At 32.5% G+C, this 136,770-nt stretch overlaps 1 protein-coding gene across 1 annotated transcript; it reads right to left on the bottom strand.

Annotated features, from left to right (window-relative positions):
* Window positions 1–16,734: 16,734 nt before the first annotated feature.
* Window positions 16,735–109,166, bottom strand: LOC140437741 (voltage-dependent calcium channel subunit alpha-2/delta-3-like). The gene is made up of 23 exons (XM_072527435.1): window positions 108,815–109,166; window positions 103,947–104,028; window positions 103,785–103,895; window positions 79,323–79,475; window positions 68,673–68,934; window positions 65,352–65,483; window positions 64,934–65,196; window positions 61,129–61,258; window positions 55,708–55,887; window positions 54,961–55,244; window positions 54,794–54,889; window positions 52,039–52,110; window positions 51,912–51,986; window positions 51,597–51,701; window positions 51,196–51,270; window positions 48,245–48,426; window positions 48,109–48,182; window positions 45,895–46,203; window positions 42,075–42,214; window positions 41,096–41,422; window positions 39,368–39,618; window positions 33,567–33,774; window positions 16,735–16,974 (listed from the first exon to the last, which is right to left on the bottom strand). The coding sequence occupies exons 1-23, from the start codon at window positions 108,925–108,927 to the stop codon at window positions 16,921–16,923; spliced, it is 3,678 nt and encodes a 1,225-aa protein (XP_072383536.1). The 5' UTR covers window positions 108,928–109,166; the 3' UTR covers window positions 16,735–16,920.
* Between the last annotated feature and the right edge of the window lie 27,604 nt (window positions 109,167–136,770).

Below are 136,770 nucleotides of genomic sequence, written 5' to 3'. Positions count from 1 at the left end.
TTAATCACTCTGATTCATCGTCAATGTGGGACTCTATTCTTCATACTACTATTACAACAATTTCTGATCATACAACCGAACGGCAGCTATACAGAAATCGACTAAAACCTTGGACTAACCTCTCAGCTACCCATTTAAGTCGACATAAGTGAAAGCTTTGGCGAATATATAAACTCACTGGTTCCTCTGATGATTTTCTCGCCCACCGTAATTTTTCTAATCGAGTCAAACAATCTTGTCTAAAGTTAGGAACATAATTTGAAGAATCTATCATTGCAAGTGGTAAGAGTAAAAAAGTTTATCGGTACATTCGTACATCTTTATCTTCTAAAGTCTCCATACCATTACTTCAAAAAGCTAACGGGTCTTTATGTTCTTCGAATAGCGAATCTTCGGAATGTTTATCGTTATTCTTTTCTCAGGTTTTTACAGATGAACCTAATGATCCCAATCCTCAAATAATGTGCCCACTTGTCTAAAACTCTTGACAATATATCTTTTACACCGGATAAAATTAAACATCATTTAAAGAAATTACGAAATAATTCATCACCTGGATTAGACGGACTCACTTATTTTTCCTCAAATAATGTGCAGAATCTGTAGCCATCCCTATATCTCTCATAATTAATGGTTCTCTCCCTCGTCCTGAAAATTGGCTTCGGTCACTCCTATATTCAAGAAAGGAAATAAACTTGATTGCAATAATTATCGTCCAATCAGAGTGGTTCCTATTGTCGGCAAGGTCATGGAATTCATTATTTCGGAAGCTATGTCTGAGTTTCTTCTTTAAGAAAATGTCATCACTCACCAACAACAGCATGGCTTTATCAAAGGTCGTTCAACGATCACAAACTTACTTTACTACAAAACGTCGATTACTAGCTAAATTGGATCACTATGGTATCCGCAGAAAGTTAAACATTTGGATTCAAGATTTTCTATTCGACAGATACTTCAGGGTTCGTGTTGGGGAAGACCACTCACTAGATAAGCCAGTCAAGAGTGGAGTCCCACAAGGATCAGTACTTGGACCGCTACTTTTTTGTGTCTACACTAGTGATCTTCCGCTCATTGTATCCAGTAAGGTTTTCATTTACTCTGATGACACAAAATTATATGTGAATCCAACTATTAACCAACATGTTCTTCAACAAGATCTTGACGCAATTTTGAAATGGTCCTCAGAATGGTTACTTCCGCTTAACATTGAAAAATGCGTTGTTTTACATATCGGCAAAAATAACCCATCACTGCCGTACTTTATTAATGGACGTTCCTTAAACTAGGTAACCTCCCACAACGATCTCGGACTGATAATTAATAGTGAGTTAAATTGGTCTAATCACAAAGTGTCGGTGTGTAAACGTGCAAACTCGAAACTGTTTTTGATACGTAAATGTTTTACACGTATATCTCTAACCTCTGTTACTAAACTTTACTCAATATATGTTAGACGTATTCTTGAGTTTGCCGGACCAGTGTGGTATCCAGATCCCAGTCGCGATAAAATCCTTCTTAAAAATGTTCAGCGTAAAGCCAGAAGACTGGCATACGGCCGTGTAAGACCTAACTATGAAGATATACTTCATGGCTCATCTAACGATATTCGTGCAGCGACGTCTTCGAGGTGATCTAATTATGTCCTTTCGTATTTTAAAACATAATTTTAAGAACCTAAACACTATATTCACTTTGAATCAAGACGAAAGTTAAAGAGGCCATCGATACAAATTAAAGAGGGAACAAACTACTTCGAGGACCAGGGTGAACTTCTTTAATGGAATCTTTAATATCTGGAACAATTTGGATCAAGACGCCATATCGGCAACCAGTGTTAACATCTTTAAAAATAAACTTGATTGCGCTTTATTTTATTTATGGGATGGTGTTATTTTCGGACAGCATTATCTATTTATTTATTGTCTCACAATTAAATTTTTGTAGGATATATTTTGTTTCACTCTACTTAACTTTATAATTGGTATTAGTTTTATAAGGATATTTTTTATTTTTTTGTTTTTTGGGCATAATAGGAGATCGCTTATCTGCCCTTATTTGTTATATAATAATAATATTAATAATAATAAAATACACTGCTCAAAATGATCAAATCTTACTAAGCGTCGTATCATTTTTTTCAGGAATCAGCAGTACATATACAGACAAATAATGTCGAAGTTATATGTTGACAAGTGAACGATATGACTTACTTCTAATCATATTAAAAGGTTAAGTACTGGACAAAAGATCAGCAGGAAGACGATAAAACTCATTTTAAATGGTTTGGATGATCATCCATAGAAATCTTTCAAGCAGCAGTTTCGAAAGCTACAATTGCCATTTGGATCGCCAACGTTTAATTTTTTTTATAACGAAGTAAATATTTATTAATATAGACTATTACCAAAAGGTTTAGTAGAATTGCAAACTGGCACACCGGCAGAAAAGCTATCAATAATAATGCAAATTATTGTCGTTCCTAGTCTACTAATTTTACAATTCAAATAAAGTTACCTATAAACCTTTTAATTTAAAAGTTGCATTACACCTATCAACATAATCTAATTCTTAAAAATAATTCATTCAGACACAATATACACAAACAATAGACATTCTTCTTAACGTGCCCCTTGACGTTGCCGATTAAAACAGCAATACTTTCTGTCTTTAGCTATTATAAACAGTTGGTTGACTCTATTCTCTAATCTTTTTCAACCACTAGGCTTGTTTTCTACTGATTCCTTGCATTCTTCGATTTTCTCTTTTCTTAAGTACCGTATCCCAATCGGAGGCTGGATATAATCATCACTATATTTACTCTATCTACCGCTGCTTTGAAGAGTTCTATTGAACTGCATCTAAACCAGCCTGCATCAATCTTAGCATTTCATATCGCTCTCCCCTTATTACGTGTCTCAGCTATTGTGACTGTCTAATTTTCATTGTACTTATTATTTCGTATTCTTTGCCCATTTCTCGCAATACTTCTGTGTTCAATTTACTATTGTGTCCGTGCTATTATAAGAATCCTTCCATAATACCACATTTTAAAAGACTGTAGCTTATTTATGTGTTCTTGCTTCAGTGTCCAGCCTTCAAGTCCATATTGTAGCATCGAAAACACATAACATCCCAGAGTTCTTATTCTCAGTTCTTATCTCAGATCTTTATTACAGATAATTGTTTTCATTTTTAAAAAACGCTATTTTTGCTATTTCTATCCTGGCTCTTATTTCTGTTGTTTGACCATAATTTATGAAATTCAGGTTCTCAGGTAATTGTATTTTTCAACCCTTTCAAGTCCTAGGAAGGACTAATAGGTGGGCAAATATGAATAAATTATAAAGATAGTATAAATAGTAAAAACATCGGTTTTATTTTTTCATACAAACAGTTACATTATACCCTTATACAAAATGTTTTATTAAGATTCTACCTCTTCTACAATGGTATTTTATTTAAACATAAAGTGACGTTTAACAAACGTCATGTCTACTTACTTTTTTCGTTTCGTATAAACTCGAGAAAAAGTGATAAAATTGTAAGGAAAATAGTAAAAGCAGTTTTATTTTCTCATACACACAGTTATAATATACTGATTTTCACCATATACCATCAGATATCAACTTTTATTAGTTGTATATTATGAAGTGTTTTCAAAATATGATTTTTACTCTTAAGTAATATATATTTTTATTTTTGACAGAATTATGTATAATTAGATTAAAATGTTCAACATGGTTTATTTACAATCAAAAACGATTTTTCAACATTTTCTCTACAATAAAATTAAAAACATAAGTTTGTGCATTAATTCAATACATTTTAATAATTATAAATTTAATAAAGGAATTTTAAATAAAATACTACTACTACTAAGGATTTCCACAGTTTTCACAGTCTTAGTTCACTCAACCGTTTTCTCCAATTTTCCCTGTCATTCCAGTCTCCATCTCGCAGGGTTCTTTTCTCCATAGCCTCGTCGATTTCATCTCTGAATGACCTTCGGGGTCTTCCTCTCTTTCTTCTTCCAATCGGGCTCCATTCTGTGATTTTGTTTATCCAGCGTCCTCTGTCCGCTCTTCTGACGTGGCCGTACCAGGATAGTCTCTTCTCCTCTATATAGTCGATTATGTCTGATTGCACTCCCATTCTCCGCTTAATCTCTGCGTTTTCAATTCTGTCTCTATTTGTAAGTCTACAGCTTCTCCTCAGGAACTCCATTTCTACTGCTCTTATTCTACCTCTATTTCTCTTGTTTATTGTCCAGTTTTCGGACCCATATGTCAGGATACTTCTTGTCAGGGTGTTATATATTCTCTTTTTTGCCTTTATCGTAATGTTCTTATCCCACAACACTGAGTTTAGTTGTCTTATACAGTTTCTTGTTTGTCTCAGTCTGTTGTTTATAATAAAATAAAATTTTAAATTCTACTGGGAATGTTAAAACATGTTAAAATCTAATTGAGTATACTAAATTCATACAATTTTCCATATTAATTCTTATTGTAATTGTAATATATTTTATTCGTAATTTATGATAAAATTTGGTATTATTAAATTTAAAAATTAAAAAAAATTGTAATATTAAAAAATTGGTTGCAGTGATGCAAACGAGTTCAGTTATTATCTGAGATAAATGTACTATAGCTCATAAAGATTCACTCGAAGTATTACATAGAAGAAGACGAGAAAGTAAAGGAATCAGTTCAACGACATCTAAACGAAAATTTAATTTGAGAAAATATTGGCGAAAATGTCGATAATGGCTTAAATATAATCGTAACAACAGTAAAAGAAATCTCTGTGAGAAATTTACAAGGCAGGTCAAAGCTAAAAAAGCAGGCTTGGATGACAGATGACAGATTTGATTTGATGGAATAACGGCGACTAGCGAAAAACAACGAAACACTTTATAACAGCATACAAAAAAAAAATTCGACGTAAAATACGAGAAGCAAAGGGTCAACATCTAGCCAAACAGTGTCATGACATTGAAGAACTTGAAAACAGATACGAAACAGGTATAAAAAAGTGAAAGGAGCGACTGGTATCTTCAATAAGAAACAAACTGCATTGCTACAGGATGAACATGGTAAAGTAATATTTGAAGTAGAGGACAAACTTAAAGAATGGGAAAATTACGTCAGGAACCTATTCGAAGACGATATGAGTAGTTCACCTCCCGATATTACTAACTGCGACGGACCCCTAATAACACGCTCTGAGGTTATAAAAGCCATACAATCATCAAAAGATGGCAAAGCTACTGGTCCTGATGAAATTCCATTTGAAATATACAAACTTATAAATGATAGCAATGTTTTAGATGCTATAACTTCGTTTTTCAATACCATTTATACCAGCGGACAACTACGGTTGTCTACAACCGGTACAATGGTTGGTCTAATTCACTGGTTATAGCTCTACCTAAGAAGACAACAGCAAAAACCTGGGCTGATTATAGAACCATCAGTTTGTTAAACAACTTATTGAACATTTTTCTGAAGGTAATACATGGTCGTATCTACAATAAATGCGAGGAATACCAGGATGACACACAGTTTGGTTTCCGTAACGGGTTTGGAACGAGAGAGACACTGTTTGGAGTGAACGTACTTGCTCAAAGATGTCGAGATATATCTGTAGACATATACCGTTGTTTTATTGACTTCCAAAAGACATTTGATCCTGTTAAGCACTCTCATGTTGATCGAAGCTCTAAAAGACATTGGCTTGGACGGCAGAGATGTTCGAATAATTGCAAATTTATATTGGAATCAAACAGCATCAGTTCTAGTAGGAGGTGTGGAATCCCAGGTTCTTACTATTAAAAGAGAAGTACGACAGGGATGCCTCTTGTCACCCCTGTTTTTCAACGTTTACTTCGAAAGAATTTTCAGAACAGCACTTTCTAAAAAACAAGACATAATACTTGTGAACGGTGAAGTCACCAATAATTTGCGATATGCGGACGATACAGTACTCCTAGCTTCTAGTCAAGAAGATCTGCAAACACTACTTGATAGTGTCGTTGAGAGTTGTAGGGAGGCAGGTCTGGATCTGAACATACGTAAAACCAAAATACTCGTAATAAGTAAACAACAGCACATAAAACCGTCTATATATGTAAATAATACCAAACTTGAGCAAGTTGATAAAATCGTTTACCTTGGACAGCAATTAAATTGTATTGCAGAAAGTCACGGCGAAATTAGATCTAGGGTAGAGCAGGCTAGAGCGGCTTTTAGAAGGATGTCCAAGGTGTTATGTAACAGAGACCTAAAATTGGCATTGAGGATCCGGCTACTTCGCTGCTACGTGTTCTCGGTCTTACTTTATGGTGTCGAGTCCTGGACTGTGAATAAAATCAATCTAAATCGCCTTGAGGCTTTCGAAATGTGGTGCTATAGAAGAATTTTAAAAGTTTCCTGGGTGGAGAAGATACGAAAGTCCACAATACTAGAACGTCTCAGCAAGACTACTGAGATCATAAAAAGTATCAAGCAGAGAAAGCTGGAGTATTTCGGATATGTAATGAGAGGTCCCAAATATAGGTTGCTACAAAATATCATGCAAGGAAAAATAGCAGGCAAACGCAGTCCAGGACGAAGAAGAACCTCATGGTTGAAGAACTTGCGAGGTTGGTATGGTGTTGATACAAGCATGCTATTTAGGGTGGCAGTGCATAAAATTAAGATAGCTATGATGGTTACCAACGTTCTGAAACGACATGGTACATGAAGAAGAAGATTACATAGAAATATGCAAGATTTAAACGGCAATTACAAACTATTCGGTGATGCTATATTACTACTGTCTGGTAACTTACGACAGACATTACCGGTTATTCCTCTCTTTAGATATGCGGATGAGATTAATGCATGTTTATCACAATCGTTTTTATGGCAAAATATCGAAACAGTTCGACAAGGGTACAAATATTCTTTTTTTTTGAGAGGGCTTTAGTGACTAGGTGCATATCAATACATATAGATATTTTGGGTTTGTAGTCATCTATTGGCCTTTAAGTGAAACTCTTTAAGGTTTGCTGAGCTATAGAATGCTACTATAAAATTAACAGAATATCTTAACATGACGACATTTTATTTAATTTGCTTTTCTTTTTCCTTCATTCTAAACTTATCACTATGGTTTCAATGTCCCTTCTATTTTTTATATACATTTTAGGTTAGTTTGACAAGATCGCAGCAACGAGGACAGTGCGCTATCTAGTTCTTACGTCCCGTATCTAAGAACAGCAAATGGCCGTCGTTTGAGGTGTCGGTATTGGGTATGGGGGCTACTAGAAGCGAGACGACTCCATAAGTCGCCCTGATCAACGGGTTGCGTTCCTAGTATCCCAGACGAACTCACGTGGGACCCCCTGCTTTCGTTCCATATAACTTCTGCAGAAGATTTTGCAGGTTCTATATGATCAGTCCTAATCTGAGCATGCGCCTGTGAGACGTGCCTGTAGAAGGAAATGAGTGGTAGAAGTAGACTCCTCAGCTTCAACGTATCAAACATGGTTGGTGGTCCCTTATCACACCAGCGTGGGACTGTTTGCCCTCACACGGATCACGGGTAGCGATACGCACGGCAACACAGATACTGCAGGGAGGAAGAAGCCCCACGATATGGCTATCGTGCCACCCTCACTAGAGATTGACTTACAGGTGCATTATTTCTGCTAGAATAGGATAGACTTCCTCTCGGAGGGAATCTTCGTTATCCATTTGTGTTGACACGGATTTATTGATAGGTACGGAGTCCAAGTTTTATTGGTTTACCTGGGCTTCGAATCCCGCCCGCCGCGCAGATATGTCCTGTTACCGTGACAGCGTTTTCTTAGCAAGCTGAAATAAAAGTACTGGAGATAACCAAACACAAATTAAAAACAAATGGATTTGATTTGAACTTGGAATAACCTCTCTAATCTATGTAATTTTTATGAGACTTTTATATAGCTGTTGTTTCTTTCCTTGACAGTAGATTACTGTATATAGCACTTAGATTCTCAATGTTTTAATAAAACACATTTCTAGAAACAGTCTTTTGTTATTTTTTCCCTTTTTAATATATCCACTTGATCATAGTTAGGCATGTGACGCATCGTGACAGAATGTTCAGTTGATGCACAGGCTTGCACTTTATTCACATTAATGGCACTCTTGTGCAATGTTAATCTAAGCCAAAAAATTGTTTATAAGTTTTGAAAAATTTCCTAGGCTCCCTAGTCATTCGATTTCAATTATGTAAAATGTGTTTGAAAGCTCAAGCCTTTCTTTATACGTAAAAAAGGTGTACCTTTATATAAATATAAAGGGTGTAAGGTATATCCAAGAGGTCGACAAAAATTTAAAGGAAAAACCAAAGAACGAAAATTTAATCTTGTATAATTTTTTGTAGGAATAATATGTTGTGAGTTATAGGTGAAAATATAGACGTAAAAAGCAAAAATTTTCGATTTTTTTCAGATTTTGGTAAATAAAAAATTAAGCATGGTTAGATCAATAATAACGATATGCGACTATTATTAATACAAGGTACATCGTGAAGTGAATCTAGCAAAAAAAATAGACTCCTATAAAAATTTGCTATTTGATAAGACAAATAAAGGTATTTATATCAATTAAAATTTACTTGAAATTAAATAAATCAAATATCTGGGCTATAGCATAGATACTTAATAACAATAATTAATGTTTGCATACCATTAAATAATTTTTTTTATTGCAAAACGCAGACAATAGTCAAACAAATTATCAATTCACCCATAATAATTGCAGTAGATTTCAATTCAAACAATGCGATTTAGGGATCGAAAAATGCAGATAAAGCAGAAAAGAAATGGAACACTTTATTAATGAAAATTGAATTCACAATAACATACAATACTAACCTAATTGCAGAAAAACTGTCATATAAAGACTTAATATTTCTATTTTTCTCTGGTGCGATACGCTATGCAACGTGCTGGTTAAATTGTGCGTAACGATCCTTCTACTTTTTTTCATATTATTGTATTGATATCAAGTATGTCGCACTTACTAGTTTCTTATGTCTGAACCATGAGTGTGGTTTGTGACCTGGTTCTCTTTGACTGAATTTTGTCCATTAAAATGATTTTTAAAAGATTTTAATTTTCCCTCTTGAAATATGGCCTAGATATGAAAACTTTCGCTGTTTAATGATCTTTGAAAGCTCTATTTGGGTATTAGCTCTTCTTAAGACCTCTTCATTTGTAATATGGTCGACCCATGGCAATTTAAGCAACCTTCTGAGCAACGTCGGAAACAAAGTTGTATCTATAGGGCAGTAAATACCTGTTCATTACTGTAAATTATGGGGGACATGAAAGGAGCCTCCGGGTAGATTGCGATCACATGTATAAGCAATCGGGCGTCCCTTGGAAACGAGTAATGTCGGCTAATCCTTTTACCACCGATGCACCAACACAGATGCAAACGCAACCAAAACGGTCTTTGTCAAGACCATTTTTGATGACTATTTGAATTAATATTGAAGGACTATCCGCAAATAAAGAAGATCTACTGTCTAATATGTGCAGAGAATACGTTGTCGATAATATCCTACTGGTTCAAGAAACCCATCGAGATACTGCAAGCCGCAGACCAAGGATTGAGGTATGAGACTTGCACTGGAAAGACCACACGACCAGTATGGTAGGTCTTCGTCAGACCAGATACCGACATGGTTTCCACATCTTTAACATATCAAGATGACAACGAGATCCTCACAGTGGAACTAAAGTCTTGTACGGTAACATCCATCTACACACCGCCAAACGCTGACTTTGTTTTTAAAGAACCGGATAACTTTCAATCACAGCAAATAAAATTCATACTAGGTGACTTCAACTGTCACAGTATCGCGTGCGGGTATAACGAAACAGACTTTAATGGCAAAGAACTAGAAAATTGGGCTGAAAACATGAACCTCAAACTTATTCATGATCCAAAACAACGGAAGATGGTGCAGAGGTTACAACCCAGAAAATCAATTTGTCAGCGACAGGATTGGAGACTAGGTGACAAAAATTGTTGGAAGCGCTCTTCCAAAACACACAGCACAGACCAATAACTTGCTTTTTGAACACGGCAATCAGATACGAAATTGATCCCTTCAAGAGAAGGTTCAATTTTACTAAAGCAAAATGGAAAAAAATTGCTGAAGCATTAGATCAAGAAGTTTCCCAGCTAGAAACATGCTCTGATTCATACGATAAATTTTACAAATCGTAAAACAAAAATCACGAAAATACATCCCTAGAGGTTGCCGAACCGAATATATACCGGGGCTAAATAAAGAATCTAAACCCCTACTTAAAAGATAAGAGCAGCTATATAAAGATGATCCCTTTTCGGAAGCAACAATACAGGTCGGAGAGAAAGTGCTACATGCGATATCCGCTAACAGAACGGACAGGTGGTACAAGCTGGTCACGAGTCTAGACATGAAACAAAACAGCAGACGCGCTTGGAAATTAATTCGGAATCTTGGCAACAATCCTGCCGACCCAATTTGACAAAAGTCACATCCGATCAGATAGCCCATCGTCTCCTGACAAATGGTAAGACGACATCAACGAAGAACAAAGTAAGAGTACAACGGAATATCGACGAAAAAGAGGATGTTCTAGGTACCTTCTTTTGTCTGGAGAAGATGAGAGGTGCGATCCACCAAATGAAAGATAATAAAGCGGCTGGCCTAGACGATATACGAACAGAACAAATAAAGCACTTTGGACAAAAACCCTAGAGTGGCTCGTAAAAATGATGAACTGTTGCGTCCGTACACTCCTAATCCCCAAAATTTGGAGGAAAGCTAGAGTGGTGGCCCTTTTAAAACCAGGAAAGGATCCGGCGAGAGTTTTAGACCTGTCTCTCTTTTGTGTCACCTTTTCAAGGCGTCCGAAAGAATGATATGTCACCATCTACTATCATGCACAGAGATGAGAGAGACCTGCACAGAAGAAGACCTATTCTTAGCGAATGACAGGGCCATTTATGTGGCCAACCATTGGAAACATAAAATTTAAAGCTGTTGGTGTTCCGGACACGGAAAGTAAGTATTGTAAATTATTTTCATAAAAATCTACAATCAGCAAAATTTAACAAACAGATAAAACTAATAAGAGAATAAAGATAAAAAGTTACTTTCTTTTTTTGTAGTGCATTATTTAGGCTTAGTGCATTACTGACTAGCCTACCCATTGCGCACACTGGGCAATGCTAAATTAGCAGCAAATAACTGATAGAAGGGGACTTGGCGAGAAGAAATGATATAAAGAGTATTGCAGATTTATTAAAAGTAGGAAAATACCATGGATTTTGTTCATAAACATATAGGTCAAGGTAAAATTTACAATTCATGACATGAAAATGCATAGAATTGAAATTTCCATAATAAAGACTGATAAACATAAAACTAAATTTGCTGTACTTCCTCATTTTTGTCCCAAATACCTGCAAGTATTACTCGTTAACAACTCCAATACTATGGTTTTGAATTATAAATATACAAGGTACATCAAAAAGTATCAGACTTTCGTTTAACTGTTACAAAGCGCCAATAAATAAACATCTACAGGTTAACGTAATTTCTTGATTTATAAAAAAACATGGCCACTGAAGATAAAAGCCTTCAGTGCTGATGTACTATGTGGCATATATTGATCCGTTATTAGTAAAACGTTTTCATATTTTATACAGTCACAACGGAAGAGTCCATTTGTGACCTAAAGAGGGAGAAGCCGCTAGGTATACAAAATGTCAAAACTGACCATAATTTGTTTTGAAATGTTTTTGTACAGAAAACGTAAAAAGAGATCTTACTGACGCATGCGATAGAGCATAAAAAAATATTAAAAAATATACTCCTACAAAAGCTGCTTCTGAATAGAAATTTGATCGAAAATATTATGAAATTGTAAAGAGAATAGTAAAAACAGCAAAAATATAAAGCTTCTCCCTAGTCTACAATGTATGTATGTATGTACAGCGTTAACAGGCCTTTTAGGCCCATTGCTGGATGGATAATTTCCATCGTTTTCTATTCTTAGCTAACAGCTTCCAATCTCTGATTCCCATCTCTCTGACATCTTCCATTACTGCATCTCTCCATTTCTTTCTTGGTCTTCCTCTCTTTTTTTTGCCCTCAGGTACTCTCCAAGTAATATTCTTGACTAGTCTATTACCTTGCATTCTTTCTAGATGGCCGAGCCATTCTAGTCTACGTTTTTTCACCACATTTGTTATTGTAGGGTTAGCATACAACTGATACACTTCTGCATTAGTTCGTCTTCTCCATTCTCCTTCTACTACTTTTCCATCAAATATTCTGCGAAGTATCTTTCTTTCCCATGCTTCCAATGTGTTCTGTACGGTTTTGTTCATAGTCCATGTCTCGGCAGCGTATAGCATTGTGGGTCTAATTATAGTTTTGTATACTCTTATTTTTGTATTACGAGATATATCTTTGGCCTTAATTATTTTGCTCATGGCTCCAGCACACCTGTTGCTCTTGGTCAGTCTCAGGTTGATTTCAGTTTCTTCTTTACATGTCTGATCAATAAGAGTACCTAAGTACATATATTCATCCACCTTCTCGAATTCTACAACTGATCCATTCTCCACCTCCAATTTAAAGGATCCCCTGGTGCTTATTCCTTTTTTGCTCGAGATCTCCATGTACTTCGATTTATTAATATTAACTTTCAGTCCCATTTTAGAGCTTTCCCGAATCAGTCTTTTTGTTATATTTGATAGTTCTTTTCCATTTCTTGCAATGAGAACCACATCATCAGCGTATGCTAAGCATTGGTGCTCCTTGTATAAAATAGTACCGGACCTATTTATCCCACTAATCCTTACAATTTTTTCTAGAACTATATTGAATAGCAATGTAGATAACGGGTCTCCTTGGCGAACACCTTTTTTCACTTCGAATTCTTCTGAGACTGTACCGTTGCATCTCACAGCACAAATGGTTTGTCTAATTGTCATTTTTACCAATCTTATTATTTTTTCTGGCACTTGGAATTCTTTTAGTGTTTCTATTAACTTGTTTCTGTTTATTGTATCGTAGGCAGCTTTGTAATCAATAAAAAGTACTTGTGCTGAAATGTTGTAGTCATAGCAATTGGTCAGGATTTGTTTTAGCATAAAAATTTGATCGGTTGTTGATCTTCCTTTCCGAAATCCTCCCTGGTATTCTTCTAGATTCTTCTCTATATATATTTCTAATCGTTTTTTAATTAGTATGGCGAGTACTTTATACATTACTTCTAATAAGGATATTCCTCTATAGTTTGTGCATTCAGTTCTATCTCCCTTTTTGTGTATAGGAATTATAATCGACTTATTCCATTCTTGAGGCATTTCTTCGGCATCCCATACTTCTAGTATTAGCTCACCAAGTTTGTTTATTAAGACCTCTCCTCCATATTTTATGTTCTCTGCCACAATGCCGCTCTCCCCGGGACTTTTTTGGTTTTTCATATCTTTTATTATTTCTTCAATTTCTTCTCTTGTGGGCTTTGGTATTTCTTCTATTACTATTTGAGGTCTAGGAACATAACAATTTTCTTCAGTAGTCACTTCGTCATTTAATATCTCTTCGAAATATTCTTTCCACCTTTCACATATTTGGTCTTCATCCACTATCAGGTTTCCTTGCTTATCTTTTACATTCATCGTTCTTCCCTGGTACCCAGTTTTAATGTATTTTACTTCTTTATAAAAAAATTTTATTTCATTTTTCTTGTAATTTTCTTCAATGCGCTTAATTTTATTCTCCATATGCTTTCGTTTCCGCTCCCTTAGGATTCTCTTTACTTTTTTTCGTTGTACGGCATACCTTTCTAGGTCGTCTTGTTTTTGCGAACGTAAACTTTTTAATCTCAAATCTGATCTTTTTTTTAACTCTGTTCTGCATTCGTCATTGAACCAGTGGTTTTTTCTAAATCTTTTTGCTCTTGGTATGTTCTTCGACGTAGCTTCCTTTATAGTGTTTGTCATTTTCAAGAACTTTTGTTGTATGTTACTCACAGTAGTACTATCTTGTTTAGCGTAGGTTTCTTGTATATCCTTTTGATAGTCCTGCTTTACCTCAAATTTTCGCAGTTTTTCAATATCTACAATACCACCTACTAAACCCCCTTTTTTTACTTTTTATCCTGAACTAGTAACTTTGCCCGTCGCATGCGACGCGGGATTCAATCAATTGTCGTATATCGCTATACGTTCATTATTAATGAAGATACTGTGTAGTATACTTCATTCGCTTAGCTCGGGCATATTTTGACAGATTCATTGTCGGAAACCTACAACACAACAATTCCTACTTCTCAGTATTAATAGCTCAAGTATCCCACTATTTCAGACTTCTTTCTTTCAAAAAAGAAGAATTATTCTAAATAGTGGAAGTGTATATTAAACCCATAAAATTTTGGGTAGTATATATTTAAAAAATATATTTTAGTTGTTATAATTTAACATAACTATTTATTATATGGTGCAGATAAATAAATATTGATTATCGGTAATTCACAAAGTTCTATTTTATTTCCTATTTAGTTTGTTTACTATTAATATTGGCTTTAAATACGTGTGCTTGGTTGTATAGTAATTTCCAGCCACTTTTAGTCTATCAAAAAGTAACTAACTTCGCAAAAAAATAATTACTAAATTCACTAGACAATTCGGACTGGGAATAATTTGTTTTTTCTTACTTAATTTCGTTATTTCCTCCCCTTTCATTTGCTATGTCGCATGTTAGGATTCGTTCAGTTGTTTATTTTGTATTTAGCTAGAGGCCTTCTTTAAGTCAATAAATCAAAATTTGTCTTTTAGTTAAACTATTTTTATCCATAGTGCCCTATGACATCTCGTATGTAACTATACTTTCATCAATAATGAAGACACTGTGTAGTGCTCTTTTGGTAGTCGCCTTGTTTGTTTCTTTTATCTTAATATCTTCGTGATATCGTTTCCTTTCATTTAACGTATCACACGCTCCAATCGGGCCAATAACAGAGGAGATGTGGGTTAATGAAATTTCATATCTGCTTATTACTGAATTGGTCAAAATTGATCAAAATATTACTGAATTGTTAATATTTTTTTTATAATAATACCACACATTTAAGTTCTTTAAAGTTTGAAAAATCTTAATTTTTCCTTTGAAAATTTTGATTAATGATTTTAGTAATTTTTAAAATTTGTTAAATATAAAATAGAATTTATTCATTATTTACTAATATAATAATAATTTTATTATTATTTTGTATTTATGTCTTCTCGTCTAGGCTTCCAGCGATTTCGTGGACTATTCTATAAAATTGCTTCTTCTTCTCCTTTATAAGCAATTCTGCTTGTTCATTGGCGGGTAAATACCTTTTTGGAAGGTTGTAACTCCATCTTTTGCGTGGTCGTCCGATACTTCTTCGGCTGATTGGTGACTTATCGCTTGTTATTTTGACGCGGTCGTATGCCGCGAGGTAGGAAGACCAGGACCACGATTGGTTTGTACTCTCCTCGGAGTGGACAAACGAATCGGAGGCGCGAATAGCTCTCTTCATGTTATTTTGACGCCTCCGTTCGGCTCGCGGAGATAAGAATACGGCCGAGGTCAGAAGGCCCTGTCTGTCGTAAGAGGCGACTAATGGGTAGGAATTGAGAGGTGGAGAGCCGTCGCTTGAGGTGTCGGGTTTGTAGAAACGCACACGGGCGCTTAGGCGTCACGATCACCGGTCTACACTCCTAGTATCCGAGACCAGACTCTCGTGGGACCAATCTACTCTCATTCCAAGAGAACCAGGCGAGGTTGAACGAGCTGGGCACGTACACACCTCTCTTGGCCTTGAGTCAAGCGTGGTGTTGGTGTCCCGGCACGTACCCGTCAGGAGATTTAAGAGTGGTAGAGGAGAGATCCTCGGCGGCGACCTGTCTACGTGCGAGGTGGAAATTCCTCTGCCTGCGTCACCTATTCGCCTGTGGGAGAGGATAACGGGTAGGTAAGGTAATCGCAACACAGGTACTACGGGGAAGGTGGAGCCCCACGAAACGTGCCTGGCGTACGTGGCGTGGCACCTTCGTAGGGGCAGTGGATTCGTTAACGGTCGTATAGCCGAAAGGCCAGGTAGACCAGGGTCCTGCCAGTTTTTAAAATTAGCTTAGCAATGTTATTTTGATGACACAGGTCTCCCTATTTCTGCTTATGTGGTTATTCCATTCTTTTTTTATATTTAAAGTCTATTCGTTTATACACTGTACGTTACATTTTCTTCTAATGTCTTCACTTCTCTTTCGATCGCTCAGCGTATTTCCTGTAATTCTTCTCAGTACTCTCATCTCTGCCGTTTCCAGTAGCCTTTGTATTGTGGCTGTGTCGGTTCTTATTTCTGAGGCATATGTCACTATTCGTCTTAGACTCGCTTCATAAATTCTTGACTTCATCTGTGTTAATATGTCTATTTCGCCAAATTGTTGCCTAGTAGAATCTTGTATACTTATATTATTATTTTTTGACAGTCCACATATCTGGAACAGTTCAGATTAAATCTACAAAGCATTTGCAATATTTATTTTGTGTTAGCTTTATTAACACACTCTGTTTTTTATTAAAAGGGAAGTAAGGTCTTTAGTTTTAATTTTTTGTATCAAACAAAACAACTTTATAAGAATTAATTTTTGTATTTTTTCCAACTATTATCTTGGAAGCACATATAAATTGATAGTAAAAAAAGTAAATAGATAACATCCTTGTAATTGTAAAAGCAGTATGAAAAACAAAGTAAAGTACATACTTCTTTTAATATATTAAATACAATGTAACATAATATATTAAATATAATACATTAAATAACTAGGTCATTAGTATATCGCAATTTTAAGTCCATGTATGTCCGCAGTAATATCGATCTTCTTGATTTAGATGGTCTTCCTAAAATATTAATAACAATGATTAATAAATATCTGACAGTATATTACAGTATTGTGTGAATTAATGTAAATATTCGTAATTTCTTGTATTACTGTAGCTTCGTAACAGTGGTGCGGCAATTCTGGTAGATATTTCTTGACTTATATAATAGTCTAAGGACCTAGTTATACGAGCGCTGATGCCGCTGCGTTGATGCACAGAAAACAGTTAGACGCGACTGTAATTGCACCGGGTTGAGATCACTTTGACAGCGTGATTTATGGAACGTTCTGATGGATTTGATTCAAGGCATTAACTGGGCGTTGCCAACGTGACCAGCCGTACTGGTAACACTTGCAGCCGGAATAGACAATACCGGAATAATTAAATACGTTTGTATAATTTATGTACTGCCATTGCCCGTTTGAGCCAACGTTGACGCGCCACGGCTGACGCAACGGCATTAGCGCTCGTATAATAGGCTCTAAAAACCGCCACTCACGTTCTAACGGCGCAGTACGATTTTGTCGAATGCAATTGCAGTACAATAATGGTAAAAATTGGATGGGAACACACACGTACAGATTTTGCAGTATGAGTTTTACTTTCAAAACAGAAACATGTCAGATAACGATATACTTTTAGCGGCTCTTGCTCTTTGTATAAACGAACAAAATATAAGAAATGTAGGCGGTGGTGCAAAGATTGGTTGCTGAAAGACATATATACTGTCACGTCCATTTTTTAGAAGAATTGCGATTATATCCAGATAATTTTAATTCCCATTTGTAACATGTTTTTTAACAACTCTTTATTACTATCCGCCTTCACTTCTTGAAATTTAGCAACCAAAATATTCACAGCTTTTTTTTCTAGCGGTTTTATCATAATATTATGTCGATTTTATTTTCCAAAGACACTCTATTCTTTATACATGTCAAAGAAATATCTTAAAAACCTCTAGCTATAAGTCGTTTTCGAAATTTACCAGCAAATGATTTTTTTGCAGTCGTACGATTTTGTCGTTGTCAATCAATACTGTCGTACTGCTGCAGACTGACTTGTTTGTCTGCCGTCAAATCGCGCCGATTTGGTCGAATGGTGCAAATACACCAACAAATTACATTCAATTTTGTAGCATTCGACAAAATCGTGCTGTGGTGTGGGCTTAAGAAATAGAGTCGAAATTTTTGAGAAATATGATTATATTTCATTGCACTCTATTTATCAGATACGGTGTTATAAATTACCTTCCAGGCGGATATGCTAGTGAATACAGGAGGTGGCTATAATGGGATAAAGTGGACAGTTTATCAGAAAAATAAAACGATCAGTAATTCAAAATTTGTATAAGTAAAAGAAATTCTAAGAACCGACGCTTTAAAAAAATAAAGTATTCAAGAAATATTGCAAAAATTATTTAGTTATATGCTAAAACAAGTAAAATCTTAAATAAAACCATATTAGAGACGTTTATTATACAGTATATACCTATTTAAAAAATATTTATTATCTGTATTCACATCAATTGGCACAATAATGTAGAGTTACAATTATAAAAAAGTAAACAAAAACAAATTATTATTCTGAAGTCACAATTTCACTTAAAAATATTTTTATTTGGACGTTTCGATTTCAACTTCGAACTGAAAATCGTTTTTAGATATTTTGAGAACGATTTCGGAAGTGGAAACTTAAACGTTTCCCTTTAGGTTCCATATTAAGTCCTCCTTACATTGGAAATTACTTTTGCCAGTTGTTTACGTCTTCAGCTAAACGGATAGTTCTTCGGCACTGGATATTCCTATACAATCGCGAATGTTTTTAAGCCATGGCATCCGCTTTCTTTCAATTCTTCTTCGGGCCTCGATTTTACCTTTCATGATATGCTGAAGGATTCTGTGCCGGTCTCCTTTAAGAACATGCCCTGGGTATGCAATTTTTCTTTTTTGAATAGTTTTCAATAATTCACGAATGGAATTTGCTCTATTTAACACAGCTTCGTTGGCCAGCATCGCTTCTATGCAACCACATCTTAAGAGCCTCTTAATCGTATCAGCCTTCAGCCCTCGGTAATAATACCTACTAATTTCGTATGGAATTTTTTCTCTGCGGAAATCCTTTCGGACAGGTTCCGGCGTCATTTGCATTTTTAACTTTATTTGAAGTAGCTAGTGTCGATGAACACACTACCCCAGGGGGACCGTTTAACGTACCCTCCGCAGCACGGTGGACGGCTGCACTTGTTAGTCTCTGCGCACTGGCTTATGATGGCAGTATCTTACCGCTGAGCTAAGGCCATTTACAGGTACCATGTAACAACAGTGACCAAATATAGCATTTCATTTTTCTTTGATGTAATTTTAGGTTTAAGATATGATTACAGAAGAATAAATTTATTTTTAGAAAAGTTAAGCGAGCTGCTCAATTTTGCATTTGATGTCTTTACTTGGGTCTGGTTGGTCTATAATCTAGCATTCCAAATATTTAAAAAAGAAACAAGACGATGAATACTCCCTGAATGTAGTCTAGTCATTCCAAAAATGCTTCAAAATATTGTAATTACGTACAGCAACTTTATAATTATATGTACATTGATGGTATCATTTTGAGCATTTAAATAAATAATTATAGCTGATAAGTAAACAGTTTAGAATTATAAATTTATTAATTCTAGAATCTAGAATCAACCTAAAATTAAAGACAATCAAAAAGCCTTCCATTACAAAGAAATACGATAGACAAAAACTAAAAGAAGAAGAATTTAAACATCACTTTGAACAGACAATGAACGAAAAAATTCGAGACAACATCACACAAGTATACAATGTACCAACAGTCGAAGAAAGATGGGATAACATAAAGAATGGTATCATCGATACAGCAACGCAAAGTGGAACTGTCGCCCATTATAAAAAGCAAGCATGGATGACAGATGAAATAATCGAAATGATGGACGAAAGAAGACAGCTTAAAAATAGAAATAACTCAGAGTATAAACGAAAGCATAATCTGATTCGAAGAAAAATCAGGGAAGCCAAAGAGTTATGGATGCAAGCAAAATGTGAGGAACTAGAAGAATTGCAACGAAAACATGACAAATTTAACACACATAATAAAATAAAAGAAGTTACAGTACACAAAAGAAATACACCCATAACATTAACGAATAATGAAGGTCATACACTATCCCTAGAAGACGAAGTAATGGAGGAATGGGAAAACTACATTAAAGCATTATTTAAGGATGATCGAGGATCACTACCTAACTTAAGTGCAAATACAGGACCATCAATCTTAAAAGCTGAAGTGGAAAAAGCCATACACCAAGCCAAAAACAACAAAGCCAGTGGACCAGATCAAATATACAGCGAATGGCTAAAATTACTCTCAAATGACAATATAAAAGAACCCACTGTACTTTTCAATCAAATATATGATACCAGTGAAATTCCATTGGACTGGTTAAAATCGATCTTTATTCCTCTACCTAAGAAACCAAACGTTAAGAAATGTAGCGACTGTAGACTCATTAGTTTAATGAGCCATGCCGTTAAAATACTGTTGCATATTCTTCTAAATCGAATTAACAACAAGTGCGAAGAAATAATTAGTCAAGAGCAGTTCGGGTTCCGGAACTCCTTGACTCCTTCAACGATGTTGAGAGGTAAGAAAACCCGTATATATGTGCTTCATTGATTTTGAAAAGGCATTTGATCGCGTTCAGCATACCAGACTAATTAGCGCCTTGCAGAGCATCCAACTAGATGAGAAAGATATCAAACTTATTGCCAAACTTTACTGGAACCAAACAGCCATTATTAATACCAACAACAGAGAATCAAAGCCAATCAGTATTGAACGAGGCGTAAGACAAGGCTGTATACTATCTCCCACCCTCTTTAACGTGTATTCTGAGAATCTATTTAGGGAAGCTTTAAAAGATCAAAAAGGAATTATCATAGGAGGAGAAATAATTAACAATATACGGTACGCCGACGATACTGTGATTCTAGCTGAAAACATCGACGATCTGCAGGAGCTAATCAATAGAGTTGACATGGAATGCACAAATTGGGGACTGTCGATAAATATCGATAAAACTAAATACATGGTGACCAGTAAAGTGGATATCGGCGCAACCCAACTGATATTAAACCAACAACCGCTGCAGAAAGTTCAGAGATTCAAATAACTTGGATGTTGGATTACCCAAAATCTAGATCCATCCTTCGAAATTCGATGTAGAATTGAACAGGCAAGAAACTCATTTCAAAAATTCAAGCCTCTATTATCCAATAACTCATTAAATTTGGAAATCTGTGAAAAGTTTACAAGATGTTACGTGTGGTCTGTACTTTTGTATGGATGTGAAACTTGGACTTTAAACGCCGATATCATGAATAAAATCGAGGCGTTTGAGATGTGGTTGTATCGAAGGATACTAAAAATTCCATGGACTAGCAGAACCAGAAACGAAGAAGTTCTTCGAAGAATGGGACATCAACGAACTCTATTAAATATTATTAAGAGGCGTAAACTAGAATATCTTGGACATATAATCAGAGGACCAAGATATAAGTTCCTTCGGCTAATTCTCAACGGTAAAATCGAAGGAAAGAAATGGATAAGACGGAAGAAACTCTCTTGGTTGAGGAATTTGCGGCAGTGGACAGGTTTGACAGCGGACCAATTGCTACACGTAGAGCAAGACCGAGATCAGTATAAAAATATTATAAGCATGGTAGTCGCCGACGTTCCGTAGGGATATGGCACTCTAAGAAGAAGAATTTAAAAATTGAGTTCATTTTATTTACGTTACATTTAATAAAGTTTCCTATTAATGTTGCAAATTTCGTTTTAATGACGTAGTTTTTGACGTGACGGGATAAATTTATATTGACACTGGCATCACATGGGCGCTATGGTTGGTTTTTAAAAGGTATAACACTTTTAATAAACTGGTACTTTTTAATAAGAATATGGAACATATAAGAGTTAATATGGAACAAAAAATTTGGATGCCTAAATTCTCCAGAGAAATACCTGTCTAATGTTGTGACACATATGGTTTATGCCCTATTTAAAATTAAAAGTTTGTTCTACTGGAAAGGGAAGGGTTGACAATTGAAGAATATCTATATTGTTAAAATATGTTCCATTTGAAATAAATATCAATCTGGTTTACCGTTTTTACGAAATCCAAAAAATATTTCCTAATATCGAGTGGATTCTTCTAAGTATCCAACCCTGTATATTTGGAAATGGGATTTCAAGGTTCCTGCTACAATTCTATCATTGTATTTCTACGATATTAAATTGTTTCTCTGGTTGTTTGCTGTTACATCATCAATACTATCACAAAATATCTTGAAATTTCTCTTTGATATTGAATATTTCTTAGCTGTACGTGTGGACCATTGTTCAGTTAAAAATTTTTTAACCAGTGCTGTCTATATATCGGAAGTTCCATATACAATTTATCTCTTCTCTAATCAGAAAAATTATATAGAAATGATCTGCTTACATCCAATCTGCATCCTACTTATTAAGAAACTGATTCATACTGTTCCTCTAGAGAATGACACATTCTGGAAATGATCTGAATTTATTATTAAATCATTTTTAACTTTTTGCTGCATAAGATATTATTTAAATGAATTTTATTAAAAAAACTATATGCCTATAACCAAATTTTATGTTGACAATGTCAAAACTCATAAACGTCACGACAGATCAGTTACTAAATTGGAGGTGATAAAACTACCCACGTCGTTTAATTTATAAATTATTTCGCAGCCTCCCCTAATCGTTACATGGACTTGGAAACATGGATTAAGAAAGAAAAAGTTAATGGTATAATTAGTCAATGAAAGTTGTACCCTCTTGATGATCGATTGAAGGTTACACAAAGAACGGTACTAGGCTCGGGCTTCAGTCTGGTAGAGGTATCTTGGTCGGGGTTCTTGTTACAGCTCAAATATCACGGATCAATTAAGGAAGTACTTACGACACAAAGACAAGAAGTTAGAAGAGAAGATAAGAGATAAGAGAAGAAAAGTTATTTGGGCACCACCCTATTTTTAGAGGAACAGGGAAACCTTAAGGCATAGAGAATACGATAATGAGAAAGATAAGATACAGTTAAGATACGCGAGAATAAAATAAACCGTGAGAGAAAAGGTATCTTGATCGTGCGGTACACACTCAATATTTCGACACAGATACACTAATTATACGATAAAACAAATAACATAAATCAGTAAAAATGCCTGAAAGAGATACACCATGCACAATAATATATATTCATATCATAACAATAAAAATAAAAAGCAAAAGGTTCGTCAACAAAATTATATTGAGGTATATAAAAAAAATACACTATAACAATCTTTACGGCACAGTTAGATGACACGAGATAAGTGATTGATTAATTTATAATCGAATAAAAACAAAAAATATTTTTTTGGGGAAAATAATTCTGCATAACGTAGTATTCTCAAGAATAGAAGAAAGCAAGGGACATTATAATAGTCAATATTCGTCAAACAAATTATTATTATGCCTTGAGAACACTTAAACGTTTACCAAAAATTTTTTTATTGAATGTGATCACCTCAAATCTATATATGAAATTTAACATAAATATACCCTACATTAATATAAAAGAAATGGTCCGTAATTTATACATATATTATATCGTAGGTTCAAACTCATAATAGTTCGTTCCGTTTAACCATAAACAGCAAGGTCACTAAACTAAACGTTATAAATCAAATTCTTACGGTTTAGGTATCAAAGTTGAGCTTTAGTCAATAAAATTTACTACTCACAATTAATATGCCACAGGTGGATACAGATAGTGGCGTTAGGCCTTCAATAAAGTCACTTGACACTTGGTCCTCGGCAACAGGTAGCTACAGCAACGAATTACGGTTTTCAATCAGTAATTCCTCGGGTTGATTTCGGCAGACGAGAAGATAAACAGCCAAACAGGAATAGCACAGGTAATAATCGGTAGTAGAGATGAATGATGAATAATGCACAATGAATAGTGAATATTAAATAATGGCTAATGGCTAATGGCTAATCGTTAATGGCTAATGGTTAATCGGCAAACAGAAGTGACCTCGTTCCTTCGAAGTGGAACACGTCTGTTGGACAAAAGAGAAAATATTTAATATAGGACTCACTGTGTAAAGATAAATAAGGGTGAATTGAAAATCCACTTACCGCCGATTGTCGAAGATAAGACCGCTTGCCACAGGAACCAACTTGGAAATGAATATCGGATTGTGAATTTAGAAGGGCTTAGACAAGCGAAGGTTGAAAATAGGGAAGGGATATTGGCTGAAGGATGCCACGCGAAATTGACATTAAATAACCGGGATATTGGGGTTCATTTTCGTAGCGTTTACCAATAGAAAGTAAAGTTTCTACGAAAAACAACTCTTCTGATTTTCTGAGAAGGTAGCTCGGAGATTTCACAATAGGTCCTTTTTCCTTTGTTATTAGGAAAGATTTTTATGTAGCAAAACAAGATAAAAAGAAGAAGAAACATTTGGCGAAGTTATTTCTTTGTTAAAAAAAGGCGTAACAAAACGAAGGTATGCAGGCATGGGCGGCGTGAAAATAGTTTATTAAAGGGAATAATTTAAAGAAATTATGAACATGCTTCACAGCCCTTTCCACGATGTAAACTGGGTGTACTGAGTTTGCATCGGAACTGTGAAACAAGGAAGCATGGGAGAACTATCGTAAAGACAAGTTGAGAAAAACAAGGAAAGTTTACGTTACTACGATAACACATACGTACAATATGACCAAGTAACATTATAACATAACATAAACGATACACTAAATAGTATCTATCTAACACAATAGACAAAACATAAAAGTAATTCTACAAGTTTTACAAAAGTTATAAAGGTATATGCTTAATAATTATAATTTTTACAAAAGGTATGAAAGTACAAGCTTAATGAATTTATTTAACCTATATAATATTTTTATACAACTATGTTAATATATACACTTATGTGTCAAAAGGTATAAGAGGGTATCCGCTCGATATTGTTACAGCAAAATAGGACACGTAAGGCAAACAAGGCAATATGGAGATCGTTAAACAATGAGCGAGAGAGTGAGTTCGTCGCGAGATTGTTAACGTGAGGCACCTTGGTTTAAATAACACTGTATCAATAGATAGTCCGAGTATTTTGCTTAGATATCATCACTAGAAAGATAGACTTAACCTAGTTTCAGTGGTGTAAGAAGATAGCTAAAAATCCATATAACGGTACTTATTGAAATATAAGCGGTAATAATAGACGATTAATATGCCAACGTTTTTCGTAACCCGGCATAAAGGTAATAAGACTAATGTTAAGTTTTGGTTAGGTAGGTAGGGAGTTTGTAACTAACAAGGAGAATTGTAATGAGGATTTGCGTACTTAGTATCTCTTAATGATTATCAAAAGTCTATGCAGTATTAACAAGAGATTGAGATTTAATAGAGTTAAAAATTATATTTCAGTAATGTGGTTGCAAAAACCCGAGGTTTAGGAGCAGGGGGTACATATGGTACATAATTTTTCAGGTGCACATAGGGTATTTATTCTGGTATTGATGGGACTAACCTCTTAGGCACCAAAATTAACACTAAGAGAGTCATTTAATTGGCCTCATTCCGGTTGAAGAACGACTGAATTCTTACCACCGATGGTCAATAGAAACTAGGATCCAGATACTATTTTCGGCGAGTCAACTGGCGAACGTCCGCTAACATCAGTCCTAGCCTTCCTCAGTGCCTAGTATCTCTGGCAGATGCTGATCTCTATGACGAAAAGGGGTAGAGAAGATGTTATTTCTATGTTGGGTCTCACATCAAAAGTTAAACCAAGTAGGAAAGAGAGTACTACACGATTTGGGAATTCTAAACACGACAGAGATGTCACAGCCGGACAGTGTGTTTAGGGATTTAGGGGAAGTCTTGTTAGAAACACTGTATCAGTAAAGATAAGGTATAAGGCAATGGTACTTTTTAGAAGGTAAAGGCAAGAAAATCTTAGGTTTTCTTAAATAAGGTAGTCCTTAATTATTCCATTTGGAGTCAAGGTAGTTTTATTCAAGATACGATATGTTTCCAATTTTCTTTGGAAGGTAAGGTGTGTTTCTAACAGATAAGGTACCCTTCAATTTTCATTTGAAGGTAAGGTAAATCTTTTCCAATTTTTGTTGGAAGATAAGGTATATTTTCAACAGATAAGGTACCCTTCAATTTTCATTTGAAGGTAAGGTAAATTTTTCGTTGGAAGGTAAGGTATATTTCCAACAGGTAAGATATCCTTACATTTTTATTTGAAGATAAGGTAAAAATTTTTAAATAAAGGTAACACGATAAGATTTCTTCGCTTGTAAGGACTACAGCACAGCCTATATAACGATTATTTTATCAACGCAATGAGGTAAGGTGTGTTATAAGATAGGACGAAAAATTTAAGGTAAATCGCATGACGTCGAAAGTAAAAATAAAGACATAGATAGGTAGAAATCAAAGCAATTAAGACTAACCATGAATTATAGGGGTCTCAACAAACATCAATTTACATGGACAGGTAAGATACATCGGTAGAAAGACATGAGAGGTGTTTTCACGAATCTTGTTACAACAATGTATGTATGAGTGTCAGATAAGAAATAGTACGAAATAGTAAAATAACCGTTTTTACTACAGACGTATTATAACATATATAGATATGGGAGGTAAAAGTTCCTAGTCAATAAAGTTAGATGTGGGCGTTAGACGACAGTTACAAAAGGTATAATATATATATTTCTAGCATGGTAAATAGTTATTCTTGCTCATTTTCTGAGACTTCGGAATCAAAAGAGTCACTATAACACGGCTTTAAATCTTTTATATGCCAGCGTCCAGCATTAGTACCATCTTCGTTTTTTATTTGATACACCAGACGAGAGAATTTTTTAGATATTGTACCCTTGACATACTTGGGAGCAAGCTTAGACATGAAACGTTTTGGAGCACTACTAAGAACAATATTTTTGCGCCACACGGTATCACCAACAGAAAATTGAACATCTCGTTTGCGGAGATTATAGTATTTGGCATTTCTTTCATAGGCTTTAGATAGGTGGGTTTGGACTTCCTTGAAGACAGTTGACAATCCAGTTATTTCAGAGGCATATTCGTCTCTGTTACCGGGAGAGAATTCGATATTTTGGAGCTGGTCATAGGGACGATTATAATAATCTCCTAATAAGGGAACGTTGCGGGCAAAATTCAGAAAAGCTGGGGAGTGTTGAGTAACTTCATGGCGGGCGGTATTAATAGCTTGTTGAATTTTAAAAATTTCTCTATCCCATTCGGAATGTTCGGTAATATAGCTGCGAATAGCGGTACAAATGGTACGATTACTTCTTTCTACGAAGTTGCATTGGGGGGAATAAACGGCAGTGAACCAGATTTTTTGAACTCTGTATTCATGACAAAGATTCTTAAGAATTTTGCTATTAAAATTAGAGGCATTGTCGCATATGATGTGTTGGGGAACACCGAAAGTTAAGAAAACATTATTTTCTAGGAAGTTAGCGACATTCTGGGCGGTAGCTTTGCGTAGGGGTTGTATTAACGTATATTTAGAGAACCAGTCAGTCACGACGAGTAACCAAGAGAAACCTTTTTTACTGCGCGTGAGGGGACCGATAAAATCAATAGCAATTATTTGCCACGGGAACTCGGCTTTCTTCTGATTTCCCATTAAACCCATTTGAGGAACATTTGGAGCTTTCTGTGCTCCACAGACTTGGCAAGAACGAACGTATTTGAGGACGTCTCTCCTCATCTTCGGCCAGTAAAATCTCTCTTTGACCCGGGATAAAGTTTTAAAATAGCCTAAATGGCTACAAGTAGGAGGTTCATGACAGGATTTGAGAACGTCGTGTTTCTGGGGAGAAGGTACTAAAATTTTCCATTCTATTTCGTTAGATTTAAAAGGTAGACAGGTAGGTACATACTTATAAACATATTCATTTTCTACTTTCCATTGGGGGAAGTTATCTGGATTAGCGATAATTTTTGACCGTAAGTTATCATACCAGGGCTCGATTCTATTTAGATCAACATCGAGAGAAGCTAATTCGGGACTTACAGGAGTTTCGTCCAGAGGGACTTGTTCGTGCATTCTACTGAGTGCATCCGGTACTTTATGGCAGGATCCCTTTCGGTGAACAAGAGTAAAGTTATGTTGTTTGAGGCGCATGGCCCAACGACAAAGACGACCAGAGGGATTTTTGAGGGTAGTCAACCAGAGAAGGGAATAGTGGTCAGTGATGACGGTGAACTTGGTTCCTTCAACGTACGGACGAAATTTTTCAATGGCGAAAAGGACGGCAAGGCACTCACGTTCTGTGACAGAGAAATTTCGCTCGGCTTTAGTCAGAGATCGACTAGCGTAACATATAACTTGTTCGCTATCATCTAATTTTTGCGTCAAAACAGCTCCAACTCCAGTATCACTGGCGTCGGCTTGAACGACGAAGGGTTTCGAAAAATCTGGTTGAACCAGTACGGGGGCAGATACTAAGGCTTGCTTGATTAAGATAAAAGACTTTTCAGCTTCAGGATTCCAAGTAATGGTTTGTTTCTTTTCTTTTCCTTTACCCTTTAGGAGATCGTTTATTGGAGAGACAAGGGTAGAGAAATTTTTAATAAAACGGCGGTACCAAGAGCAAAGTCCAATGAAGCGTTTAATTTCGGTAGTGTTTGTAGGTCTGGGATAGGTTATCATAGCAGATATTTTTTCGGGGTCCGACCGAAGAGAATTATCACCAACGATATAACCGAGAAACTTAAGGGAAGTTTTGAAGAACTCGCATTTATCTACGTTAATGGTAAGATTTGCGTCCTTTAGCTTTTCTTTAACTTTAGAAAGAAGAGAGATATGTTCTTCAAAGGTAGGGGAACATACTATTATATCGTCAAGATAACAAAAAATAAAGGGTTCGAATTCAGGTCCGAAAATTGCATCTACTAGACGTTGTTGTGTTTGTGCTGAATTACACAAACCGAAAGGCATAACGGTAAATTGGAATAACCCTCGACCTACAACGGCGAAAGCAGTTTTTTCACGAGATGATTTTTCCAAGGGGATTTGCCAGAAAGCTTTCTTAAGATCAATAGACGAGATAAATTTTGCACCTCGTAAAAGAGAGAGGATCCTATCGATATTTGGAAGCGGGTAGGTGTCATGTTTAGTGACATCGTTTAAAGTACGACCATCAAAACAAAAACGAAATTCGTCATTTTTCTTCCTAACCAACAAAACGGGTGAACACCAAGAACTACAACTGGGTTCTATCACACCTAGCTGGAGCATTGAATCTAGTTCCTTATTTAAGATATTCGACATATATGGAGACATAGGGAAAGGACGTCGCTTGAATGGTTTTGAGTCGCCTGTATCTATTGTCATTTGAATTTTATTTGTGCGGCCTATACCTTCAGCGCTACTAACTTCGTTAAAGTTATTAATAATTTTGTTCGCTAAGGTACGGTCGGTTGGACTAAGAGATTCTAACGAACAAAGATGCGGGAAGATAGCTTCTGGATTGGCCATAGGAAAAGGATGATTTGGTTTGTCGGACTTAGTATTCCATTGGTTGGTATTAAAATCAATTGAGAGACAAAATTGTTCAGCAAAATTACTTCCAAGGATAAAAGAACACGGTAAAGAAGGCACTACAAGGCATTGAATTACTCTAAAGACATTATCGGCAAGAATAGGTAAATCTATGAGACCAGTTACTTTTTTATTGGAACCGTCTGCTAGAGAAACTGTCGAGTTAACGGATTTATTTATTGGAATTTTATTTTGATTAAGAAAAGCGAGACCTTGTTGTCCGGCACACGTAATGGAACAACCGGTATCCAATAGTACAGTAAAATCTTGATTGTAGATATTTACAGATATGTAGGGTCTTTTATCAGTCTTTTTAGAGATTACAAGGGGACAGACTTTATTATGAGAAGGAAGACGATAGAAGTTTCTAACTTCCGTAAGGTAATTTTTCCACTCATTTTCGGTAAAGCGGTAGGAGTTTCTATTCTGAATTCTATTTGAAGAATAACTGGAGGATCGGGAGATATCGGACTTTTTGGGATGTCTGGGAATAGAATAGCCGATAGTATTTATTCCGTACGTTAGTTTTTTGGAGGATTACAATTTGTACATTGTGGGAAGGTAACTTGAGATTTTCCACATCGATAACAAAATATTTTCCTCGGACGACGACATTCACGGTGACTGTGTCCTTTGCCTTGGCAATTCCAACACGCAGTGGAAGAGTTTGGCTTAGAAGTTAAGGGAGGTACGTAATTCTTGCCTGAAGAACGGTTCGTGGGAAAGGTATTACTAGAAGAATTGTTTCTAGACTGAAAATGTCTCGGAGGGTTTCTTTGGGCATCCCTTTGGTTTTCTACGCTAGAAATAGAAGGAGGGTCACGTTTGAAAACTGAGGCAGCATTTATTTCGACGGTATTAATGAGAGAAGATAATTGGTCTACGGTATCCACCGTACTAGTGGCTATCATAGTAGAATATTCCGGTAGGAGATTTGAACGAATATAAGAGATTATGGTTTTTTCGGAGGGCTGTCTCGGTAATCTCTTTATTAAATTAAGTATGTCTGCTTGATACAGAACGAAAGGTTCATTTTTTCTTTGCTTACGGCTTTTGATCTGATCCCACAGTTCGTCTTCATAGCCATGCGGAAGGAATGTGAATTTAAGTAATTCGACCAGTTGTGGCCAAGAGGTAAGTTTAGATTTAACGCTGCTAAACCATTTAGCTGCGTTACCTGAGAAAAATTCCACGGCAGATCGGAAAAGTATCGCATCGGGAATATCACGCGATTCAGTAAGATTTTGAATTTTTTCCAAGACACTAAATAGATGCTTAGGATCACCGGAAAATTTAATATTCCAATCACCTACATTGACAGGAGTATTAACATGGACGATAGGGTTAATGGCTGGCATAGGAGCTTGTGAAGTTAAAGGTATATATGCAGGATTCGAGTCGGTAGTGATTATTTTATCATCTAGGTTTGCTTCTAACAGAAGGCAGGTAGAGATAGCTTCGTCTTTAAAATTCGATTCCACAGGTTTCTGTGGATCTGGGGTTAGACGTTGTAGTCTTAGGGAAAGATGCAATAAATGGGCCTTTGTTCTTTTGTAGACAGAATCACTAGGGTTTCCTTCAAATTCAGAAATAAGATTTTCGACTTCGGAAAAGATAGTTTCGATCTGGCTTGATTCATCTTCAAAGATAAGGGGATTTTCCGTTAGATCGATAATCGGAGTGGCTTTCTGAAGGGCTTTCTTAAGGATAGATTTTTTTTCGGAAAGAGTTCTATTTGACTTAATACCTCTGATTTTCAGTTCGTAATCGATCTGATTTACCTTGAGATAAGAGATAACAGAAGAATCCATTTTTAAACTCGTTTAGATAAAAAATAGTCGAGAGAAGAGAAGATACTTATATTTGAAGACTGCGTTGCGGTGCTATTTTTTACCATTTAGCTACCACATTGGACGATATTTTCTTGCTGTTAGCTACCACATTGGGCGCCATTCTTTTCTGTGTACCCTCTTGATGATCGATTGAAGGTTACACAAAGAACGGTACTAGGCTCGGGCTTCAGTCTGGTAGAGGTATCTTGGTCGGGGTTCTTGTTACAGCTCAAATATCACGGATCAATTAAGGAAGTACTTACGACACAAAGACAAGAAGTTAGAAGAGAAGATAAGAGATAAGAGAAGAAAAGTTATTTGGGCACCACCCTATTTTTAGAGGAACAGGGAAACCTTAAGGCATAGAGAATACGATAATGAGAAAGATAAGATACAGTTAAGATACGCGAGAATAAAATAAACCGTGAGAGAAAAGGTATCTTGATCGTGCGGTACACACTCAATATTTCGACACAGATACACTAATTATACGATAAAACAAATAACATAAATCAGTAAAAATGCCTGAAAGAGATACACCATGCACAATAATATATATTCATATCATAACAATAAAAATAAAAAGCAAAAGGTTCGTCAACAAAATTATATTGAGGTATATAAAAAAAATACACTATAACAATCTTTACGGCACAGTTAGATGACACGAGATAAGTGATTGATTAATTTATAATCGAATAAAAACAAAAAATATTTTTTTGGGGAAAATAATTCTGCATAACGTAGTATTCTCAAGAATAGAAGAAAGCAAGGGACATTATAATAGTCAATATTCGTCAAACAAATTATTATTATGCCTTGAGAACACTTAAACGTTTACCAAAAATTTTTTTATTGAATGTGATCACCTCAAATCTATATATGAAATTTAACATAAATATACCCTACATTAATATAAAAGAAATGGTCCGTAATTTATACATATATTATATCGTAGGTTCAAACTCATAATAGTTCGTTCCGTTTAACCATAAACAGCAAGGTCACTAAACTAAACGTTATAAATCAAATTCTTACGGTTTAGGTATCAAAGTTGAGCTTTAGTCAATAAAATTTACTACTCACAATTAATATGCCACAGGTGGATACAGATAGTGGCGTTAGGCCTTCAATAAAGTCACTTGACACTTGGTCCTCGGCAACAGGTAGCTACAGCAACGAATTACGGTTTTCAATCAGTAATTCCTCGGGTTGATTTCGGCAGACGAGAAGATAAACAGCCAAACAGGAATAGCACAGGTAATAATCGGTAGTAGAGATGAATGATGAATAATGCACAATGAATAGTGAATATTAAATAATGGCTAATGGCTAATGGCTAATCGTTAATGGCTAATGGTTAATCGGCAAACAGAAGTGACCTCGTTCCTTCGAAGTGGAACACGTCTGTTGGACAAAAGAGAAAATATTTAATATAGGACTCACTGTGTAAAGATAAATAAGGGTGAATTGAAAATCCACTTACCGCCGATTGTCGAAGATAAGACCGCTTGCCACAGGAACCAACTTGGAAATGAATATCGGATTGTGAATTTAGAAGGGCTTAGACAAGCGAAGGTTGAAAATAGGGAAGGGATATTGGCTGAAGGATGCCACGCGAAATTGACATTAAATAACCGGGATATTGGGGTTCATTTTCGTAGCGTTTACCAATAGAAAGTAAAGTTTCTACGAAAAACAACTCTTCTGATTTTCTGAGAAGGTAGCTCGGAGATTTCACAATAGGTCCTTTTTCCTTTGTTATTAGGAAAGATTTTTATGTAGCAAAACAAGATAAAAAGAAGAAGAAACATTTGGCGAAGTTATTTCTTTGTTAAAAAAAGGCGTAACAAAACGAAGGTATGCAGGCATGGGCGGCGTGAAAATAGTTTATTAAAGGGAATAATTTAAAGAAATTATGAACATGCTTCAAAGTAATAAGTTACTTTTTTAAAGTGACTGGAAAAATGTGTCATTGCAGTAATAAACAGTACACAGATAATAAATCTGTCAATTAATAATAAATAAAAATATTGTTTCTTAAAATTAAAAACTAAACCAGTTCGGATTTTCTAATTACCTTCTTATTTCTGTTGTGACAATCCATATACATTCGTCTCGTATAATTGTTCATTGTCGCTATATAACATGGCAGAGACGTGTTATAAATAATTTCTTTGGGTTCATTGGAGTATATATTACTAAATCTGCCTTTGCAAGCTTCTTCTCCATCGTTTGTCGCTAGGAAGAGTAAATTTGTGTTTGGAATTTTATCAATAACGTAAGGCCTAAAATTTGAAATAAATTTAATAACCAGATGTCAATAAGTACTTGTTATAAATCATTATAAATATTTTTTTGTTGTTCGCATATTATAAATTTTGTCTACCTTCGGCTATTAGCGGCATGACTGTAATAAACAATTAACTTTTATAGCGTATTAATAAATTTTAAGTAATCAATTAAGTTGGTATTCTAAGATAATTAGTGGCGTTACCGTAATTAACAACAACAACTAAATTTTCTATAGAATTTGAATAAAATCGAAGCGATCAATTAAAATTTTGTTTAGCAAATTTTAAGTAATCAATTAAGTTGTTGCTTTAAGACAGTTAGCAATGTTATTGTAATTAAAAACCATATTTTTTGTAGCGTATTAATAAAGTTTAAGTAATAAATTAAGTAGGTTAAGTTGTAAGTTGTTAAGATAATTAGAGACGTTACTGTCATTAAAGACTAAATTTTTTGTAGCGTATTAATATATATTAAGTTATCAATTAAGTTAATTTTATAATATAATTAGTGATTTTATAATATAATTAATAACCAATTAAATTTTGTGTAGCGAATTAATAAATTTTAAGTAATTAATTGTCCTCTTTCTAGGATAGGGTGATGGGGGACAACTGGACCCAAGGGGTGTCTGGGTCATACCTTTTTTATTCTTAAACTGTAAATAGATTAAGTTTTTTGCTGTTGGCTGTACTGCAAGAACGTGCCTTCCCCTCAAAACAACATTAATTCTAACCTTCATAGTACTTTTGGTTCATGTGAGAAGTTCAATTTAAATTCGTAATTAATTTTTATGAAATCAACGTGGCGTGCTTGTGATTTACATTATTGTTTTGATTATCAAGGTAAGTGTTTTTACCAGGTATTTTAGTGTAAAAGTGTTGATTAATATTCTATTAACACTGTTTAAATTAGTTTTGCGTGCTATTTTATTAGTTTTGAGGTTAAAACTTTTGCTCTTTCGGGGTAACTGTGACCCATATCGGGAGTAACTGGGACAGGACCTAACTTGTTTAGATCATTTAAAACTAGGCACCATCTGTCAATTAAAAAACCTAGAAGTATTGAACATGTTAGATGCTATCAGGTGAACCCTTGGGTCATCTATAATTTTTTTGAAGTATGAACAAAAACGGAAGAACTAAATCTTAGGGGAAACCAGAACATATATTTAATTAGATTGTTAGAAATTGGTTAGAAATTGGAAAATTGGACAATATAACAGGATCCTACCAAAGAGGCTTCTTGAAAAATAAATCTACCATTGATCACATATCATCCATCAGACAAATATTAGAAAAAACGACGGAGTACGACATAGACTGCCATTACATCTTCGTAGACTTTAAGGCAGCGTACAATACTATTGACAGGTCCCAATTATATTCGGCGATGATCGAATTAGGAATACCAAAAGGATTGGTAGAATTAATTAAAATGACAATGATGAAAGTCGAATGTAAAGTGCGCGTACAAGGGGATGTTTCAAAACCATTTAAAACAAACAGAGGACTGCGCCAGGGAGATGCGCTATCATGCGCGCTGTTCAACCTAGCATTAGAAAAAGTTATGAGAGATTCGGGAATAAACTTAAAAGGTACGATATATACCCGTAGTATACAAATAATGGCATACGCTGATGATATCGTCATAATTGGAAGAACCCAAAATGAAGCAGTGGAGGCTTTCACACGTATCAAAAATGCCTCAGAAAACATCGGACTTCTGATTAACATCCAGAAAACTAAATATATGCCGGCCATATCAAGAATTCAACAAAATAACTTGGAGGTGCAACACGAAACGATAGAAATGGTAGAAGAATTCTGCTACTTAGGATCACTGGTAGACTACAAAAATAACACATCCAACGAGATAAAAAAAAGAATATGCGTGGCTAACCGCTGTTATTTTGGCCTGGGCCCTCAACTAAGAGCGAGAAGTATGTCAATAGCAACAAAGTGCAAACTTTATAAAACAATAATACGCCCAGTGCTCACATACGGATCGGAAACATGGGCAATGACGACCCGAGATGAAGAGTTACGCGAGTCTTTGAAAGAAAAGTATTGAGGACCATATATGGCGGAGTAAACGAACAGGCCCTGTGGAGAAGGCGATATAACTTTGAACTCTATAGACTTTTTGGTGATGCAGATATTGTGAAAACCATCAAAATAAACCGCTTAAGGTGGGTGGGCCACGTTATGCGGATGGATGAGAGTGATCCCACTAAAATAACTATGCTAAACAGGCCGGTCGGAAGAAGAAGAAGGGAGCGACCTAAACTCAGATATCTGGACGATGTACAGGAAGATCTGAGGGAGATTGGAGTGAGGGGCTGGAGAAGACAGACACTCGATAGGGAAGGATGGAAGAATGTTTTGAAGCAGGCCAAGGCTCACGAAGGGCTGTAGCGCCAACTGATGATGATGATGATGATGAAATTGGTAGAAAAAGCATACGGAAGACCAGTTCGTCTGGCCGAGAAAACACATCTGTTTTGTTGTGTTTTTCTGCTGATAGTCAAATGATACCTCTCCTCTGTGTATTTAAAGGTAAATACGTAATGGATTATTGGATTGATGAGAATATAACATCCCAAACTGCAGTTTTTACAACGTCTCGAGGTCGGATGGAAACTACTTTGTTTTTAATTGGTTTGGAGATTGTTTTATCTAATAGTATAAAGGAGAGACCAGTTTTATTAATTTATGATGGCCACGCTACCCATGTGTAAACAGGTTTAATTAAGTTATACAAAAAAATAAAAATACTATTATGAAGATACCTCTACACATGACACATTTATTACAACCACTAGATGTGTCAGTCTTTAGAGCTCTGAAAAATAGTTGAGATAAGGCACTAGTAAGTGGCAGAGGGAAAATCCTGGAAAAAAAATTCCTAAAGAAATATTTGTACAAATGATAACCAAGCTAGCACATGAAATAACTAGTATTAATATTATTAACGGATTTAAAGCCACATGAATTTATGATGTTGATAAACAAAGTCCTCACAGAGATGCAATTCCTACATCAATATTCAAAAAATATGATTTGATTAGGTATAAAAATAATCTTCCCAATCCTACTACAGTACACTTAACAGCTACTGCTTCTTTGAATGTCCAACACTCGGTAACTATCCTTTCCACAGCCACAGTACAATCAGAAGACAGTAGACCTACATCTTGAGTAGCACTATAACTATATGCGAGTCCTGTTATAGCCAGTGGAAATCAAGAAGACTACAATTATTCAAATATAGGACAACAAGTACTAACAGAACAGCCAGAAACCTCTGTCTCTACCTTTGCAATGGTTGAAAGGATAGAAGCTAGTTGTGCAAACGAAGTTCAAGTAGAAAAAGAAAGCCCTGTCTCTTAAATTATTGTTTAAGGTTTCTTTGAAAAGTGTAAAGATATGCAATCAGGCCCAGATAGCCCACAATTACTTCTACCAGCTCTTATGAGATTTTAGGCTGGCTGCTCCAGTTACCCCTGTTAATTTTATTGTTTATTTTAATATTACTGTAATACTTTTAATCAAATAAGGGTTCCATACATTTAAATAGTATTAAATAAAGGACATGTTTTTATACAAATAGTTTAAAATTTACTTATACTTTCATCATTAGGTAACTAAAAATCTGAACCGAACGCAGATTTGTTGTAAAATCATGATCAAATTACCCCCACCCTACTAATAAGTAAAGTTAATGTAATTAACAACTAAATATTTTGTATCGTATTAATAAATTTTAAGTAATTAAGTTGCTTTTTAATATTAATTGATAAACACCTATAACTACCAACTAAATTTTCTGTGCAACTTTAATAAATTTTAATCAATTAATTACATTTTTGTGTAGCAAAAAGTAATGAATTAAGTTGTTGTTCTAAGATAATTTGCGACGTTACTGTAATTAACAACTAAATTTTATCTATATTAATAAATTTAAGTAATTATTTGAGTTGTATTTTTAGGGTAATAAGCGAAGTTAATATAAATAACCACTAAAATAAATTTTGTTTAGCGCTATAATAAATTTTAAGTAATCAAGTAATTTGTTGATATTGGTTTATAGCAATATTATTGTAATTAACAACTATTTTTTTGTAATAATAAATTTCGTAAATATAAATTTTCAGTAATTAGTTAAGGTGTTTTTCTATGGTAAAAAGTGAAGTAACTGCAACTAGCAACAAAATTTTTTGTAATGTATTAATAAATTTTAAGTAAACAGGTGAGTTGTTTTTCTAACATAATTGGCGAAGTTACTGTAATTAACATCTTAATTTTATGTAAACTATTAATATATTTTAAATTATCAACTAAGTTGTTGGTGATAGTAATTTATCGGTTATTATTTTCAAATTTCGTACATTTTATTTAAAGGTAAACTAGTCCGATATAATGAAGAGACGCGAAGTGTGTTACGCTTGAACCTCTCTTAATTCAATGAGCAGTTAGTTGCATATAATTTGGTATGAAATGCCATAGCTTTTGAGTATGTGTTGTCTTGTTTTTTCACTGGTCGTCTTCACAAAAGTGCCATTTTTTTCTGCAGTAGAGTTTAAGTATTGAGAGTGATATTTATGCCCTCTGCGACATTTTTAAAATTAAATCTTTTACGAGAGGTAAATTTTATTATCTTTATTGCTAGTGCATAGTGCATATGTGACTCTCTTCTCTCTTTGTCAACAATTTTCCATCCACTCCTGAATGTAGGTCTCTCCCAATTGCTTCCATCTTTCTCTATCTTGCGCCAATCTAATCCACTGTTTGCCTGCCACTGCTCTTATGTCATCTACCCATCTTTTTTGAGGTCTTCCCATGCTTCTTGTTGTCATCCTTGGTCTCTATTCTAGAATTCTCCGTGTCCACCTGTTGTCATTATATCGGGCTACATGACCTGCCCAGCACCATTTCATTTTTATAATTTCTTCCACAATATCTCTAATCTTCGTTCTACGACTTATCTCGGTGTTTCTAATCTTGTCTCTCAGTAATATTCCAAGCATGATTCGTTCCATTGCTCTTTGCGTTGTTTCTAATTTTTTAGCAGATTTTTTGGTAAGGGCTACTGTCTCCAAGCCGTAGGTACAAACTGGTAGTATGCATGTGTTATACACCTTTTTCAAGTTTACAGGAATGGAGGTGTCTTTCAAGATATATGCTAGTTTGCCGAAAGCGCCCCATGCCAGTTGTGTCCTTCTTTTAATTCCAGAATCTTAATTTGGTTTACCTAGTTTGATGAGATGACCTAGATATACATAATGTTTAACATTTTCTATGGTATGATTTTGTATTGTTATATTTGTATGGTATCGGCTCAGTATTTTTGTTTTATTGTAGGTCATTTTTAAGCCTACTGCTCCTGAAACTGCATTTAATTGTTGTAGGATATGCATTAAACGCATATGTGACTAGTTTAGTTGTAAGAGTAAGCGTGTACAGTCGAATTGATTCAGAAAAGTTTTCTAAATTAATCACTCTATTAAATTACTACACTAAGTCACTGGCTGTATGAGAATTATGCTAAAAAAGACTGTAGAAATGTTTAAAAAGATTTAGGACTTACCAACTGCATTGAAATTTTGTTCCTTCTACAAAATGACTAAATGGAAATTTGGCACTAGTATTTAAGTTGAACAACCATCTTTCTTGATCGCAGGGCGTTGGTACTGTTTTTTCTATTATTAGTTTAGCAAAGTTAATATACTCCTCTTTAGTACTGTTATAAATTTCATCTTCTTGACCTGTCACTACATTAACAAGAAGGTAAAATGTAGTCACAATCCAATCTTTTAAAGCGAAGAAATGATTGATTATCTAAAAAAGTAGAAATGATATGTGTTATTTTCATTAATTTAGTTAATCTAAACAATTAAAAATTTAATGTATATGTATATATTATACGAGGAAAATAAACAAAAATATCAACGAGCCTTTCGTGAGTTCTAACTCTATTGTGATGATTGCAATCTTGATATTCCAGTTCTGTGTTTTCGTAAAGTGGACTCCCAAGTAGATAATTGTTGATTGAAAATCAGCCTTTCTCCATAGAACATCAGGCAGCGATCATTTGAAATCATTTAATAAAGGCCTTTGAATATTATGACCTGAATTTTACTGGAAGTGACTGAAAATCTTCATTTAGAACACCATTTTATCAATTTGGAGTTGAATATGATTTAATAACGCTGGATCTCTGGCTATGACGAGGAGTGCTGTATTGTTCGCTACATGTTCGTGTTCTATGGCTAGGCAGGTGAGGGAGCCACAGGTTGAAATATTCGGGTTTATCAGCTTCTGGGGGGAAGGGCACACTGCCATTGATTCGTACAGTTCTACTGTTAACGTAAGAGTACATTAGCTTTATATAAGGCCTCGGTCTGTATTGTCTTCGTCTGATTTGATAAATATTTTTAAGCGGGCCTCTACACGATTAAACGTTATTTATGCAGTTATATCTTAGGTAATGTGTGTAACGGCTCCCTTTAATGTGTTTTGAGCAATACGTCTATAGGATTTAGGATTGGTTCTGTGTTATTCTTTTTTTGGGTATCACAATTATGTATGCAATATGCAGGAATGACTTACGGTTCAAAAAAGATGGTAAATCGCAAAAGAAGTAGTAGGTCAAGACAACAATAAATTAATAATAAACTGATTGAAGGTAATTAAATCACCAAATCCGGACGAAATTTATCCAATACTTCTACATAAGAAAATATCCTGTACAAAAAATTATGCATGATACTACAGGCTAGCTTAGGAATAAAGTATATACAAAAGTATGGAGGCTCATAAGCATTGCATTTATACCCAAACCTGGTAGTTGTAATAAATGTCAACAGCGATGCCGTATGGCTGATGACTTCTGATCTTACATATAAAATCTGTCATCTGCCCGAGACACCATGAGACTGTGTGGCTAGTTATTAATTTGTAATGTAAAGAAATAATAGGGCGACGTCAGATCTACAAAAGTGTCCAGAGTACTTGAAGCTCATGGTCTGCTTTGAATAGATGAGTCACCGACTGTGGAGAAGATTCGAGGTTTTACCAGAAGTCTAAGCGGTGTGGTAAAATTATGTTTTGAAGATATTTCGACTAAATTATTTCGAATGTTTTCACATATATGTTTTAAAAGGCCGGTTTTTGTTTTGGAGAATTAGCTACTAACAAAAGTTGTGAATCAATATTAAAATAAATCTAGCTGATTATGCTACTACATATCTATTTAAAAGTTGTTTATGCAAAAAACTGTCACAAATCAACATTCTTATTAAATATTTTCACTTACTTTTACAACAGTAGGCGGAGCAGAACTCTTCACAGGTGTGGCTTTAGGTTTTTTTGCCGCCATTCTCTCTTTTCTTTTCCGAATGCGCACAGCTTCCGGTTCTTTTTTCGGAGGAATTTTTTGACAAATTGCTTGATAATCAAACATTCTTGTTGGTATGAAAATTTGATCATCGATGAGATCGGAGAGAATATCTGGTCGGATATCTCCGATATATCTTCCTATATATTCTGGTTCATCGCTTAAAACGATGTAGGCGTTATTGTCTAGAATATAGCAGTTGAGATCTTTATGCTTGCAGGTTATTTTACATCGAGATTCTTTACACTAAAATGGGAAATACAAACATAAATTATATTATTACCTTAAGGATTCATCAGACGAACAGATTATCCATATGACAGATATTGAAATTAAATTATACTTTCGACAGAAGATTAAACCCAATATGGATATTTTACACTTCAGATTATTTTTCTTGTGCGAACCGGATTGTAGAAGAGCGATGTTGAAGGTTATTATACGATAATTCACTTTTTTTTTCAAATTAATACAATAATTAAAGATGCATAAATACAGTTTATGCATCATAAAAATGAACTATTAGATTTAAAGAAAAACCCTTAGACATAAGTCGATATTGGTTTGTAGCAGCATTAAATTCGGATTAAACCTCATTTATGCATTTTATGTAACGTCGCTCGTGACTCACACGTGACCCACGCGTAAATCATGTGTCCGTGAGCGGAACTCCATTTAGAAACTCATTATGGTATGTATGTAAAATGAAGACCTAAAAACTTAGCTACTAGTAAACAATCAACAATATGTCTAGTGTTTTAACATTTGATAATCTAAAATGCGGTAATTGCTATAGGTGGGTAGATGTGCGGTATAATTTAGATACAATGAAGCAACTACCACAATTCTCTATATTACTTAAGATTTTATTGAGTGGATTTTTTATTATATTTCATACCTGAGTTGTAATATCATTGTACCATTCATACATTTCTCTGTGATTAAACTGAAGTCCTACAACCGCCACCGGGCTCTTAAGATCGCCATTCTCAACAAATATAGCTTTGGTACTCGTGATCATCGTATTATTTTCATAACCTTAAACATAAAAATAAAATGGGTAGAAATAGTCGGGTACACGTAAACTCATCACCAATTACCATAAATACCCTCGTACATAGTACCAACTCATCACCGCCATAAAAGTAGGGTTTTCAAAATAGACCCTAAGAGATTGGTAAACTGATCACTGGCCTACCTGCACCCCGGATCAGGTAAAGACCATAAAATCCCAGCAAACGGCTAGTTTTTGGTAATTTCACAGAATAATCCAAATCCAAATGTCTTAAATGCAATTGCAATTTATTGGTTTTTATTTGGGAATTCCACAAAATTCTATTGATAGCTACCTAAAATCATGCGAAAAGAAAAAATTCTCTTCATTTGCCCTTGTTTTTTCAACATGGATAGTGAACTGCTAATTGATTACGTCCTGAGCCAACGTGGACAAAGAATAATGGTTATCAATAATTTCAAATTACAATTGCGAAAGACTCTAAAAAAATCGAATTGCCTTTTGTGGACTTGTGCGACGAAAGGGTGTAAGGCTAAATGTCATACAACTGGTGAGTAGAAATTTTATAATGTTTTTATTTAGTTGTTTCGCACTGGTTTTTGCGAATCATCCTGATCAAACAGAAAAAAATCAGCGAAATTAAGTTCTTTAAGTTAACTGTATAAGATGTTTCTTGTAGGCAAGGCATAATATTACTTTGTTGCTGTAGATTACCTTTTCTGCTATTACATTTTAAGATTTCTAATTAAATTGTTAGTCACATTGTTATATATATATATATATATATATATATATATATATATATATATACATATATATATATATATATATATATATATATATATATATATATACATATATATACAGGCTATCCAATTAAATACGAAACCTTTTTATTTTTAGTTTTATAAATTTTGTTATATAAAATAATTATGTTACATAAAAAGTTTTGAATGATCTAAAACCTAGAATACAATGATCAGATATTTTTTAGTTGTATACGCGGTTTGTCAAAAAAATGAATTGTGGATATTCTCAAGTCTTAATAAAATTCATGTTGTTTAACGAACCGCGTAAATGACTGAAGAATACTAATATCTGATTCTGATGAATTGAAGTTCTAGATCATTCAGAACTAGAGAATAAATTTTTTTTCATAAAACTAAAAATAAAAAAATTTTCCATATGATACCGACTTAATTGGACTCTATACTAGACTATACATATATACATATATATATATATATATATATATATATATATATATATATATATATATATATATATATATATATATATATATATATATATATATATATATACTAAAAAAGCCGATAAACGCTTGTAGTCAACGCTGATCAGTTAGACTATTTGGGTGTGCAGCTGAAGATAGGACAAAGAAGTACTCTTTTTAGTCTACCAAGCTTTCGCAAATCTTTATCTGCATCATCAGGGTGCTACAATAAACAAAATTAGTACAAATTACAGAATAAAAATTATTTTGTATCTTACACTAATTGAGGTTAGTTGTCATGATGTTTATAAAATTAAATGAACAACTCATCTGACTCCTACAAATAATGGCGAAAACTAACCAAAAAATGTAAAAAAATTGCTTTTAAAAGCACTCTATTTGTGGGATTTTTGTACAAGTCATTGAAAGATAAAGTACAGGAAACTGTACTCTGTCACAATAAATACATTGCTGATTACTTCAAATTTAAAAATTTTCCGCCAATGATGCCATAAAATGTAAAGCTTTGCACGTGTAAAAAATTAAGTTTCCTTCGACTTCAATGCAATAATAGCACACTCAAGCTTTTAGCTTTTCCTATTTTTTAGGAATTTTATATTTACTTCCTGTCCAAAATCGTCTATTATTTTTAAGATAGTCAAATAACGCCAAAACAGTAAGACTTAGACCAAATGTATGCTTAACAAATTATCTCGAGAATTCAATGAGAAATATAAAAATGCAATGAAAATCAAATAATGAAGTTGGGACTACTTCCGATATAAACAAAAATAGCACATGTTAACAAATATTTTCATTTTAAAGTTCACTATCGAAATCCTATGTAACTAAATTTTTAGATCTCAAAACCATTTAGATTGGCAGATACGTCTAATAGGCCACACCGTGAGAGATATTAATATCTCAGTTAAATTTTAAAGCAACTTGCTTAAAATAATTTCTGAATTTATTAAATCACATAAACGAGAAGTATAACAGGTAAGAGGCAATCTTCCGCATTAGAAACCAGGCAAAAATCCCGGTGATGAGTTTACCTATCTGCGGTGATGAGTTTACCAATCTCTAAAGGATGCCGGTGATCAGTTTACTATATCTCCGAGGATCTAATAATTTTATGAAGGGCTATATAGTGATGAGTTCGTACACGTCCAAATAGTCAATGACACAATATAATTGATTACTTACAAATTGTTAATTGAAAAATTGATCTTGAAATATAACAAAACATTCTTATTTTCTTTTATTTTTTTTATTTAGTGTATGGCAATTTATTACACAGCATATTACAATTTATTATCTAAATCAATTAATTATTCAATCGAAGCTGGTGTCACGTAGATACGAAGTCCAATAGATCTCCATTATATTTTCCCAAAAGTCATTCGTATGCTAGTTAGTATGACTCTCAACGTCACAGTCGTATTTAGCAGAGATTCTGATCTTTCATTTGTAAAATTTCTGTGATACATGGAACGCATCTTATTATTGGGTTAGGTCTGTCGCGTTGTATGCTCCTCCAATGCGGGATCATTTGGATATTTGGAAGTAAAATTTATTGCATGAATAGTTGGTGATATTCTGGAGGGAAAGCTATGTGAGTTGGCGTTTGCGATATCTCCGTGTAATTGGTAATTGCGGATTGTTAAGTATTATTTGGAACTTTCTGAACAAAGCTTGTTGGCGACTAAGATCAGGAGAAGGCATGTAGCTTAGCAGTGTGCAGAAGAATTCTACACATGCCCCCTTTGTTAAGACTAAATGAGCTACAACGAACAGGCAGCCAAACTATCTAACGATCTCTTGGCCAATACACAACCGCAAACATGAAATAATATTTGTGACAGGCGTCAAACAAGGATGTACATTGTCACCCCTATTATTATTAATACTTAAATTCGTTGATATATAAACATATCGAATGATTTCGAAGATTTCATAGATATATACAAACGATGAAGTGTTGAAATTAAGAAGAAAGAAACATAAGTTAAAAGAAAAATATCAGGAAGAAAACTGCAATATCTCTCTAATAATAAATAATACTTAGAGAAAATTACAGCATTCTGTAGATCATATTCTAAGCCAAATTAGGGAAAAGCCGAAGGCAACTATTAGCGGTATATACTGGTAAATAAATCAATTCAAAGTAATAATGTGACGAGCTCACTAAGGATGATTCTGTATGTATTATTGCTCCTTAATGTGCAAAATATAGGTTAGAATTTCTAGTATTAAATTTTAAATGTCACCCGTGAAGTTGGGGAGAACCTGGACTTTCCAAACTCTCACACACGGAGCGGCTGTAGACTGTCCAGAGTATCTCCAATCTATTTTTAGACAATCCATTGCAATGCACATTTTTTAAAAAGATCTTTCTCCATTAGAAATAACAACGCCAATGAGTAAAATTCTGAACGATAATGACTTGCGTAATATATTGTTACTTACCAGATGTTTCCCATGGAACTGAATATATAAACATACTTTCGTCCCCGAAATTCAATTCCACAGCTCTCCGATACCAATCCTCATCTATGGCTCTATTATTCCTCTTCTCAAAACTATCTTCATCTTCTTCCCTTATATTATTGATATCTTCAAAGTTTCTCCATCTAGTTAATCCTGAATATGTGGCTAAAAATACTTTGTGAACTTGATAATCTATAACGAATTGTTCTTCTACGGGATCGGACCCGCCATATTCGTCAAACCATTTGGTGGCTTCCATATCGTACAGAAGTGAAGTCAAAAGAGATGCTAAAAATAAAAAAGAAATCTTGCTATTGAAAAAGAGTGTTTTATTTTTTCAGATTTGTACAATTTAAATTTCTTCTGCAACTACTGAAGTTACAAGCTTCAAGAATAAAGGCTATTTATCACAAAATTTAAATTGTATTGTTTAAAAAGCTTAGCTACGTCAATTTCATTTTAGTCAATTTATTAAGTGAAAATTATTTAGAAGTTTTTAGTACCTACATAAATAGAATAGAATTAGAATAGTTTACACAGTTGGCATAGTTGGAAAATACCAGAACTTATTTACTCTAGAAAAATCAACAGTCGACCAGATCTATTTAATAAGACAGATCCTCGAGATAACATTAGAATTAAACATTGAAACCCATCACCTATTCGTTGACTTCAAGGCCGCATACGACAGTGTTAAGAGAACAGTACTATACCAATTAATGCGTGAGTTTGATATACCAGAAAAACTTATCTGATTAACGAGAATGACAATATCTAACTTAAAAGCCAGCGTTAAGATCCAGAGAAAAAATTCTTGATCCTTTGAAATATAGGATGGACTCAGACAAGGGGATGCCATGGGTTGCTTTCTATTTAACATTGCCTTAGAAAAGGCAGTCAGACACTCGAATTAGAGACATCGGTACTATTTAGAACAGATCGATAAAAATCTTAGCATACGCTCATAACATTGACATAGTAGGGCGTAGAAAGCGATATGTTGAGCAATATTTTCTAGAATTGGAAACAGTGGCGAAACAGGTAGGTCTAGTCATCAACGAAGATAAAACCAAGTACATGTTGGTTACTTAGGATCCTATAGAAAATGAGGAACGGGAAATAGCCTGTAAAAGTGATATCTTTGAACGTGTTGACAGCTTCACATACCTTAGCTTGCTAGTGACTACTACTAACAAAACAATCGAAGAAATTAAAAGACGAATAAACGTTACAAATGGGGCCTAGTATGAGGACGATCCTCATATATGTGGCGGAAACATGGACTCTAACGCAAAAGGATGACAGACTTTGTGGAATATTCCGATACTCCGCAAAATATTTAGAGCAAGAGCAGCGGCGCAAAAGATATTATACTGGCAATATGATTGCTAAAAAGCTAATGACAGGAATACCTATAGAAAAAAAGCAGAGGCCGACCGTGAATTAGGTGGTTAAATGGAGTTAAGCCCGACTGAGATCAGAAACCGAACAGAATGGCGACGAATCTTAGAGCAGGCCAGGATCCACAGAGGATTATCGAGTCAAAGATGATGATGATGACTGTTGATTTTATAAACACTTTCTTTACAACAATTTGCCATGCAATAACTGAGTTCAGAAAATACTTTGCTATGTCTACGTGAATATGTAGAGAGCGGAGAGATGTTTATTCCTTAGAAAGCGACGAGTTACGATAACTGAGGAGTGCGATATGATTCTATTATGTGCACTGAGAAGCACGACATAATTGTCTTTTATTGCGAGCTCAGAACCAGCTTTTATAGAGATTTTCAAGTGAGGGAAAATTGTACCATCTTTTTATGGCTTCAACACAATGAAATGTTAGCGACTTAGATATTATGTAAACAGTATTTCTTAAAATGTATGAAAGGGTTGATTTATGAGGTAATAAAAATTTACATTTAAGACATTTAATAAATCTCGATTTTTTTTTTTCGATAATGAAATATATTACACTGCCGTATTAATAAAGGAATACTATAGGGCTGTAACATAGTTAAATAATCATCAGCTAAGTCAAACTGAGATGCCCTTAATGACGACTCCTTTACATATTACAAAATAATAATTAATGCAATAATAGTTGAATAAACACGCATGTACATAAACAATTATAAAATAAAATGTAGATTGAATTAAATATAAATATATACTAAAATGACCTCTACTTACAGTTTTCATTCAAGCTGAACGCGGACCTTACTTTGTCTTCTGGGGTATCACCTACACATTTTTTACAGTATATCCTAAAATACATTTAAAATACTAAGTTTAGAATTGCACATTCATGACATAATTTATACGTTACCAATCTGGATGTACTTTCCAGTAGGATGAAGCTAAAGAAGAAGCACTACTTTTCACATTGGGCCGCTCTAACAGAGTTTTATTTACAATATCAAATCCATATTTATGTGGTAATACAACGCAGAGTGTAAAAGGTCCAATGGCAGCAAAATAATAATGTCTGTGTGCAAACATCAATCGTTTCTGCCAAATAAAAAAAAATACAAATTATCGGCAAAATTAAAATATAATAATTTATAGAGTATAGAAATATTGAATAAAATTTATTATATGGGAGAATTTAAAAACACGAAGAAAAATAACATTGTAATATTATTTTATCTATACGTACAAGTAAATATAATAATAGCTTTATATTTACACAATTCTTTTACAATAATGTTGTGGCAAAATCAGACTCGTAACGGCTTTTGTAGAACTGTGGACGAATTAACTAAATTAACTCGAATACTCCAAGTTCTCTTAACTATGCTAAAACACTAAGAAATGTCCGCATATATTTGAACAGAATGTCCGAACAAATCCTGCCCCTACCACATTCGTGACCTCTGTTCAATGCATAGCATACAATTAGTGTACGTTATGTAGCTAACGGGAAGGGGAAGTGGGTTTACACCACAAAACTAAAACATCGGATAAGGTTGGCAACCCTAACAGAAGAACTGGTCTTCTAGGTTGGCAGTTGTGACCTAGTCTGCTAAGATTGCTAAATCTTATAAGAATGGAACGTTTGACTTATTTAGATCAGTACTGCCAAAATTCTCAGGCACGTATTGCTATTGGACTGCCGATTTACGAGACATTCTAATCAGAGCCGTATTCAGCACTGTGTAGATGTAGTTAACTTAATTTCACTAATGAGCAAATACGCATAGTTGAATACAGAATAATGAATTATAAACACTTTATTCTTTAATAAACAGATATAGGTATGTTATCATTATAGTTTTAATAAAAATAGTTAAATTTTACTATTGTTTAACATTGCATGTTTATTAACGCTTTGAATAAGATTTAACTAATAGATAACAAACAAGTGCAACTTTTATTTCCTTTGCCTGTAAATAATAACAACAATTACTTATATAAAAATGTTTCCTTGTATATATTATGCATTCCCTTTAAAAAGAATGTTATATTATTTTATCACCTACATAATTTTTGAATTTGACACTTTGTGCCCGCCGATTTTTACACTATCACATAATTTACTCACTACATATTAATATCATGCTTATATTCTCGATCATCGCTATTACTATTAACGTTGTTACTGTTATCGCTATTATTGTCATCGCTTTGTCTGTAAACCGTCAAACTTATTACCACAGGATCAATATCATCTATCAGCCCGTCAATAATCCAAAATTTTTGCTCTTCCTTAATAGCAAGTTTACAACCGTTTATCCAGTTGTCCACTGTTACTAAACCAAATGTATTTCTTATTAATTGTTCCATTGCGGCGATCTTTTTTTCATCATTTTCACATTTTTCTCTTGCATATCTCGTCAATTTTTTTTCGAATCTCTTCGAATTTTATATTTGATGAACTTTTCCTTGAAGTGTATCTACGACTTCCATAAGCTCTGATTTTAAATACTATTCTTCAAAAAAGATATCTTCCTCTAGCAACCATGTCCTTATTTGATCTTTATTAAACGCTTGTGTTGTAATCACTTCTTCCCTACTTGAATGGTACGAGGCGTTGTCCATCACCACAAAATCTTTCTCTGGACGATTAGAAAGCAGCTTTTCCTTAAATTATTGTTCAAATATAGGATCATCCATCTCATCATGATAGTCCGCTTTTTAAGCTGAAAACCAAAAAGCAGCTCATTCCAGAAAGGCCAATTCACTACCCGCATGCACTATAACAAATCGGGGATTTTGTCGTATCGGCTGTTTTGGGCATATTGACAACCCCTTAATAAACGTATTCCTGGCTGAAGTCACTGAGAGATCCTTTCATTCTTTGAAAAGACTATGTCCCACCTTTACAAGTTTTATCCAAATAATCGACGGTGTAGCAATACTGTGGTGTGGCAATCTGGTAGCCACCCATTCAGACAAGGGGCTGCCAGACTTTGGTCGAAACGGATTATTTCAAAGAAAGCCATGAATCTGTAGGAAATATTTTTGACCAAGAACTAGCTAGCAAACTGGGACTTCTTCAAAACATATTATCAATTTGTCTCGAAAAGAATGCTTGTAGAAGACAACTATAAATTTTACTAGGACCGGACTGTGCTCACAGACCAACTAGTGGTACATAATGGACCAAATCCCATACTATTTATTAAACTTTACACAGATAACATTAATAGATGTGACGATACCTAACAATAATAGTCTTCGTGTTAAATACAACGAAAAAATCGCTAAGTACAAAGATCTGGATATACAAATAAGGAGATGATGGAGAATGGAAAGTACCCAGACGATACCAAATATTCTCTCTACTACTGGAGTTATTTCGAAGAGCCTTTTAGAGAACATAAAACAGCTGGATCTTAATGAACACTATACGATCATGCAGGGAGCAGTCATGCTCTCAAGATCTAGATGCGTAAGAAAATTTTTAGGAGATACCTACTTCGGCGTACCAAGTCCTCTAGGACTCGATAGCAAGAGAAAAATCTTACTAGAGCTCAATTCTTTTGATACCGTAGGGTAAATTTTCCGCTTAGAGGGAGTGAGAACGTATGGCTAAATCTGGATAATTCATACGTGACATGTGTTTTTCATAGGATAAAATAATTTTTGGTAATACGTATGCTAGCAAACCTTAAAAACAAATTAAAAAATAGTTAATTGTAAACTGATGTTCATTTTATATAGTCTTTTTTTTTAATTTGCTTGTTATAGGCCGTTCTAAAGTAATACCAAAAAATGATTGAATTACGAGAGAAGTAAAAAAAATATTAATAGATTGTAACTAATTTGTTCACTTACATTTTCATTTAAAGCATACTTGACTTTTAGAGTTACGTTTACACTGCTTTCCTGGTTAACTAGTTTTTGTCGAAACTGAAAATAACAAAAAAATTATTAGTTTTTAAGAAGTTGACGTTTATGGAGTGAACAGCGATGCATCGGTGGATAGCCAAAAAGAGGGAAAGAAATGAGGGGATGGGTAAAAAATATTTAAAACTATTAAAAAAATGGAAATGAGAGTGTCTCGCGAAGAAAATAAGTTAACAAGAAATAAAATTACAAGAAGGGAAGAAATTATGAATATGGGAAAAATATTTAAAAAGAATAAAAAAGAATTTTGAGTTAAGCCAATACAGAAATTTTATAAAGTGATTTATATCATTTTTGATAGTTCATATTTAACTGTGATGGTAGCTCACCTTAACTACGGAGTCCCCAAATGATCTCGGTTCCTTATCGTCGTTTAGAATCTCTACTTCCAGAATATCCACTCGGTTAAATGTAGGTTTTAAAATATACTGAAACTAAAATAACAATGCTATTTATATAATCATCTAAACATAAACTTCATTTATAAATAATGTAATAGGTTAGAATAATTTAACAAATATAAAATATTTCATAAGGTATGATTACATGAAATCTGAAATCACAAAAAAAACGACAGTCGTTCAAATGTAATAGTTCTCTTTCCCACATTTCTTTCCATATAAAATAAACAATATAATACATACCTCTGTATGATGATCCGGATGTGTAAGAATATATCCGTTATTAGTAACAATAAAAGCGTAACCATTTACCCCTAACTAAAATAAAATTTGTTAACACAAGAAAAAAGTATGTATGTTAAGTTCTTACCCTTTCGTAAGGGATTAGCTGTTTAAATAAACTTAAAGGAACATCTATACCTGCTACGCCCAACAGTTCATACTAAAAGATCGAAATAATATGTTATTCAATTGTTTTAGAAAAATCTTAAAATCTTTTTAAAAATCTAAGGTGTACAGAAGTACAAATGTGCCCACATGTGCTTCTGTATATCTTAGTTAGCCCAGTTCCTACAAAATCACACAACTTATATAATCAAAACTTGTAGCATTTTCGTTTTACCCCGTATATCATCAAAAAACTAAAAAGAATCTTAATCTTTTTACGTCTCTAAGATTGGTAATGTAATAGTTATTTACGTAAAAAGTTGTCAAAGTGATATTTTACGAGACGAGTAGGAAGTTCTACGGCGAGCCGTAGGCGAGTCCTGGAATCCTGCGAATCTCGTAAAATTACTTTTGGATCGTGTTACGTACAATATTTTTTTACAGCCGTTTTGTATGTTAAAAAGAATATATGGATAAACTTTACTTATAAACTTTTATTAAACATTTTAAAGTTCACTCTCCTGAATTGAACATTAGAAAAATCTTCTTATGAATATTAATAACACAATTATAACAATTATTTACATTGATTGAAGTATTGAAATTAGTGTTAGACGTGTCAGTACTTTTACTATTTTTTGAGATATTAACTTGGTTGCGGCCATTTTCAATCTGTGAAGCATTAGTATCGAATAATTGCTAAAAGGCTTGATGGCTTCAAGATATTAGATTTTAAAATGTACAAAATAGTTGTAAAGTAAACAAACGCTATTTAAGGTAACCTGTTACTAACATTTAAATGTTTAAATAGATTTAAATCTTTTCCATAAAATTGTTGAACACTGTAGTCTTTAATAGAATGCGCAAACTCTTTTGCAATCGTGATATCAATATAAAGTTACGAATACGAATGCTGCGGTGTTATGTCTTTTCTACCCTGTTGTATGGAGTAGAGGCTTCGACACTAAAACAGTTGACCACAAAAAACATCGAAGCTTTCGAGATGTGGTGCTATAGGCGCATTCTCAGAATATCATAGATGGACCGCGTCACTAACACGCAAGTACTCCAAACTTTAGACAAAAGATCTAAATGAGATAAAAACTAGAAAGATGGAATACTTGGGGCACATTGTGAGAGGTGAAAAGTACGAACTTTTAAGAAATATCATGCAGGGCAAAATTAAGGGCAAAAGAAGTGTGGGAAGAAGAAAAATATCGTGGCTTCGTAATCTACGTGAATGGTTCGGGTGTAGTTCGATTGAACTTTTTAGGCGCGCTGCTAACAAAGTCGCAGTGGCCATGATGATTTCCAATCTCCGCTAGGAGTGGCAGGAGAAGAAGAAGTAGTTGCAGAAAAAAAAATAACCAAAAATTACGCCGCAAAAATTTATTAAACAAAGACGAGAGAAAAAACAATATAACAGCCTTATAATCATCTTTTTCCTTGACTTTATTTCATAGCCCCTCCCCTAAACGAGGTGGCCTAGATGCCTGGTTTCAACTACGTAACCAGGATGATTTCCTAAGGGGTGGTTACAACTACTGGAGGGTTTCTGGTAACCCCCCTCCCCACCGGTTACAACACTGCCTGATTTAGTGCTGAGTGTCCGGACCGCGAAAGTGTAGTAGGTTTTTGAAACGGACCTCATGGAATATAATTGGTGACCCCTCGTCTAGGGCGCCAATAATTTATTTCATCGATGACATACCATGACGTCACTTGTACTAAAAGTATTTTGTCTCCTTAGTGAAAAAAAGAACGACTTTGCTCCCTACAATGAGGCTAGAAAATGTATACTTTGGATAGAGGTAGGTGGAAAAATAATTATTTTCAAAAGACGTAAATAGAAAGTTGGTAAATATTAGAAATACATTACGGGCGTTTTTAGATATTTTAGAGAAAATGCCAAGCGCATCATTTCGATGGTTCCGGGTTTGACTCCGGGATTGACGCATTGAATATCCGTTAGTCGGTTTCAACTCCATCTAACCACCTAATTCGCGGTCGGCCTTTGCTTCTTCTTCCTACAGGTGTTCCTGTGGTTAGCTTTTTAGCAATCGTACTTTCTGGCATCAGAAGATGGCAACATGTTGCCAGAAACCGAATAGAATGGCGACGAATCTTAGAGCAGGCCAAGATCCACAGAGGATTGTCGAGCCAAAGATGATGATGATGATTGACGCATTGAATAGCTTTGTTTCTTAGAATTGTTTTGCCATTGTCAGGTTAGATTAGTTCCGGTTCATATAGATATTTAAAGAGAACTTATCTCGTCAGTTCTTCTTCGAAAATAATATTTTATCACATGTTGTTGTCAACTAGATGCTTACAAATGTCGAAAGCTCCACAAGAAAAAGTTAACTGAGTAATCGAAGTTTTGGGTAAAAGAAAAGTAACGTTACAAGTAGGTATTAATGCCGTATTACGCCACTAAGAACTCAACAGAGACAAACAACTCTGTGTGTTTAACATTATATTTCGTTTTAGAAGGTAAATATCTAATTTATTTCATATATATCACTATTATTAAGTGTGTAGAACGGTAGAATGGTAGAACATTTTAGTTGATCGTTCCATTTTCTTTTACGTTGAAATACATCGCTCTGGCAAAGGTAGATATCCCCTTAAAGATATAAAACAACTACAGTTCACTGAGAATTCTACCAATGTCTCCAAAATAAATATTTAAACAAAAAACTTAATACCCAAGACAGTATTCTAAACACCATACTTACTTCATGTGGTCTCCTTGCAAACACTGGTAAAGAAACTGTAGTCATATAATCGTATGCAGCTTGATCTCTTTGGTAGGAAAGGTACGTTTGATAAGTCTACAAACGACAGAAAATTATAGGTTATCGGAGCTGTATAAAACAATACATTCGTCATATTTATTACTTACGTATGCCTCTTTTAAAAGCATATGTTTTTCGCTGGTTAACATCAAATTCTGTCTAAAAATACCCCTTTTTATGTAATCTAAGAAAACATCTCTTTGTCGTATGCCTTCAAATTTTTTCCACAGCCAGTTTGACAGTCTTCTATCTGCAAGGTCCACGTGAAGGTAACTCCATATAAACGTTCGATTCTTATCAGCTTTTAAATTTATGGGACGGGACATAACATTTAGATATTGCAGCATTTTCTCACGTATGTCCCCCATGTCTGTCATATTGCCCCAATAACCTAAAAAGAAAAAAGCAAGCATTATCCTTCTTTTCCATTTTTTCTTTATTTTATTGTAGCGCTTACGATACCACTGATGCTACTTAAAAAGTTTTTCTGGTTCTGGGTATTTCGTATGCGTGGGAAGTATGCACGCGCTTCTCTCTTATCCATTAAAAATATCCTTTATAAAATGTATATTTATTTAAAAGAACCCTTTCGGGCTAAATCACAAAATGTTTTCGAAATAAATATTCCATCATCAAGATATAAAAACTATGTACTTGGTAATACTGTGAACATTGGAATAATATTAATCATATAAAACTTAACATAACACAGATATCTCACTTCAACTGGCGAGTCTTCGGAGGAGGAAATTGACGAATTCTACTTAGAAGAATAAAATTGAAGACTTTAAGTCAAAGTAGGTCTATTCATATGATAAAGATTAAAATAAACTTAATCAAAATAAAAGTCTTACCCATATTTGAGCATGCAATCCATTCTAATTCTCTAGCATCAGTTGTATCTAGACCTAATTGATACGTAAAAATTCGTACAGGAAAATTTTTCTTCCAATTTCTTTTAGCATATATTTCTTTATCGTAGTCATAATCAAGCCCTTCATGAATTACCATTATAGCCTGGTTGCAATTAGCACCTAAAGTAAAGTACAATTTATTATTTTAAAATAACAATAAAAACATATAAAGGATTCACTTTATGAATAAGTAGATAAGGTAGGGATGGCGGTTTTTGACAAAACACCGGTTTTCGGATATACCGTTTTTTTTGCCTACGGTTTAACCTGGCGGTTATAACCAGCCAAAAAAAAAACCGGTTTTTCCGAAAACCGGTTTTCGGTTTTTTTAATCCAATAGTTACAAAGTTACATTTACAATGCACTTTAGTTTGCGATACTTCATTCGACTCGATATCAATATGATCAAAATTAGAAGGTACTATCGAAAGAACATCAATATCAATATAAATAAAACACAATTTTTAATAAAACCATTTTATTCTATTAATTATTATATTTATTTATTAGTTTATTATTAATATATATTTAGTGATTATTATTAAATATAATATAGCGTAAGATTAATATATACATATTGAAATAATATACAATAAAAGAATATGAAGTAATATTTTAAGTAAAAAAGTATAGGTTAGAAGGTTACAAATAGGTTATATTATATGAAATGGATTTAGCATTGTGTTGGCCAGTATTTTTCATGAAGCCTATTAAGAAAAACTCGTTCATATATATGTTGGTCGGTTAAGCGGCTTTTCTCATCTGACACAATATCATTCAATGATGACAATAGTCTCTCTGATGCCACCGAACTTCCGACCAACGACATATATTTTTTTAGCTATAAAAGCCAAGCCTGGTATACAGGTTCTGTTCTGATCCCAGAATGAAAACGGATCACTTGGCAGCAAAGGCCGCTGCAGATATAGAGTCAGTTCATTTGAAAAAGAACTTTGAATCTGTGTGTCCTAAGAACTTGAACTGAAACCACTGTTCACCAACTCCAGATCGTGTAAAGACCAAAGAGGGTTTGATTTTAAACTCACTTTGGCTTCTTCATTCTGGAAGGAGCCGGAAGGAGAAAGATTTCCGATTTCGGTAAGGGACGTCCTAACTTCCGAGCCTAAATTGGATGTGACTGTCTCCGCTATATACGGATTCAGATATAGTTTTTTTAACCTCGGGTCCGTGATTGTAGCAAGGCAAAGCAGGGGATTTCGTAAAAGCTTAGTGCTCCTCTCTTGAAGGCTAGTTATAAGCTTTTGGCATGACTTTTGAGCTGTACTAAGTTTTTGCTTGAGGTTTTTTAAAAATCTTTCGATAATAGACACAAGGGGGATAACAAGGCTAGCAGTAATGTACTGGGAACCCTAGATCTCCTTTGTGGCCTCATCGAAAGGCGATAAAATGCTTACAATTTCAGTGATTAGTTTTATATCTGAACCAGAAATCATCCTTGGTGTTTTTCTAATCGTGAATCTTTTAAGCATATGGTAGACAGAATTCCATCTGATTGTAGTCAGATGCAGAGAGCAGTAAACCAAAATTATTACACTACTGCTCAACAGATAGCGCTAAAATAATTCAGGTTCTATTGTCAATGAATATAATGAGAGTAGAATATAATATGCAATTATTTTATTCAATTAATTATGCAAATTTAATTTACCATTTAAAAATATAATCCTCTAAAATACCCACCAATTTTCCTGTCCTCCCAAACCCAAAAAATTCCCCACCCCAACCATTTCAACTTATAAAAAATTTCCCAGACTCTTTCAAATGGGATTAAAAAAAAATAATATCAACATAAATATTTTACTTAAAAATAAATTGAATAACGCAATTCATCTTTTATTTTTACTACCATCAAAAAAAATTATCATGTAGGTATTACTTTTAACACGTTTGTATATTTGTATAATAGGTACATTTAAACTCATTTAATACTTCCTGTATGGGTGTATCGTTTTGAAAATGTAGGGAAATCCTTGGAGATTCGTATTCGTAATCGGTAATTCGATATTTATAGTCAGAACATTATTTTTGGTAATCAGAAACAGCCATTCACCCACTTTCAATGTCAAGAGTCAAGTGTGAAAAATAGATGATGTACCAGATTACTTCTTATGTAAATATTATGATTACAAATACCTTTTCAACGAAATATTATAATAAAACTTAATTGTTTCTGGCTGATGAGAGTTTGCACTTTCAGTTTGCTTCTGAAATAATACCAAAATAATACCTAAACTAATCCTAATCACCGTAAAAACCTAATAACCGGTTTTTACCTTAAAAATAAAAAACCGGTTATAACCGGGACAAAAAAACAACCGATAAAACCGGTTATTGCGAAGTAAAAAAACCGGTTTTCGGTTAAAACCGGTAGGTTTTTCCCATCCCTAAGATAAGGCGAAAAGCTCAGGTTTGTTTGAGAAATTTTCCAATGAAATTTCTTGTATAATCACATTCGTGAATTTTTAACAACCTTCTAAAAGAAAAGATCTCTTGCAATTTCTTAATAAAACTAAAAGAGAAAAACGAAAAATGAAGATTTTCAATGCTGAAAAATATTATTTGTCTGTGAAATTAACACGTGTCTTAATTAAAGTTTAACAAAACTTTTTTTTTCCAGGTCCCTATGGTTATTTTGGAATTATTTGATTTTAAAACATTGTTTTTAATTGTTAATGAAGCGCTTATTATTAGTCAGTGGGAAATGTATCTACCAAGCTACCAAGCGCAAGTCCTATTATTTTGTTTTAAAACTCTTAGGGAGCTGATTGAAGGACGTTTGAACTTGAATTTTGGCAGTTGATGCTATCAAAAATACCATTTTTGAAATTAACAGCTTCAGAACAACAATTCCTACTTGTGTTTCTGAGCTTTGAAAATCATCATTTTTCGTTTTATTTTTTTCAGTTTTAAATTATTTATAACTCGAAAATATTTAAGATTACAAAAAAATGAAACAAAATTTTGTTCAGAACGAACCAAGAAATATAAAAAAAACGGGTGTGGCAGTCCAGTGGGACTGCCGGTAGAAGTTGCACTTCTATACACGCATTCGCCGTTACAAATTTATTTGGGAGTCAATCTGCACAATCATTACATATGTAATGCTATAGGTAAGACATAGCAGAAAGAGAAACAGAATTAATAACAACTTACTAACAATTAATAAACAACATTTGACCTGTAATAGGTGTATAGTAAATGAAGGATTGAATCAATATTTTGATGAAAATGTATATTTTTATTTTCATATATGTATGAAAGGAGTTAAAAACAAAAATTTTTTTACACATACTCTGCAGTAAAATTCATTGTTTATTTTGTTATAAATTTAAAAATACAATACAATACACTGCAACATAATTCAATATAATAATACAATAGAAATTAAAATGCAATATTCATAAGTATTTAAAAATGACAATAATATACATAAAAAAATACACTACAATAGAGTGCAACATAATTCAATATAACAATACAATACAAATTAAAATGCAATATTTATAAGTATTTAAAAATGACAATAATATACATAACTTTTCGACCTACGCATATGTTTAATTTACCATGTAATAATATTAATAAAAAAGTCCTCCCCGACTGGGAATCGAACCCCGGTCTCCCGCGTGACAGGCGGGGATACTGACTACTATACTACCGAGGACATGACACAAACGTATTTCAAAATTGACAGTTCTGGATCATACAGTGATTTATTGAGATTATTATTTTGATACAAAAGACTAATATAATTATGAACATTTAATAAATAATACAAAACATATCACATAAATAATAATATTAATAAATATTTTATTATATATATAATATTATATGCATATATAAATATATATATATATATATATATATATATATATATATATATAATACATATATTATTAAATATATATACAAAAGGAACTTTTTTATATTCGAGAGAGGAAGAGAGAAAATATATCTTCTGTCTCTCTCTTACTCATTATCTTACATATGTAATGATTTCACAGATTCTTCTTCTTCTTAGAGTGCCATATCCCTACGGAACGTCGGCGACTACCATGCTTATAATATTTTTATACTGATCTCGGTCTTGCGCTACGTGTAGCAATTGGTCCGCTGTCAAACCTGTCCACTGCCGCAAATTCCTCAACCAAGAGAGTTTCTTCCGTCCTATCCATTTCTTTCCTTCGATTTTACCGTTGAGAATTAGCCGAAGGAACTCATATCTTGGTCCTCTGATTATATGTCCAAGATATTCTAGTTTACGCCTCTTAATAATATTTAATAGAGTTCGTTGATGTCCCATTCTTCGAAGGACTTCTTCGTTTCTGGTTCTGCTAGTCCATGGAATTTTTAGTATCCTTCGATACAACCACATCTCAAACGCCTCGATTTTATTCACGATATCGGCGTTTAACGTCCAAGTTTCACATCCATACAAAAGTACAGACCACACGTAACATCTTGTAAACTTTTCACGGATTTCCAAATTTAATGAGTTATTGGATAATAGAGGCTTGAATTTTTGAAATGAGTTTCTTGCCTGTTCAATTCTACATCTAATTTCGAAGGATGGATCTAGATTTTGGGTAATCCAATATCCAAGGTATTTGAACCTCTGAAGTCTCTGCAGCGGTTGTTGGTTTAATATCAGTTGGGTTGCGCCGATATCCACTTTACTGGTCACCATGTATTTAGTTTTATCGATATTTATCGACAGTCCCCAATTTGTGCATTCCATGTCAACTCTATTGATTAGCTCCTGCAGATCGTCGATGTTTTCAGCTAGAATCACAGTATCGTCGGCGTACCGTATATTGTTAATTATTCAGAATCACTCCCATGCAAATTTCCAACGTGGAGCGCGTGTATAGAAGTATAACGTCAAAAAGCCACAAAAAAATTGACTGAGCCAAAAAATATGATTTTTACAATTTGAAAAAAAAATTGTTAAGTAAAAGACTTTTCGCATGGTCTCAGTTGGCCTGTGTCGTTTTAACCGACAAGAACCACGTGTTCAAGTCGAGCAAAGAATCATGTTGCTCTTTAAGTATTAAAAAATTTTTATCCAATGTCGTCGACCTAGAGTCACATTAGAATTTAAATTTATAACAACGTAAAATCTATTAGCTTCAATAGTAATCAATTAGCTTCAATTACAAAAGAAGGCACTGAAGATGATCTGATCTAGATCGAAAACGATGTGTCGCGAAATTAAAAAAACATGAAAAAATTAAAACCTGGAAATGATTAGCACGTTTCAGCACTAGAAATAAACACCGTAATAAAAAAACTAAATATTAAAAATACCATTTGACTAGACATATTTAAAATACATACTTGTTTGGGTTCTTCTAAAGTTTTCTAAAATATCAAATGCCTTACTAATACCAATTGTTAAATTTGCTACAAACATTTCTTCGTAAACGGGAATGGCCTGCCTTAATAATCTCAGATTTTCTTCGTTTGCCTAAAAAAAAAAATGATTTCAACTTTTTTAGACTAATAAACCTACAATTAAATCATTGAAAATTTCTAGTTATCTCAAACCACACCACGTTAGTTGCAAACCTTCAATTTGTTTTCAATATTGCCAGAAAGGTACAAAACCAGACATAAATGTTAAGCAAATAATCCTATTTGACACAAACATAATGTTGAACACGCTTTATACTCCCGAGCATATTGTATATTACATTGCTTTAATCAGTATCAAACTGGCCACTTGTTTAGTTGTAGGTGTTATATTATATATGACTTCGAGGCACTACATCTCAGATGGTAAACAGTTTTTGGAGACAACCAAGTTTCCCCAAAAAAATATAATATTCATCCACTTAATCAAGCTAATTTTCAATTAGAAACGAAGCAGATGCATATTTGGAAAAGTTGTAACCGAAAATAAGTTTTACTTATTTTAGTCTGTTAGACGGCACGTCTCGGTTCAAGTTACATTCACACACACGCAGTGATCAACCCTGCCCCTAGAAACATGTGTATACCAATGTAAGAATGGGATCCACATGTCCTAAGATCAAACCGGTCACACTTCGCTAGTCGAAGTGGTACCTATCTGACCCCCAGGCTTTTTCACCACCCCTCCTCATCGTGTGACTTACGTAAGGAGGCTTATGATCTGAAATTTACTTAAGATGCCCTGGGTAATAGGACATCCTCGGTTTTTAGTGAATGTGGTTATGCCACCTAACTGTAGGGGTAGCCACATCTAGGCTTTTCTCCCTATTTACTTTACTGACTATTGATTTTACTCTAGCTTTACGTCGGGACTGGAGTCCATAAAAAAAAAAAAAAGAAAAAAGAGCGTGTATTCCGACCATAGAGCCATCAGCCTGAGCTGATGACTCTATGTCCGGAAAAGAGTGTGTGCTCGGTCACTCAGCCGCCGATTTGGCAAAATAAATTTTGCTCTCCTCGCCGGCTGAGCACCCGAGAGGGGTCCGGCCACCAAGCCCATGTATGCCGCACATGACCTTAGTGCTCGGATTTCGCGAGTAGATCTTTCATTTCGATCTGCCTTAAGGGCCTAGTCCACAGAGCGGTATATAGAAGGCCTGGCGGGCCCCTTCTATATTTGCTATTTAAGGTAAATTTACGTTAAACGGTTTAATGAAAGGTATGAATATATCAATATGAATTTACGTTATTTAATCAGAAAACACATTTTTTTTTGTGGACTTCCTTGTGGCTTCGGAACTATAAAATTCCTGGGCAACAATTCTTTCCTTTTTTCCTTAATCCTATTTGTGTGCGTGTATTGGGGTGTGCATTCCCAAGTGTATAATGCTCTCACACACTCCGGTGTATATTGGACTTATAATTACCTAAAAACCTAAAAAAGAAAAGCGTACCCTCTCGCCAGAGTTTTTTTGGTGTGTTTTCTGATTGACTGCATTTCTTTGTTCGTTCTTCTTGCAACCATCTCATTCTTTATTTATTCGTTCGGGTTCTCCCTATATCGAGCTATCTGTTGTTTTGGTCTTCTGTGTACCGTCCTTGTGTTTTCATTGTAGTTAGTCAGCTCTCTTAACATTCTGCTGGGGTGGTTTCTTAGTCCGTTGAAAATTTCATATGCTCTCTCGTCTAGCGTGCGTAGGATTCTTGTTTGTCCTGAGTCTCTATATACATATCTCAAGGGTACGTACCTTGGTATTTTAAGGGCATCTCTGACTATTTGATTTTGAGTAGTCTGTATCTTTTTCCTGTTTGTTTTACAGGTGTGTCCCCACGCAGCGGATGCATATGTTAGGACTGGCAGGATAATACTATTCGCAACCCTAATTTTGGTTTTAAATCGTAGTTTACTTTTCCTTCCAATAAGTGTTGAGAGCTGACTTTTCAACGCTTTGGCTTTGCGTATTTGCTGATTGATGTGTTCAGTGAACGTTAGCTTCTTATCTAGATGTACCCCTAGGTATTTAGCCTGGTTGGTCCAGTCTACTGGGGTGTTTTCGATTGTAATTTCGCGATTTGGTACACTTCTTCTGTGACTAAACATTACAGCCTGTGTTTTGTCTGGATTTAGGGCTATTTTCCATTTTATGCACCATCTTTGGAATCTGTTTAGTGCTCTTTGCAGATGATTAGCTGCATGATCCGGGTTTCTCCAGCTAACAGCTATTGCTGTGTCGTCAGCGTAAAGACTCAACAGAGAGCCTGGCTCTTTTGGCGTGTCGGCCGTATAGATGGTGTACAGGTACGGCGACAGCACCGCTCCCTGAGGCACACCCGCCTCCAGGATCCCGACTTCGGATAGGGTTGCCCCTATTCGAACTCTGAACCTTCTGTTGGCAAGATATGACGGAAGAAGGCATGTAATCGCCTCACTGTAACCAAATTCATTCATTTTATAGATGAGTCCATGATGCAAGGCTCTATCGAAGGCTTTGCTGACGTCCAGAAAAGCTGTAGCTGTGTACATTTTTTCATTAAATCCTTTGGTAATGAATTCTGTAAGTCGTAGTACCTGTAATTCACAGGAGTGTTCGCTTCTGAACCCGAATTGAGCCTCTGGTATGGTTCCTAGCATTTGTGATTCTTCATTGAGTCTTTTTAGTATGACTCTTTCCGCTATCTTGCTTATAGATGATAATAAGCTGATAGGTCTGTTAATTCAAGTTACATTTTGTTTCATTGAAAACGTCGCGTATTTGTTACAATCATGGCCGGTCCATAAAAAAAATCCGTTTTACCGATACTGATTTTGAAGATACAGCTTTGAAGTGGTTTAACGAATTAGATAGTGACGCTAGTGATGTTGATCAAGTACAAGATGATGTTTATTTGGAATCTGATAGCATATAAATAGCATCTGATAGCGTAAATGCATACATACTGCACCAAAGTTACAAAAACAATTCTAAAATACAAGAAAAATCTGCTTTTGCTAAAATATTAGCAAAGCAATTAGTAGAAGATCATATGAAGCGAAGAATGGGTAATTTTCACGTACCGCGGCAAATTCGTGCTAGTATAACGAGTATTCTTGGAATTCCTGAGAATAACCAAGTAGATGATAACGAGCCATTAGTACTAGAGAAGCAAAAAATATGTTATTTGTGCCCTCGCAAGAAGAACCGTATGACAAAATACCTTTGTGGCCGGTGTAGAAAACCTGTGTGTCTTCAGTGTACGAAACCAATTTGTACCGATTGTATGTAAGTTTTACAGTTGCTGGACATTTTTTTCAACATCAAAATAATTTCGCGAGTTAATTTTTACGTAGTCCAGTATGTGTTAGTGCCTTTCATATAAAAAAACTTACTTGATGTATATTTATTTTTTCACTGTAATGAAAAGTAAAAAATGTGACTGTCACGAACTGTAAATGATTAGCTGTTAGAAAGTCGTAGTTATTTTTTATACCCTGACAATATTTTGAGTTTCTTTACTGTGTTCAATTGCAAATACAAACAGCTTTTAGAGTACTATTAAATATATTAAAAAAGTTTGTAAGTTTAGTTCTTATCCCCTCTCCTACATTGTAGTCTGTCAGACAGCATGTCTCTCTGTGTGTATTAAAATAGGGTCTCTCCAGTTAAGGGTTAAACTTATACTTACTTTATCATGCTGATGAAATAATTATGTACACTTTTCTACAAAAAAAAATGACAAAATATATTCTTACCTGAAACAGTGTATCATTGAAACATTTCACAAGGGGCTCAGTAAAATTTGCAAACGTATAGATATTAACAAAATCATTGTCATTCAGAGTATCTAATATCTGGTTCACAATTTGATTGGACAAAGCTCGTCTTGTTCCAATTATTGATCCTGATCTGTCTATCAATATGATTATATCTTTTGGAGAAGTAAATGCTTCCGTGTACCAAGTTCGTGTTCGGAAATCATACGTTTTTTTGTAGTCTTCATCTTCCCATTGGACAGCTAAAATGTCATAATACCAAAATAATTATTTGACAAAAAAAAAAAAGAAAAATATTGTTAAGAAATGTTAAGAAAAATTTAAAATTGATGAGATATTGAGATAGAAAGTGTACAAAATTTATAAACCATAATAATTTGAGTTTTCCACTACGTACCTGGATAATGTCTCATAAATCCTTTAGGACTAGCAAAATACTGCCAGGTAAGTGTGGGATCATTCTTATAATTTTCTTTATATACCAAATCCAATGCTTCAGACCATCTTAATCCCTCTAGTACATCTTGTTCTAAAATATACAATATGATGACATATTTTGTTCTAAAGAAAAGTTTTTGTCTAAGAAACAAGCCACACCTTGTAAAATATTGACATTTACTTTCCTATTGATGTATTCACAACAAATAAAGGTTTGAAAGAGTTGAAGTAGTTCAGGATATGACGGTAAAAGTACTAGAAAACCTTAGAATTTTTTTATATGCATCGATTTGGATGAAAATTTGTGGGTGAGCTTAATATTTCCTCCACTTGTGTGGATTTGGCAATATGTGATAATTATTTTTCAGAGTGAAAAATACCTCTTATTGTCCATATTTATATAAACTAAATGTAAATATAACAGATAGGAATAACTGTCACTTGATTTGCACATGAATATATGATCGCTAATAAGTATTATGTTCCGCTCGCTATGCTGGATCACCGATCTCGTTTCTCGTATTTTGTGTGCTGTCGTCTTGAGATGCTTTAAGTGACTCTTCTTATCTTCTATTCTTCTTCTTATCTGCTACGTTGCCGCATCGGAAAAAATGCATGAAATCGACTTATATGATGGCGTGAACAATAACGCTAAAATATGTCGGATAAAGATGGTTTGATACTCTAAAATATTATTCAATAATTTTATTAATGTTTAAACCCTTCAAAGCCACACCTTTTTCTTCTTCTTCTTCCTTCTTGTATGTAGGCTTTAAAGCCTATTTCTTCTTCAATATTAGCTTCCTAAATTGTTTAAATTATCGCACCATCTTTTTCGTGGTCTGCCAATACTTCTTTGTCCATTTGGTCTATCCTCTACAATTCTACTAATGTATTCGTTTTGTCACCTCTCCCTATCCAACAGACTTTTCCCTGGTATTCGATATATTGTTATGCTATTTAAATTGTATTATATTGCTTATTTAGACAAAATCCTGTCTATATTTATTAAATGATCTAATCTCCAATTAATCACAATAAATCAGCATTAATTAATTACAATCTCAGGCTATTTAAATTGTACTATTTACCTTTGATCGTGGATTCAAAATATTTTCCAATTGGCTTCCTAATCGGGATAGGTAATATGACCTGAATAAAATACATAGAATTTCAACTGAACTATATGTGAGATGTCCTTTATTTTAATGAAATTTTATATAACAATCAATCCTGTAATATTTGCAATATACTAACTTTAAATATATGAGAAGTTGTTTTCTATCATGGACCCAAATGTTATTTTACATTGATTTTTAATATGTGTTATAACTAAGCTCTTTTTATAATTCTTTTTTTTTTAAATGATCGCAAAATTAACTGTCTCTATTATTTATTCAATTTATTTAATTAATAATTGAAAACCACACTCCGGCTCTAATGAAAATTGACTGACCTTTCTTTCTCTGCCGTTGCAATTCTATGGCCACGCCACAACAAAAAATCCTTTCTCTGCTTCTGCTCCTATTGTGGTCCAGATGACGTACACCTTTCTCCTATCTGTCCTTGTATCTGCAACCCAACAACTCGTGTTAGTCTATGCAGCCTCCTTTTGAGCCAATCTCCGCGCCTGTTTATAACTCCAAATGTTTCCGGCTTCGTCTGCTATTAATATTCTTATACCCTTTGGTTTTCTATCTCTCTGTACCCCGTTCCTCACACTGGTCAGCTTTTACACAGCAAATAAACACACCCGGTAAATTACGTCTTCGGAACTTCAAACAAACACAAATGACAAAGCTCCTTCCTTCTTGGACGACGAAAACTGACTAACTACCTTTTTTTTCTCTCTCCTATCTCATAGCCAAAACCAACCTCCTTGCATTCAAAAATTGACCAATAAAAATCATCCACCTCTGTGACGTATATCGTTACCAACCAACTCTCTCTATAAAACGTCATTCGGGTAATTCCAGAAAACAACCTTCTTTAATTATTCTAACTAAATCTATCTGCTTTACAAATATTTCTTACTAATAGCTACAAACGATACCTGTTTCTCAATTCAATGTCTTTTGTTAATAAACTTTTACCGATATAATCTTTCGGGGAGAAAAACCACCGCAAATCCCGGTCTATTGTTTCAACACTTTCTATATACACTTTTATTCCGGGTAAATCCATTCCACAATAACCGACTTATTTAAATTTCTTATCGATAATATTTGAAAGTCTTGTCTCTGAGGCCTAATGAACAATTCTTCGAACAACTTAAAATACATATTTTGTCTTATACAGGATGTTTGAAAATTTATATGCCCGTGTCTTTATGAAATATCAATAATTTTAATTTTTATTTAAGTAATAAAATTTGTATATCGGTTTTTTATTGCTTATGGACATTCAAAAGTACAACAATATATATATATATAGAAAAGAAATTTAATCTTTGCAGATTAGTTAAATAGTAAACTATTAAATATTGGGGAAATCTGCAAGAAAGACTCTAATGTGTATCAATTGTTTCGCCGAACGTTTTCGCCAAAGAGAATTAATTTGGCTTCTTCAGGGCTGAAAGAGAATGAATTATAATTAGCTACCATATATTATCTATTAAAACATTATTGATCTTACCGTAACTTAGAATTGTAGAGTTAGAATATTAAAAAACTTAGCTAGTAACATAGTGGTGTTTTTTGTTACTATGTGCAAAAAAAAGTTTTTTTAAGGTTTGAAATGTATGGTAGCTTTGAACTTGACACGTAAAGGCTTACCCAAGGTTAGGCGAAAACGTTCGGCGAAACAATTGATACACATTAGAGTCTTTCTTGCAGATTTCCCCAATATTTAAGAGTTTACTATATATATATATATATATATATATATATATATATATATATATATATATATATATATATATATATATATATATATATATATATATATATATATCTTAATATTATTAATATTATTAAAACGTAAGTAATTTTCTATTGTAAGTTTTCAACTACTAGTTTTAATATTGTAATTAGAAGTCTTAATTATGGCATTTGATATTTCCGTTTCTTCAGAGATTTCTAATGCAAATTGCAATTAAATTGCGGTTTAATTACATAACATGATTCAAATAGGGTTTAATAAAATCCTGGCAAATATTAGATTCGTCTAAAAGCGCATGGAACAATTCTCGACATGCCATCATTCAACAATACGTCACCGCTGATAAGAAGAGTAGACAAATTTTTGATGTTTTAGTTAAAATAAGTAGTAACAAACTAACCTCTCTTGTATACATTTAATGCTAACTTAGCAATACTAATATCAAGATTGACCTTAGTCCCAAAGCGGGAATCATGTTTTAATGGCAGACTCGCATATGTCTGTGAAGATCTTTCTTTTTCTGGTAAATGCTTACAGTTGCATTCTCTTCCTTCTTCGTTGTCTCTTGGAGCAAAAAGTTTGAGTCTTCTTTTTGGATTTGCGAATTTGTTATTTGTAAGATCTGACTTACTTGGTTGTTCACATTTCCAATGGCATTCATTCTAAAACAAGAAATAAAAATACACTCGTGAACCAAATAAATTTGGATATTTTGAATTTTTTTTTGAAAATAAACTCTGGTCAAACAAATAGTTTACTGCAAAGAAGAGTTTATTTTAACAATGTTTAATGAATCATTTTAAGTTGTTATGCAGAGAAAATTGCGAAAAAAAATAATGTTTAATGTTAGGTAAATAAGGTCACAAAAAGTCTCTTTAACTGAAACAAGTGCATGCTCAGTAAGGAGTATTCCCGCCTCTAGCTCTTATTACTGTTTGCATCCTTCTCGGCATGCTTGCAAGTAAATTTTGGATATATGCTTGGGTAGTTGCATTCCATTCATCTTGTGCAGCAAACCGAACGGGATTTCTTTGTCGTATGTGACGTTTTACCTAATCCCACATGTGCTCTATTGGATTTAAATCCGGTCAAACATTATCATGCATTAACATATCCAATTTATTGCATGATTCCATATATTTAACATGATTCTGTCATATCCAATTTAACCAACATATTGTTCTGAAGCTATTTTCTTGTGGCATTTTAACGTAATTACTATTTAAATGGGAATAAGCCACAATTAAAGGTTAAATAAGTAAGTTTATTGACGTTTCAATTTCCACTTCGGAAATCGTTCTCAAAATACAAATTAGTTTGTATTTAGATTCTTGCAAATTTTAAACGACGAACTTAATGATTTTGGAGAAGAGCTCATTTATGAGGTGTAGAATAAAAACCTAAAAACGGCCATCAATTGCGGTTGTGTACCTTAAGCGTCCTTGACCGGCCCTTCGTACAAAATTTCTGTCTCGTGGTACATTTTTAAAGTATTCCAAACTATAGATTGACTTGTGCGATATCTTTTTGAGTATATTCTTCCTCATAGCAAAATTACAATCTGTGCTGATTAGGCTTAATCTCCGCGCCGGTCGAATTGGTGGCACACTTGTTTTAAACTCAAAACAATATATTAATTAAACTTAATAAATTGAACTAAAAAGAACCGAATTAATGATTTTTCATTTACGTGAAGGTTATTTATGAAAAAAATTTTTTTATTGATTTCCACACGGCGTAAAAGTTTCGATTGAAATTAATGTATTGACTAAATAAAATTCACTTCTAAGAACTTCTGCTACTCTGTTTATACCATGTAGAAGACAAGTGACGTGTACCATATTTGGATATAATATTTTCAAATGTTGTTCTACCTTTACCATATACGGAGCGGCATCTGATAAATATATTAAAAAAAAATTACTGTTTATTTCTTTTGGCAAACAGAAAGCAGAGTCTTTTCTGAATGAAATCGCTTACAGTCATATTATTTGTTTCCTGTAGTTGTTTTGCAGCTAATAAATAACGTTTTCCTGGTTCATCCCCTTTTAGTATCGTACAACGTATACCGTTGTGAAGTAAAGCTAAAATCATTTCATTTGGTAAGCTTGTAAATTAAGAATTCGAAACGTGTGAGGGTTTTAAACTAGAGGAACATTCCTAAAAGAACTTTCAGGAAGATTGCGAAGACTGTTGTGAATGGAAAAAACATATAAATGTTGCAGATGAATCTAGACAAACACTTTACCAAAATCAGAGTTCGAACCCCGAAAAAAACAAAGTATCTGCTTGCATACGATAATATTGTTGCCACGTTTCAAAAACCTTTAAAAAGGTCTTGTCTACACACAGGTTAACAATATACCATGAAAGTTGTGTTCCATTTGGAAGTCAAAGTACGTCAGAACAGTTTGCCGTTGTATGGTATGACTCAATCAGTGGTCGAAAAAAGGAGGATCTTGTTAGTACTTCTTATACTTTTTTAAAATTTCATAGAGATGCTAAGAAATTTATCTGGCTTGATAATTGTTTCAGTCAAAGTAAAAACTGGTGTTTGTACAGTTTTCTTGTAATGATTGTAAATTCTCCTGAAATGAATGCTGAGGCCATCACTCTCAACTACTTGGTCATACATTTATGTCAGCAGATAGGTTCCATCATATTGTGGAACAATCTCTAAGAAAACAAGATAAAACTTCTGCCTTCCAAGGCTTTTGCAATGCCGTCCAAACTTCAAGAAACTCTGTAGAAGTAAAACAAATGAATATTTCAAATTCTTTAAATTAAGAAAAAATCACAATCGTGCATACTTAGCTATCATGGTTTAAGTACATTTCGTCAGAAAAAAATATATTGGAAGACATCTCATTCCAGCTCAGAAATGACGGAATTTGATTTAATTATTAAAAAACAAAAAGATTAAAAGTATTTCGTGACGTAAAAATATGGAAACCTCTCCATTATTACCTAAACCAACTGGTTTTCAAAAAAAAAAAAACGTGACAACTTATTGGAGCAACGTAATCCAGTTATTCCAGAAAACAGAAAAAACTTTTGAATTAAATTGTCTGTGCGTGATCAGTGAGAAATGAAAGATCAACAAATCGCTGCCTTAGAACAAAACTGGTTTATGTCCAAAATTGGCTGTTTGCTATTTTTGAAGTTATACTTCTATACGCGCGCTCCACGTTGGAAATTTGTATGGGAGTGAATCTGTGAAATCATTACATATGTAAGATAATGAGTAAGAGAGAGACAGAAGACATATTTTCTCTCTCTTCCTCTCTCGAATATAAAAATGTTCCTTTTGTATATATAATTTATTATTATATATATTATATAAAGGTTTATTATACATATAATATTATACATATAATAAAATATTTATTAATATTATTATTTATGTGATATGTTTTGTATTATTTATTAAATGTTCATAATTATATTATTCTTTTGTATTTCAAAAAAATATTCTCAATAAATCACTGTATGATCCAGAACTGTCAATTTTGAAATACATTTGTGTTATGTCCTCGGTAGTGTAGTAGTCAGTATCCCTGCCTGTCACGCGGGAGACCGGGGTTCGATTCCCAGTCGGGGAGGACTTTTTTATTAATATTATTACATTATTGTCATTTTTAAATACTTATGGATATTGCATTTTAATTTGTATTGTATTATTATATGGAATTATGTTGCACTGTATTGTAGTGTATTTTTTTATGTATATTATTGTCATTTTTAAATACTTATGAATATTGCAGCTTAATTTGTATTGTATTATTATATTAATAACAAAATAAACAATGAATTTTACTGCAGAGTATGTGTAAAAAAAATTTGCATTCAACTCCTTTCATACATATATGAAAATAAAAATATACATTTTCATCAAAATATTGATTCAATCCTTCATTGTTAGTAAGCTGTTATTAATTCTGTTTCTCTTTCTGCTATGTCTTACCTATAGAATTACATATGTAATGATTGTGCAGATTGACTCCCAAATAAATTTGTACCGGCGAATTCGTGTATAGAAGTGTAACTTCCACCGGCAGTCCCGCTGGACTGCCACACCCGTTTTTTTTTTACCAAAACTTTCCTTGTTACAGTGGGTACTTCCTGCAGAATTTCAAGCATTTCATATAATACTGAAGTGGTCTATGTCCATTATCTTAATTTTGTTGGTGCAGAAGTAGTGTATGTCAACATTTATTAGTTTTTTTCTCATCTGAGTTGATTTAAATCAAATATACTGAGTGCAGAACTAGCCTATCTGAAGATAGACTAGTTCTGCACTCGCCAGATCGTATCAGCGCCAGTCTGGTTTGTAAATATATTGCCAACAACGGTTCTATAATTACCATTTTCAGACCACAGACTGTGACTGAAACTGAATTTGTAGATGGACATGTTTATAACTTGTCAACTACATTTAATTCTGAAAACATAAAGTCCAGAAAGAAAGGAAGGTCAGAAGAATCATGGCGTAGGAATGAGATGAAAAGTAAGAGGAATAGAAAAAAAGAGTATATAAACTGGAGAGGCAACAGAGTGCAAGCAAGAGCAAAGAAACCTCCGTGCAATAATTGCAGGTTTAATAGGTGTTTTAAAATTTACAGAAAAAGAACGTACTATGACATTGGATACTCTCTGGAACCTAGGCAACTTTAACCGTCAGATTTTATTATAAATAATGTAGAGGAGAAGCCTATTATGCGCTCGAGAGTAAGGAATAATAAAACTGATGACTGCACTAATGATGTTGACGATAAAGGTGATAAAGAAACGTCGACAGGTAGTAGTAGGAAACAATCAGGTAGGTCTATGTCTTATTTCTATGATCTTTGTACTTCTGAAAAGCAGGAAAGAGTTTGAAAAATGTTTTTCCTGAATACATTGTGTCTTTCGTATCAAATGGTAAAAACTGCATTTTCCAAAAGAGATAAAATACTGAATACAGTTGGCGAAAAGCAAAGAGGAAAAAATGTCTGTGCTACAAAATTATTTGACAAAATAAAACAGTCAGTGATGGATCATATCAATATGTTTCAGAGGGTAGAAAGCCAGTATTGCTGAAAAGATACAGAGACAATATTTAGATTCAAATCTAGATATAAAAAAAATATATGGTTTATATAAAGAAAACTGTCTGAATAAAAATATTCGACAATTCGCTAAGTTGTCAATGTATAGATCTTTATTCAACACAAATTTTAACCTTGGATTCTCTTAACCAAAAAAGGATTTGTGGGACTTATGCGAAAAACATAAAAACAGCAATGAAGAACAGAGAAATGAAATGAAAGATTTATTTGAAGACCATTTAAAGAACGAGATTCTTGCAAGAGAAACAAAAGAAAAATCAAAGAAAGATGTGAAAATGATGGTGCTATTTGCAGCAACTTTTGATATGCAGCAAGTTCTTCAAACTCCACATTTAGATGTATCTCAGTTGTATTATCGTAGAAATTTTTCTGTTTACAATCTGAGTATTTATGATTTTCATAAAAAAACGGTTATTGCTACATGTGGGATAAGACAAAAGGACAGAGAGGATACATAGAAGTAGCTTTCTGTGTTAAAAAATTCATAGAAGAAAAGGCTCTGAAAAGAAAACAAGAAAGGTGTTTTTTTTCTGACAACTGTGGGGGACAAACTCTCAACAGAAATATTGTCATAATGTATAAAGATCTAGCTGCTAAATATACGATTAAAATTTCCCACTTTTGCTTGGAAAAGAGACATACCCAAAACGAAGGTACAGTGAAGCATGTAGAAAGATTCCATACAATGTTACCGAAATGAATGAATTTTACGATTTTGTTGAATTAAGAAAACATACTTTTACCGAAATGGACAAAAATGAAAATGGAGAAAAGGTCAAGTGGCAGAAGGTACGTGTCATAATGGTTTTTGTGTGTGATGTGAATTTTATCAGAATTAATACTGAGCGTCGGACAAGAAAAAAAACTTGCACTTTGTCAGTACATAATGACCTGCAAATGTGGAATGCTGAAAGTTTACCTATTAGTACAAAGAAATTAGAGGATTTGAAATATCTATGTAAATCATTGATCATTCCGACCGTGTACCATGACTTCTATTTAAATTTAAAGTCATTATGGAACTTAATTTAAAAAATCACTGTTTTTATAATTTATTTTGTAATCAGCGACATATTAATAAAATAATTGTATTTTTATGAACTGTAGTAATTTATTTAATCATTCCTTCATTGGGTTTTATTAAATGGCAACGGCGTATTTTTGTAAAAATGAAGAATATTGTTAGTGTAGAACTAGCATAAGTCCAGATAAACTACTGCACTAATAATTTTGATGCAGCACTAGTCTATGTCCTACTTTCTTATTAAAACAATGAAACACAAAAAGTTTTATAGTAATGTAAAAGTTTCTAAATAAATTAAAAAGTATGCACAAAGTAAACGTTAATCTTGGAAAAACAAAATATTGGAAACTAAACTTCTGAAAAACTTCAAATTGCTCTCCTGAGACGTTGTGATTTCGGACAAAGACTAGTTCTGTTCTAAAGCAGCGAAATTATTGTAGACAGACAGCTACTTAGCGAAAATGCAGTAACCATTTTTTTATGCAATATGCCGTTTTTTTTTAAACACCATCTAAGGGGAAATCTCAAATTGTTAGCACTAACGCAGTATCTGCTTTTTTTATTGAAAAATATGAAATATTTTGTATATTTACCATAAACTAAGATTTTCATAAACTTACTAAATTCAAACATACTAAAACAAAAAAACCTTCACATACGAGTAACTTTTCAAATCAGGACAGCTTTGCAAAGTAAACCTAATTTTTCTGTGTTTTATAATATCATGTATAGATACTGCGTTTTGCTTACAAGAGTTAGGGTAGCCGCACACAGAAAGAGCAAAACTGTTTTAGTCAAAAACGTTTTTGACTAAACGAGTCTGATGCTGATGTTTCCATATAAATGAAATCAGCTGAACACACTGATTAGTCGTGTGTCTAAAGCATGTTTAGGCTAATTTAGTTTCAGTCAGTCTGTTTGATGTTGATTACGGGATGGTCGTTTTTTGTCGAAACATTTCAATGTACGCAGGCGCAACGTGTTTTTGAAATTCCCTTCTTGAAACCGCTCGAGTAGTCAACAAGAAGCACATGTGGAAACAGCGATATTTTGCTTGTTTATATTGTGTGTATCATGGAAGTGGACGCAGAAAAATTAATTATACTGATTGAGGCCAGATTCTTTTCTCATTTATAGGATGCACCCAAAATTGTCTTTTATTTTGCGGTTTTTCGTCCTGTAGGAGGAACCACTGCCATAAAACTAGTGCAATTTCGTCGTTATCTGTCGACATCTTTAATAAAACTGATTGCAGTATCGTTTGTGCAAACATTTTGTTTCTCTTGAAAACAAAATGTTTCTTGTCGAAACCAAAACGTTTTCGTTTCAAACAAAAACATTTTTGACTAAAACAGCTTTGATCTTTCTGTGTGCGGCCACCCTTAAACAATGGCAGTATATAGTTCATCCCAAACCCTTCTTTCACTGCGTCATAGTTGATCGAATTCTCTTTAACACATTAAGCTAGAAGTGACAGAGAAAAACGTGAGTCTGTGATTATTATACATAAAACTTAGAAAATTATTTATCTTAAGCTAATTTTACTTACGGATGTATAATTGGTTGGAGTTTAGAATACGCTAAATAGATATCCAATCAATGATGCGCATAAATATAATTTGATGCAGATTGTCTCGATCGTGACAGTACTTTCATAATGTCATCTGATAAAATGATAATTGTCATTCCAGGTTAGTATTTTCAGACATTTTACAGTGAAAATTTAATTTTGTATTTATTTATTGTATAATAAAAATATTTTAAATATGCCGAGATATATCGAGAAAGAACAAAAAGACTAATATTAAAATTATTAAATTATTTTCATTATAAAAAACACAGATTACGATCCTGCAACTGTCAGATTTAACTAAAATGTCATGCAATAATTCTCGACATTCTTAAAATTCTATATGACGTCAAAATTAGTGACGCACTGAAAGAAGGGTTTGGGACAGACTGTAGTATAATTTTTATCACCGAGTTGCACTAAACGTAGGCAACTTACAGTGCCTCGTTGCAGTGTTGCCCAAATTTTAATATTTTCGTAAACTATAAAAAAATAATATACTATGCGAAATAAGAGAAAAAACAGTTTTAACCTAAGCAAAATCAAATACTAATATATAGCTCAACTGCTTTTGAATGTTTTATTTATACGACATATTATATTATATACCTATCACGTTACATTGATTACAATCCATTTTTTTAGAGTTAGAGAGTTAGAGTTGCGATTAGAATCGTATCATCGGGAATGAGCACATAATATCAATTCTTGCACTTCTTTCGTCTTCAAAATTAAAAATTTGATGTGGCAATGGTATTAACCCTAACACCCAAATGTAGAAACTTTATATGCCAAAACTATATAGAGTTTCTTAACCATGTTAAGTAGGTATACAAATATTACTAGCAATTAATAGGTATATTAGAAAAGTATTTCAAAATATAAATATATTAGCTTTATTTGATAATATTTAAAAATTGAAGTGAACTTAACGATTCTATGTAATTAAATCATTTATTGAAAATCTAGCAACACTCTAGTATTCATTGTGACATTTTTCATCTTTAGAATAAACTTTGCAGACATAAAAATTGGAAAATAATAAATAAACGAGTACTGAAATATACAACACACAAATTATAAGATAAAATGATGATTTATAATGTTCTCGAATATAACAATTATGTTCTGTAATCATCCCTTAAAACCGATATTTCTGTGTCTGAGAAAGGAGATATTCAAAATTATTTAATGTGTTCAATTATTAACTAAGTAGTAAGTACCTACTTGTTTGTATTCTATTAAGACAATTAAACATAGCTGAACAAACAAATACAATATATTGTAACTTATATAGATATTAAAATATTAGAAACTGTAGTTTAGCTAAGTAAATTTAATTTTGTTGCTAAAGATATTTTATTATCTAAATATTATTCTACAAACAAAATAGTTTTATTAATTTTTTAAGTACCTACACACGTAACAGAGAAATTACACTCAATTTGCGAAAATAACATACTTTATTAATACATATCAACAATTTACCTTTTAGTCTTCAAATATTGTAAACTTTGAACTGAAAAAAAATTTAAATTTGACATTTAGAATTTCATACAAGACAGATTCTTGGAATAATTATTACGGTGCCATCAATGAAACAAACTGACTAGGTAGGCAACTTTAAATTCAGTTGCGATCTTAATTTTATAGATACCTATTTAAATATAAATGAATAGAAAAAAAAAATAGACTATTACTAATAACCAGTAAACATAAATGAAAAATATTAATACTTGGGAATATTTGCATATAAATTTGTAATGTAATAAGTTTGTAATCATGTTTATAAGATATAAATATACATAAAAAATAGGTTTTATTCAATTAGAAAAAGGGATAGATCAATATTTAAAGAGGGCCAATCCAAGAGGGATCAATATTTAATCAACATTATCTAGAGAAAGAAAATTCTGAATATATAGCACCAAATTAATTTAAATGCTAAATATTCTACCAACAAGAATTTCGTACCGTAAAAAAGGGGTAACTTTGGGAGACTTTTTATTAAAGATAATTTGTCTCTTGTTCATAGCTGTTAAGCTATTTCTTTAGGACTATGGTTTCTATATTATGTTGGTCTTATGCTGCTGGCGATGGCACCCTCCTTCCTCCATATGTGTTATATAAAGTACAGTATATCCATGAGACCTGCAGTGTTAATGGGCTACCAAACTCCAGATACAACCAAACAAAGTCAGAATAGTTTGATTCTTACGTTTGTCCTGAATGGGACCATAGCAACACCTCAGTTATCATAACTCGATGAAATAAAGATCTTGTTAGGAGACAACTTACAACCAAGAACATAACATCAAATTTGTTTGTTTTTTTTTTCACCAAGCAACTCTACAAATCTTACACAACCTCTTGACGTGGCTATTTTTCATCCACTTAGATAGACTTAGAGGTCCATCCTTCTAAAATGGAAACAAGCAACACGAAGAAGTGAAGCCTCTTTGCAAAAAGATCGATTTTCAACTCTTCTTAAAGGGCTAAATGTGTCACTAAAAGAAATGAATGTTCTTTATGGTTAAAAAAAGCAAAAAAGAACCAATATCATTCCTTCCTGGCAAAAGCGAAGTCGAAGTTGCAGATTTTCAAGAAGAGATTTTTTAATGACAAAGATAAATATACCACAGGGCCTAGCAACGAGAAAAAAGTCCAAAGAGTAACACATTAAAAAGGAAAAAAAAACTGTTAATGATCATGATGAAACTGAAGAGTCAAACTATTTACTCCAAGACAGTTAGGCAGAATGGAGGGAGAGTTTTTCTGAAGAGGATTCATTTGCAATCAAAGCTTTGAATAAAAATTATTTGTTAAAGCTTTCACTTAGGGACTTTGCCATTGTCAATGTTATGGGAAAGATCAAAAGTTGTTGAACTTGATAAGGGAGGATATATTGAAAAGTTTTACAAAAAATCCTTCTATGTTTTAAAAGTTTTGCAAACAGATAAAGACGCACTCTTTAAAGCACCTGATGATGTAATTCGCAAACTTGGAAAACCAAAATTGTGCACATATATAAGATTCCAAGGACTAATTACTTTTGATGATGATTTTTAAGGCTTAAAAATGTATTAAGTTTATTAATTTTTATTAAAGTTACCAGTTACCATTAAAGTTATTAATTCAAAAATCATTATGTATTATTATTATAGTGTTTGTGAGATTTATAAAACGTATTATCTCTTTTATGTTGTTTATTAATAAAACGCGAAGTAAAGATTTGCCTATACTACTTTGGAACTATCAGCCATCTACAATGCAAAAGTAATTTGTATAGACTAAAATAAAATATCTACTTAATACCTAATATAGCACTTAAACATAACTCATATTTACATTAAGAATAATAGAATGCAGATCTTCCAATAGTTCAGGAGTAGGATCAGTATAAGTTAAATTATCAGCATCAAAAAAGTCATAGGTGCCGTTTTCAAATAACGGTGTATCATTACGATGGTAATGAATGAATTCCATGTAATCAGCAATATTCTGAAACAAAAATAAAAAAATTTAAATTAAAATTAATAAAACAAAACTTATTAATTTGTAGTATCGGAATTTTAGTCATAACCAAAATGACAAACTACCGAAAATATTAAATGTATACGACGCATGCTCATATTTGTCACGTGATCAAAATTACTCGATCTAATTCGTTGCATAAATTTTTCTACATATACGTTGGCTTTAAATTCGAAAGAAATTTAGCCAAAAAGGATTTTTAGTAGAGGAAATAGACTGGCAAAAGGCTTCTAGAGTAGATTTTCGTGGGCACTTTGTTGCTAAAATGTACAACCCATTTTTTTTGGTTTCTAATATTTTTGTAATGCAAAATCACTTGGTCGTCCAAAAATCGTAGTGGGAGGGGAGTGGTGAGGAGCCTTACAAAAAAAAATGCAATTTTTTTTTCATCGTTTTTCGGATGAACAATATCCGAAAATTCATTCCTCAAATTTGCATACCTATCCGGACATTAGAAATATTCTTTTTTTATTTATAAAAATACGTTAAACCATTACTGTATACGGAGCGCCTTCATACAAAATCACTTGCCCTGAAAACCCATATTTTTAAAATCGTTTACCTCGCTCTACCTCGAAAAATATTGGGTTTAGCAAAAAATTGCTTTTTATAAACGTTATAGGCCAAAAATCAGAGAACATGCTGGTTTTTTTAGAATTTTGATTGGATAATTAGTTTAAGAAAAAATTAAATAAATCGAACGGCATGTCACGACGGACAGTGCTGAACGCAGAGATGCGAGGAAGGGCGAGATTCCTATGCCGTAGTCAACCGCAAATCGACTCTACTGATGGCGATGTTGTTATGGTCGTTTTTTCATTGTGATGCTGATTTTAAGGAGGATGGATACTCTAGCGTAGATAGTGACTTCTTTGGCTCGTTTTGTTGTCAGATTATTAACAGTTTTAAAATAATGTATTTGTTAAGTGATAGTAGTATTTATATTATCATAATAGGTATTTGTTGTATATCTTTAAGGTTGTATACTTATTATTATTATTATTATAATGATTAAATTATTAATATTATCCAGATTTAGCAATACGGCTCGCACTCCCTCAAAGGGGAAAATTCACTCATCTCAGATACTTACGATATCAAAAGGATTGAGCTCTGGTGGGATTCTTTCCGTGTTATCGAGCCCTACTAGGTGTAGCCCCTGTAGGTGACTTGGTATGTAGGGGTATCCCGTATCCCCAAAAATGTTCTTACAGATTATTGTTATTATTATAAAGCTTACTAAGGACGTAGTAAAGTGGTTAAATTTCAAAAGCTTGGGATATACATATCTAAAATGGCAAATTCTAATAGAATATCTACCATTTCCAAGTATGCATTCCAGTATTTGCCTGTGGCAGTTTGAGCTGCAATGAATTCTGGAAACTCTGTCAAAAGTTCACGAGTTAAAGTTGAGATTTTATCGGAGAGTTGCATAACGTCTTCTTTTCTCCTGAAGTTATCGATGATTTAAATTACGTAATTCGACTGAATTACGCAATTTAAATAAAAAATTTGTTGGAAATAGTAATGTTAACAAAACAGACAATTAAGCATTTGGAAAACTTTTGGAGGAAATGGAGAAAAGTTTTGAAAAAGGTAAAGGATATAGCACAAAATCAATTGGCAAAAGGTATCGTGAAATTAATGGCATTGACGACATGAGTGATAAACAAATAATTAAAAAAATGAAAAACCATTTTGGGGATGGTGTTGAATCAGTAAGGTCTCCTAGACAAAATGAGCCTACAATATTTTTAAGGAATTTCTCGAAAGAACAGGCAATTAAGACAATCGTGCACAACCACGACGAATCTGACACTTTTAGTTTCGGCTCATCGGAGCATCACATTCTAGTCAAAATGTGCCAAACTATCCGAAGCGAGATAAACAAGATGTTAACTGAGTCCGATTAAAAAAAAAAATGAATGTTAGAGACTACAAAAAGTCTATTCCTGAAAGCTTGTATTTTCTTGTTAATCTTATTGTCCGCAATGAAAACGATAATGAAAAGAAAATAGAAACTGTAAGCATTTTCCAAGACATTATTTTTGCCTGTTCGAATGAAAAAATAAAAACTCCAAAGCATATTGGGCTAGGACTTTTAGTTCACCAGGAAACAAGGTCGAAAAAACTCATTGAAGCAATACACGTTTGCGGTCATTCAATTTCATACATCGATACTCTTATAGTGCGTAACAGCATCGCCCAAGAAGAAATTCAACTTTACTTGGAGAATAATCATGTGACCATACCGAGACAATTGGTACCCAATCGATTCGTTCAATTTGCTGCTGACAACATTGACATTTTGGAAGAGACTTTTGACAAAACACCTACTTTTCACGGAACCCAAATTGCTGCCTTCCAGAGAGGACCATTTAATGAAAATATACCTGAACAATTTAAATTTTTGCCGTATAATCAGAAGTTGGTAATACCAAATGATTTTCATTCCCTTCACAAAATTTATTTTGACAAATCAAAAAGAAAAGTACAATCTGAGGAAAATAAACTGAGCATCATAGAAAAGGGTCAGAATCTTAATAATAACATAAGATATCGTAACATGGCATGGTGCATTTGCAAAATGAGGGACTCTGTTAGGGATGAAACCGTTATCCCACAGTGGTCAGGATTTCATAAACGGACTGTGGAGGATAAATCACATGTAACGACCTATGGCTAATTACCTGTACTACCCCATGTCTCGTCAGAATATGATACCGTTTGGACTGTTATCATAAAGTGCAATGAAATTGCTAAGAAGCTAAATAACAGATACACCGTACTGACGTTTGATCAAGCGATCTATTATAAAGCTAAAGAGCTCCAATGGTCCCAGCCAGAAGACACAGAAGATACAAAAAACGTAGTCATTCGTCTAGGTGGATTTCACATGGTTATGAACTTCCTCAAAATAATTGGTCAGTTCATGACAGATTCTGGACTTGCTGATATATGGTTGGACAGTGGTCTCTATGTTCAGTCCACAATTGATGGTATTTTATCTGGCAAAAAATACAAGAAAGCTATACGAGCCCATAAGTTGACGTACGAAGCTCTGTCAAGATTATTAATAAATCTTTATAAGAAGTGGCTTTTAGAGTGTGGCAGTCCTTCTGTACATTATATTAACTTAATTCATCTTTGTACATCGGAAATCATCGATAACTTCAGGAGAAAAGAAGACGTTATGCAACTCTCTGATAAAATCTCAACTTTAACTCGTGAACTTTTGACAGAGTTTCCAGAATTCATTGCAGCTCAAACTGCCACAGGCAAATACTGGAATGCATACTTGGAAATGGTAGATATTCTATTAGAATTTGCCATTTTAGATATGTATATCCCAAGCTTTTGAAATTTAACCACTTTACTACGTCCTTAGTAAGCTTTATAATAATAACAATAATCTGTAAGAACATTTTTGGGGATACGGGATACCCCTACATACCAAGTCACCTAGGGCTCGATAACACGGAAAGAATCCCACCAGAGCTCAATCCTTTTGATATCGTAAGTATCTGAGATGAGTGAATTTTCCCCTTTGAGGGAGTGCGAGCCGTATTGCTAAATCTGGATAATATTAATAATTTAATCATTATAATAATAATAATAATAAGTATACAACCTTAAAGATATACAACAAATACCTATTATGATAATATAAATACTACTATCACTTAACAAATACATTATTTTAAAACTGTTAATAATCTGACAACAAAACGAGCCAAAGAAGTCACTATCTACGCTAGAGTATCCATCCTCCTTAAAATCAGCATCACAATGAAAAAACGACCATAACAACATCGCCATCAGTAGAGTCGATTTGCGGTTGACTACGGCATAGGAATCTCGCCCTTCCTCGCATCTCTGCGTTCAGCACTGTCCGTCGTGACATGCCGTTCGATTTATTTAATTTTTTCTTAAACTAATTATCCAATCAAAATTCTAAAAAAAACCAGCATGTTCTCTGATTTTTGGCCTATAACGTTTATAAAAAGCAATTTTTTGCTAAACCCAATATTTTTCGAGGTAGAGCGAGGTAAACGATTTTAAAAATATGGGTTTTCAGGGCAAGTGATTTTGTAAGAAGGCGCTCCGTATACAATAATGGTATGACGTATTTTTAAAAATAAAAAAAATATATTTCTAATGTCCTGATGGGTATGCAAATTTGATCAATGAATTTTCGGATATTGTACATCCGAAAAACGATGAAAAAAAAAATTGCATTTTTTTTGTAAGGCTCCCCACCGCTCCCCTCCCACTACGATTTTTGGACGACCAAGTGATTTTGTCTTACAAAGATATTAGGAACCAAAAAAAATGGGTTTTACATTTTAGCAACAAAGTTCCCACGGGATAGCACAATAGGATCCTGTTTAAACTCTACTATTTAGGTCTGTGGAAAGTGTGAAAAATTTTTGTGCATTGTGCATGTATCCTATTAAATTATTTATATTGTTGGTAAGGAATTTAAATATACTTTCTGTCATATAAAATATAAGATTGCCATTATAAAATAGTAGTTATAAGTAGGTATGTGCTTAGATAATTTGTACTAGGTAGGTATAATTTGGAAAACAATTTACTGCTATGTACGCCATGTTACATAATTTATTAAGTAATCGGTAGGCATATTATTGTTTAAAATGTGTTGTATGTTCTTATGTCTGTGAGTCGAGTCTGTGACTTAACTTTCGAAGTAAAATATCTGGAAAACCTGGAATCTTGTTGCATTAGTTTCTCTTGGTTCAAAACTCGATCAAATTTTGGATAGTCACTGAAGTTCTAAGGCTATTTTCTTGAGGCTTTTTTCTATTAAATATTTCAGAAAAACTAACAACGAAATGTAAAAATGGCAGTGTAATTGTTAATTATTTATAAAATTAAGAAAACTTTAAAGATATTCAAAAGAATTACAAATATTCAAAAGGTTTTCGTCCCTTTATTAATAAAATTTAAAGCATATGCAAAAATCTGCTTCCAAAAAGGTATAAAAATCTTTTATTTTAATTAAAAATGTTATATAAAAGTAAAATAAAGCGACATATTGTCGATGATTAAAGATTTATCCAGAACGGAACATACTGACCCTTATTCGAAATGGCGGTCACAATAATCGACATTATTTTACTTTTTTTTTAATTTTAATAACATTTAAATTGTAAATTGAAGTGTTTTTACCTTTTTGGAAGCGACTGTTTGCAATGGTTCAAATATCACTGGCGATGGTTGAATAGGACTGAAAATCATTTAATCCTTTTAATCCACATTAACAAAATTTTAGAAGATAAACATTTATTATTTGTTTCAGGTGTCTTTCGCGTCTTTCGGTAAAAGGTAGGAGAATGAGAGTGAATTAAAATATTTTAATAGCAACAGAATACATTTAAATCTATATTTTTAATAATATCATTAAGTTAGTAGAAACTTCATAGAGAATATACAATGTGTGTGTTTTAAATCTGATCGTATTGATCTTTTCTGGGGCAATAAGTACTTCTAATTCTTTAACGTTGTTTAGCAAATTTATTTGTCAAATGTTGTTTTGGGGTTAGATGAACAAGGCTGCTGGAAAACGGCTATAAGGTAAGTAAATGTGGGAGTAATTGACAGTTTAATAAATTACACAACTTGAAATATATATAATTTAAAGAAAATTCCAATCGGCTTGTTAATTTTTTACCAAGATATTCTTCAGACAAAATACTTTCTTCTAGAACTAATAGATATCATTAGTTATAATTGAATTTTTTTATTAGGTGTTTAGAAAATAAGTGCATGGGTTTCAATAGTTGACAAGTCTTCTAATTAATGACATGTAAAGTTGTAGTAGTTGACATCATATAATAGAAATTATATTTTTTATATTTATAAAGTTAAGTATGTTAATGTTATTTACTTCGATAGGTATTTATTAGACATATAAATAAAAATGGTTATTAATTTTTAAATACATTTTTAAAGAAGAGTAAATTATCATGATTTATTAGATTTCCTAACATTGAATACTTAAACTAATATAAAAATATCAAGAATAATAACACAAAGCACACTAAGTCTACATATCATATTCGCCAATGTCAAAGTTAAAATATATTCGTTCTCTTCTATCTAACTGAGATTGCGGTAACTTAAATAGTATATCATCTGTTGAAATATGTGATTTGTCTTCTACTGTAGGCTACTTAAATTTTCCATCCTCTTCATGTTTGAGGAAGGAGATCTCATAATCGGCATTATCTGAATCTTCCTCGTCATCAGAAATATTGATTATCTGGCCTACAAAATATTTATTCGTTTTTTTAACCAAAAACTTAAGAAGCACAAAATAATTAATGTTGAATTTCTTTATTAATTGGTTGTTATTGAATGATACATGCTTAGAGTTTAACTCTATCTCACTTGATATTAACTCAAAACTAACATCATTTGTGGAGGAACCAGATTCCACCTATTCTTCGTCTGAATCACTGTTAGAACGTTTAACCTTCTCCTTCTTTCTTTGTTCTTTTTGTTTAAATTTTACTGCCTCTGTCTCTGCTTTATTTAGTGTTCTGTTTTCTGCAGCGTTTATTTTCTGCCTTTTCTTTTCTTCTTTTTGTTTTTCTTTGTTTCTTAAACACCGTTGATCGGAACTTTCTACAGAAGCGAGTTTTTCCTTGGGCTATCTTTTCAAAGTACAAGGTTTTCCTTCAGGCCAAAACAGGATGGATTTAACCCACCCCCCCCCTATACACTGGAGCTTTTATTGGCGTGGAACAAGCCATTACTGCTTCTTTAGTTGTTGATACTGTAGAATTTTCGAGTATATATTTTTAATGTATATTTTGTGCTGTTGAAATCACATGAAGTCTACTGTCATTATTGGAACAGAAACAAACCATTACTGCATCTTCAGTTGTTGGTACTCTAGAAGTTTCGAATATGTGATTTTCATCTATATTTTGTACTGTTGGAATCAGATGAAGTCTGCTGGTTACATTTTTCCATTTAAGGAATAGAGATTTGTCTTGTTCTTGACCATTCCAAGCTGTATGAGAATTTTTAAATACCCGCAATTTTTCCTTACCTATTTCCTTTTACAGGAAAGCAAGACCATCTTCATCATTTAATGTCTTAGTTATTGACTATATTGAAGGATCTTTTAGTCATTTTGATTTTCGTCACAATAGTCTTTCAATGATGATGTCTGACAATGATTTTAAGTAGTCTATAGCATTCTTATCCCAAGGTATTAAACCACTTTTTCTGAAGGCATTTTTCACCATTTGTTTCTCAAAATTTTCAAGAGTTTTATATACGAGAGGTTCAAAATCAGCTTTTTTTAATTCGGTGATTGAATATTATGCACACCCCACTCGTGAACTATTGCTTTCCACCTTGTTTTATATATATTTAGGGATTCTACAGTATTCACTGCCTTCCCTCGCTCAACCGTTTCCATCTCTCTCTGTTGTTCTATTCTCCATCGTTTAGTCCTCTCTTACTCATGGCGTCGTCTACTTCGTTCCTCCAGGATTTTCGGGGTCGTCCTCTTTTCCTCCTTCCTATGGGGCTCAATTCGGTTATTCTCTTTATCCATCTGCTGTCGCTAGTTCTTCTTACATGTCCACCTTGTTTTCATAGGCTTAAAAATCCTACGTTAAGTGGCTGGAGAATATGAGTATTATTCCATTTTTACTGCAAAATTCACTGGTAAATGACTAGTATGACCGTCAATAAATTATACTACAGGTGTCTGTATGTTCTGTGTTTGTAGCCAAGGATGAAAAATATTTGCTCTGAAAATATTTTTGTATTCGAGGAAAAGCTCTCCATTCATCCAGCCACTATCAGATTTGCCCATTGACCAAACTTTAGGCACTTTATAGGCAACCTCTGTGGGGATTTTTTTATATTTATATACAACCATAGCAGGAGCAAAATTGCCATCAGCGTTTGCGGTTATCAAAAGAGTCATGCATTCTTTTTCATCAGCATTAACATTGGTAAACACTTTTTTTACCTTTATGAACCAGTACCTATTCGCCTTTTGGATTCAGAAATAATGCAGTCTCATCTGCATTGAAAACGCGTGAAGGATTTTGTAGTATTTGAAGTTGATCTTTGTTTGACAGATAATTTGTTATTTCGTCAAACCAATTTATTAAGCCGTGCTTAGTTACTAACGCCCTGGAAGCTGTTTAATGTTATGCTTCTAGTTCTTTTAAACAAGGATGTATTCTCAAAAAACTTTCATACCATGCACGGCCAGAGCGGTCAGCTACAAATGGAGTGTCTCTTTTCATTCGTTTTATAATAATTTGTACATAATCCAGCAGCAGTCTTTTTGTTACTGGAAATTTTGCTTTCGCTGAGCTTAATATCCACTGTACAAGTAAGTTCGGATATCAGAATAGTCTCGGGCTCTATTCTTCTAGAAATAGGAGTTTTTCCTTTCACCTTGTACAGAAGAGTTACTCTGGGAATCTAATTTCTTTTTACTACAGAGGCTATTGGCATCCCAAGGCGAACATCCTCTATTGCAGCTGTCATAGCTTCTTCAGGATAAGCTAACATTTTCCCTTTCACAGGAGGCATTTTTACCTACAAAAAAGCCGTGATGTTATAGTTGATATACTGTGTTGCAATAGTTGACATGCTGTGTCAACTACTGGTTCGGACAATGGCAGAATAATAATAAAAATACACAAATGCTAGTTACTAACTAAAAAAACAGATTATCTACTTTGTCTAGGTCTGTGTGTCTTCTCCAGTAGTTGACACTAGTGTCAAGTATTGGTGTAATGGCCAAAATTTGCTTTAGTAGTTGACGCACCACAAATAATTTTAAGGTTAACCCCTAGAAGATTTTCAAAAGGCCGAACAAGTTAAATAACAACCTCCCGCACTATTAAAATTATTAGAATTTAATACCACTAAAATAAAATAGGTTTATTCATATAAAAAAGTTTACTTACCTATTTCTTTTCTACTTGAATTCCTCAAAAAAATACTAGTCTGTGTAACATGTTTTACCATAAGTGATACCATTTTTAAATGGCTGACATTAATGTTGCCAACTTTACATATAAGTAGTCTGAAACCACACACTACAACCATCTGGTGACTGGAGCTTTGTAACGTACACCAGTTTGTTTTAAAATGAAAACAAAACTAATGATGTCAACTACTGGTACACTGTCAACTATACCCACATTTACCTTATAGCCCAGGGAAATAAGCATTTTTTCATGACACTCGTCCGGCCAGGCAAACGACAGTTGTTTTGAGTAGTATGGTGCTCTGTAACAAAAACCTATATGTTTCCTGCAGTCGATTTTTTGGACTTAATTAGTTATTAACAAATTAAGGTCAAAAAACGGAAAATTTTTGCTTTTCATCAGCAAAAAGTGAAGCATTTTAGACAAATTTTAGAAGAGAAGAAACTTATAAGTCATATAAAAACCTTTAAAATGGCGTTTTCTAAATGTTTCTATCCTTATTTGTTGCTTGGAAAGTTGCAAAATAAGTCAAAAATTTCGGTTTTTTATAAATGTTAATAACTTTTTTAAAAATAAACTTATAACATTTATATTTCATGGAATGCTGTGCCTTGTAGTGCTTAAAATATGGTTAAAATTTCAAAGTGATCAGTCAAATAGTTTAAAAGTTATTTTATTTGTTTATCCCAAATTAATTTTTTTTGCAACAATATAAGTCAGAAAATTATATAGTTTTAGTAATTGTAAGGGTAGTTTCTGGAAGAAGAAGACTTGTTCTATTATTAACATTAAAAAAATTAAGAAAATTAATTTTAAATATTGCAAAATAATTTTGCAAAAACATGTCGCTTTTTTGCTTATAAACAATTAGAATAACTTTTTAACCATTGCCTGCAAGAGTATTATTTTTTTATATTTAATAAGCCTGAATTTTTTCAGAAATTTAAAAGAAAAAAAATTGGTCCTAAAATAATTTGGGACAAAGTTAGCCTCTTTTTTTATTTTATTCATAGCAGCTTTGTTTATAATAATTAATAAATTTTATTAGCGTTATTTAAAAGAAAATACTTTATAGTTTTAACGTACCAAATTCTAAAAAGATTGCCCTTCAACGAAATCGTCCACAAAGCTTCAAATTGTGGTCCTTAAAATCGGCTGGCTTCGAAACTCACGGAAGCCGAAGGGAGGGGGAAGGAGCTGTTAGCTGTATCTCTGGTTCTTATTTATGGATTTCAACCATCGAGTTAGAATCTATGGAGAAGCTATGAGCATATTAACGTATGTACTAAAAACGGCGTAGGTAGGCGTGGCTAACTGTGAAACCAATATGGCGGTGGGATCAGGGATGGACTCAATAATATTAAAACTACTAGAAAAATATGACTAGTTATTTAGAAGATTTAATCATAATCTAAAAAAGTGCAATACATTTTTAATAAACTATGATTTATTTATCCCGCGGTAAACACTAAAAACACGATATATTATACATAAAGATAAATTAATACAGTCAAATACTATTAATTTATTCTCTGAAGTACGGGCCATTCCTTTGTTTACATGTTTGTATACTAACCTGTGGAACGATATTCCTGAAGATTTTTTATTAATACCGCTTCTGCTACTGCAACTACGTTGAGAACAAGAAACCATTATTATGCACTATCACAATATACTATTACAGTTTCTATAAAAGTATTATAAAACTAAAAATATTCGAAAAACAACCAACGTAAATAAACATATACGATCTGTCAAAAGTGGCAACACAATATGGCCGAAGTGAGGTCGTTTTTAGTCACGTGATGCCCTCTCTATAGATTCTAACTCGATGATTTCAACGTTCCTTTTTTAATTTGTATGTACTGTTTGCGTACATTACGAATATGCATTATTTCAATAAATTGTTAAATAAACTATCTAATTTGCTTCAATTTTTTTTTTCATTTTTTATTATAATATTTGAGATAATTTTTATTTAAAAACATAAATATTTATAATTAATTTATATCTCTAATAAAATTGTAAATAATTTATTTATAATAGATTTTATGAAAACAACAAATTGTCCTATTCAATTTTTCTAAAAATAGTATTGCTTTGGAAATATTAATTAAAATAATTTTTCTAATGTCTATTCTTTATTATTTTATTATTATTCTTTTTAAGTTAGAATTATTTTCATGTTATCGAATGAACTATCATACAATAAAGTCGTCCCAAAAATGCAACTCAGTAATATTGGCAATATAATTTTAAAGTCATCTACTTTATATATATATATATATATATATATATATATATATATATATATATATATATATATATATATATATATATATTTTTCTCGAGACGATGCCCAAAGATTGCCAAAAACATGGAAAACAATTATCCCGAAGAATAACGCAAGAACGGAATCGACCAAGACCCCGCCCACTGACCTGCGCACCGGACCAATTACAAGAGCGCGCGCAACACGCAGTAACTACAAAAGCCAGCTGCCTAACACCCGTAGCGTCACTTCCACTCGAACATCGACAAGAAGCAGACCATCCAGAGAGACTTGAAAATGGCAAGTGAGATCTTGCCGAAACGTCGTCAAAATGGTTTTTATCAAAACCAACAACATTTAACGCGGAGTCAAACCCGGAATACCATTGATGTAATATATATATATATATATATATATATATATATATATATATATATATATATATATATATATATATATATATATATATATATATATATATATATATATATATATATATATATATATATATATATATATATATATATATATATATATATATATATATATATATATATATATATATATATATATATATATATATATATATATATATATATATATATATATATATATATATATATATATATATATATATATATATATATATATATATATATATATATATATATATATATATATATATATATATTGTGACAATTAGGGTTTATAGAAAATAATTTATAAGTTATATACTACATAATATTAGATATTTGGTTGTTTTAAATAAGTTATATACTAGAGAATTCAATAAAAATATATTTATGTGAGGGCATTTTTAATAAATTAGCATATAATAATTGTAAAAAGTTGTATTTAGTAATTTTAATGTTGTAAATAGATTTAAGTGAGGCATGTGCCTAGGCAACCAACTATACATACTCCAAGTGTCAAATTAAGAATCATAATTACGAATAAAAGTGGGGTTATATAATATATTGTTTGAAATGTGTATTTTATTAAATTAGAGTGTTAGTTACTAATTTAATTATATATTCTGATCTGAAAAGCCTAAATGTAAACAAAATTATTAATAGAAAAGAATGGAATTCTTTGGATCTCCGGAGATGGCCATGTTTGCGAAATGGTTTGTTCCAGAAAATTCAGACATGTATTAAATAGAACTGAATAGAACATGATATCTTACGAGATGGTTCTAGAAATCCAAAAACATATAAATACCCGTGATTTGGATTCAAGAGGGCAGTTTTTGGCAGTTTTTGAAGTTTTTAGTCTGAAGTCAAGTTTTTGGAAGTTTTTAGTCAGAAGTCAGGCCAGTTTATTATGAAAGTTATTAGACACATTTAGTGAAGTAAATTGTTCAGAATTTTCAAGAAGTCAGTCAGAAAAGTTTAGTAAGAAATATGAAAGATTATTTGGAGTCAGAGAATCAGGTACAAATAGTCAAATTGTTTAATATAGTGAGTTAAATGAAGATTAAAAATTATGCATATAATTAATGCACATTTATAATTATACACAAATAATTATTGAAGATTATAAAAGTATATTGGAAGAAATTAAATTATATTGTGGTTGGAGATTAGTATAAATCAACTTATAATAATTGGATATTGGTATATTGAAAAGAAGAATAAATATAAATGCTGTTTGCTGGTTTGGTTGGTGGTGTATAAATGCTGGTGAAGAAAACTATATCTTAAATTGATAGAAGCTGATAATTGGAAAAAGTAATTTCACAAAAAAAACAAGGATAACTGAAGTACGAAGACATTCAGTGGTGATTAGAATCTATATACTTAGTGGAAAACAGTTCATTTAGGCATTCAGTGAAAGAAAGGTACAAAATTTTGTTAATATAATTTAGTTAGTGTCATAACAATTTCAATTTTGAAGATAGTTTGTTTAAATTTTAGATTGTCTATAGAATTTAATTAGTTTTATAAGAATATCAGTTTAAAGATAGTTTATTTTAAATTTACTTTGACTAGGTTAGATATATATGTGTGTTTCATAATAGTTATAATAAAGATAATTTAAAAAAGTACTTACAAGCTAATTCTTTGAGAACCGCGATAAAAACCCTATATATTATTAAAAATACTCATTGCTCATCATTCAAACAAAAAACACATCATAACAATTTGGCACCCAACGCGGTGGCCCTCTATTTAAAAGAATTAGTTTGGGAAGATAAGTGCTCTCATATAATTAAATTAATTATCAGTAGAAAGGAAAAATTATAGAATTTATTTTTAATTATATTTGAACAAGTAAAGTCTCAAAATGTCTCAAGGAAAGAAAGGTACAAGAAGCAAAAAGAATGAAGAAGATGTGGAAGTAGAAACACAACCTATACAAGAGGAGAGTTTAGTTCAAGTTCCACAAGATACTGCAGAAATGAATCCAGAAAGAGAGGAAAATGTCAATATGGCAGCTTTGATGTCATTAATGATGCAGATGAACAAGACAATAGAAGAGAATTCAAAAGAAATCAAAGAAGACATAAAAAAATTGGAAGAGAATTCAAAAGAAGTCAAAGAAGACATGAAAAAAATGGAACAGAAATTGGAAGAGAATTATAGAAAATTAGAAAAGAAAATAGAAGATAATAATAATAAAATTGTAAAACAAATGGATAAAAACTTGAAGCTGCAGAGAAAAAAGTAGCAAATGAAATAAAAAGTATACGGAATGACTACAAGAAACGGATAGACAATGAGAGGACAGAAGTAAAGAGGATTATTCAAGATAATAAGATAGATATAGAACAGAAAATAGAGTTACAGAAATGTAACTTAGAAGTAAAAATTAACGAAGACAGGAGAAACACAGAAGAAAAATTAGACGATATACAACAAAATATCCAAATAAATTGTAATCAAATAAGAAATGTGGAACAGAGAATAGATGATATTTCACAAATGAGAGACATAGGGAGACCTTACTTAAATTTAACAAATGAGACTGGGATTAAATTCTCTGGTAATATAAAAAATTTGCATCCTAGAGTATACATAAATAGTTTAAAACATAAATTAAGATTTGTGAATAATATTAATGATATTAAAGATTATATTAGAATGACATTAAATGACAATGCAGCAACTTGGTTTGCTAGTATTGAGAATGATTTAGATAATTTTCAAACATTTGAAAATAAATTTTTAAATTATTATTGGGGTGAATTAGAGCAAGCCAAGTTTAGAGAAATTCTATATTTTGGAAAGTATAATCAAAATTTAAAATCAAATATGGTAGATTATGCATTGAAATTGATAACAGTTGCAAAATATTTAGAACCACCACTTAGAGAGGATGAAACAGTCTTAAATGTATCTAGACATTTTGATGCTGATGTTGTGCAAACCGTAACTGTACAAAATATTCAAACAATAGATAGTTTTATTAACTTTATTCAAAGAATACAAAGAGGCAATATGACAAGTAATAATAACAACAGAAAAAACAATAATAACTTTCAATATAATAAAAATGATAATCAACAATATAGACAATCATATAACAATAATACTAGGTATGGTGATAGTTTACAAAATTTTAATAATAATAACAGTAATCCAAATAGACAGAACTTTAATAATAATACTAGTTATAATAGAAAAAATTTTAATAATAATACTAATTATAATAGACAACATTTTAATAACAACACTAATAATAATAGACAAGATTTTAACAATAGAAGAAATACAGAGCGACCTAACTATAACAGACAGGTAAATTGTGTTCGAAGGAATAGAAGCTGCGAAGACAGGGAACGAAATAGTACAAGGCAAGAAAATGTGAGTAGAAGTCATAGTAGGGAAAGACATAGTACATCAGATCCAAGTGGTCAGATACAATCTGACAATTCTAATAATCAAAATTTTGTGCAGTAAACTTTCTGAATTACAAGTTAGGCCATTGCTATTATGAAAAACCTTCTGAATTTATTTCTTTAGATGAAGATAAAATTATTGAATCTATTAATTTAATTTATATAAATGCTTTGGCCAAAAATAAAATGATTAAGATTATGATAGATACTGGTTCAGAAAGTACTTTAGTCTCGGAGAATTTTATTTTTAATACATTAAAACTATCAGATATAATAAAGATTCCAAAAATTAAAATTATTGGTGCAAATAATAAGAAGTTGGGTGAAATTGATAAACTAGCCAATTTTAAAATTATTATTCTTAATAAAGAAATTAATATGCAAGGATTTATTGTCAAGGATTTATGTGTTGATATATTAATGGGAAATGATGAATTGGAAAAGAAGAAAGTAAAGATAGATTTTGAAGAAAAAATGGTAACTTTGGAAGGGCAAATAATTAAATTTATGCAGAAAGATGAGGTAGAAGAAGGAATAAGAGTTGATAGGATATTATTAAAAGAAAATAATGATGTTTATGAAGAAGAAATGTATTTTGATGATAGGGAAATGTCCCAGAAGAATGTAAAGAATAATTATTGTACTGAATATTTAAGGAATGGAAATTTTAAGCAGATGGATGCCTACGAGGCGGAGTGCGTAAAATTGGAAGCAAGGAATAATGAGTACATAATGAAGAATAATGTTATTTGTAAAGAAGAAGATATAATGAAAGTTTTAAATTGCCCTGAAGAATATAAATCAATAGTCATTTCCATATTGCAGCAACACAAGGGACTTGTCAATAAAGAAAATAGAATTGCACAAAATTATATCCATAGTATAAAAGTTAAAGAAGAAAAAGATTTTAAAACAAAATCATACCCAATACCATATAAATACAGAGAAGAAGTAAACAAAACAATTAATAATATGTTAGAAGATGGGATCATTGAGAAGGCAGACACACGTTTTATTAACCCCATAGTAGTAGTACGAAAAAGATCAGGTGAAATCAGGTTATGTTTGGATGCAAGGAATATTAACAAGATTACTGAAAAGCAATTTGAAGCACCAATGAGTATAGATGGAATATTAGGAAGAATTACAGGAATGTCATTTTTCACTAAAATCGATTTACAGCATAGTTTCTGGTTAATACCTCTAGAAAGAAAAAGTAGACAGTATACAGGATTTCAGATAGATGGAGTAGTATATCAATTCAAAGTAGTACCATTTGGACTTCAATCATCTTGCAGTGCTCTATGTAGATGTCTTCATGATATTTTGGATCAATATGAACATTTTGTAATTCACTACATTGATGATATATTAATTTTTTCTAAAACGGCTGAAGATCATGAGAAACACCTAAAAATTATAATAAATAGATAAGACAAAGTGGGACTAAAAATAAATCAAGAAAAATGTACATTTTTTCAAAAAGAAGTCATATATCTAGGTTATAAACTTAACACTAAGGGAATCGAAATGGATCCAGAACGGACACAAGTCATTCAGGAATATAAAACACCACACAATTTAAGAACTTTAAGAGGATTTATTGGAATAATTAATTATTATAAAAGGATGATACCAGATCTAAGTATAAAAGAAATTCCATTACTTGAACTACTGAGAAAAGGTGTAAAATGGAGATGGGATCAGAGAAGAGAACTAGCATTCCAAGAGATTAAAAACATTTTTCTGTCAAATTTGAAAATATACTATCCTGACTACACACAGCCATTCATATTAAGAACAGATGCATCAATAGAGAGATTATCAGGGGTATTATTACAAATACATGATGGGGTCGAATACCCAATACAATTCATTTCAAGAATTACAAAGCCACATGAAAAGGCTTACTCAGTTTCAGAATTAGAACTAGCAAGTATAATACACTGTGTCACAAAATTAAGATTTTATTTGTTGGGTAATGAATTTACAATAGAAACAGATCACCAAGCTTTAACATCTATATTAAATAACAAATATGGAAACAGTAGAATACATCGGTGGAGTCTAATACTTAGTGAATACTGCTTTGAAATCAAATACATTTCTGGAAAATCCAATATAGTGGCAGATGCTTTATCAAGGTTAGAAAATACATCACAAAAAGGGCAGCGAACAATAAAAATTGGATTAAATCAATTAGTAGAAAGTACTGGATTATATTCTAAAGAAGAAATTATAAGAGATCAGATCAATTTGAGTGAAAAACAAAAAGTCCTTAGGAAAGATGGGGTATATTATAAAATAATAAATGGCATAGAAGTATATGTAATAACTAGAACTTTAGCAAAGAAAATATTGAAAAATTTACATAACAATTATATGCATATTGGTTCAAGAAAGCTATGGATGCTATTTAGGGACAATTATTTTGCAAAGAATGACATAAGTATAGCAAAAGAAATTACTACCCAATGCCCAATATGTCAACTAAACAAAGAAAAGAATTTCAAAAACCAGAACACATATAAATCTAATGTTGTATATGAAAAACTAAATACAGTTTCCATGGATTTTATTTCAAATTTAGTTCTCAGTCCAACAGGAAAAAAGCATATACTAGTGATAGTTGATTTATATACAAAATTTATTAAACTATATCCCTGCTCCAGAACAAATGTTAAAACATTAAAATTATATATTAATCAATTTTTCGAAGAAATAGGACCATTTAGAAATTGCATAATAGATAATGCTACATATTTTAACAACCAAAAATTTCGGACATTTTGTGAGAAAAAGGGAATCAACATTCATTTTACAAGTATCAGACATCCTCAGGCAAATCCTGCAGAAAGATATATTAAAGAAGTTATAAAATATTTAAGGATACTGTGCCAAAATCAACACGAAACTTGGCAGCAACATATACCACAAGTAGAGTATTTTTTAAATAATACACATAATTTGAATACAGAGGAAGTACCAGAATATTTAATGTTTGGCCATATAGGAAACAGAAAGTGGATTAGTGAATATAATCAGGATATGTTAGAACAAGTAATGCAGAAAGTGAATAACCGAATTAGGAGGAAAGCTGAAAAATATATCAGAAGACAAAATCGAAATATAAAAAAACCAATCACATTTCAAAAAGGAGACCTAGTGTTAATTCGTTCACTTAGAAAAAGTAATGTTAAAGAAAACCGTTGTAAGAAATTACAACCAATGTTTGAAGGTCCATATACAATTGAAAATCAGAATGGACTAAATAGTTATGTGTTAATAGATGCAGAGAACAGACTAAGAGGCATATTTCATATCAACGACATTTTTCAATATCATGAAGAGATTGAATAATGATTTCTATACCTTTAACACAAATATAATAACACTAATAACTTACTGATAGATCAATTTCATAGATAGATGGTAGATTTCTTTGTTGTGAATAAATTTGACATCATACTTGTTGAATTTTGTACATATGGAAATTGTTTGGTACCCTAAAAATCATAATTTGGGGTTAGATACTATAATTGCTATAAAAATGTCTTTCTAATATAATAAAGTGGAAAAACTTACCAATTTATATTGATGAAGTTATTTTGAATGGAAATAATTCCTAGATTTTGTCTATAAACAAACAGAACACCATATCGATTATATTGTAATTAAGGTTATATTTTATTCTCTCCATTTGACATGACAGTTTGACCATAGAATAGCCGAACTGTGATCCGTTGTTCTCTGTTTTGACATAGACAGCGAACAGGGATGTATTTAACACATTTTAAATAAAAAAAAATTTTGATTTATTAAATTTAATAAGGTATGAGAAAATTAATATTTAAAAAAATAATAAGTAAATTATTTATTTTAAATATTATTTTTGGGGTATTGTGACAATTAGGGTTTATAGAAAATAATTTATAAGTTATATACTACATAATATTAGATATTTGGTTGTTTTAAATAAGTTATATACTAGAGAATTTAATAAAAATATATTTATGTGAGGGCATTTTTAATAAATTAGCATATAATAATTGTAAAAAGTTGTATTTAGTAATTTTAATGTTGTAAATAGATTTAAGTGAGCCATGTGCCTAGGCAACCAACTATACATACTCCAAGTGTCAAATTAAGAATCATAATTACGAATAAAAGTGGGGTTATATAATATATTGTTTGAAATGTGTATTTTATTAAATTAGAGTGTTAGTTACTAATTTAATTATATATTCTGATCTGAAAAGCCTAAATGTAAACAAAATTATTAATAGAAAAGAATGGAATTCTCTGGATCTCCGGAGATGGCCATGTTTGCGAAATGGTTTGTTCCAGAAAATTCAGACATGTATTAAATAGAACTGAATAGAACATGATATCTTACGAGATGGTTCTAGAAATCCAAAAACATATAAATACCCGTGATTTGGATTCAAGAGGGCAGTTTTTGGCAGTTTTTGAAGTTTTTAGTCTGAAGTCAAGTTTTTGGAAGTTTTTAGTCAGAAGTCAGGCCAGTTTATTATGAAAGTTATTAGACACATTTAGTGAAGTAAATTGTTCAGAATTTTCAAGAAGTCAGTCAGAAAAGTTTAGTAAGAAATATGAAAGATTATTTGGAGTCAGAGAATCAGGTACAAATAGTCAAATTGTTTAATATAGTGAGTTAAATGAAGATTAAAAATTATGCATATAATTAATGCACATTTATAATTATACACAAATAATTATTGAAGATTATAAAAGTATATTGGAAGAAATTAAATTATATTGTGGTTGGAGATTAGTATAAATCAACTTATAATAATTGGATATTGGTATATTGAAAAGAAGAATAAATATAAATGCTGTTTGCTGGTTTGGTTGGTGGTGTATAAATGCTGGTGAAGAAAACTATATCTTAAATTGATAGAAGCTGATAATTGGAAAAAGTAATTTCACAAAAAAAACAAGGATAACTGAAGTACGAAGACATTCAGTGGTGATTAGAATCTATATACTTAGTGGAAAACAGTTCATTTAGGCATTCAGTGAAAGAAAGGTACAAAATTTTGTTAATATAATTTAGTTAGTGTCATAACAATTTCAATTTTGAAGATAGTTTGTTTAAATTTTAGATTGTCTATAGAATTTAATTAGTTTTATAAGAATATCAGTTTAAAGATAGTTTATTTTAAATTTACTTTGACTAGGTTAGATATATATGTGTGTTTCATAATAGTTATAATAAAGATAATTTAAAAAAGTACTTACAAGCTAATTCTTTGAGAACCGCGATAAAAACCCTATATATTATTAAAAATACTCATTGCTCATCATTCAAACAAAAAACACATCATAACAATATATATATATATATATATATATATATATATATATATATATATATATATATATATATACATATATATATATATATATATATATATATATATATATATATATATATATATATATATATATATATATATATATATATGTATATATATACAGGGTCATTGATTAGTGTAAGGAAGCTCAGTGGATCTGTTATAGTAAAAATTACAAAAAAGTATTAACAAAAATTGAAGGCAGCTTTAAACTTCAAATTTTAAACAGACTGTTCCATAAGATGGTGGCAGACCAAACTTTTGTTTTTTTCTGCTTCGCTTCCACATCACAACAATGTAAAGTTTTATTATATTATACCGGGCATTTTAAAAAGTTAATTACTGAATTACTAAATAATAATTGTTGCTAATTTACGGTGTATCCCAATACTGAATTAATAAACAATAATGTCAAACTGTCAGTTTCTGACAAATTAATCATGGCCGATTCAAAATAATTATTGGTAAACGTTAAAATATCTACCAAATTAATACTTTGATAGAAAAATAAAAATATCTAGAAAACTGATAACTTTAGATATAGGGAGTACTTTATAAAATTTGAAGTACGATATTAGTACTTTTTGATAGTGATATAAAATACAGGGTGTTCTATTTAAAATTACCAAGAAAATAATGTACTTGCATTTTGACTTACCCTGTATTTGATTTAACGAATATTATAAAAACGAATATGTTTTATAAGTTTCAACAATTATAAAAAAACTATGGTTGCAATAGATCAATGTTCCTATACTTCTTTTTAATTATACAGGGAGTTTAACTTCATACGATTTTCAGATAATATTGGTTATAACTTTTTAAATACCTGGTATAACATAATAAAACTTTACATTTTTGTGATCTGGAAGTAAAGCAGATTTCAAATTTAAAATAAAATACAGGGTGTTCCATTTAAAAAAACATAAGTTTGGTCTGCCACCATCTTATGGAACACCCTGTAAGATTGTAACTAATTTTAAAATGTGGAGTTTACAGCTGCCTACAATTTTTGTTTACAACTTTTTTTTGTAATTCTTACTATAACAGATCTACTGAGATTTCTTATTTGTTATAAACAAAGCTGCTATGAATTAAATAAAAAAAGAAGCTAACTTTGTCCCAAATTATTTTAGAACAAATTTTTTTCTTTTAAATTTGTAAAAAAAATTAGGCTTTTTAAATATAAAAAAATAATGTTCTTACTGGCAATGGCTAAAAACTTATACTATTTGTTTATAAGCAAAAAGTCGACATGTTTTTGCAAAATTATTTTGCAATATTTAAAATTAATTTTCTTAATTTTTTTTAATGTTAATAATAGAAGAAGTTTTTTTCTTCAAGAAACTATCATTACAATTACTAAAACTTTATAATTTTCTGACTTATATTGTTGCAAAAAAAATTAATTTGGGATAAACAAATAAAATAACTCTTAAACTATTAGACCGATCACTTTGAAATTTTAACAATATTTTAAGCACTCATAGACACAGCATTCTATGAAATATAAATGTTATAAGTTTATTTTCAAAAAAGTTATTAACATTTATAAAAAACCAAAATTTTTGACCTATTTTGCAATTTCCTAAGCAACAAATAAGGATAGAAACATTTAGAATACGCCATTTTAAAGGTTTTTATATGACTTATAAGTTTCTTCTCTTCTAAAATTTGTCTAAAATGCTTCACTTTTTGCTGATGAACGAAAAAAGCAAAATTTTTCCATTTTTTGACCTTAATTTGTTAATAACTAATTAAGTCCAAAAAATCGACTGCAGGAAACATATAGGTTTTTGTTACAGAGGTCCATACTACTCAAAACAATTGTCGTTTGCCTGGCCGGACGAGTGTCAAAAACAGGGTAGGTACTTTTTTTGCTTATTTCCCTGGCCTATTATAAAGCCTACCTTCAACACATGTACTGCTTGAAGATAGTTCAAGATGCGAAATCTGAATATTAAAAGCTTTTTGTAATTATTAGTTTAATATAAATAATTCATTGCTTATTTTTAATTAAAAGTAATAATACAAAGACAAAATTGACTAAAAAACCAAAACTAAAACATATGCTAGCAAAAACTGATTTTTATTTTTTTGAGAATATTTGAATATTAAATTTTACCAAAGTATTACTTGAATATTTAGGCTTCGTTATCTTAAATATAATAGAGCTGTACTATAGAAAAGATCATACGATAGAGTAACTGAGAATTGGAGTATGTGACGTCGCCGGGATCAGAAGATTTTCCGGAGTGACAAAATATATGTAAGATGCAAAACTAAGGAAGTAATCATAATAAGGATGTGCTACCAGTTTAAGGTAAGTTTTCCCTATATTCGTCAATTTGCTTCAGTAGATCTACTTTGCTGTATTTTAAGCTATCACATCATTCAACAAATCCTGAACTGGGCAGTAATAATAAATAAATATTCCTAACATCAACCTATATTCTTTATTGACTTTATAGCTTACTTTAATTGCTGTTCAAACTGACTTCATTTTAGCTCATTAAAGATCGCCTCATTAGAGATCTTTGCATAATAATCAACACAATAACGTACCCGAATTAACACACGAAATAGAAATCAGTTTTCAGGAAGTAGAGATAGCCATAAATTCACTCAAAAATAGAAAGTTACCACGACTAGACGGAATAACCAACTAGCTTCTAAAACACGGAGGAGAAAGTATAACCCTAGAGATGACAAAGATTATACAACAACTAATATTGCACTGCAAGATACCAGACGCATGAAGAAACAGCATACCAATGTTCAAGAAAGGATATAAAGAGGACCCCAACAATTATAGAGATATAAATCTACTGAACACCGCACTTAAGTTTACCACAAAAGTCCTAACCAACAAAATCAATAAACTTACAATTTTATCAGATGAACAACAAGGATTCAAATCCGGAAGATCCTGTGTAGACGCCGTATTTGTACTAGGACAAATCACAGAAAAGGCCATCAAGTACAATAAACCAGCATATCTATGTTTTATAGACCTGACAAAAGCTTACGATCGCATCCAAGTCGAAGACGTCTTACATCTACTGTATAAAAGAAACATTCATCGCCGGGAGAGAAGACGAGCTCCAAAGATTAACACATATCTTCAATACAACAGCCAAGAAATACAATATGATAATAATTATCAGCAAAAAAAATCAAATATATGACATCTAAACACCCACTACGATGTAAAATCGAAATTGATGGGAAAATATTAAAGCAGGAAGCAAGGTTTAGATATCTGCTAATAGATATAACTAGTTACGGAGGTGTTGAAGAAGAACTACGACAACAAAGCTTAAAAGCAAGTAAACAGGAAGGCAAGGAAACAGGAGTGGAACAAACACATTAGTAGAATGGCGGATTATGGGAAAGTACGAATAGCACGAGATAAAGCACCAAATGGACGAAGAAGTATTGACAGACCAAGAAAAAGTTGATGCGATAATTTAAACAATTTATTAGGGTAATATTGAAGAAGAAACAGGCTTTAAAGCCTACATAAAAGAAGGAAGAAGAAGACGAAGAATGGGTCGCTATTAACATTTATTGGTGAATTATTTTACTAATAATTGTAACCTGGATGGTACGCGTCACTTCAATTTAGTCCTCTCACAAAGTCTTCCCTAAAGAGAGGTAAAGGAAAGGCTTGAAACACGTGTAGGAAATTGGTGAGAGAATCGATTTGAATCGAAAAGCAACCGTCTATATTCACTTTTCCTAATAGTTATTATCATACATATACATTAATTAAACTAAAAAACTTACATGAACTGCTTCTTCTTTTTGTTTCATCATTGTCTCAATATCATAGGCGACATCGTGTATTAGATCTGCTGCATCTTCTTGGACTAGTTTGTCTTCAAGTATTACAAAGCTCTATAAATGACATAAATTAGGATCTATTACGTACAAGATGAGATAATGTACCTTTTCCACCTCGTCTTCTCTTGTCATCTTTTTGCTCAGCTGTTGAAGTTTGCCTCCTATTTTATGAGCCCACATGGACACCCTAAAATTTATTGTAGTGTAATTAATAAATTTTGAATCTGATTTAGAAAAATCTTTAAATAAATAAGCTCTAGAGTAAAATATACAAGTAAAGCCCTTGCTAATAACAATTGCTACTTCATTTGATGTATTGGATAATTATTTTCTGAATATTATAATTTGGTAGTTTTAATCTGTAATTCACTCGAGTGTGGCCATCTGACCAAATTGTAGTTCTTGGATGACGTTATGTATTTTTCTAGCATCAAAAAAAGGTTTAATATTTCAGGTACCGATCTTTGTACCTACATTCTTTTTGTAGGATTTTCTTAGGTTAACGACCGGGAGAGCCCTACAATCTTTCGCTTGTCTACTTCTGCTGGATCTTAATGACCGAAAATCATGATCAGTAACCATCATGTACTAGACATAATAATTAAAAGATGCCGAAGATGAAGAAGTCGAATTTTTCTTTTAAAACTAATTTACCATTCAATTTAATAAAATTGTAAATTTTCATAGGAAAACCTATGACCTAAGTATGGCATACCCATGTACTAATTATTGAAATGTGAAATTAAATGTACATGTTTTTTTATGCTGTGGTTCATTGGCAATTAAAAAGTTAATAATGATGCTATAAGAAAACACTTTCAGAATAATATTTGAGATATAGAGTAAATATTATTTTAGTATTTTTGGGCATTTAGCATCATATACCTATTACAGAACTCACAAAATTTTAAAAGATCGAAGCATCTCTGTACACAACAGTAAGACCGAGAGATCAATAGAGAATAGACACTTTGGCGCCTATTGTTGTGGACGGAGATCACAAAAACTTTTTTAACCAAGGGTTTCAGCTACATATACAAGCAAAAATTTGTCAAACCTTACGCATTTGAATCGGTATCAATATTACACGTTATAACTATAACATTATAATATATTTTTCTGAAGCTGTTTTCTTGTGGCCTTTTAAAATAATTACCATTTTAATGGGAATAAGCAACGATTGAGGGTTAAAATAAGTTTATTGACGTTTCAATCTCCACTTCGGAAATCGTTCTCAAAATACAAACATTAAAAAATTAAACAAATTTTGTTTTTTGTTACTTGGTGAAAAATTCTTCTAATAATTTAATTTTATCTGACTCATTGATATTGACAATTCAAACATAGGTATATTATACATTTTAAAGTGAAGCATAGCATGTAATGCGTCGTTAAAAAGGCAATCATCACAATCAAAGACAAGACATCATTCAATGGAATGATTCAAATACAGTTATAAAAAAACACATGGTAAAAAGAGAATGTTTGTATTTTGACAACGATTTCCGAAGTGGAGATTGAAAGGTCAATAAACTTATTTTAACCTAAATTAAATAAACTAAAAAAAAATAGATTTACTAAGAATCTGTACGCCGTGAAAAAAATTGTTTCCAATAAAAAAAAAGGAGCTGAGACAATTATAAACAAAAATGTTTATTAACACTTTTTCTGTTCTGTAGAATGAACCGTTCTCTTAACACAACGCTTGGAGCGACCAGTGATTTTTTTAATGTCGGGTAATATTTATACAAACTCACTGTAAAAATTCAATATCTTTTGATCAGACTGTCCTATCGCCAAAAATCAAAATGCATTTTAAAGGTGAAGAGAGCAGCTTTCGTATGCAATTTTTGCATTTTGCCGCAAATGAAGTCTAGTTAGTTTCTCTAAAGAATGAATCTAGTTAGTTTCTATAAAGGTATCAAATAAATAAACGTTTTACATGATATCAATATCCTATCACGTCCATTAACAGGTCACTATGTCTTCTTCTTTTGGTGCCTATTCGTTTCAAATATTGGCGATCATTCTTGCTATAATTATTTTATTAACTAATACTTCTTTGTCCTATGAATCGGCTCGAAGCTTTCGAAATGTGGTGTTATAGGCGCATCTTACGTATATCCTGGGTTGACAGAGTTACTAATGTGGAGGTCCTGAGAATGGGGAAATAATGTAAAATTCTCATGACCGTCAAAACTAAAAAGTTGGAATATCTAGGACATGTAATGAGAAATCAAGAATGTTACGGCCTTCTCCAGCTGATTCTCCAAGGGAAGGTAAATGGTAAGAGAGAACCGGGAAGAAGACGCATTTCATGGCTTCAAAATTTACGAAAGTGGTATAACACGACTACCACTGAACTGTTCCGTGCTGCAATAAATAAAGTAAAGATAGCTGTGATGATCGCCAACATCCGGAACGGATAGGCACTTTAAGAAGAAGAACTAATGCTTTAAATAGATTAGTTGTTGTTGTAAAGAACCATTTCCTCAGTTTTTTTAACCATAATATTCTTCTTCTCCAAATTCCTCGCTTTCCGAATACTTTGCATTGAAGGAATATTTTCAGTAATCTGTATTGGAGTGGAGTCAAACGATAAATGGCTTACAGAAACATGTGAAGAGATAGATAGAAGTCAAGAGAAAAATACAGTGATAAAGTTTTCCACAAGAAAATAAAGGAACTAACTTCTTCATCTTCTTTTTATTCTTTATGAGCAATTCTGATTGTTCATTGGCGGATTAATACCTCAATGGAAGTATTTTGACACGGGTCTCCTCCATTCTGCTTATGTGGTTATTCCATTCCTTTTTTCTATTTTGTGTCCATTAATTTATACACTGTACGTTACATTTTCTTCTAATGTCTTCACTTCTCTTTCGATCCCTTAGCTTATTTCCTGTAATTCTTCTGAGTATTCTCATCTCTCCCGTTTCCAGTAGCCTTTGCGTTGTGGCTGTGTCGAGTCTTGTTTCTGAGGTATATGTCATTATTAGTCTTACACTGGCTTTATAAATTCTTGATTTGATCTTAGTGTTAATATGTCTGTTTCGCCATATAGTGTTATTAAGGCATCCTGCCAGTCCATTTGTTTTTTTTACTTGATCTCTCACTTCTTTGTCCACGTTTCCATAGCTAGACAGTGTAATTCCCAGCTATTTTATTTCCATTACTTGTCCAATACTGATGCCATCAATTTCTATTTTACATCTGGTTGTTTCTTTGCTGACTACTATTGTTTTAGTTTTCTGAGATGAGATTGTCATATTAAATTCTTTTGCTCTTATGTTAAATCTGTGGACCAGGCTTTGCAGACTATCTCCCGCAGGCTGAATGAATGAATGCCTGGTCTTATTCCGCTGCCTATTTCTATAGGTTCTGTAAGTTGTCCATCTATTCTGACTTCAATTTTGTTGTTTTGGTAGATGTTTTCGATAGTTTTTGTAATATTTAGGGGAGCTCCTCTATTATACAGAAGATGGAAAACATCTTTAAGTCTCTGTTAAAAGACTTTAGGTTAATCAGACACAAAAATGCTGGTCTATTATACTCTAGTGATTTCTTAGTAATTTGCTTTATAACGAATATTGCAACTGTACACGATCTTCAACTACAAAAACCCTGTTGTTCATTTGCTAAACTTATCCTCTGATTTATTAGCACTTGGAACTAACTGAAAATATAAATAATAGACAATGTGGCTTACTAACAAGCATAGATGATAGGATCCTGACAACGTTAGAAGAAATAAACGACGAGTGGAAAACATAACAAGTGAATACAGAGATCAAGGTGAAAAATGTGGTCCTAAAATTAATACAAAGTATCCAAAAACAATGGTAATCACAAAAAAGAATACTCCAAACATAAACATATCAGTAAATTACAAACTATTTAAACCAATTGAGAAGTTTAAATGTGTAGGATGCTGGACACAGGAGCCTTAGGCTCAGAACAAGAAGTTTAATTAAGTTCAGAAACTGTTTTATTCTAATTTTCTAATATTCGGAAAAAGTTCGGTTGCTGGTGCTTTAACACCAAAAGAACAGATAGCTATAGGTCATCAATTACTCTGCATCACATGGAGGTTTCTAAACAAACTCGTTACGGGTTCATACTATAGAAAAAAGAAAGCTATACAGAAGATGACAAGTGCGACTGAGGTAAAGTGCAAAATTCCTTACTACATCTACTACTTCGCTTGGACTTTATCTCAGGTATGCACTAACCTAACAGCAGCTAACGATCGGTTCATTCAAGTGATGCAATATTGGCAGTAACAAATTTAAAGAACTGATCCGGATACAAAAAGTAAGCAAATGTTGCTCAAATACTATATAAAAAGTTTTCTGGAAAAATGCTTGAACTGCAAGAATTTCGTTTGAAAGTTGTCAGGTCAGTTTTAAAAGTAGATCAATGATCATAAAGTCATACATCCTAAAAAATATCTTCGTTTAGCTAAACGAGAGACAAAACATTAAAAGGGAAAAGTTATCAGGAAACTATGCAAAATCTATCGTTAAGATCCTAGATTTTGGTTGGAATGCCGCCAAATGCCTTTTTTCAAACATTTTGCTTTAGTAGAATGTTCTATGTTACTTATGTTGTACTTCTCGGTTTGTTTTTAATTAGTTTTTTAGTAATAAATATTTATTTTTACTTTTTATACCTTTTTTGTTTATTGAACTTTGTTTATTATACATATTACAGAACGTATCAGCACGTCGATTGGACTGGGTAAACAAGTACTAGAACCAAGAGCCAGTGACGTTCTAGTGCGTTCACCTGGACACATACACAATTGATTTAAAAAAACTTTATTCGTATATTTATAAAAAAATAAAAATTAAACGTTTATATACCAAAAAAGTAAGCGGCTCTCGGTAAAAACCTAATAGGTGAAGTAGATTGGCAATCAACGTGTTAAATAAATTATTCATTTAAATTGATTACTATATTGGTATACTTACAAGCTTTTGACTCTTTCCATTGCTCTCCAGTCCTCGTTCGCCTTCAGTCTAACACTTTCACTTTTAAAAATCAAAGTACACAAAACAAAAATTATTAACAAAATTTGTTTCATATCGAAGAACAACCGTGTCTGTTTATCGGATAAAAATTTTGTAAAAATACCTAACGCGACAAAAAGGCACCACAAATTCAAAATAATTGCGATTTGCGAAATATTCGAGAAACGCGCATGGCTATCGGGAGATGGGAGATGCCGGAAAGTCTAGACCAACAAGATTTCTAGGACACCATCGTGATGAATGGATACTGCAAAATAGGAATCAGGAAGTTTATTTAGAAATCCCGAAAATACAAACGTCAGACCATCATTGATTAGTTGTTATCAAGTTACAGATTTGTATGAGTGGAGAGATAAAACGAGATAATAATAGCTCTATCGATGCAAATGGTTTACTAGTGTAAAATGTATACAGGGGATTTGTTTAAATCCTCCTGGACCCAGTAGTAAAATTCAAATGTTTATATATTTATTTTAACGTATTTTGTTTTTTATATACAATTTAACGTATTTGCGTTTTAAAATATCAGTTTGGTTTTCTTTAAAATGAAAGAAACACATCTGTTGTTTATGGGTCCATCTGTACCCAGAAGTGTTTCCAAATGGACGTGATGTTTGTTTTGTTTATTTTTCTGAGAAGGGTGATTAGCTTTTATGGGTTCTATTTTCGGAAGCGTTTGTCGAGTATCTTTAGAGTTGTACCAGACTGGATCGCTTAAAGTTTAGAGTTGAGAGTGTGGTATACAATCATTTGTGAAAAGCAGAATAATAAGCGCTTGCTGAAAAATGAGCTCCAGAAGTGGACTCACGGAGGAGCAATTACGAAAAATCCTTTAAGAAGACTCAGAAAATGAAGATGAATCTACCAATTTACAAACCGTCACTAGTGATGAAGAGTTAGTAGATGAAGAATTTTCTGAAGAAGATCATGTATCTACGGTTAATGATGACAAAGATGAAAGCGAAAATTCGGAAAATGAAATAGAAGTTCCTGTACAAGAAGATTTACAATATACTGCTCGCGATGGGACAGTTTGGAACAAATATCCACCACCTCAGTCATGTGTAAGGTAAGTGGTGGCTCAAGAGCTACACATATTTTCTTATTAAATTTGTAGGTTTTACTAATTGCGTTGTATATTGTTTAGATCCATCAATATACTAAATCCTGTGCCAGGTCCCACCAGATATGCCACTCAACGAATTACCGATAAACATATATCTTCAATGAGATTGTTTTTCACTGACGAAATGCTCAATTTTACTCTTAGTGGAATCTAACAGAGAACATAGTCGCATATGTAATGAAAAAATGTTAAAAGGATGGAAGTGTTAGAAGCTTTTATAGGTAAATATTTTCATTACAGTTATAAAATCAATTAACTTGAAATGTTGCATTTTTATTCAAGGTTTACTTCTTCTGGCTGGTGTTCATAAAGGTGCCGGAGAATCTCTGCAAGAACTTTGGAGCAATTCTGATGGTAGGCCCATCTTTAGAGCTACTATGTCGTTGAAACGATTTTGTAACATCAACCGCTTTTTGCAATTTGATAATAAAGAGGATAGACCTATTCGACGGAGGCACGACAAGTTAGCTCCAATTAGAAGTTTTTTTGATTTATTTGTAGCACAACTTCCGAAAATGTTTGTTCCATATGAAAGCCTCACTGTCAACGAACAACTTGTACCATTTAGATGTAAGTGTCCCTTCAGACGCAAAAGAAATAGAGGTAGATCTCCCACACGATACACGGACCATATTGTTGCTACCATTGGCGCTCCATTGTCAGAATGTGCTAGAATGGCAGAAGATAGAAAAACGTGGAGGAACATTGGGAAATTTAGCTAATAGCTTCTTGATATCACGATACCTGCATCAGGTCAACGACTAAGAAGAAGAAGAAGAAGTCCCTTCAGACAGTATATTCCAACAAAAACACGTGGAAAATATGGAATTAAATTATGGCTTTTATCTGATGTCAAAACTGCGTATGTGTATTGTGCAGAAGTGTATACAGGATAAGCAGAAAATCAGCCCCGTGACGTATATGAGGGCAGAAATGTGGTTTTACGACTTATAAAAGATGTTCAGAATTCTGGGCGAAACATAACCACAGAGAATTTTTTTACTGACTACCATTTAGCGACTGAATTATTAAAACGTAAACTAACATTAATTGGAACATTACGAAAGAACAAAATTTTTATTCCAGTTGAATTTCTACCAAATAAAAGTAAAGAAGCCCTATATGAATATGACTATAGTTTCATATAGTCCTAAAAAGGGTAAATCTGTTATTGTTTTGTCTTCGATGCATTTGGATGACCAGGTGTCATTGCAAGAACATAAGAAACCAGACATTATTTTAGAATACAATAGAACCAAAGGAGGTGTAGATACATCAAATAAATTAGCATCAGCTTATACCTGCAAAGGAGGAACTAGAAGGTGGCCACTTTGCTTATTTTATAATATTTTAGATTTGGCGGTAATTAACGCATATGTGTTATATATGCATGTAAATCTTCAATATAATAGGAACAAACTACATAAAAGAAGACTTTTTATAAAAGAATTGGCATATAATTTAACAGAAAATGCCGAACTACCGAATGACAACAAACTTTCCACAAAAAATCCAAATAAATTTACATGCAGTAGCTGGAACAAGTGGAAATGCAAATGAAAGTCCAAAACGTGGAAGGTGTAAAGACTGCGGATGGGAAAAAGACAGAAAATCTCGTACAAGATGTCAAGCATGTAAGAGGTTTATTTGTCCTGATCATTCAAATATCTTTTGTAAAAGTTGCATTGAATAAATAGATAATTTTAATTGAATATAAAGTTTTATTATATTTTTTATTACAAAAAAATGTTTTTAGTTTTGATACATCGATAACATGAAACTATAAAAGCTTCTACGAATTAAAAAAAAAAAATTGGAATTTGATTCACAACAGGTATGAATTTTATCCACTGGGTTCACCGGTACGCATAGACAAAGAATGTAACATTTACTTCGGGAGAGTAGGAAGGTTAAGCTTAAATTGCGATAAAAATTGCGAAATATTTTTAAGGCCTTTTTACAAACTTTTCAACTAATGTAAGAGACTTAAATTCAGTTTATAGTCCAAGCTCTAGAGACAAAAGTGAATTATTTTGAGCATTAATTAGTGTATTTTTAAAACCAGCACAGCATTATGAAGGGCAACGACTGGAGTAAGATAAACCGACCGAATAACGTCCCAGTTGAGGAAGATTTGACTTTAGACGTAAATATTAAGGAAACGAAATAATAGAGAAAATAGGTTTAAATCATATTCGATAGATTAATGTTTTCTTTATCAAAATAATTAATAAAAAAATAAAAAATGTTTTTTTTATTCGCCAAAAAAAATGTTTACACTAAAATGCAAAAAACTTTAATTCCGACCTATGTTGATAAATTAGTGGTAATTCCGGCCTAATGGTGTTCTAATTCCGGTCTGTATATCAAAAGGATTATAATTTTTTTTGTTTTAACCCTTTATAGGGCAAAACTTTTCTTTACAGTATTAGGTCATTTTTATAAATTAATCATGCAGATAGGATCCAATGTATGTCTAAAAATGTTTAAAAAATTCCAAGTTTGATCAGAAAAAATCTGAGGGGGGGTCACTAGACTAACCTCCAAAACGTTTTGTGCAGTAGCAATACCAGCATGGTTGGTGATCAACAGAATAACCACTTTTATTTTAATCATTTATTTGTCATAAAGATACAAAAGATATTGTAGGTAGCTTAATATTATAAACTTTATAATGTGTGGAATGGTTCAAAACATGAAACGCACAATGTCACATCACATTCTTTACAAATAAGTGTTGATCTGACAACTTTCTTTTTTGTACTACAGTACCCACACCGTCGTACGTTTTCCCTTATGGGTAAATGTTTTCCTACTGTCCGATTTTCGTACAGTATCTGTCGTGTTTACAGATTGTCCATTTTTTTCAATTTTGTTTTGGAAACAATCACTTTTGGACCTGGTCTTTTTCTGGTGCAATATCTTGTGTTAGCTCATCAGCTAAATTACTGCGAAACATCAAATGAGACATTGGTTTTGTATTCCTCTTGTTACAATCAATTTTATAACTTATGTAGGCGTTGACAATTGAGGAGTCAATTAGATAATAGCACAGTTTCATCCACCATCTCCTGGATTTCCATGAAATATACGTGGACATGTACTGGTCAAAATGATCCACTCCTTTCATATTTTTATTATAATCGTATATGGGCATTGGGCATGAAATACTGTTCGCCTTTTTCATTGGTTCGTGATACAGTTGTGAGGCATGATGGCTCATGGAAAGAACTTACAATAACAACAGATTTCTTTCCTCTATCCTTCCACTTCCAAAAAGAGAGTTCATTGCTTGTGGCATAATCGAACACCCCAATTTTCAAGGCCTTGTCATTTTTAAGAAGATGTTTCGGATAATACTTTCTATTGATCCTAAATATTCCACAGCTGAAAGTAGCGTTTACCAGTAAGGTGGATAGCAAGTTAAACGATAAAAAATAGTTATCAAAAAATATACAGTACCCTTTATTTAAAATGATTTTGAAGAATGCAGTACTGTTCTTTCGCCTAATGTACCGTCTTCTATATTTATGAAGGACGTACCTAGTCCTTCATAAATATTGAAATCTAACATATATCCAGAGGCAGAACATGGTATTACCCACACCTTGAAGCCTCTTTTGGTGGGCTTCATTTATATTGCTTCAAACTTGACTTACCTTTGAAGCCCACCATACTTTCGTCTACTGCCAAATTGCGAGACGGTGAAAACGAATTTAAAAATTTATTAGAAAGATGAGAAAGTAATGGCCGTAATTTGTATAGTTTTTTCATACCCGGGTATTTCTTATCTAGGCATTGCTTGATTATCATTCAAGTGTAAAAAGCGGAGAATTTTCAGAAATCTCTTTTGAATCATTAAGTTTGCTATTTTGCTTACTCTGAAATTTTCATTCACAGACCAGTAAAGTCTAATACTAGGAAGTAGATGAATCCCCATTATAATTAGTATACCTATGAAAGCTTTGAGCTCAGTTACGTTTAAATTTAGTTCTGTACCCTTCTCATGAGCGTACATATTCGATTCCTCGACAATTTTGTCTAATACAACATCGTTTAAAAACACATTCAAAAATTGGGAAGGTTTATCTAGATCGCAAATTGTTGAACCAAACGGTCGAGAGAAATTATATTGATTATAAGTAAGGATCGTTGCATGAGACAGAATTCGTAATTTCTTTAGATGGATTAGAATCTGAATCTGATTAGATAGAGTCAAGCAATAATTGGCCTCTTGGTAGTGGTTTTTCCAAGCTGTAGGGGGGTCAACAATAGAATCGTCACGATCATAAGGTTCACTATCAGAGCCAATGCCTTGATGGTAATCACGTGAACGTGATAGCCTCTCAGGTTTTTCATTTGTGGAAATACATCCAGGGGTGCTTGGACCAGCTAAAGGTGTTGAACAGCCACTGCTTATAGATGTAACAGAACAAAATGTAACTTTAGTATCTTTGGCGTCACTGTCTCCATCATAATCAGAATTAACCGCTTGTTCGTCTGTAATTCCATCGATCAGTTCATATACTTCATCGAAAGTTATATTCGTTACATCCAAAGTTTTTGGAAATACCATATTCTGTAAGTAAAATAAAAATAATTGATGTGATATCGATCTTACTTGTACAACAAATAAAGAGTAATCGATGAGTCTGTCAAACAGAAAAGTTATTCAAGCTAATAGTTGCTTTTTGTACAATTTCAAAAATGTGACTTATTTTTGCTATGCAATGTACGTGAACCAAGTTTACATTACACCTGATATTTTCTCAGCCGTAACAACATATACAAAACGGTAGCGAAAAATACTTTCTATACACTATGCTACAATGATTATGTATTATTATTTATTATTATATTAGATAATATTTGAAATAATAATTAAAAATCTAACCTCACTTCACGCAAATTCTATGTTATGCTTACCTTATACTCTCTGTAATGCAAAAATGGTAAACAAAATGTTAAAAATCGTTTTAGAAATCCAACCTAGGATACACATATAATGATAAACACGTGATGTTTGGTGCTTTTTTTCTTTTTCTTTAAGCTTTTGTTTTTTCTTTGCTTCCTTTTTATTTTTTCTTCTACTTCTACTCTCTACTCGTACTACATGAAATCATTAACAATCGCTACTACGGGTGTTAATTTTTTTGTAGCCTTTTTTGGGACATTTGATATTTTTCTGGAGAAATAAAATGCATTTTTAAATGGCGTTGGAAATTTTTTAGGAGTGACAAAATAGGATTCAGCAAAATAAAATTATTTTAATGTTTTTTTTTTGTAATTAATAAATTGTTAGACTATATATTTTAACTTAAGTAAGTTACAAAAAAAATTAATTTTTTTTGGGAACAAATTCGAGATTTTTTTCAATTTTCTTCTATTAGAAATAACTACATGACTTTCATAGTTGTAAACTTCATTTTTTGCTCTTTTAGAAAAAAAAGTATGGGACGGAATTTGATAGTACTTTTTTGTTAATATTTTTTTAAAAGGATGTATTACTTTTTGTAATAATTTGTGATATTACAGAACAAAAAGTTGAATTAAAAAAAACACTAACATTTAGATTAGCTACTAAAATTGTGCCCTAATACCGGCCTAATCTATTTTTGTAAATTCTACGTTATTTTGGCCCACAAACTAAAGTGTTTTATAAAAAATACAACTATTAACCATTTCTAATGAACAAATTAACTGCATGTAGGCGAAAAAATATTTTCTGTAATAATTTGCAAGCTAATATTGTAACCAATGAATTTCTCAATGCTTACCTGAAACACTAAGGATTGACGACCGCTCTCGAACTGATTGCGTCGCTTGATTAAATCGAACTGACTAAAACAAAAGCTAGAACATGTCACCCCACCATTTATACATAAAAAGTGGCCTAATAAATGTTTTACCTTAACCTCCAAGTGTTTGCAACTAAGACATACCAGTTATAATTTTTTTATTGCAGTTTTATCGTGCAAAAACGGTGTTTTTTGATTGAGTATATTCAAGGATATACAATATTTAAGGATAAAATGAGCTTAATAATGAATGAATGTACAAAAAAAGCTTTAATTTGAGCTATGCTACATTAAATACATACAGTTTCCCGAAGTATTTCATATAAATAAGAATTGCTAATTTCGTCGATTAGTTAATTATTACTTATAATTCAGGTAATTAATAATTATAACTTACGTTTAGAATTTCTTCTTTTAATTGCTCTTCAGCAGCCGTACTGTAATCCACATTCGTTAAATTATCTGCATTATAAAAATAGTATGAGGAATTCTCAAAAATAGGTACATGAGTTCGATGATAGGATAAGAATTCAGCGTAGTCGGCAATATTCTAAAAAATAAATTAAATTTAAATCAAATTAAGTACATACAAAATTAAAAGATGTAAATGCATAAATTGAAAAGAAAAGTATTTTAAAAGTGTGTAAAATAATTAATTCATAGCTGAGCTGGTTCAGCTTACAAAGCCATCTACAGAGCTATGGTCAAAATTTAAAAAGTGGCTCTATAAAAGAGGTATGCTATTCATCAAAAAATACAAAATTGTTTTTTTCAAAGTTAAAAAATTTCAAAAAAGCATCAAAAAGACAGCACATTAAAAGACTCCACAAAAAACACAATCAAAGTTTTGTGTATGATGCGAGTGCCAGCACCCAACCATCTGGATGCGACATCTCAACTATCAGATAACTGTCAAAAAGAGAAAGAGCAAGATTAAAGTGACTGCAAGTCGAAAAAGAAGAAGTTTAGACTTATCCTACCAAAATATGCAGATTTTTGTCAATGGTTTACTTTAATAACTATGTCTGATTGAAATATTTCCTGTTTAATATATTCTTTCCGCTATTGGTTACAATAATTTTTTATCCATTTATAAAAACAAACAAAAACAACATATTATCGATAACTGAAATGAAATATGTTACAAAGTGGGATCACAAGTATTGTGACAACGCTGTCACACATTTTTATATCCCAAACTTAAACATTGCTAAAGCTAAGCAGATCACTTACCATCTGCGTAAAAGGGGAAAAATAATGGGAACGGAAAATTTTTGGAAGGAAAAAATCCAACTACAGACAAAAAGGGAGACTAAGGAGATGTCAAGAAAATTCGGCACAATAACCAGATAATAATTAAAGTATTTTTCATATAAATATGCGTGCACGTCACAATTTATATAAAGTGACTTATATTTAAAATTTCCAGAACGTCAACCTTGGAGTTCAAATTTTCCTAACACAGCTAATAATACGAAACCCATAAGGAACTGCTCGATCTGTCATAGACGTCAACATGGTATAATAATCAGAAAAATGTAATCATCATTATATTGGAAATTTTAGAATTATATCGATTAAATCAACAAAAACATTTGTTATTATTACTAATATAAATTTTATGAAATAATTCTTTAAGTCTAATATTTCACAAAATAATAATTTTAATTAAATATATTAGACAATTGTACGCAACTAATATGGGAATACTTCAAATTTTTTGACAGTTCAGCGTGTGGCAAAATTGTTTAAAGTGTTGCCGCTATTTTAGAGTAAGAATTTTGTTTATATTTTGATTTCTTTCACAATTTGATCATAATATATTATATATTAATAATCTGTATTTATAAATACATATTAAATTTAGATAAATAGCTTTAAAAACTAATTATTGTTGCGTATTGTGATTGTACTATGCCAAAACTAAATAGTCTCTAGAAAGCTGATAAGCATTCATATAAGATAGATTATTTTGAACAAGAAAAAATGGCGGGACGTTTTTACTATTAATGCTCTAAATAGAGGTACGTTTAAGATTTAGAATATATAATTTTGTATTAAAATGTTTTCTTATGTATTGTAATGTTTTTTTTTATTAATTCTAATTTATTGTTCTTATTTTAATTTACTAAAACACGATAATTTATATCAATTTAAACCACTGTACAACATTTTATTTGACTAATAATTACATAATTTATCTATACGAACGTTACAATTTAAACGCGGCGCGAATATTCAAAATTAACTGTTCTCTTCATAACAAAATTCCTCTATAAATATAAAATCCTGTTATTCGAGAATTACGGTGAAGCGCCGATCCCCCATCGAAGAAACCAGAAGCTCAGACTGGTTTTATTTGGCCTAGGGAAACCCGTCGATCTTCTTACTAGAAAATACTCGAATGAATAAGCATATTAGTAATAAACATGTTTACCGTTCTGAGTCATACGACACGTCACCATCTATCGTAACAGTATTTTAGTGTGTTGCAGTAGTCTTAAAACTAAGTGTGTTGACTGTTATAGAATAGTTTGACAAATAGTTGACATTTTAAAAATTTCTCACTTACTAACTATTCTGACGTTTTGACAACGCTGTGGGCTGTGGGATTCTGACGTCGTAAATCTTGAATGACATACACGCATTTTTATATAAAAAATACTATAGAAAAACTAATGAACAATTGCCCTTAATCTAATAAGCTTACAACTGCTATTGAACCTCTTTTCATTACATAAAAAGCTGGATTAGGACCTTATAAAAGCAGCACCTCGCAAATAACTCGTAACTTAATTTACAGAAGGTTTTGAGAATCGCAAAATCACTGGGGCAGTTTTTGGACAGCTTAAAACTCCTAATGATTTGATTAATGATAGGCTGGGCATTGATAAACTTTATAGCAGAATAAAAACATTCAATATTAACAGTTTAATAAACAATTTCTTCCAAAATCGCAGATTTTTTGTAGAATTCCAAGAAAATAGACGTCACTGGAAGATACAGAAGAATGTCCTGCCACAAGAAAGCGTTTTAGTCCCAACTCTATTTAACATCTACACGAACGACCAACCCATACAACTCGACAGATAGGGCTTTATATACGTGAAATATTATGCCATTATAGTCCAGGCCACGACTTCAAAACTGTTGAACAAAAATTATCTAAAACCCTCATACATCTTAGTGCCTAATACAAGAAAAATCACCTAAAACCAAATCCAAGCATTCATATAAAAAACAAAAAGGCAACAAATAAACTTCAGATTGCGTGAAACGAAAAGAAGAAACAATGATATAACACAAAACAGAAAGTTGCTGGCAGAAACAACATGAGACAAAATCTAAGAGCTACTTCTTTGGAGATTTCAATATCTTTCAGATCTTTCAGATACTAAAAACCAGTACTATGGTCCTATATTACTCCGCATAGGAATGTCATTGCACGATATGGTACAGATCATGCCACCCCTGTCACGTAGATACAGCTCCAAATTAAACCACATTACCACGGGCTGTCTGAGCCGACCCCAATCAATTAGGAGTTAGGAGCACTGTTTGTCGTGCTAGCACCGCCCAACACTAAACGTGAAGTAGCAGATCGGAAGGAAATACATAGAAGTTAACACCTTAAATCCAGGAAAAGTTTTCTGCATACCACCGAGGATCTGACTAAGCGACTCTAGAGACTAGACTCTTTCGATTTTGTGGAGAGCTTAAAGTGATAGCCGTAATGAAGGGATGATGCTCTCCGAAAACCTCCTACCTAGACACAAGAAGGATGGCTGACATGAAAGTGCTCAATAGACTTCGTGATGGGGTCAACATCCTCACTGAGAGCCGAGAGCCAACCGAATAAAATGTGGCTTCCCCAGCTATTTAATATTTAACAACAATGATTTACAGTTTACCAGAAATATTAAAATAAAAATAAAATTTGTGCTGTTTTGAATTTAATCGTATAAAAACAAATGGCGCTCCGGATTTATTTAGTTCTTAAATAAAATAAAAAGAATAACTCAAACTGGCCAAAATCGATTTAATTCTTAATTAAACTTAAATTGTAACAAATTACTGCCTGCAATTTTTAAAATATCAATAAATTTAGTTGAAGTATCTTAACAGCTAAAAGGAAATTTATGAGGCACCATAATATATATGTGAGTATAACTTACAAGTACAGCGTTGGCTTTAGAATCCATCATTGCTCTTATTTCTGACGCTATATCTTGAACTAATATTACTCCATCATCCTTAACTAACTTTGAATGAAGGCAGTTGAAACTCTAAAAAATAATTTATTTGGAACTTTATTAATATACTCGGATTTTTCTACTAAATTATATTTTTCTTATAATTCCAGTAAGTCAATTAATTAAATTAATTGGAATTGTTAAAAACTATAAATTAAAGACTAAAAAATTATAAATGTTATTGCCAGGACAACTACGGTTGGTTTTTTATAACACAAAGCAAATTTGGTTTATTTTACTTTTAAATTTATTAAATACAGTGTGACAATTAGACAATATTCACTTTTTATTATATCATTCCCGTAATTTATATGAAATATTGGAAAGTCAGTTCAATTTTGCTTTCAAGAGAGATTTTCAGTCAATATTTTTGGCCATCAAGGTTTCATACAAGATTAAATAAATGTTACTATAATTAAAATCCGTAAACTAATTTTCGAAACCAAATTCAGATTTTTGCTTTAATCTGTGCCTTCTAAAAATTGCAAGGCAAAACAGATGTTGATGAAGATGTTATTAGAGACATGGGGAATCTAAAAATTGCATTCCACAACATATCTCTTCAACTAAGCAAAAATCTTTAACGAATTGGTTTCTTGTACTCGTAGAGAGTATATCGGAATAAAAAGAAAAAGACAGTTAAGATTTGATTTCACGTACAGTACGTCTGTAAATAGTCGTCTCTGATGAACCCTATTAGGGCGAAAAGCGTATAAGGCGGATATACAGACGCACTGTACGTGAAATCAAATCTTTACTGTCTTTTTCTTTTTATTCCGATATACTCTGTACGAGTACAAAAAACCAATTCGTTAAGGATTTTTGCTTAGTTGAGGAAATATGTTATGAAATGCAATTTTTAAATTCCCCATGTCTCTAATAACATCTTTATCAACGTCTCTTTTGCCTTGCAGTTCTTAGAAGGCACAGATTAAAGCAAAAATCTGAATTTGGTGTCGAAAATTAGTTTACGGATTTTAATATCAGATGTCGCTATTTGTGTCTATACGAAGCCATGTTAGAGTTGCTTCCTAAGACAGAAAAGATTTATTTTCACGTTCAGAGCGACTGTAAATAGCCGTCTCTGATGAACCCTATTAGGGTGAAATACGTATAAGGCGGATATACAAACGCACTTTACGTTAAATCAAATCTTAACTGTCTTTTTCTTTTTGTTACTATATAATTCTGTTTCTATAAAATTTATACGAAAGAAATAAGAAATCTTTTCTTTAAGAAATTTTTTCTATAATTTCTTTTATTCAGTGGAAGTGGTGGTTAATGCCAAAGTTTTTGCTAAAACCAGCTTGTTCTTAGGTCGGTAAAAATCTAACTTTGGTTCTAGTCTATTTGTTATTATTTTGTGCATAGCTTGTAGAGGTAGTTGAACAGGGTTATGAATCTGTAATTTTTAAGGTCTGTTGGATTCTCTCTTTTGTATTATAAAATGGTAAGTGCACTGTCTCATCTTGTAAGTGTTTCGCTTTGGTGCAGGCATAAGTTGAACGGCCCCTTTATATTCTCTAAAAGGCTTTCTCTCCCAATTCATGCGGCTTCTATAACAATACTGTCTTCTCCTGGGAGAGCTATATTTCTTTTCATTTTCTTTGGTATATTTTTTATTTCATATGTGATATAATAGGCATCTCTATCGATTCTTTAATCTTAAATTTAAAAATGTTTCTGTAGTTTTCTTATTATGGTTTTGCCGACTTCTATATAATTCTGTATTATGACTCTTCTACTACCTTTAGTAATCCTTTTCTATTGGTCCTCATAGTTTTATCTTTATCCTTTAATTTCGTTATTCCTTTTTTGCTATTTGTTAATTTCCTCCTGATAGACCCATTGGTCAGGCAAGAAGAAGAAGACTCAAAACAAGGTTCCTTTACGAGGGCGGATTGATATAAAACTAGCCTTTGATATAAAAAACAAATTTTTTGGAATTAAATCGATTTATTTCTCAACATAGTCCCCTTTTAGCTCAATACACTTAGTAAGACGATGTTTCAATTTTTTTATCCCATCCGAATAGTACCTTTGCTCGAGCTCTTCCAAATAGGCCGAAGTTTAAGCGACGACTTCATCATTTGTTGCGAAACGGCGTTCTCCGAGCCATTTTTTTAGGTTTGGAGACAGGAAAAAATCGCTGGCGGCAAGATCTGGGGAATACGGTGAGTGTTCAACCAATTCATAGCCCAATTCGTTTAATTTTGCCATGGCGACGGCCGATCGGTGAGCTGGTGCATTGTTTTGGTGAAAGAGCACTTTTTTGCGTTCAAAACCGGGGCGTTTCCGACGCAATTCGGCATATAATCGATCCAATAATGGAGCGTAGTACCCACCATTGATTGTTTTTTTTTTTCCGATATAGTCGATGTCGATGATGCCCTTCGCATCCCAGAAAAAAGTCGCCATCACTTTGCCGGCCGAATGTGCACTCTTTGCCTTCTTCGGCGGTCCTTCGCCGCGTTTGCGCCACTGTTTCGACTGTTCTTTGGTTTCCGGTGTATAATAATGCACCCAGGTTTCATCAACGGTGATAAATCGGCGAAAAAAATCCTTCGGATCGCGCCGTATCATCTTCAAAAGCGTCTCCGAAGTTGTCACACGTTTTTGCATGTGATCGATTGTCAGCAAACGCAGCATCCATCGCGCGGATAGCTTTTTCATGTCCAAATGATGGTCAATGATGTTGTGTACGCATTTGTAGAAAATTTTTAGACCTCTATTAACTCACGGAGCTTAATTCGACGATATGACATAATCATGTCATGAACTTTGTTGATCTTTTTCGGCGTGGTGACTTCGTGGTGGACGCTCATCATCAAAAACACTCGTACGATCACGAACAAATTCAGCTTTCCAAAATTTTACTGTTGCTAACGAAGGTGCAACCTCACCATAAACTTCGTCCAGGTCGACTTTGATTTGTACATTCGTTTTACCCTTTTTCTGGAGGAACTTAATTACCGAACGAAACTCGACTTTTTTAAATTCTCCGAAAACACAAAATTTGCTTGCTTTTGACGGCTGTAAAAACCAAACTAATTGTTTTCAAAACTTAAAATTTTGACAGACGGCATGTCATGAATGGCAAATGTCAACACCGAAACCAATTCGGTATCAAGTAGCGCCATCTATCAAAGGCTAGTTTAATATCAATCTATCCTCGTATAATATCGATCAAGGCATTAAAAATATGGCAATACTTGCTTGGAAAAGGAAAGCGATGCATAGGGTGATTGGAGATAAATTACTGAGGACGCTAGCACCCGCACAGGGTTTAGCCAGAATATTGATGATGATGATAATTTCCTCCTTACAATTTGGAGACTCTTGTTATCTTCAATGGCTTGTTAAATTTGTTCACTTTTATGATTTAGGTTTGTATGCCCTAACAGATTTTTGTATTCATTTGCTTATCTCTCTAAATTCGTGGTGTTCTTTGATGCATGTCATTTCATGGCCAATCTAAATTACGAGTTTCTCCGAGAGCTCCATATTAATTATGTTAATAAATATGTTAACCGTGGATTTTTTTCAAATTATCACTAGGTATATTATTTTCTTATATTTCCTTGTTTTTATAAAACCCTTTATCAGGATTTATATTTATTTTGTTTCAGAAAAAGACTTAAAAATATTATTTAATTACAAAAAAATTAACAAATATTAACTAATTAACATTGTTCTTTCATTGGCTTTGGATTAGCCTATTAGTGAGTTTTTTTTTAATACATAGTATTTGACAGCTTTTGAAGTTTCGACTTACCGAATATACACGTTCAGCGTTGGTCATTTTTATGCTGACGTCGTTTAATTTGCTTCCTATACTTCTAGACCAATACTGTACACTAAAAGTTAAAGAATTGTTAAAAAATAATTATTATAAAAACATATTTTGGTTATGCATATGCGAAATACCAATATCATCGTATGAATAAGATCAAGCCTATATCAAGATAAGCTAATCAAAAGTCTTTTTACTTAAAATAATATTTTTTGCATTTTCGATAGATATGCATTTTGATAATAAAATTACTATGAGCTGTAGATGTTTGTAAATTTTGTAAATCGTAAGAGGTTTCAGTCTTGAGATCGAAAATTATGAAATTATAAAATTATTTAACTAGCAAATATAATTTGTTATATACTGCACAAAGAGTATCTGAGTCAAAGACTAAGAGAAAAACAATATACTTGAAATTTGCCTAATACACTTGATTAGAGAAAACTTAAGAATTAGTTAAAAAGAGAGAAAAACTAAGTTTATCGATTGCCAAAGTGACACATACATAAAAGTTGCAGACAGTATTTCATACATGGCCTTTTTTTAGGATCTAAATTTATTGCCCAAATATGATTAACTACATAACGAAAACCTATTTAACAAATAATAGACATCTGAGACAGAACGGACATAAAACACAATAGTAGAATCTATTTTAACCTCAAAACAGCTCAGCTGCGACCCACTGAGACAGCTCACAAGCTTTTACGTGCTTTTACTAAGTAGAATGTCCCAAGATGCTCAAAACTAAAGAAAAATTCTAGCCATCTTTTGTAAAAAAAGAACTAAATTAAGTCTGCACACAATGGAGAATAGCATGACTACAGCTGTAGAAAACAAATAAAAAACTTTTGACCTTTTTAACAGTTCTTTATTAACTGCAAAGAGAGCTAAAACAACAGAAAAGACTTATCCTAAATAAATAAATAGATAAATCTCTTGTACCACTTATCAACATAGGTTTGGTAAATTCCAGTGTTTCCTTCGATGCCATCTGAGTCTTGCGATGTTGTTATAAGAGCAGTATGGTCAGCGTCAAATAGTCATCTTGGTACGTCTTGGGATTAGGGAAGTCACCGATGTATATAGTGTAAAGTGTGGATGCAAGAATAGATTGAGGAATTTCTGCTGTACGAGTGAAGGGTGTAGAAAACTAATTCATTATTTTAAACTTTATTGTGCTTTAACTTAAGACTTTACATAGGCAATTTAAAGGAGATATCAGCCAGTACAAGTTGAGGTTGGTCAGTGATTTGTATCTTTTAGGGCGTTGACTGATTTCCAAGGTTTTAAAAAGTAGCAAAACTTAAGCGAGGCATTAACGATTTGCGTCAGCATCTGGACGATGTTCAAAAAGACGTGCTTTAAAGACGAAAAATATATTGCAGCTAAATTTAGAAAAAGAACTGAGAGAATCTATCTATCTGCTCTGCAAAACAGGCCCAAGGAAGTCACTAATATACATTAAACTTGTTAATAATTCATTAGTATTCAGTGCTCTTTATAATTGTACCTTTTTATCAGTGTTGATATGTATTTTATTTTTTATTTTGTCAGAATGTTTTTTTGCTTGTCCTGCAGAATCTTGCAGCCCATGGATCAGCAGGTGATTTCTAATATTAAGAAGTTGTATACCAAGCACATTTTTCGGCGCTACTTTGAGGTGACGAAGAACACACACCTTATCCTTCGAGAGTTGTGGAAGGACCACTTTAACATAGTAATATTCCTAAGAATTATCGAACAGGCCTGGCTAGGTGTTACAACAAGTACCTTAAACTCTGCATGTAAGAAACTGTGGCCTGAGGCTGTAGATGAAAGGGCCTGCGAAGGATTGGAACCCGAAGTGTCGGTGGTAGATGAGATTGTTTCTCTTAAAAAATCCATGGGTCTAGAGGTAGATGTAAGATAGGTGAATTAGGTAGGTGAATTAGGTAGGTGAATGAACTTGTCGAGGAGCAGTCCCAGGAGCTGACAACCGAAGAGTTAGACGAAATACATTCGCAGCAGCATACGGTGGTTCAACGAAAAAGTAGTTTTGAAAAGGAGCCAGAATTGGAAGACGTTGTCTCTACAAGAGATATAAAGGAGATCCTAGGAATGTGGGAGAAAGTTGCAGAGTTCATGGATAAAAATCAACCCGAAAAAGTTACAACTGGTCGTGCATCAGTGTTGTTCAATGAAACTTACCTAACAGATTTTCGTAATATTCTGAAAGGGGGGAATAAACAAACTTTGACCGATCTGAAGATGAAAATAAGCGAAGTGTGACAAAAAAAGCTAAGATTACTGACGAAAATTAAGCGCTTCCGTAATCACTTTACTTTTTCTTATGTTTTTACAGAATATGTATGTATTTTTTGTTACTTGTAAATAAATGTTCTTATTTTAAATACATTTTTCTTATTTAAAAACACTTAACAAAACAACTAACGTGTTTTTTGGGGACTGGAATGGATTAATGACATTTCGAGCCAGATTAAGGAACGAATTACACTCGCATGTCGAGATACCACCTAATCTACAACTAGACGAATAATGATTTTTTTCACTTTTTATGATTATTAAAATAAAGAAAAATCAGCTTATTTAAAATAAACCACAGGATCAGGATTGAGTGATTTAAAGTTGATCTGCACCCCCCAAAAAACAAACTCCACATTCAAAAAATTTGAATCAATTTGAGAAGGTATATGTGATGACTAGAAGTATTTTGACACCTTTTAAGCAAACTTCATGTTTTCGTTTTTGAAAAATCTCAAAAAAACTACTTTTTTTCAGGTATAAAGCGGGAAAACCAAACATAGGATTTTGTTAAGTTTTTTTACAGCATCAAGATATAATTTTATAAGAAATACTTTTATTATAATATAAATATTAAGAATTTTTTTGAAAATTTTTGAATTGACAGTTTTGCCCCAATAGGAAAAAAATAATATGTTTCGGCTTATAAAAAAGCTACCGGTAAGGAACCGAAAAATTTTTTAATAACACATATAAAACTGTAAAAGTGGAAAATATTTGCAATAAAACGTTAAATATTTCTTCCTAAACATATGAAAACGAAAGAAAGAAACAAAATACAAATAAAATAAGAAGAATAATTTATATAGAAAACTCAGGAAACACAAATATTCTTCAACAGGAATAATTAAAAATTATAAAATTAACTTTTCAAACAGTTTTCAACGTATATTCTGATAAAAATAATTAAAAACAGACAACGAACCGTAAATGGAGAAGCCAAATAAAGAGTTTATTACATAATGTTTCATGTAACCCCAATGAAATTATGAATAAAAAATGTGGTTACATAAAAGAAATAAAAAAATTGATCTCAATTTTGTCGATATTAAATTTAAAATTAATAAATTAATCAGCCTTTACTGGGTTACGGATTTACCTCTTTATATTACCGCAATTTTTTTATATAGAGTAGCTTTAAGATGTTTGCATAGTTTAATTTAATGAAACAATAATTGTAATTAATTAAAGAAAAAATTACTTACAGTTCTTTGACTTTTTCCATTTTTTGCCAATGTTCGCTTATTTGATTTCCTTTCGTAAAGCAAAAAATATTAGCTAAAATACAAACAAACACAAGTTTTTTCATTATCTTATAACCGAGATATTCAACGTTTATTATCTTACTCCTCTTTCCAAAACACTAGTTGAATTCATTTCAAAAGAAACACAAAAACAGGCCAACTTCACGCATGCCTACGTCACTAAGATCTCGTTTTGTTAGAGACACATTGTCGAAGTGTTTATGTATATTGTCTTTCTAATTAAATTCTGATGAAGATGTTGCTCTTAATTGAAAGGGCCAGACGGTTTGGCGTAGTAAATGGAATGGATGTAGATTTGTAAATACGGCATTCTTAAAATATTCTTAACGGTATTTTAGTTGCAACATTATGATTTATATAAAGTAGCAAATCGATGGCTTAATCTGCAAAAAAGCCAACTCCATTTAGGCAAATTTTTCAGTATGAACATAAAACCGTTCAGTTCATGAATAATTATACTTAATAATAATTAATCAAAAATAACTTTGTTTGACCTAAAACTTTTTTTTTTGAGCCATAAAAGGAGTTAACTTTTTTACATATGCAGTAAGAAATAGAAAAAAGGAGTAAGTCTGTTTTTTAACAACTTTTAAAACAAATTAATATAAAGAACTAAAATTCAAAAGTATCAAGAAAAAATTAAATAATACAGTATAAAAAACTTAGGATTGTTAAAAAAAATGTTTATTTATGAGGTAGATTATTATAGTAGGAATGATAATCAGTTGGGATGGAGGTTTTTAGATCTTGAAGATCCTGGAACTTTCTGATGGTTGATGGCAATCTATCAGAATGGAAGTTCGGCAGCTGAGCAAACTCCTTTGGATTAGTCATTTTTTATCGCCGTTGGGGAAGTAACTTTCATTCTTCTTCAAAAAATTTACTTTATAAAATACGTATATTTCAGGGCTCTGATTTCATTAACCTTGAAAATAAAAATTAAAAATGTTTACTACCTTACCTGTCAAAGGTGAAGAAAAAAAACTTCGAGATTCCCCTTCATTTTTCCAGGTCGAATGGTTTTAAGAAATTTGACATTATTAAACAAAGAATAAAGGTGCTAAATATTCAACGTAGTATGGTTTTGGATTTTTGCGAGCACTTCGGCAAATACCAATTTATTCAGCAGGTACATTAATAATTTTATTTCGAAGTTTTTTTTAGATGGAGGCATGCATAGAATCTACCTCCATCTATGTATGACCTACTTCAAGGTACTTCTGTTTAATAACGATGTTCCTGGTCATCGCCACATTTATCAAAGCATTTGAGGCCGTAACGTTTCGATTTTAAGCTGCGCATCCATCGCTGTAAATTACTTCTTTTTTGTCTGTGGTGTCCAAGATTTGTGATAGAACTTTATAAATAAAATAAATTAAATACGTAATCTTCTCAGTTTTTATGCTTTCCTTTTTCAGCACGAGCCTGCTGTTTTCTTGGTGTGTGTTTCTTGTATTTATCTTCAGATACAAAACCCAATTTATATGACGTGCATTTTTCGTAGACGTCTTTTTAAGGATGAAATAATGTTTTTCAATAGATTGGACATTGAAAAACAAAGGCAAGAAACCTTCAGTTAATCTACTCAGCTGCAATTTTTCAAACTAGTGAGAAAAAATTACCTTTCTGCACTCGTCGCACAATATACTATTATTTGAAAGCAGGTACTTTAATAAAATATATTGAAATATAAAATTTGACGTGTATTTAATGTATTTAGGGTACTTTTTTACCCTGAATGAGCCTTCTTTCGCATCTTTTAACGTTCAGCATTTTACGTGTTCTCTCTGATATTTTGGTTTCGTTTGGTTTCTTACTTCAATGTCCAATACCAACAAAACGACTGTTACCTACGTATAATTTAAAAAAAAATGCTAGTTCTAGTGATGCATCATAAAAGAGTCGCTTACTATGAAGTATGAACAGTAGTGTCATTAGTGTACACGAATACTCTTAAAATATTAATATTATTTATATTAAGAATAATATCGTAAATAATAATTAAAATAATAATAATTATAATAATAATAGCTAATAACATTGTCTATTATTAAGTATAATCATTGTATAATATATGTATACATATTATTTTACAAAACCCATCGATTCGAAGTGATTGCCATCTATTGCAGCATAGTAATATTACATGCCAGCTTGTCAGGACTGAGAAATACGTTCGGTGGAAATACAACAGAATATTCCAAAGCTTACCAAAAAATATCGCCATACGAAAAAAGATGGCACTACCAGTCACGAAATATTTAAAATATCAAAGTGTTCTTTGATTTTCGCCGAAATGTGTAATTATTGATAATAAAATCATAATAAAATCTAATTGGTTTCAGTACGACCTGAGTATAACAGAGGACTTTACTACCAATTAAGGCTTAATCCCATATAAACATAATAATATTAAATCCAGAGTCATTTGCTTAAGGTATTTCTAAAAATCATTCATATCCGTGCGTATTTACAGAAAGTTGGAACTTGCTTTAGCCAGACAAATTTGGGATTCAGAAAAAAGCTTTTTCTTTTGGCGCCTATTCGTTTCGAATATTGGCGATCATTCTGGCTATAATTATTTTATTAACTGATGCTTTAAATAGATTAGAGGTTATTGTGCAGAACCATTTTCTTAGGTTTTTTAACCATGACATTCTTCTTCTCCCAATTCCTCGCTTTCCGAATACTTTGACTTAAAGGATTATTTTCAGTAATCTGTATTTAGTGCCGTTTCTCATTATGTATCCGAGATATTCTAAATTTCACCTTTTAATCGTATACATCTCTTTCTTTCCCCATTCTTCTTAGTACAGTCTCGTTGGTCATCTTGTCCATCTATGATATCCTTAGGATTCTTCTTTATAGCCACATTTCGAAGGCTTCAAGTTTTTTCTACATTGCTTCAGTGAGTGTCCAGGATTCAACTCCGTAGTATAATATCGAGAGGATATAACATCGTAGGAGCCACATTTTTATCTCCAGATTAAGGTGGTGGCTCCAGATAAAGAGTTTGGCTATATTGTTGAATGTACTCCTAGCCTTCTCTATTCGATATTTTACTTCTTGTGAGTGATCCCATTGTTCATTTACTATTGTTCCAAGGTAGGTAAACTGTTTTACTCTATTCACTGGTGTATTCTTGATAAGCAGTTGGACGTCTCTTATTTTATTTTTGCTGATGACCATAAATTTAGTTTTTGATATGTTTACTTGTAGTCCAAATATTTCACTTACTTCATTTACTTTGTTTTTGAGTTGCTGTAAACTGTTTAAACTGTCTGCAAAAATACGGTGTCATCTGCATAGCGGATGTTGTTTAGGCGTTCTCTATTTAAAAGGATTCCATGTTTGCAATTTTCCAAGGCTTTACTAAATATTGCCTCTGAATATAGGTTGAATAATATAGGTGAAAGAAAAGAGCTGGACACTAGAGAACCTCTGATTACTCTAAATGTTTTCACACTTGGACTTCAATCAAGAGATGCACGAGACACACGAGATTTGAATAGTTTGCTCTGACCATATTAATATCAGCTCTGATTTCCAATTCAGGATTCAGATCCTTATCGATCCAGCGGTTTTAGAAACAGCTAATTTTAGAAACTTTTGTTAACTCTATTCCTTATACATTTGTGTGCACTAATAAGTTTGGATAAGTTTTTACGTAAGAATTCCATTTCCGTATTTTTTGATATTAGAATGTAGTTAATTTGATTTCTAACTGGCCAGTTTAATTTGTTTTGGATAAATCTCCATTTGCACATGAGTTTTGGGATTTACCTTAAACAATGTGGAAATAAACATTTTTTTTGGTAGAGTTGAACAATTTTGTTGCTTCTTTGATTTGTTTTTCCTTTTTCTCCAACTTTGCTATCGCACCTTTCCTCGCCCACTTCAACCTTTACGTCTGCTTTTTGCAACAAAACCATTATTAATAATAAATGATTTCAATGACATTATCAATAAAGTTTTATTACCGATCGCGCATAACAATAAGACAAATGCTGATGATGAATATTTATTCATAATTTATTCAAACATAATTACTATCGCTTGTTCTGGGATACAGACACACAACTATGTAACCTAATTAACCGTTAATCGTCCAATCAACTCAATATTGGAAAACTACCCAATGCCCGCATTAACATAACAGTGTCCAAGAATTTTGCTATATACAATTATTGATTTACACAAGAATATCCGTGTCAAACTACACTGCCTGTCTCAAATTTAAATGTAACTGTACAGTATTTCACTATATTTTGAACATTCTCTTTATAATATTCCTTTTAACAACAAAAGCAGTTTTTTGCTGTTGAAATTTTTACACGGCGTTTACACATGATTTTTTTTAAATATCTAAAATTTTGTGTTTACATGTTTTTAGTATTAAATATTGTGAATTTTACCAATTATTTATAGTTTCAGTTTCTGACAAAAAACTTTATAGCCAGTTTATTAACAAATTTATAGCCAGTAGCTAGTGTTAAAATTCAACAAAAAATGGAAAATCTAAAAATAACTTATAAAACGACAGTCTTTTCATTATTAAAACTTTTATTTCTTGAAATATTAATTGCACAATACAGTAATTAACAAGGAATCACTTAAAATACCCATAGACTTAATTCTTCCCTTCTTCCATATTTTCTGCATCACTATCATCATTTAATTCAATAATTTCCACAATTAATATGTAAGTGCCCAATGCTCTTATAGTATTCTTTAACCCTTTCGCTGCGGACGACGCACATGTGCGGCGTCGGTACACTTAAATTATAATCATATTTTCTGAAAGTAGCATAACATATAAGTTTATAGAATTTTGTCAGCATATTGCTAGATATTCAGCCTATTATTAGGCAACTTTCGTTTTTAGTTATGATTTTTATTTTACACTCTAGATGACGTCCCGTTTTAGGTATGTAAGAATTGAGAATTTAACGGTTTTTGTACATTATAACCTTATTTTTGTCGATAGAAAAACGTGTTATATACTCTGGTGCGTAAACATTATATTGAAATGGCAGATTTAAGTAAACCTGGACCTTTTAGTAAAAAAACACGTAAGATTGTACAAGTGAGAAATCCTAATAAGTTGACAGTGGAAGAAATGTTTTTATATGAGTCAGATCAAGAAAGTTTGTTAGATGACAATGATAGCGATTATAAACGTAAGTTAGCAAAATAATAAATATATAAGATTTTAATTTGTATCTATTATTTTATTTCTAGATCAAATACAGAGCGAAAATGAAAGTGACAATTCTACAAGCGAAGACGAATATTTGCAGGTGGGTGAAAATAATACAGTTGTTTCTAAAATAAATAATCAAGACATTTTAAAGTGGGAATATGAAATTGACAATATGACTCAAATTCCCTTTGTTAAAGAAAACAAATTATTGGTTGAATCACCGGGTGAGCATCCTTACGGTTGGTTTAGAATGTTGGTTGATGACGAACTTTTAGAAATGATAGTACGAGAAACCAATATGTATGCCGTGGAGGTCCTCTGTCCTAGTAGTGGTAAAGAAGAGTCGAGAATTTCAGCTTGGAAAGAAATAACTGTTTCAGAACTATTAATTTTTTTGGAACTTACCCTACATACAGGAACAATAAAACTTAATAATCTACAGGACTACTGGAAACAGCATCGGTTGTTTTCTCTTTGTTTTGGAAATTATATGAGTCGAGACCGATATCTACTTATTATGAGATGCTTACATTTTCATGAAAATATAAATGATCCACAGATAAGAACAGATCGACTTTATAAAATAAGACCACTATTAGATTATTTCACACAAAAAATGAAAAGCATCTCCTATCCAGGCCAGAGTTTATCATTAGATGAATCGATGGTTTTATTTAAGGGCAGACTTTTATTCAAACAGTACCTTCCTCAAAAGCTACATAAATATGGAGTCAAAGTTTATATGTTAACCGAAAGTGATGGGACCGTTTTAGATTTAGCAGTTTATACAGGATATAATGATGTACTAGGTGGTAAAGATCATGCAGAGAAAGTAGTACTGCATCTTATGCGCAACTACTTGCATTCTGGTCACTCTCTTTACATGGATAACTATTACAATAGCTATCATCTAGCTAAAACTTTCATTCATATATGTGGAGGCCGCGCATGTGCGTCTTCCGCATATTGCAATGAAATCATTCACATATGCGGATGCCGCGCATGTGCGTCTAGAAAAATATTTTATACAAACCGACAAATATGGCTTTATAGAGTCTTAATAAGATAAAATTAAACTTGTATATATGAATATTTTCATTTTTAAGAGAAAAAAGTGAGCCGCACACACGGTACCTACTAGTAATTTCTTCCGCAGCGAAAGGGTTTTAACTTTGATCACTTTGGATATTGTTTTGTACCAGTCTTCTTTGATAATATTTTATTAGATACTTCTGTTTTAATTACCTCAACTACCTTCCTATCAAATTTAGTTTGATAGTGATTTAGATGATAAACAAAGTTTATTTGCATTATCATCCAGCCTCAAAAGTCCACTGCTAAACATAGGCCCCTTCTTAGTTTTTATTTCTTTCTTCTCAAATTGTCAGCCCATCGTGTAGGTGGTCGAGCGATGCTTCTCTTGTCTTTCCTTGGTCGCCATTCCAATAACCTCTTTGTCCATCGCCCATCCATCATTCTAGCTGTGTCCTGCTCATCTTTATTTCAGTCTGGCTATTCTTTCGATGACGTCAGTCACCTTGGTTTTTTTCCTAACCTCTTCGTTTTTTATTTTGTCTTCCAGACTTGTTCTTAATATAGATCGGTCGATTTTTCTCTATGTGACTCTTAGTTTGGTAGCCGAGGCTTTTGTTAAAGTAAGTGTTTCTGCTCCGTATGTCAACACTGGGAGAACGCATCGATCAAATACTTTTCTCTCCAGGCATATGGGTAGCTCACTTTTAAAAGTTTCTCTCAGTTTTCCATATGCTGTTCACCCAAGACCGAGTGGACCCGTTTTGGACATACAACATAGGGGAGGGGGAGTTTTAGTATAGTGTGTCTATCCTTTTCGGCAATACCCCCTTCAGGGCTTATAATAATATGTTAAATTGCTTCGTGTGTCTAAATCTTCTAAATACAAATCATTTTTCATTAAAAAGTTTTGCAGTTCAGCTTACTTTGAAGATGTATTTGATATCTTTTAGTGAGCTGTCGGGAATGGCAGAAAGCATTGTCAAGTACTATTATACTATTTGGCTCCAAGTTTGGGGTCAGTGAGTTTTTAAACCAATCTTTAACAATATCAGCTTTCATACTGTGGTAGTAAACGTTCTTCTCCTTTCAGAACTTTGGTTACCATCATGGCTATCTTAATTTTATTCACTGCCAACCCAAATAGTATATATGTATCAATATAATACCAATTTCGCAAGTTCTTGTTCGTTCTTCTTCTTCTTTTTGATGCTCTTTATACTCTCAGTAGTCTTGTTAAGACATTCTAGTATTGTGGACTTTCGAATTTTTTCCAGCCAATAAACTTTTTAAATTTTTCTATAGCAACTTATTTCAAAAGCCTCTTATTCACAGTCCAAGACTCGACACCATAAAGTAAGACCAAAAATACATAGCAGCGAAGTATGCGGATCGCCAATGCCAATTTTAGGTCTCTGTTACATAATACCTTGAACATCCTACTAAAAGCCGCTCTGGACTGCTCAATTCTGGATCTAATTTCGTGACTCTCTGCGTTACAATTGAACTGATATCCAAGGTAAAAAATTTGATTAACTTGCTCAAGTCTTGTACTATTTACATATGTAAACGGTTTTAAACTAATTTGTTTACTTATTACTTTATTACGTATTTTGGTTTTCTGTAAGTTCAGATCCAGACCAGCTTCCTTACAGCTCTCAACGACAGTGCCAAGTAATGTTTGAAAATCTTCTTAAGTAGAACCTGGTAGTACTGTGTCGTTCACATATCGCAAATTATTGATGACTTTGTAGTTCACAATTATTGCTTTTTGTTTTTAAGAAAGCTTTTAAGAAAGAACATTTCTGTTTGTGATAATGTCTATTTTTCTGCGTAGAACCTTCAGACGTTTATTTCCTTATATTGCATTTTTAATCTTTATTGCATTGTGTTGTCTTTGGTGTTTTTTAATCTCTTTCGTTTTCTCTTAATGTATTGATCTGTATTCATATATGATTAGTGCCAACTATAGCTTTAAGTTAATTTTTAATGTTTATTGTATATCTCCCATATCATATTTACTAATTTCTTGGTTATCGTCCGGATCAATTTTTGTTTTCTGTATTATATCGTGTTTGTCTCTGCTTGAATCACAAGGAAGATAATGCAGGAGGAAGAAGACTAAACAAAAACACCAATACCAAATTAGTCGCAAACAAAACATTACTGTTTAAGTCTACTTCAGTAACACCTTGATAATTAAAAAAATATCAGCCTTATTCCATAAATTTTAACTTAATTTCTTGTTTCATTAACACAGGACGATATGTTTCGAAAAGTAAAAGTTAATTTCCATTGTTTCTGATAAAAGACCGTGCCTTCGCAAAAGCATCAATATTTCACAAACAGAAACGATTTTCGTAAATATTGGCCACGGTTAGTGCTGTCAGAGACAAGCGTCCGTCAAAATTTAAACAAATATGGATGGCATTGTGGGTCTCGGCCATACATCAAAACAAGAGCGGTTTCTGCCATGATAACGCAAATAGAATGGTTAAACATAAAATACAAACTCGATGATAGTCGAACTGAAAAACAAAAAACGATGTAGTGATGCGCGTTATGCATGTTGTTACTAAACGAATCCAGAATTCTGGAAATTGATATTCGTCCCAGAGGTCAACTGTGGAACACTTTTGAACATTAATAAACTGTGCTAAAATTTGAACTTATTTAACTTTTGTCTTTTCATTTACAATTAATTAAAATTAACTTTATCTAGTAGAAAAATTAAATGAAATTCTTTTCTGATTGGAATTTTTTTAAATCAAGTTTTAGGGGAATAGGAATAATAGTGCCAAAAACTAAATAAAATAACTAATTGACCCAAATAATTGAATAAGTATAAAAATGTGGAGGTAGCTCACTTTTTGTTTTTATCCATTTGTTGTAATTTACTATCAGCTCAATAAATCAGGATTAGATTTATAATCAGAAAAAATGTAACGATAAGACTACCAAAGAGAATTGAAATATCATTATAAAATAATAGTTCAATCAACTATGGGAGCTTATCGTCTATGCTTCGCATAGCTCAGTCCCTCAAGTGTGAATCTGTCTTGTCTTAAACTATGAATTAAATAATGAAACATAATGACGGTATTAGATTTTTGTTTTGATAC

This window comes from Diabrotica undecimpunctata, chromosome 3 (genome assembly GCF_040954645.1).
Source record: "Diabrotica undecimpunctata isolate CICGRU chromosome 3, icDiaUnde3, whole genome shotgun sequence".
In the NCBI taxonomy this organism is placed as follows: domain Eukaryota; kingdom Metazoa; phylum Arthropoda; class Insecta; order Coleoptera; family Chrysomelidae; genus Diabrotica; species Diabrotica undecimpunctata.
The sequence above is the reverse complement of the archived record's forward strand: the minus strand, read 5'-3'. Positions and strand labels throughout refer to the sequence as shown.

Bases quoted from the DNA above. Each gene is read 5' to 3' on its own strand.
- LOC140437741 (XM_072527435.1), bottom strand. From the start codon at position 108,927: ATGAAACAAATTTTGTTAATAATTTTTGTTTTGTGTACTTTGATTTTT. The intron at 48,183-48,244 runs GTAACGTATAAA...AATGTATTTTAG, and splicing joins TGGAAAGTACATCCAGATTG to GATATACTGTAAAAAATGTG. The intron at 33,775-39,367 runs GTAAGTCCTAAA...TTCAAATTTTAG, and splicing joins ACAAAATTTCAATGCAGTTG to GCCTTACGTTATTGATAAAA.